The 144179-nt window shown below is 39.7% G+C and overlaps 2 protein-coding genes and 3 non-coding genes across 7 annotated transcripts; 1 reads left to right on the top strand and 4 right to left on the bottom strand.

Annotated features, from left to right (window-relative positions):
• Positions 1-1070: 1070 nt before the first annotated feature.
• Positions 1071-64773, top strand: LOC121732276 (prominin-like protein). Of its 3 annotated transcripts, XM_042122104.1 has the most exons (12): positions 1071-1677; positions 48610-49343; positions 50493-50516; positions 50686-51573; positions 51660-51848; positions 53191-53325; positions 53895-54053; positions 54254-54375; positions 57274-57324; positions 61849-61998; positions 62247-62327; positions 62591-64773. In XM_042122104.1, exons 1-12 carry the CDS (start codon positions 1425-1427, stop codon positions 62601-62603), a joined length of 2799 nt encoding a protein of 932 aa, XP_041978038.1. In that variant the 5' UTR covers positions 1071-1424; the 3' UTR covers positions 62604-64773. The 3 variants fall into 3 exon arrangements, with proteins under 3 accessions (XP_041978038.1, XP_041978040.1, XP_041978039.1); XM_042122106.1 differs by lacking the exon at positions 57274-57324; XM_042122105.1 differs by lacking the exon at positions 50493-50516.
• Positions 64774-65655: 882 nt separating this feature from the next.
• Trnae-uuc lies at positions 65656-65727 on the bottom strand. The gene has a single exon. It is a non-coding gene; the product is annotated as a tRNA-Glu (tRNA).
• A 200-nt stretch (positions 65728-65927) lies between these two features.
• Positions 65928-65999, bottom strand: Trnap-agg. Its single transcript has one exon. It is a non-coding gene; the product is annotated as a tRNA-Pro (tRNA).
• Positions 66000-66227: 228 nt separating this feature from the next.
• On the bottom strand, positions 66228-92411 carry LOC121732277 (sodium-independent sulfate anion transporter-like). The gene is made up of 13 exons (XM_042122107.1): positions 91871-92411; positions 79403-79573; positions 76746-77012; positions 74576-74703; positions 70106-70198; positions 69579-69777; positions 69118-69282; positions 68362-68549; positions 67982-68096; positions 67517-67647; positions 67036-67209; positions 66604-66778; positions 66228-66497 (listed from the first exon to the last, which is right to left on the bottom strand). Exons 1-13 carry the CDS (start codon positions 92187-92189, stop codon positions 66481-66483), a joined length of 2142 nt encoding a protein of 713 aa, XP_041978041.1. The 5' UTR covers positions 92190-92411; the 3' UTR covers positions 66228-66480.
• Positions 92412-93316: 905 nt separating this feature from the next.
• On the bottom strand, positions 93317-93389 carry Trnak-uuu. Its single transcript has one exon. It is a non-coding gene; the product is annotated as a tRNA-Lys (tRNA).
• Positions 93390-144179: the final 50790 nt, after the last annotated feature.

Here is a 144179-nt window from a genome sequence, read left to right on the forward strand (position 1 = left end):
GTCAAGTTAAATAATCATTTTCTGTAAAGTATCGTCTTTTGAGCACTAGATGGCGCTTTTAGAACGTTCTCCGGTTAAAGCTAAAGGACGCCATAGAATAAAAAGCAGAAGGATAAATAGAAAGAACTGATAAAAAAATATTGTTTTTTTTCTTTCTTATTATGGTACTTCGGCTTTAAAAACCCCACTAACACAATTTTAGGAATATAATACAAAAACACAACATCACTCTTTCACATTCCCGACAAAGCTACCAAAAATATTGTTATTTACAGTCTGTCAAAAAATTGAAGAAATTAAAAAGTGGCAACATCGTAGTGTCATCCCTTTTTTTTAGATTGATTTGAAGGGGATGACAATACGATGTTGCCACTTTTTTAATTTCTTCACTTTCTTGACGGACTATACTCCCAAATTAATAATGCGCATGGAAATCTTCCAATGACATAAGAAACACCCGAGTCTATGAAACGTAAGAGCCCCAAACAATCGCATGCATTTTGCATCTTCCTTCAAAGGAAATAAAAGTAAATATCTTATAGCCCAATGATATAATAATAAAAAAATTCAAAGAGAGAGTAGAATATCATAGATTAGACTATAAGTAGAATATCATTGATATAGCCAGTGACTGTCCGCCTGTGCTGTCCGCTTTCGCCGGTCCGTCAATAAGTACTATAACTCACCGGGAAGCCATCAAGCATAGACTTAATATATAGCATTATAGGTTTATGCCATCAAGCAACGTCAGGCACCTCTGCGTCGCGCGTCGCTGCAAAGCGCTGTTTTTCTTAAAGTTAAGTTTAAAACAGCGCTTGCAGCTTGTTCCCACTTTCGGGAAATACGACCGTTACCGAAAAAAAATACGAAAATTTCATTATCACTTTGGGATTGGGAGCACTGTAAAATTTTTTTTGTTGCTACTGGTAGTATAATTTTAACGAAGTTGGTAACACCGTCATTGACATTCCAATTTCCATTCACCATTAGCCAATAAAAAGCCGAGGTCTCACACGTCATTCTTATAGTTCATTCAATGACCGTATTTCAAAAACGCTTCACATTCATTCATACATTATAGTTCAATTCATTCGCTGTGGTCGCTGTCGTTTATCGAGCGGGTTTATTCGTTCGTTTTGTTGGGCACGTAAAATAATATTTTTATACGAATAGATGGTGAAATAGAATAAAATATTCGTTGTTATGACATAAAACCTATAAGTTCTACACTAGTTTTAGTAGTACAAAGAGGATCGTCGATGTTATCGTCGGTAAATCGGAAATTCGGCTACCTTTGTGTTCGGATCTCGGCGAGTGTTTATTTATGTTTCGTGCGCGAGCTTCGAGTGGTAGTTTCGTAAAGTGTACGGGCGCCAGGGCAGCGAGTCGTCGGGGCATGCGGGCAGCGCTGTGAGGAGCTCAGCATGTGGCGGGTGGTGGTGTGGTGCGCGCTGCTGGGCGGCGCCCACGGCCAGCTGTGGCTGTCCAACATGACGGACAACCTGCGGTCGGGCATGGCGGCGGTGATGGAGGCGGCGGCGGTCAACTACTCGGAGCCGGTGCTGGTGGCGCGGTACGTGTCGCGGCTGGACTTCGACATGCGCGCGATGGGCCACCTGTACAACTCCTCGCACCTAGTCATCGACCTCATCGCGCGGAAGGACGCCTACCCTGAAGGTGAGTCTTCGTTATCCTTGTCGAGCTGAATGTGCTTCATAGCAGTAGGTATATAAATTATTTTGAGGCAAAGAGCATATAAAATACCTTCTCTTCTAGATTTAATGAATAGAGGGTAGCTGTATTTAATATTAAAATACATATTTTGTCACTGAGACACAGAAATGATTTCATAACATTTAAATAGAAGAAATAAAATTAGAAAAACCTGTTTCAACTTGTGTCTAATATTTAGTTGTTGAATGATGCAGTATCTATGAATACAGCGGTGTTGTGATAGTCACATCAGCTGTGACTATCACAACGCCGCTGCTATAATCTGAGCTGTGAGCTGTCAAGGCAGTATATTGGACCAATGCATGACAACTGAACTCACAAATGAAAATATTTTGCTTAACCTCTTGAACGCCACCGACACCATAATAAGCCACATTAAAAAAAATAATGTGTACCACGGGCTCAATATTGGGCCACCTGACTGCACTCGAACTTACATAGTTTTTTAACTTATTTTAATGAGTTCAACTTGTGTATAATATTTAGTCGTTGAATGATGCAGTATCTATGAATACATCTGCGTTGTGATAGTCACATCTGTGACTATCACAATGCCACTGCTGTGATCTGAGCTGTGATTGTCAAACAATCTAAGTTGTCAAGGCAGTATATTATATTGGACCAATGCGTGATAACTGAACTCGCAAATATGCAAATATTATACTTAATATTATTATTATTTATTATTTAGCCTTTTTTCCGAATTATCTGTTTTGCAGTGTTATAAGGATTTTCTTGTTATATAATATAGTCTCTTAATTCGGTGTGCCTGTTGGCAAAGGCCTCCTCCAGCTCTTTCCAGTATTTTCTATCCTGTGCTACTCTTGTCCAGTAGGGTCCAGCAGTAAGTTTAATTTTGTCTTCCCATCTCATGGCGGGTCGACCTCTTGTCCTCTTACCATCTCTTGGATACCACGTAATGACTCTCTGACTACATTTACTTTGTTTGCATCATACAGTGTGACCTGCCCATCTCCATTTTAGCATATCTATTTGTCTGAGGATGTCGACTACTTTAGTTTTCATCCTGATTGTTAGGCTAAGCTGTCGGTCTTGCAGTTTGCACCCCATCATGCTGCGCTCCATGGTTCTCTGGCATTTTGCTAGTTTTTCTCTATGCGTTTTGGAAAGGGACCATGTTTTAGAGCCATAAGTTAGACAGGGCAGGACACATGTATTAAAAGTCTTGCTTTTTATATGCAAGCTTAGGTCTTTGCTTTTTAGAATCTGTTTTAGTGACCAAAATTTGTTCCAACCACATAGCACATGCTATTCGTTTTTCTATTTCTTTGGTCATTTGGTCTTCGAAGGAAATTATCTGTCCAAGGTAAGTATAGTTTTTGACATATTCTAGTTTGTAGTCATTGACTGTTATGTGTTGGTTTGCAGAGTTTGTCATCACCTTGGTCTTACTGGAGTTCAATTCTAAGCCTACGTTTTTGCTTAATATACATGCCGGCAAAATTAGAGGAACATAACAAAATTTTAATTTTTTTGAAAATTATTTGCTGTTTTTTATATATTTATTTATTTATTTAATAATTGATGATTAAAAAATATTTTTTTTTTTAATTTAGGGCATAAAAACGTGTAAAATAGAAAAAAATCAGCAAAAATAAAAAATTAAGAAAATCTTTGAAATTTCAGTAGTGAGTTTTTAAGTTAAATTCTCTATTTTTAGTAAAGAAATGCCATGTAAAAGCGTGTAATGCCTTCTATGGATCTCAAGAGGGTCTGGATACGCCATTCCATGCTTGCATTTTGATTGTCAATCATTTCCTGTGGGAAATTTTCCTACTCCTCCAGTAGCGCCAAGTCGAGCTCCTGGACACATTTTAGAGCTGGAGTTTTAACTCGTACCGTTCACCCATTGATGTACCACACATCCTCAATCGGATCCACATCCGTAGACCGTGCAGATGCTGGAAAATCATTAATTTTGTATCTAAGCAATGTGTTCTTCCAAAAACCCAACAAATGAAATGAGCTGGCATACCTCGCACCCCGCTAAAAACGCTATTCTTATCAGAAACACTTACAACGTCAATCATCGAAAAACGCTTATTGGGCATAATTCCAATAAAAACCTGTCAACTTGTCAGTTTTGTTCAATATTTTATTTCTTAAATGAGCTTAGAAACTATAAAACAGGATTTCACACAGCCCGACCCACTTGAGTTCAAGTTGTAGCCCTTCTTACCTATGTTCCGCTAATTTTGCCGGTGTGTATATAATGGCAGAAATATAACAAAGCTGTGCTGTTTGATGTATGGTACCTCGAGCAAGTTTTCATGTCTTTCAACTGCCCTTTCTTTATCTAATGAATTAAAGTGTACTGTTGTTTGTTTTTATTAATGACTGGAATTTTTTTTCATTCACAAATTAAAGCTATTAACATCTACCAAATAGCCTTGAGTAATGTAATAACATGGTAATACCCAAACACTTTATTTTAACATGAATGTCATAAGAGCTGCTGGTATCATGGGCGCCGGCAGGCACCCCCCTGCCGGCGCCCATGATACCAGCAGCTCTTGTGTGGTGCACTTGCACCCCTTGGGAATCTGGGGATTCACAGGAATTATTGAAATAAAAAACATTTTGTAGCCCAATTACCATGTCGTACAAAGATAGTTCATAGTCTTAGATGAATGATTGGTCTCGCGCTCGCGCTACGACCGCGCGCGCGAGACCAATCATTTATTTAAGTTCATAGTGTTTCGGCACTAAATGTATTTTTTGACAGTCACTGTTGTTCGTAAAAAGTAAAAAGAAAAGTGGCTGTGACATACGAATGGACAGACAGACAGACATACAGACAGACATGAATCTATAAGGGTTCCGTTTTTTGCCATTTGGCTATGGAACCCTAAAAATTATGATGCGTAATAAAACTATTATGTCATTATTTTTATGCACTCTATCTTCTATTTTTAACATATTTTATTTTGTTTAATTGAGATACTGAGTCAATGCATCCGAGTGATCAGATCAGTGTTATCTTAGAAATAAACTATGAACAGCTACAATAGATAATTCGTTTAGCTCTCGGAAACCGTACATTTTTTGTAACAAAAATACAAAAACCGACAGGGTGGTTAACTGTTACGAGCATCTTTAAGTAAATTCCCGTGACCTCATAAGGTGTGAAGCGACCTCAGCGTCGCGCGTCGTATGCAGCGGGCGTCGACCCGCCGCCGCGCGCGCCGCCATGGCCGTGTGCTGCATACTGATGCTGCTTAGTGTTACACTTCACTCTGATGGGGGCTAAACCAACTCCGCTCTAATGTGTAGCTCAAGGAGCGCAAACATTAGCCGGCCAACATTGACCGGTTACGGCGTGGATTACGGTTATCGATGTGTCGTCCCAGAGATTTGATTCTGTTATCGTTATAGTAAGTCGGTGCTACTCGCATTGCACCCGTACGAAGGGGGATCGCTAAAAAAACTTACAAATGCCAGTAAGATGACTGAAGTATAAAGTCAAGAACCTATCGAGTTTATTATACGCACTAGCCAGCGGATTGTGCCAGCGGGGTCTATGCAGTCAATCGCCATTCCTACGCGCCCTTTACGGCTGTACAGCGATCACACATAACAGCTACGGCTTATGGATCATTACCACGAAGTCGAGAACTCGAGAAGCTATAACGGGCTATAAGCTTCTTGTATGGGCCCAATCGTCTGATCGTACTTAAGTAATTACATTACATTACACATGGAACTTTTACGATCTCCCAATCGCCTCTATTGTTGAATTTAAGATTGGTGATACAGGCGGAGTATTGTTAAGAATGAAAATATTATTTAGCTTCTATAAATTCGGTAAGAAACAGAACCCCAAATACAAAGCATCTTGATTTGTAAGCTTTATTTGACTAGTAAGAACTTATAGCTCAGTCAACAAAGTAGTTGTAGAATGCGTGAGCGGGAACCTAAGCAATTTCTGCAGGAACTTATTCAGGGTGGTTAAGGACAAAACATATTAAGAGTCGTGACGTCTAGGAGGTGAGCCGGAGGGAGGGGAGGGCGACAAAGGTCTCAATTTTTTCGTCAATAACTAAAAAACTATGCGTTGTAGCAAAAAATATTCTATGACGACATTAGAGCTTATTAAATTCTCTATAAATTAGATTCTATACAGTTTTTACAAATTCTCATCCGTTTTCGAACTACACGCTCAGGAAAAGTAAAAATTAAAAAAAAAGCTTTAAATTTTAAATATGTAGCTGTATTTCTTTCTAATTCTTCGTTCCAGAGTTTTACAGTGCGCGGCAGAAAGTTACGCGAAAAAAGCACCGTGTAAGACTGGCCACTCATCAAGGTGATGACTTGATGAGGATGGTATGTTTTTCGCGTGGGACGACGGCGAAAAGTTGCAGGTTGTATGATTCGGAACAATTCCTCAGAGCACTCCCCGTGATACAACCGATAGAGGATGAAGAGTGAAGCTACATCTCGGCGTAATTTCAAAGGGTCCAAGCTGTTTGAAACACTATGACAGTCAACAATTCGAGCGGCCTCGAATTGTTGACTGCCATAGTGTTTCAAATTGGTTCACATTCGGGGATAAATTGAAGTGTTAACGTAAAATAAGTTAAATAACTAATCAGTAATCAGTATCATGAACTTTGAACGGTTTAACTGCTTTATTTAGTTCATTAACTCGCACACATTAGACGATTCCATGGCCATGGTAAAACCAAATCTATGTTACAGTAGTAGGCAATTTCAATCTTTTTCCTCAATCATTCATACTTTGTGTCGTGTTCATTTACACTACTAACTCCTGCTTTAAAGTTCTCGTTTACAGAGAGAATAACTATCGCCTATCAGACTGTGGTTTGTAGCTCGTGTGCCTACTGAGTTCCGACTGAGGGTGAAGCCAAACGAACGTAATTTTGTGAGTCGTGACTCGTGACTCGTGAGTCGCAGAATTTCGGTCGCGTAAATTATTTTTCATACAAATCATTACTCACAAAATTACGCTCGTGTGAATCAAACAGGACTTTTGTATGAAACTGAATGCAGCAGAATTTCTGCCAACCGAAATTCTGCGACTCACAACTCACAAATTACGTTCGTTTGGCTTCACCCTTAATCAATAAAATTTATAAAAAATGTTTAACAACACAGCTCTTTTTATCCGCCCTTTAAATAACTTACTTCCAACTTCCAAGTTACGACGAAGTTCACAAAGAAACGCATCGTCTGGCGAAGAAAAAGTTGCGCGCGGCTTCGTTGATCGATTTATAGATCCTAGACCGAGACACAATTTGTTAGTGTGTGTATATGTATGGTACATATTAATTATTATTAAGTATCTATCATATCTATATTTGTGTGCACGGCGGATAGAGATAAGGAGCTCTGAATCTTGGATATCCATTATCCGCCCTGGTAACTTACAAACAAAATATTATCAACTTCTTTGCGCGTTCGGTACAAAATACATATTATTATGCTAGTTGTCTTTTACGTCTGCCCGTAGGACCGCGATGGACCACTACTAAGCTATAACAAACGTGTAGACGGTATTAGAAAAAATCATTTTCCATCGGCACCAGTCACCACGTCATATAGTGCATCCTGTATTTTAGCAATCATGTCATGTCTCAATGTGAAGGCCTTCCTCTTCTTTTAATGTATTTTATTTAATAACACGAACAACTTCTCTAGAATCGTACACGACTCACGATATGGAAAGAATAACGGTATCTTATCTTCTCATTAAACTATCATTAAGTGGCGAGATAATATGGTCGCAATTTCCGCGAAATCTGGTGTAATAAACACGATATTTATTTATTTTATTTTATTTGGGTGGCTTACAGCTAACAATATTATATTAAGCTTAAAAGATAGTTAACAAAAAAGCCAATTACAAGCCTCCACAGATAACAGTTACTTTAGAGTAGGTAATTGGTGTAAGATAAAACATACAATTAATAATATAAATAACAACAAACAACAATTTTAACAAATTAGTGACAGTAAGACTATTTATAATAAATAATAATTATTTGCTTAATATGCGTATTGCTTAATTTTTCCATTGACCATAATTGTAGGTATGTCCTTATCCGTATAATGCATTCAAAGTACAAACTATGATAACACAGGAGATGAAAAAAAAAAAAAAAATTATCTAATAACATATTTATCATATTATTATGTCTGGGTGTCTGCCTAGAATCGCGGTATTTATAGAAGCTAGGCTACTTGTGAAAAGATCGATAGTGGGTTCCGACTTAGCGAGCTCATTAAACAGTCTCATTGACCTCAAAAAGAATGAATTTTGCCTGTAAGAGGTACGCGCATGAGGTATGTGCAGAATATTTCTTATGCGACAGTGGCGTGGTGGTATATTTAGGTTTAGTTTGGTTAGGAGATCGGGACAATTTAATTTTGCTTGGGCTAATTTTAACAAGAAGCGGATGTCGGCGATGTCCCTTCTGGTTGAAAGTGGAGGAAGATGAAAGCGACTACAGCGCTCCGCATAACCAAGGTTTGGGATTCCAAATTTATAACTAAGGTGCCTTGTGAACTTTTTTTGAATTTTTTCTATTCTACTTGAGTGAATTGCAAAATTAGGGTTCCAAACCTGGGCAGCGTACTCTAGGTGACTGCGGACATAGGCGCAATAGAGGATTTTTAGTGTCTTCATTTTGGTGAAGTCACTGGAGTTGCGGATGATGAATCCCATAGCCTTAATAGATTTGCCGACAATATGGTCGATATGTGGTTCAAACGTGAGCTTGCTGTCCAAGAGTATTCCAAGGTCCCTAACGACTGAAGTGCGAGCTAAATACAGGTTACAGATAGAATAGTTGTGAAATAGAGGCTGATTTTTACGGGTGAAGGATATTATATTACATTTAGGTATATTGAGTTCGAGGTTATTAAGTAGGCAGTAATTCGCAAGGCTGGAAATGTCTTCTTGGAGTAGGTGTGCATCTGATATGGTTTTGATCGGACGATAAATCTTCAGGTCGTCGGCAAACATTAGGTATTTTGTGTGCTTGAAGCATTTGCCAATATCGTGTAAAAATAAAATGAACAGAAGAGGCCCTAAAAGAGAGCCTTGGGGAACTCCGGAGGGGATAGGTAACCAGGCTGACATAAATCCATTCAGAACCACTGACTGAACCCTGTTCTTCACATACGAAGAAAACCATCTCAATAGATCCCCCCTTATGCCTAACTCAAATAGTTTTTGGAGCAGTATGCGGTGATCAATCCTGTCAAAGGCCTTGCTGAAATCTGTGTAGACAACATCAACCTGGTTACCATTATCCATATGTTCGGTTAGAAAGTCAACTAAAGTAAGAAGGTTAGATGTAGTGGATCTGCCTTTAAGAAATCCGTGCTGTTGCGGGTCAAACCAAGGTTGGAGAAAGTCATACAGCTGATTATAAACAATGCGCTCAAACACTTTAGCCAATAAACAAAGTTTGGAAATAGGTCTGTAGTTTTCAACTTTATTTTTTGCACCTTTTTTATGAATGGGAGTTATATATGCAGACTTCCAAACAGACGGCAATTGACCCTCAGATATTGATCTTTTAAAGAGTAGGGAGACAGGTAAGGCAAGCTCCTCTGCGCATCTTACAATGACTATCGCCGGCAAGCCGTCAGGACCTGAAGATTTACTGAGATCAAGTGATTTGAGGTGTCTGCCAACCGCACCCACATCTATTCCGATTGCATTAATACTACAGTTGGTGACATCAACGGATGAGTCAGCGTTAGGGGATGAAGTTGGTGCGTTAAGAAACGTTGTACTAAAAAAATGGGAAAACAACTCACTGATCTCCTGTCCGTCACTGCTACTGCAATTACCGTAGGACATACTTGAAGGGATGTTGAAATTATCACGTTTGTTTTTAATATAAGACCAGAATATCTTAGGGTTAGTTAGTAACGAAGATTCGATTCCGGCCATATATGTCCCATAACAGGTCCGCTCTATATCCTTAGCTCTGTCCCGTAGCAGTTGGTACGTAAGTAGGTCTGACATATTTCTATAAGTTTTATATTTTTTATAGTATTTAAACTTTTCTTTGATTATATTGATGAGGGCTGTGTTGTACCAAGGTGGGTATTTACCACTATTGATAAGACGCTGCGGGACATGTAGGTCAATAATGTTAAATAATATTTTATAAAAATTGCTGGTTGCGACATCTATAGTATCCTTTGCAATTAGGTCGACCCAGTTAACTTGGTTGAGATCACGGCGAATGAGATCGAAGTTGCCTTTGTGATATTGGTAAGTATTACGGGCGCGGGGCTTCAATGGTTGAGGTTGGGCTGCATCTAACGTAATCGATAGCGCTGGGTGGTAGGGATCCTCACTAACTAAGGGATCTAGACTAGACGTAACGGAAACTTTGATGTTAGATAGGACCAAGTCGAGAATTTTATTGTGTTTGTTTAAGATTATATTGTATTGCTGTAGTCCACATAGGTTTAGAGTGTCAATAAAATTAGAGTATGCAATGTTGTTAGACGATAAGTAAGGAGCAATTCCGTCTGGCGTAGACGTCCACATAATGGAACTCATGTTGAAATCTCCTAGAATGAGGAATTTGTCACTGGGTCGACTAATGACTAGGTCTGAAAGCTTGTCCAAGTGTGCATTTAATTGATTGGAGAAGCTATTCCCGTTACTTTGTTCGCAAAGGTAAAGCGTACATAAATTAAGAGAAAATGTACTCTTTCTAGTGCTGTCGCGCAGCTGGATCGAGATCCAGATATCTTCTGCACTGGACTGCCAGTTAACATATTCAAAAGCTACAAGGTCGCGGTGAACTGCCACCAGCACACCGCCGCCGCGAGCCTGGCCTGTGGCTGAGTAGTCGCGGTCGCGCCTCCAGACTAGATACCTATCGTCGAACAGTTCACTGTCAAGTATACCGTCTACAAGCCATGTTTCAGTTAGGGATATTATATCGTAGTTATTGGCAGCTAAATTTCTAAAGAAAGTATTAGATTTAGTCCGCAACCCCCGCACGTTCTGGTAGTAGATAAGTAATTCATGCATTGATTACATGGTTAGCTACATATAAATAAGTAATAGAAGTATTGCATGGTATTAAGTAATATATTCTACAAAATTTTGCAGTTTTGATTTTCCAAGGCCAAGAGAAACGTAGCTTTGTTAGTAATGTTGGGTCACATAGTTGTATACATGCACTGTAAATAATGTATAGTATTAGGTAAGTGAGGTAAGTAATAATGTACGATTGAGCAAATATTCCTGTTAGTTCCGAGTGGTGTTATCTGTGCTGTGTGATACAGAATACGGCAACACTTGGTGGTGATGCATTTCATCGGGGATTTACATTGTCGATGTGATGTCATTACATTTATTATCCCTGGTGGCTGAATAGGCTAAACCCCAACTGTCCCCAACCTAACCCGACCCAACTAGGTTAACCACAGTTTTTATCATTTTGTTTGTGGCTAACACTGGTTTGTTGTATTCAAACAATAAGGAAGGAAGTGGCAGTCGGTATTAGACGTTATTCATATTTTTGTTTTAGCGAGTGTCCATTAGGTTAATGAGCAAGTTGCATTGAATTGAGTTCGTCACGTTGTTCAAAGAACATGATGAGCGTCTGACTTTGTTTATCGTAATTCGTGCTATTGGAATCGACGAGCCAGCTTGTATCTGGTGAAAGTTCGCTGCTCCGCTGAGTCAGCCTGTGACGTCACTGTGTCCTGCAGCCTGCAGCCTGCTGATGTCATGACTCACGGGTCGGTGATGCAAAATCGCTGGTATTTGAGTGGAATTCGTGCCGACTGCCGAATGATAACGAGCCCGATTGCCCAGGGTCGGCTGCAAATCAATTCGCGTGCTCCATCAACTCCTTACTCAGGCCCTGATTCTACTATTTTATTTATTCAACTTCGTTCCTTGTTATATCCGTCCCGTCTGTTTTTAATCAAAATTATTCTTTTTTAACTACTTAACTTACGTTAAGTAGATTTATTATATACTTAGTACGTAATGTGAAATTTCATGACACTTTTTTGTCGTTTGATAGGAAATGAACTGGTTAGAGTAAGGAACGATGATGCATTAATGTTGCATGATAATAGTAGAAAATTACAAAGATGACCTAATTTGGCCCGACGATTTACGATTGCGCAGGCGCAAATTATCAGAAATGGGATTTTTTATCGATTAGGTGAAGGTTGCGATGATTCATGTTTAGTAAACGTTAAACCAAGAATTCGTATCTACTTGACTTCGGTTGGGTAGATAGGTATTTACTTGACTTCGGGTGCAGACTGCAGTATTCAGCTGAAACTTATATGACGGCGACAAGCTATCGCCGTTAGCGCTGGCGTAGGTCTGTGTTGGATATTGATTACAATTTCACTGTAAAATAGTTACATACAGTTTACTATGTTTAAAGGTAGCTACTACAGTCGGTACTAGTTGATTTCAGTAGCTTCTAGTATCACTGATTTTAGGCCGAGTTTGGGTGTGTAACGCGTAACGACTAACGTGTAGGCGGTGTAGGACTGTCCGTTACAAAGGGAGAAGCCGTTGTCGGTTGTAGACGGAACAAAAGTAGTCGACCTTGTCCGCAGCATGAGCCCGCACTCCGCAGCCGCTCGCCACGGCCGGCCGCAAACTCACATAATATTTGGACAGCTAACTGTGGTGTTCAGTGAATGTTGACTGTTGACTGTGACATTGAGATAGGGAAATGACGGCCGCCTGATACTTGATAGTGTAACCGCAAATCGCAATGTTTATTATTATTATCGTTATTTTTGTGTAACAGTCTAAAATTGAACTCTAATTCTCTTCAACTTTCAAATTACTTACGTTGGGCTAAAAAAGAATCGTCTTGATATGCTGAAGTTTAGTTTTGGAGTTTTGCCTATTAGAATGTTTGACGCTAAATTGGTTAGAAAATACCATTTTGTAGCTTTAATATAAGTAATTATATCGAGACTGCGTTCAAATTATATCAAAACTGTATCAATGTCACGTTATTACTTATTAGTAGCTCGTAAAATCGACCAACTGTTTTACTTGCAACAGGGGTTTCTGATATTTTTATCTGCCGTTCGGAAGGCACATTGACCTGTGCGGCCGGCGGCTGCATCTGCGAAGTAGCGATAGCGGCGCGGGCGGCCAGAACGATGTTACACAACGCCCGTCGCCCGCAGTAACGGTTCACCGAACACCGCGCCTGGGAGTCTCATCTCGCTGTTTATATACCTGCATGAATACATTCAAGTGTAAATACAAGCGACTGCTACTGGATTACATATAGTATTGTCATTGAACCCCGTATAATTGAACTATGTAAACGACGTATTACTCGTAAAGGCGAGGATTTTGTAGCTCATGTAACATGTTCTTCAATGCCGACTCCGCCATAGAGTTCGTCAGTCATTTTAAGTTGTAGTTAATTTGTTGAAGGCTTTAGCTCAATGCAATCATAAATCATTTAAACCAAACGCCACAATTTCAACGAGTCTATTCAATAGGGTGTGGTGCTGCTGAATGCAGATGATCCTGTCAAAAAAGAAACTCAAAAGCCGGGCATAATAGATGTTGCGCTTTTAACGTTGTTAGTGGCGGCCGAAAAGGAAGATCTTCCGACCGAGCGAGATAGCATGCTCGGTCAGGCCGAAGCTCACTGACGTCATTTCAGCCGTTGTATATATCTTGCCGTTCTCCGAAACATCGATAGCGCGATGCAGGAATGTTAGGCGAATTGTGGGTACCGCCACATGACTCCCCCCCCTGAAGACCTGTGGTATTCTTCAATGCGCTTGTGTTGTCAGGTGTGGGCCGAAGCTACGCGTGCAATGACCAGGAGAGGGACCCCGTGCTCTGCTTGCTGACCGGTCGTTGTAGCCTATGGCTGCCCCGTTCAAGCCAGACGCGGGTTCGACCGGCGCGGACCTCCAACGCGGCTTATGGTCGGGGCGACCCGGTTATGCTTGATGTCTGCTGACGTGGTGCGGAGGGGCGGGGAGTGTTGATGATGATTGACGTCCAGAAGGATGCGTGTTCTTGTCGGTGGTCACCAATTTAACGTTGTTAGTGGCGGCCGAAAAGGAAGATCTTCCGACCGAGCGAGATAACATGCTCGGTCAAGCCGAAGCCCACTGACGTCATTTCAGACGTTGTATTATCTTGCCGTTTTCCGAAACTTCGATAGCGCGATGCAGGAATGTTAATCGAATTGTGGGTACCGCCACACGCTATTAGGTGATGATTGATATCTCATCAACATCGTAGTGGGACGATGCGTCGACCTATCTTCGCTCAACTTCAAGTCCCGTTCCTCACAAGTCACAACGGCAGCCGGCGCCGCCCAACGGTAGTTCAATCTATGTTTACGGTTTACGAGTTGGTCTGTTTCTATCTCGAGAGTAGACGCCGTCGAGATAGTTAAATAGCTCAATATCGTTCATCCTCCGTAAAAATCGTAAACATCTACGATTCAATCAAAAGAAATATAAAGTTTGTTTGAGGATTTCCTCTTCCATCATAGTAACGACGCTTTTTCAAATTTTAGATTTCACACTTCCTCAATTTTAATACCGGCCTATTAAAGTCTCGACTGTCCGTCTTGGAAGTTTATGTCGCAACGTGTCGTAAATAATATGCCCATTGCCCAATCTCCAACGAAAAGTATGACAAGTATGTAGTGTTAGTATGGTGTAGTGTGCACTGTGCACTGTGTATTTTGGCAGCGGGCGCGAGGGAACTATCGGCGATCGAAATATTCTTGCATGTAAGTCAAATGAAGGCGAACTCTTTTGTGCTACAAACAAAATATCTTTCACGTTCATTTCATACTGCTTGTATAATGTATTGAGGTGTGGCGATGGTGAGATGGGAATCGAAACGACTGGTTAGGTCAAGATCCAATTTATTATTAATTATAAAAAGTACATAATTTAACAATATTGAAAAGCACGTCCTTGCGTTACAAGTTTGAATTACGCTTACTAGTATTATAAAGGAACATACACATTTACGATGATAAAGAACTTACACACTACACCACCCCCCTTAGTAAAACAAAAAAAAAAAAAAATGTATAATTTTTTTTTTTACAAACTACGGTTTCTTATACAACTTAGTTCTATCTTTATGTACTATAACATTCTTACCATTTAAACTTATTTTAACATTAGGTGACATATCTTCCACTACAATATATGGACCTGTATATAAAGTGTCTAATTTATTTCCAGTTTCATTTTTTAATAACAATGTATCGCCTGGATTATAAAAAATAGGATTAATAGATGTATCATAATTACACTTCCTGCGGTGTTTACTTAAAATTAGATTGTTCCTTGTATCATTTTGTGCTTTCTGTAATCTGTATTTTAATTCTAAAACATAGTCTTCAAAATTATATAATGGTTCAACATCATTGCATAAGTTATTCGGTAATCTACATAAGTGGCCAAACACTAACTCAAAAGGAGTATACTTAGTTTCGGAATGTACTGTAGTGTTATATGAAAAACACCAATAACGTAACCAGGAACTCCAATTAGAAGGATTATTATTGGTTTGTATACGTAAATAGGCACCTAAAACTTTGTGTGAGTTTTCTAAAGATCCAATGCTCTGATGATGATAAGCAGTTGCAATAGTTTGAGTTATATTTAAAAGTTTACACATTTCTGACATTGTTTTTGAAATAAATTCAGTACCTCTGTCACTGGCTATTTCTTTCGGAATGCCATATCTTAAAATAAAATTTTCGACAAACGTTTTAGCGACCTCCGTAGTTGTTTTTGTTTTTAAAGGATAAGCCTCGACATATTTACTTAGCTCGCACTGTAGTGTTAAAATATATATGAACCCTAAATCGTCTCTATCTAATGGGCCAACTATATCCAAAAAAACTTTTTCGAATGACGATGATGCTGTGGTTGTTATAGATAAGGGTTGCCATGAGGTGTGGCGATGGTGAGATGGGAATCGAAACGACTGGTTAGGTCAAGATCCAATTTATTATTAATTATAAAAAGTACATAATTTAACAATATTGAAAAGCACGTCCTTGCGTTACAAGTTTGAATTACGCTTACTAGTATTATAAAGGAACATACACATTTACGATGATAAAGAACTTACACACTACAGTATGCCATAACTCGTACAATACCAACATTATTACAGTAGAAACTATGTAGTTTAATATTTTTTCTCGTCGCTAGAAGCTGTGCATTTGGTCCCATTCGAATTCGTTTGCAATTTGATGCCTGACCTGCATATTCGATGTAAGCCGTACCGGGTAATAAGCGAGCTTTGGAGAGTGTTTCGCAAATAAATATGACGTAACAAGTTGGCTTAGTAGGCTGTTGCTGTGCCGACTGCCGCCGACTGTCGAGCGAGGCTGCGGCCCGAGCTGACCTATATACAGCAGTACCCGGCTGCTCTGTGCCAAATAGGCTTTTAATCAAACGCCATTCTGCGGCCTGCCCCACATAAAAGGCTGAAAATGCTTGTTTGTACACAGAAAATGAAATCCGAAAACTAAAAGTATTACAGCCGCAGCCTGACTTTTAGGTTGCGAATTGCGATTCACTGTGATAGAGCAGTCGCTTGGCCAAGATACTTTGGTTGATTTCACTGTTCAAGTTCAAAATCAAATGGTATAGCGAGCTGCGAGCAAAGATAACAAAACACTTCCTCACTTTAGTTTAAGCAGTTCTTCTTACATAAGAAGAACTGCTTAAACTAAAGTGAGGAAGTGTTTTGTGTATTGTTAAAATAATTATGTACTTAGTACATACTAAGTACATAATTATTTTAACAGTACACATTCGGTAGTTCACTACACGACGCACGTGTGTCGTACAGTCGAGTACACGTGCAGAGCACTTTTGAGCCTTGTCCCCATGGTGATAAGGAGTAAACGTGGTTCATAGTCGTCCGGGTCGGCGCCTCCTCAAGCGGGCTTCACCCCCGTGCCGAGTGCGACACATGTCACCTCACATCCTCCGTCTGCATACGTTTGCATTTTTTACGACATAAACTTACGAGCTCGTTGCCAGACTGAGGATTAGGCTCGCATGAGTCTGTCGTGTCTCGCTTAAATGTGGTACCGATTCTGTCCCAATTTATACGTGCACCTCGAGTCTTATCAGAGTGAAGCCATTAATGAGTATTGTGATGACTGATGACAGATTGTCGGTAGCGATACGATTTATGAATAATATTCAATTTTCTTTAATGTATTTAAAGAATTATAATTATTATCGGCCGACATTATATTTATAGAAACTCTGTCCTCTGATACTAATTACCACTATTATCGTAGTAAACAACTCGATCGCGATACGAGTATCGACCTCGGGCCTCGGCGAAGTAATTTTGGCAAGCCTGGCTGCGGTCTGTTTGTTTTGGTTTTTATCGCTCGCTGGTGTTTATCACTAAAGCGGAGATATCAGATAGGGGATAATCCGCTAATCTTGCGATAGTTTTTACGGCTGGGGAATACCAATGGTGTAAACTGTATGTAACAGTAAACACCGCAGTATCACTTGCCGCTATAAATCGTTGAAGCGACATATCGAGCGATACTGTTACTCCATTACCCCACTTTTGATTCTCGGATTTCTTTCGCCGACCTTTTTTGATGGAAACAGGTCTGCGGTCGATAACAAATCTCATTTCTTACGGCGATGAACATGCTCGCAAGCCTCAACCATACGGTCGCGGTCGGTCGGACGACGACCTTTCACGCCGCGTGAATTAGCCACACGATCTTACGCACGTAGAACATAAAGATTATACTCAGTGCAATTACATTTATGGAGTCTAATAATTGCGACACAGCGTCGGAACTCGGATCAATCAGCTGCAGATATACGTAGTATATTCGTAGCTCGTCAGTTTGTCGTTAATCGTTATAAACCGCTGGGGGTCTTCAAAGATAAATGGACTCCGGACTCGGAGTTGAAATGATCATGTTTAAGAGTTAACTTAATGCATATTGACTACTGAATTATTAAATAAGAAGGTACAATAATTATTGCAAATCATTATTTCTAACAATATCGCTTGCGAAACAAGAGCAGAGTACCAGGTGCTCAGAAAGCCGCGGATATTGACGGACGGCCGCGCCGTCCTTATCATTACTATAACATGTCGCTAGCCGCGATCCGGGCGATCCGGCCTTGCACGCAGCACGCTTCGCTAGCTCCGCGCTGCACTCTAGCAACGCCCACTATAAACTAGCGTCAGTCCATGATAGCCTGGTACATGTTTCAAGAAGGAAAACTCCATGTTAAAGAAAAGCTCACGTTAATATGAAAAACTGTTCCTATGGGGACGCTTAGACCGAGTAAACCTCTAATTCTGACCCCCATAATGCAAAAGATACCCCATTATTTTCCTTTTGTTCGCGGTGTTCGCGTAGCGTTCTGACTGCCGAGGCAGGGGCCGGTGCTGGGTCGGCGCCGGGCGATGTGGGTCAGGCTGCATTGCGGCGGGGTTCAACGGTTGTCGCATAGCAACGCAAAATGTTTAGCCAGCGGCACTCTCGTTAACACATACGAGCGTATTCAACCCGGGCTGCCGCATTCACTCCACGTCCCTGACCTTCCGCTTTATGCTAAAGTTTGAAAAAGTTTAGCCGGAGCCCGCCCCGGCGAATACAAATAAACAACTCTCGCTGCATAAACAACAATATTTTACTGAATAAACCTTCGCTCGCGTCGGTCGGTTATTATCGACCAGTGACCACTCTATGTCTCTACTTGTAGAAACGCAGAGAAGTGGGGAATCGTGACTGATGATTCTCATTCTCTTGTACATCAAGTATCAACATGCTCCTGCTAACGCTGATCTATATTTGGAAGTTAATTCGCTAATTGTGAATAATTACTCCAATAATACCGGGCAGGGAAAGGTGAACGAATCACACCGCCTTTGCTGCCCACGCGAATGTTATAATTAGTCGCGCCGTGAGTGCCGCGAGAGCTGCACCCACCGTAATTGTGCCCGGGGCCCGGGGGCCAGGGCCGACAGGGGAGAGTGGAGACTGGAGACTGTAGAATTATTCGCATCCTCTGACCTTTGCAGACTCCACACTAGTTGCCACTTGATTGATGTTACACGGTTTCGATCCGAGGATATTTCTGGAATATAATGGAAAACCGAAAACCAATGATTCTATTCTTTATCGAACACGGCTGAAGTTGCTACAATTTCTGTATACTTATTTGCAAGTTGCTGAATATTTTTCCCGAAACGAGGCAACTGCATTTCACTATCAGCCTTCATAGCGACTAGGTAATCGATTACTTCAACTCATAACTCACGGAATTGTTTGTCCGTTAGACGATTGTTCTGCATCAGCCGCCAGGTGTGCGAGTTGCGACATACTCACCACGAACAATCGCGCTGCCGATTGACTGTCGAACTGTTTTCAACTCCCTCGATCACTGTGCTCCCCTAGTGTTCGCGGACTATTGACTTCGTTAGCTTTGTTAATAAAACAAATGATTTCTGTTTATGAATTATGGATAATATTGGCGGTGCATTGAGTAGTATGCCGTTACCAGTTACCACAAAGGATGTACATTTGATAATTACTCGAAAAGGGTAAACACAGTAACATTGTGCTTGTGAAACTGATTGGGCCACGAGCATTACGATCTCTTGGGCAACTGGCCCAGATAACAGATTAGGTAATAAATAATAACGTATCGAGTGAAAGCTAACTCGAACAATGGTGAGAAGTGAGATATGACGCACCCTCAGCTGATAATGTCATGACTGTCATATTGTGGTAATGTGCTCCGCAATATTAGCAGCATATATTATGTCGTCACAGAGATTTTGTCTCACTCTAAAAGAAAGAAGAGTTGCCGTTAGTCATTGATATGATATCAAGTTGATTTCTTTAGTTAACATAATATATTTTGGATCATAAAGATTTCATACAAAATCTACCGTACACTCTAGATGAGATATCATATCGCTAAATCATACAGTACATTATGTGGATGATAGTGGGCACGTTAAGTCATACGAATTACTGCGCAACGATGTTGCGGACAACATGTAGTTACCATACACGTCTACAGATGTAGCACAGCGGCACTTGTAAGAGTCTGTGCGAGGCGAGGATGTCGGTCAGCCGTAAAGTCGCACCAGTCACCACTCGCACCCTGAGGGCGGCGGTAAACGGATTACCCAAATTCCGCCTTTGACTTGTCAGCGCTCTTAATAGGCATAAGAGCCGCCCACTGACACATTTGCACAGCGGTAGGCTTTTGGATTATTTACCCATTCTTACGTCTCGTTTTAGTATAGTTATTAGTATTAGAAAATTAACATTTTCAGATTAGAAATATACGCATTGATATATTTAGAATTTAGATGAATCCTGAGACTGTAAATTTTTATAGCATTCACAAACTCATTACTCAATTCAAAAACACGAGCAATTACCGAATATAAGTTACAAGATAACAAATAAACCCTTATAACTTTGTTCGGAGTTTCCGCTTCGTCGCATTTGAAGAAAAATCGGCCAAGTGCGAGTCGGACTCGCGCACGAAGGGTTTCGTATCATTTTACAGCGAAAGTAGGCAAAAATTATTGTGTTCTTGTGTAGGAGCCCCCTTAAATATTTATTTTATTTTATTATTATTATTAATTAATTAATAAAGTACCTACAAAATATATAATTAAGGATGCTGTGATAATGCCTAGCAGTTGCCATTTTTGATTACGAGCAAAAAAGGCCAAAAAAATTACGTTTATTGTATCGGAGCCCCCTTTAATATTTATTTTATATTATTTTTAGTATTTGTTTGTTATAGCGGCAATAGAAATACACACTCTGTGAAAATTTCAGAAGTCTAGCTATAGTGGTTCTTAAGATGCAGCTTGGAGACAGACAGCCGGACAGACATCGAAATCTCAGTAATAGGGTCCCGTTTTTACCCTTTGGCGGCCTTTGGGTACGCAACCCTAAACAGTGATTATCGAGCACTTTCCAATATTAAAGTCTGTTGTTTTGCCTTCCCCGTCGATCGGTAACGCTCCGTAACAGAGTATTCGTTCGCCGATAGCTGCACAGAGCTTATCGCTGGCTATTAGCTGCGGACTGCGGTACAGGTTCGTCATGGTTATTGGTCCGTGCGTAAGTACCTGCGTCAGCACTCAGCATCATTTGCATAGCACGAGTCACTTTTAGGCTCAAAACTAGTCAAAACTAGATCGTCTTTTAGAAGCCACCCTTTATCCAGCACATGCACGTCCTACAGCGAACTCTTTACTTCGGCAGCCAAATCAAAACAGCTCACAGACCGCGTAGCGACTTTCGGGTAAAGCTAGTGAATTACAAGAATGCAGGAAGACAATAGCAGGATCAGGTATCACGTGCGCGGTGCGCGGTTCGAGCGGAGTCCATTGTGGCTTTGTCAATTGTCATCGACTCCAATTGTATTTAAACTAGAAGATGAGCCCACTGTTACAACAGTTGTACGAAGACGTATCCTCCCGCTGACAGATTTATTTTATTTAGAGATAAACGTTATGAATGTGGTCGAGGAAAAAGTTCATTGTGTAATGAAATGAGACATGGTCTATCTATGGCCTACCCTTAGACTACTAAATGTAGAGTCGGTGGTGTTGAAGAGGGGGTAAAGTATATTTCTTGCTTGCTTGCTTTTTCTTCACGTAACCAAGAATAAGATCATAGATGGCCATAAACGCTTAAATGTAGGTCTATGCTCTCAATTACTCGAAAGTCGAAACAGGCATGTTTATAAACACTATTTGTATTGTTCACCATATCTAAAGGGAAGCACGTGTGATTTCAACTATTGTTTTCCTAACGATCTATGTAACATACACTAACATGTAAACAAACGTCTAATTCCAAACAAACTGCAGATGTGCCACCTTGTTGTACAGCAGCTGTAGTGTGTTGTGCAAGTTACCATCGCTGACAAGCCCGATTTAGCCCTTTTAAACTCTAAAGCCATAGTAATAAGATTGACGTGTGATGTTGGCCATCATCAAAGGAGTATCACTAGGAAGCGATCGAACGGCACATCTGCCGCAACTAGTTCAGCAGGTTAGCTAAAACACGACACTTAACGGACGCTGTCTTCTGACTCATTCTTTACGTTGCACGGGAAAGTGACACTTATAGTGTTCATCGTAAGACCCAGAGTCCGGCTCACATGAATCGGTATCTCCTCCCGGATAGCCCACCTACATAGTTAGCATGTCAAAGGGAAATTTTAACGGCGTGTCATCAACATAGCGCCGTAGGGCTGACATATCCGTCGTTATGCTCTAATAGTGGGGCCATTGGAATTTGCATTGTAATGGGAATATGTTTTTGTTCAGTGAGTAGATTTTACAATTTAAATTTTTGCTTAAAACTGTTCATGACTAACTAGGAAGTAAGGAACTGAGTGCAGCCTATGCGGTAGTATTAAACATTAATTACTGCTTTTTGCTATTCTTGAATATGTATTATTCAAACCAAGTTTGTATACCTATTCGCTGATCAATGATCATTGTTGCTATAATATTTTTCATTAAGGCGGGGATTAATCTCAATCAAAAACGATAACCTTGCACACAACCAAAGACCAAGCGTATGCGCATCGCAATAAGATTCATTTTAGCTTAGCATAAAACTGTAACAACTCCGGCAGATCTTCTCTATTTTTCATGTTTTTTTTAAATATCTTTGGAAATAAATATTAAGAAACAAAATTGTTCGGTTAAAGAAATTTTAATATAGATTTACTAACAATTTATTCAAATAAAATGTATAATTATGCTAGTTAATACTTATATTTCGATGAAATAGAGTTTTTTCGGAGGTGAGTTTGTAAATTAATTACAGCCAAAGTATTACGTTTTATTAAAATGTTTATGGTTTAAGGTATTTTGAATATTGTGCTTTATATCTCATATTTTTTAACACTTCGTTATTATATTGGAACTAGGTAAACCGGGAGTCACGGAATAATAAATTGGGGTTTATCCTCGCCTTAAGTACTTTAATTTATCCTCAATTAAATCTTACTGTCTTCCACTGAATCTGCATGTACTGGCATGTAGAGGCAGCCCTATCGGTCCCCCGCCGCCGGAGCCGATTGCCGTCCACTATGATTCATTTGACTCCGTGTCCTATCTCCTCAGCTGTATTTGTATTTTGTATGCATCTGTAGATATTAGGCATATATTATACAGTAGAGTGTAGACACTAGAGCTATGTACATGTACTTGCTGATTTAAGAGTTGGTTAATATGTTCTTCCTGCGCCAGCCAGCTAAACTTGATGATATTTAAATGTAATCACTAATCACGTTCATGTTAGCACTTAGCTACATGTATGCAAGTTTGGCTAACGTCGTGTACTTTAACAAAATATTGAATGTATGTTTTAAAATAAAAAGAGAAAATTAATTACAATTTCATTCACAGAAAGTTACAAAGTGAAGTACTTAGTTCCATGACAAAGAATTTAGACAAAATAATTATTAGCTAAGAAACTGCCGAGCGACGACGACGGAGATTTACTGTAGTTGCGAAATCAGACATTTGAGGTTTTCTTCAAGGTCTTCACAAAAATAATGACCAAAATAATTTTACTGCAGTTTTATACTGTTGCGAGATGTTTCCATCTTGCTTTATTTATTATGCAGATAACTGTACCTACTCTATGATTTTCAGAGCGAAAGCAACGCTCCGAATTTAAAAATTATATTTTCTCTTTGTTTTCTTTTTTCTCTCTTATTTTTTGCGGAACCCTGAGGACTAAGCCATCTGAATAAAGGAAATCCCTGGTGTTGTGGTCAGATTGCTCTCATCCAGGAAGTTGGGGTTTGGTTCCCCAGGATAAACATTGTAATTGTGTCAATTTACACAAGCATGATTTTATCTGAACGATATTTAAATTATTGATGTATGTAAATATATTTCCTGCGCCAATGACGCGATTGAATTTCCATCTCGAGGCTGTCTCTCCTCTCATGTAAAATGTATTCGCTTTAACATTCTGCCTACTAAATTGTTTGTAACATCTAAATTCTCAACCTTTGCATTTAATAAAAAACTAAGCACTTTCTTGAATTTGAATAACAATCAATCAATTTTGTTTACTACAGTAGCTGTTGACTGTTACGTTGAAACTTGTACTCCAATGCTTTTCCTTATTCTTACTTACAGCTTACTACTCCTCATGTCCAGTGAGCAGTGTGAGTGTACCTTTATCAAGTGGCACATCCATCATAATTCACACATGACTCTTCACATAAAATGATCGTGTTAGTGGCAACTGACAATCTCCCCCACGTTGATTTTCCGCTCGTCTGGTGATTATATTCATCCCGGTACGTGTGAGGGGAGGAGGGTGAGGGGAGGCGGCGCGGCGCGGCACGGGGAGTCAGCTCGACGACGAATCTCATCGCTGATCGCACACGCCTTAGCGGACGTCGATATTAATACCGCGAGCCGAGACCCCATCAACGATTACATTATAACGAATATAAATCGCATTTGCGGCTGGCGAATAGGAAAATACGATGCGACGAGGCTTGCCTTGCTGAAAATTAAAACTAAATTTCTGTAAGTTAGAAATAGGACATAATATTTTATAGTCGTGACGGCAGTTTGTGTTTAAGCATTGCAAGGATTTCTATCCTATATCTTAATATATATATTTCTTGTGTGCGTGTGTATGTGACTGAACTCCTCCTAAACGACTGGACCAATTTTGATGAAATTTTTTGTGTGTGTTCGTGGAGATTCGAGAATGGTTTAGATTTACAGTTTGGTCTACTGGAAAATGTTTTTTCAATTAATTTCTTATTTATAAGGAGTTGTTGATTTTGGAATGTTTTACATTAGATCCGGCGGACGGTGCTATCATCGCATTCAATATTATTCTATTTCAATTTTAGTTTGTCCTGACAGATGGTGCTACGATTAATTTGAAAAAAAATTTGTTATTCAATTCATGTGCTGATTAAAATATTAAATAAATAACACATAGGCTACAATTTTAACCGACTTTCAAAATGGGGGAGGTGTTATGTTCGTTTTCTTATATTCAACGATTACTCCGCCGTTTGTTAACCGATTTTCAAAATTTTTCTTTTGGTATATAGGGTATCATCCCAATTTGGTATTATATTCAGAAAAGTGGTGATCTGATGAAGGATCCATAAGTAATCGAGGGAACTCCTCAAAACTTATAGGGAAACATATGGTGACTTCGGTTTCGTGAGAAGTATTCTAAGCATATGCTACCAACAAGTAAGATTTTGCACCGAGATATACCTGGTATACCGTGGTTCGGAAGGTGCTGAGAGAATTCCTGATTCTTTATAGATACAAGTTTGGGAGTTTCGGCGTTGTTTTAAGAACAGAAAGCATATGCTACTATGCAAATTACATTCTTCATCATCATCATCATCATCATCACTACCATATTATACCATTTCATAGTCTTTTAGATCGAGACTCGAGTTTGTCAAGCGATAATTAAAAAAATTTATATCTACCTAATATTATAAACCTGAAGAGTATGTTTGCTTGAACGCGTCATTCTCAGAAACTACAGGTCCGATTTAAAAACTTATCTCAGTGTTAGATAGATCATTTATCGAGTAAGACTCATCATTTATCGAGAAGGTTATATTATATTATTACTCTAAGACTAATACGACAGAAGAAACTCAGGAAAATGTGGGAAAAACGGGGGAAATATTTTTTATGGGAAAATGTACCTACGGATTCTGTAAAATTTCTAATTTACGCGGGCGAAGCCGCGCGGGACATCTAGTATTATATAGATATCCTATACGCCAGCCACTTTGAAAAGTGAAAACACACTTTGTAAACACAGATTCGTTTGTCAGTGAGTTCTTGGCTTATTCTATAAAGAACGTCTTCTTTGGAAAATGTGATCCGAATTATTATTTTTCAACCTTAAAGATATGTACACGCCTTAACAAGACGCCTTAGTTTAGACGTAGAGAACATAAAATTTGGAATGAGACCTAAATGAGACTAAGAAGTTCTGGGGTGAGAGTTCAGAACATAGACATAACTCATAATAGTAACTAATCGCAAGAGGCAACGTGCCTGCATGTTAATTGTGTATTTCCTATCAAGTGTGTGCATTGTTTGGACACTGGTCAGTATACTGTTTGGGAGTGAGCAGTAGTAGAGAGTAGACGGTGAAGTGGAGCGATAACCGGCCGGCCGGTGGTCGCCGTGATAACTTATCTCAGCCGCCCGCTACCCGCTCACGGCCCGCCTGACTCCAACATCACATACGAAGGGCAATGTTATTGAGCAAATATTTGTGGAGATGTAAAATAGACTAGCACACATAATGTAGAGTAAATAGCATCAATTTATGTTGGTCTTCAATAGCACGGCTAAATTAATGTTTACCTGCTATTAAGTTAATGCAAAGCTAAGGATATAAGTATGTGCTTATTCGATGAATCGATAAATCTACAATCTCTTGGCCAAGACCTAAGACCTGTCCTTGATTTAGGACTGGGCAGGGACTGTCCGCCGCGCGCCGTGCTCAGTGCTGCGGTGAAAGTGAAACTCCGGCGCAGGGTTGGCATCAGCTGGGGCTGACTCGTAAACATACCAAAGGAGCAGGTGGTGAGTGTGCCAGCCCTGCGCCAGACACACCTGACTGGTAGAAAGTGACCACGAGCGCTAAGGATTCATTCGTTGAATCGTTGGGGGCTATTTGAGTAATATTGGCTTTTGAAACCAGTTAACCTGTGTATAGAGAAGTGACAAGGAATAAAATTAAATATGAATGAGCCTGCGTAGGTTAGGATTAAACTTTTGGAGAGGCATGAATCAGAACACCGGCACCGAGATAGCAGCTACCTGTTATGGTCGTCCGCCATGTTCGTAGTGAAAATGATAGCAGGCGACTGTCACTACCGGGATGGGAAGGGAGGGCGTTAACGGGAAATGATTTAGGATCGTGTCAGTAGAAGGTAACTTGTAGGGGCTAAGCCATATAGCTTCAATTTGAATCTCTTGTGTCGATTTGGGGGTAAAAGTTGAAGAAAACATCAAGTAGATTGTAAATCTTAATATTCACCTCTCATTCTCAATAATCATGATACAAGGCTCTACGGTCTACCTTCTTTCACACCGCATTTTCTGTCCAAAGTGACATAGTTTTTCGTAGGACATAATTCAACAACACTTGCACACTGAAAAAATCCAATATTTCAGACAAATTTACGTTTTTCGGAGGTTATAATATGTACAAGTTACAACCTTATAAACAATAGCGTGCTGCCTGCTGACCGTGTCCTAGCACGCTGCACGGTCCACATTAAACAGCAATTTGCAACATCACATTCACGAGATAGCCGAGTTACGTTTTATAACATTGACGGTTGACCCTGACATTTATGGCAGCAGAGTGTCCAAAACATTACCCACTTTTAATGCTGTAAATTATAATATTATCTCCAATCTAATCCGGCTAAGTAGATAGTAGGTATAATTTTATACCATTTAATGGCACATTGTATAAGCGGTTTCACATTTAATAATTGTTTTATGATGCCTATGGTCTTAAATAATATCATAATAATTTTTCCAGTGACCTCGACGTTAACAACCTACGTCATGTGCATTATGCAATATGCGTAGCTCGGTCACCGAAAACGTAGATTTCCGGCTTTTGACCTAAAAGATTTAAGCTTTGAAGTCCTATAGTTGTAAGCTCTAGAACTTTAGGTCATAGGATTTCATACTTGGTAGTTGGTACAGCAGAGCCGATGTGTCTAGTTGCGACTGGCGGTGGCGGCAACAGGTGCGCGCGTAGAGAATTAGAGCAGCGTAAACTTTATCGAGCTTCGTTATCGCCCACTCCGGGAATTGGAAGTTTGTGGCGTTATTGCCCGGACTCCGGAGCGGACACGCGCTTACCCCACTCTTTATTGCTGCTGGGAATACAAAATTTTACTTGTTTAGTTTTCTTGTTTAGGGACCACTATGAAGGCATAATAGAAATAAATTGCTATGTGATTTTTGAGCTTACATCTTCACATTTAAAATCATTTAGCATATTTTAGCATCTGGTAGTCCACGGCTTAGGGCCTGTTTCACCACTCTTGATAAGTGCCGAATAGGCTATCCACCACTTAACTTGACAGATCAAGTATGGAGAATCTGTCAAAGAAACTGTGAATAGCCTATTCGGCACTTTATCAGAAAGTGGCGAAAAAGGCCCTTAGTTGAATGTATAACATTGTAAATTTAGATTCCAAGTTCTCTAAGTAACGTAAAATTTCGACATCTCTTCTCTTTAATATTTATAAAACTGGTTATTGTCTGTACGACACAGATTTGACTCATAATCCAGGTCGGGGCGATTATGATCTATATTATAAGGTCAATGCCGTGTTTGTACGGTTGCAGACGCGTTTCACCACTTTCGAAGCTAATTGTTATAGTAATAAGGTCGGTGAGGGTAACACTAGGTTGTCAGCGACCGTACACGTACGTGTGAGAACTGCGATCCACGATAACATTGTTGTAATTAACAGAATACTCAACAGTCAACACAGAATGCACGTTCGCACGCTTGCATTCTTCAATTAAATTCTCATTAGGCCGCGATTAAAATTTTGATAATTTTAACACTCAGTTAATTGGTTTGTCACTTAAAATATTAATTTATATTATTCCTTAACGATAATTGTTAACCAATTTATTTTTATTTTCAGGTAATTTACTGATGACATCGCATTGAATATTTACGGGCTAAAATATGCAGTAAGTAGTTAGTACTTAGGTAGAGTCGCGTTGAGCTAGCAACTGTAGAATGTAGAGCGTTCTGACCATTCCCACCGTTGGAGTCGCCTGATGAACAATATTACAAGACATCAAAACTTGAGAGTTGAGTCTTCTCTTTGTGAAGTATTTTATGAAACTTAGCATTTTTTTCAAAAACTGCATGGAATAGAACACGATTCTCTCATTTATCTGCATCAAACATGGTGGATACTTCCAGCTGGCTAGTGTCCCAAAACAGGACCGTCTATCCTACCCGACTGCGCCGTCTGCATACTAATTGCATTTTTCATGTATTTCGAGATCAGCCTGCCTAGCATACGCCAACGAGATATCTCACTCTACATGTTTTCTCGATGTTTGATAGTTTGTCTCTTCATCTCTATTGACCCTAGCATGACAAACATTTTTTCTCCCGTAGATCTATAATCGAAATAACACATTTTTATAGAGTTTTGTCGAGATAATGTCGAGATTTTGACATTATAAGACGAGTAGTTTTTAATTATCTCGAGAGTGAGATATCTCGTTGGCGTATGCTAGGCATGATGGTCACAGCAGCCTGCCTAGCATACGCCAATGAGATATCTCACTCTACATGTTTTCTCGATGTTTGATACTTTGTCTCTTCATCTCTATTGACCCTAGCATGACAAACATTTTTCTCGCTTAGATCTATCATCGAAATAACACATTTTTATAGAGTTTTGTCGAGATAATGTCGAGGTTTTGACATTATAAGACGAGTACTTTTTAATTATCTCGAGAGTGAGATATTTCTTTGGCGTATGCTAGGCAGGTTGGACTTGTCCTTTTCGAGACATTTATAATGCATCTGTTTTGTATTGCATACGTAAAGTGAGACACCGTTACTGCATGCAGCATAAATATACAGTGACGTTAAAAAAATGCTATGAATATCAATGACAATTAGCCGTAAGCAAACTGGAATGAAGATTTACATAGTTAATTATATTTATATTGTGTATATTTTGGACTATAAAACGGGCAATAAGTTGTGTGTATTTTGTAGTCATCTTAAAATGTAAAAAAAAGTTGTAAATAAAAATGATTTTTCAATTTTTTGGTCACGCCGAAACTCGAGAAGAGCTGAACTGATTTGCCTTATTTTAGTCTAGAAATAATCGTGGAAGTCCAGGTTAGGTGTATAATAGGAGGGAAGTGATACGACGTTCACCGAGTCAGTGTGCACTGTGCATACACTATTATACAGTACAGTAGTGTAGAGTCGTATATTGTTATGACCACTGACTCCGTTGGAACCTTCGCAGGGAATAGGCATAGCTGTCTAGTGAGTAGCGTCTAGTGCTGTTGATAACCGTGCAGCTTAATACAGTTCACTGATGCCGAGCTAGGGCTGCCAATCGCCAGACACCCACGTCTCACACACGGACACCTGGCGGCTGGCACGTACAAAACTGGTTTCCTATAATCTGTACGAAACATTTGTACGAGTGCGTCTTGTGGATTAAAAGGACGTCTTATTATAATACTCATATTATAATAAGACATCCTTTTAATCCACTTTGTACACATACTTGTACTTTCAAAAGTGCACATTAATTAACCACTCTCTAAGATGAACCAAAACTTGGAAAGGTCCTTCTTGCTCTTGTCTATATTTTTTCCATAAAATGCATTTTGTTTTTTAAATAGCCAAAAGACAAAATGCAGTCACAGTGACGGTGTGGTGACAACCCTGGTAGTCCTGCACAGACAGAGCGCGCGGCGCCGATCGATCGCTGCACGCTCACAAAGGGCTGCTGTGTACTACCCCACTCCCCTCTCCTCGAGACCGCCCCCTCCCCCTCTCCCGCCGCCGGGGACGCCCAAACGTACAGGCTACAGCGAGTTTCCACTTTCAGCCGAACCCACTGTTGTAATGGTCTTGGAAGCCTGGAAATTATACATTATCATGTAAATTAATAATTGTATAAAACGTGCAATTTCATTAGGCGATCGCATATTGTAATCTGATAACAACGATGTTATAAACTTATAACTTAGATTTTAATATGATAGCGAGCACTTGCACTCGAAAATTCATAAAATTGAAGTTAATAGTTATTTCTACATTACAAAATCACTTTGTTTGATTAAATTGTTAATTTGAGATCACTGCTCTCCCGTTTGGTCTAGTGCCGCTATCGTCAATTTTCGGCCCGCGGGCCGCATGCGGCCCGTGGCCGTTATCTGTGCGCCCCGCGACAAAGTAAATTATTTGAATGTTCAACTATACTACACAATGTGCTGCAATGGTTAATATTACGCCATATTTAATGATAAACGTAACTGGCAAATTATGGCCGGTTATCGTAACAAATTCCAAAATAATAACCTAATCTAGTTGTTGTATAGGGCAGGAGTTAAAAAGATTGGGAACCCCTGGTATAGTGCCTTACCACCTACCGACTAAAAAGGCATTAGTCTGGAACTCCTCTTGAAGCGCCTTTCACATACTCTGCGGCCCGGTGCTGGCACTCACTTTGTCATGTGTGGCCCTTGGCCAGTGGAGTGTGATGACCGCTGGTCTAGTGGCTAGGATACCTGGCTTTCACCCAGGAGGCTCGGGTCCGATTCCCAGTACGGGAGTTTACTTTTTATTTTGTTGAGGCGAATGACGATGATCTCATATTGGTGAGGGCTTGTTTTCATTAAAATTAAAAAAAAATATATTATTACTCTTTGTTCTTTCGTGCATCAGTGTCTCTGGATTACGGAAGTGTTGGTGCGATATTTATGATTAGTGATTACTGTAGTCGGTTCAGACTTCAGTAGGTAAAGCTCGAAAGCGTAACAAGTAACAGTCAATCAAACTGACATTCATTTAGTTGCCACGTTATTAAATTAACTGTGTATCGGATATTATATTAAGAGCGCGACTAACCCCAAAAATCAAACATCGTCCTTCTCTCTTCACACTTCACGCCCGTCTTTCATATGCCAGGTGAAAAAGAACGACGCGGATTCATCGCCAAATAAGTTTTTTCTCAAAATAACTCGAAAAATATACAACACTAGCTGTTGCCCGCGACTTCGTCCGCGTGGACTTCAGTTTATAGCGCGCGATGTCAACAAAATTGGTGTCAAAAGCTTTTATAAAAAAAACCTGGTACCCCTTAAATCAATACAGCTGTGCAGTGTGCACACAATAAGTAAGTATTTCATTTTTTTATATTAAACTTTATATTTTATGCCAAATTTTAAAGCTTATTTAGCCCTCCAATTACACAACTTTACCCATAAACTATTTATCATTGATAGATTTAAGGTTACGTCACTGCACAGATAAAGTACTGAGTTATTTAATACCGTAGAATAGATATAACAATCGAAAAAAATCGAAACTTAAATGTAAGATGATACCACGTCTTATAGAAAGACTTTTGAGCAAGCGTCAGCGCGATGTAGAAGACGCACGGCGCCATCTATTATGAATTGTTGGAACTGTTATGATTTGTCCTTTGTTATTAAAAGACTATTTTTTAAGTTATCTGTTTATTTTAACTTTATTACAATTCACATAAGACATGACGTACAGAAAGACTCATGGACGCCAGAAACAGGAATAAGAAGTGTGTTTTGACAATTGACAGATGTCAAAAACAGACTATATAATATCTTCCCTTTTTTGGAAAGTCTAAGATTCCAGGACCCAAAGGTAAGTTTAATTTTATTATACTATATTAGTTGGTATTATTGACTTGGCTGGAAAAATACGAATCTAGGTCATGAAATCTTGTACATTATAAGAGAAAGGTTAAAAAAAAAAAACACAGTTGTCAAACTGACATGACAGGTGACCTTATGATATTGACAGTTTGGCAACTAATAATAATTTACAAATATTTACAAATATTTACAAATATTTACAAATATTTATTGGCCAAAAAACAAAAATTAACATAATATGCGATAATGGATCCCCACACTAGGCGATGCCTGTCCTGTGGGGACGAGACGAAGTTACGATAATTACATAATTTTATGTTTTTAAAATAATTACTAATATAATTACACTAAATTAAAAGTTATTTTATTGATGTTATTAGTGTGAGTGTGTGTATGCGCGAGTGCGTGTGCGTGTGTGTTGTGATAGACAATTAGACAATTAGACAATTTAATTAGATAAAAATGTTTGTACCATAATAATTACTCTCTAATCTAAATATCGCTCTGGTTTTTTAATTATTCTACCAGAACGCGTTACCTTTGTTACATTACTTGTTTTAGTGTTAGAGACGGTAGGAATATTATTGTTTGCACTAATTTTTTTTTTGACTATCATTAATATTTATTGTTTGTTTTTCAGGTATCATCTCAGTCTCGTGAGTGGAAGGTTTAAGGATATGTTGGCGACTTCTACGGAATTCTCCCTGTGGCGACGTAATGACAAAACTACGAGGCTCACTACACGTTTCAGAGACTATACCAGGAACCCAAACACTGTGTGGCTTATGTTTAAAATATACTTTATCACCCTTACTAATTTTTGGTAAAGACTTGGAATGTTCATTATAATAAAGTGTTGAATATGACCGTTGTTTATCTATGTATTCTTTTAATTTATCAAAATCAATTAGTTAGGTGACAATTGACGATCAGAAACAGGTAACTTAGTGCGTAATTGTCTAGACATGGACAGTTGTGCAGGTGAATACCCTGACTTCTTCGGAGTGTTTCTATATAATAACAAAGCGAGGTATGGATCAGTCTTATCTGAATTACATTTCTTTAACATTTGTTTAATTGTACCAATTGTACGCTCAACCATACCATTGGATCTACTTAAATACGGACTTGATGTATTGAACTTAATATTCCAATTTTTAGTAAATTTCTTAAATTCCTCACTACCGAAAGGTGGGCCATTATCAGATATAATAAATTCAGGTATTCCCTGTCTGGCAAAAATTGACTTTAAGTGATTTATAACATTTGTTGCATTTGAGCCCGAGTTTAGTAATGCTAGTTCTACATTTTTTGAAAAATAATCTACAACAATTAGGTATTTTAAATTATTAAAATCAAATATATCAATACCGACTTTGTTCCAGGGCAACAACTTGTATTCATGATGTAAAATAGGTTCTTTACTGTTATTTCTACGATATGTTAAGCATATGTGACATTGATTTACAAATTTTTCTATATCGTTATTCATATTTGGCCAATACACGGTTGATTTTGCTAATGCAATACAACTATTAATACCCTGATGACCTTCATGTGCTAATTTTAATACATATTCCCTCATTGACTCAGGGATAACGATTTTATCTGACATAAAAAGTATGTTATCTATTACATGAAGTTTGTCTTTTAATGAAAAATATATTCTTAAGGATTGACTGACAGATTTTTTATGTTCTGGCCATCCATATTGACAATACTGAGCAATTTTACTATGCGCTCGCTAAACGGTAATTCTGCATTACATGCATTACGTGCTGTAATGCACGAATTATCGTGTATTGCAGTGAATGATGCGAATTACATGCAAACTACGTGCTGTACAACGTGCTGTACATTGAATGACAACTTCTTTAATTTTTCAGCACGACATGAGTCACGTGCTGTAATTCACGCATGATCGTTTATTGTAGTGAATGACGCGAATGACATGCAAACTACGTGCTGTACATTGATTTACAAGTGGTTTAATTTTTCGTCATGCAATAATGCAGCGGATCGCGCGATCGGCATGTCATCGGCATGCCCATGGGACAACTCAGTTCCAGGGTGGTGCTCCCGAACACTTAAAAAATTATGCGCTTCTTTGAACAGGGCATACAAACTGTTAATGTGCGCAAAATTAATAAATCAAATAATATATTTTGCCATAATATAATATTTTATTGCTAATAAATAACTTTTGGACGAATATAGGCTGATATGATGATGATGATGATGAAATAACTTTTTCAATTTAATTTATACAAAAAACGTCGGTAAGTATTTACAAGAACGTATCGTGATCTCCGTGGTCCGGTGGTTTAGCGTGGTCGTGGGTTTGATTCTCGCGTTGGAAACAATATTTTATTTCCAAGATTGGTTAGGACAATGCAGGCTGATCACCTAATCGTCTGACAAGTAATGATCCATGCGTCGGATGGGCATGTAAAAAGTCGGCCCTGCGCCTGATCTTTCGCCAGTCGTGTCGTTCTTTCGGCCCACTGGGCTAGGAGAGTAAAAGGAATAGAGAGTATACCTACTCTTGTGTACTGGGCACACATTTGAGCACTATAAAATTACTCCTGTGGGATGATCTCAATGAAACCGGCCACCGTCACCGAAACCGGTGTGGGAAACCGGAAATATTTGTACAATAATTTATTCAAGGTGCAATGAATAAGATTATCATCATAAAAAAACTTGAGAGGTGTCAAGGGACACCCGGATGGAACGAAGGTCCAGTTTACATATTATACTAGTTACTTTAACAACTATAGCAAAAATGCTAAATAGTTGTAAGCCGTGCGGTAGTGCTTGTTTCTCTCCCCCTCTCTGGCATTGAACAGTGCGGTGAAGCGACGTCTATTTTTGAGTGTAGGGGAACTGCATGCAAAACGGACCATGCAGGCAAAACGGAACGGTTAAATTACTTGAAACCTACTAGGGCCATCTATTTGCTAGGTAACGCTACTAATTACTCGGGCGGCGGGCCCTTCCCGTTCTCGGTCATTGCAGGCGAAACTGTCATACGGAACAGCGGATTTTTATTGCGGTTAAATATTTTTTTCACATTTTGATGTAAAAAACACAATTTTTGACCAATCCGCACTTTTGTTGTAATTAATATTTTCTATTTAATGATATGACACAGTGGTCGGCATGATTTTAACTTTAATATAGTATGTAAAGAATGAAAGGGGTAAAACGGTTAACTTCAAAATGTGACATTTATTCATGAGAACCTAAAAACAAAAAAGACGGGTGCGGTGCATGATTTGTCTCCTCTAGGCACATTGTAGTTTAGTTGTACACAACATTTATTTGTAAAAGGTATTCCCCAAATGACATATGCATTGGGACCATTTTGCCCTTTACCGTGGTCCATTTTACCTTCACACGCAGGCAAAATCGCCTGTGTGATTAATAGGAATTGTAGAGTGATTAATAATAAAGATATTATATAAAATTTTTAATAGTAAAGCTATATTTGTTGATGTAAGACGAGTTTTGCCTTAAATATACAATTTTGCCTTCAGTTCCCCTATACAGGTTTTTATTACTTACATAAGAAATAATACCTATCTAAGCCCGGGTGTCCTTTGACACCTCTCAAGTTTTTTTTTTGTTTATTTTCCGTTATTATGGTGTGTGAAATATTTTAGTGAAATTATACATTTATTCGAGCTAAATTTTTTTTTTAATTTTGGCAGTTTAGAGTTTAGACTGAAATGTTTCTTAAAATGTTTAACCTAAACTTGGTACTACTAATATATATTCTGTGCCTAAACATAAATTAAAAAAATATATACTTATCGGATATAATAGGTATGTGTTTTTTTTTCTTCTGTTCTGAATTTCGAAATTTAATAATAGAATAGAGAAGGAGATAATTTTCCGAGCTCCACGCGGTAACTTGTTTTCGCATTTCTTTTATTTCATTTTATTAGTTTACTAGCTGTTGCCCGCGACTTCGTCCGCATGGACTTCAGTTTATAGCGCGCGGTGTCAATAAAATTGGTGTCAAAAGCTTTTTAAAACCCTGGTACCCCTTAAATCAAAATACCCAAAACAGCCGTGTAGTGTGCACAAAATGTTTTTTTTTTAATTAAACTTTTTTATACCTTTTAAAGCTTATTTAGCGTTACACAACTTAGCTGCATAATGCATTACACAACTTTAGCTTTGCCCAATAGCCAATACCCATAGGCCATAAACTATTTAGTATTTATTATTGGTAGGAAATTGTTCCTGATTTCTATGTTGGTACGTAAGTTATTTAATAACGTGTATAACAATCGAAAGAATCGAAATATTAAGTCAACATGGTACCACCTGTTATAGAAATACATATGAGCAAGCAATAGCGCGATCTAGGCGACTCTTGGCGCCATCTGTTCCAGTTTTTGGAACTAACTTAATTTGAACAAATTTACGCATAAACACCCCCTTACAACCCTTTTTTCCAGTAAGAAGTAGCCTATGTCCTTTCTCAGGCTTTAGACTATCTGTGTACAAAATTTCATTACAATCGGTTCAGTAGTTTTGGCGTGAAAGCGAGACAGACAGACAGAGATACTTTTGCATTTATAATATTAGTATAGAACGTGTACAACAATCGAAAGAATCGAAAAATCTAGCTTAACATGGTACCACCTCTTATAGAAATACGCATGAGCAAGCAATAGCGCGATCTAGGGGACTCTTGGCGCCATCTATTTTGAGTTTTTGGAACTAACTTAATTTGACCAAATTTACGCATTTTCACCCCCTTACAACCCTCTTTTCCAGTTAAAAAGTAGCCTATGTCCTTTCTCAGGCTTTAGACTATCTGTGTACAAAATTTCATTACAATCGGTTCAGTAGTTTTGGCGTGAAAGCGAGACAGACAGACAGACAGAGATACTTTCGCATTTATAATATTAGTATAGATTAATTTACGTTTTAGTTTTATTGTTCAATATAGTGTTTTAATATGTAACTTCTTTCAATACATATATGTATCTATCTAATATCACAGCTAATATATAAAAATAAGTCTTGGTTTCCTTCCTGACGCTATAACTCCAGAACGCACGAACCGATTTCCACGATTTTGCATTCGTTGGAAAGGTCTCGGGCTCCGTGAGGTTTATAAAACAAAAAAAAATCAGAAAAACCTCAAGAGAAAAGCAGGAAAACTGGGTAAACAGGCAAAACAACATTTGCCGGGACAGCTAGTACTTATTATAAAACAAAGTCGCTTTTTTTCCCTCATGTCCCTTTGTGCCCTTTAATCTTTAAAACTGCGCAACGGATTTTGATGATTTTCTCAGTGTTAGATAGCCCATTTATCGAGGAAGGCTATAGGCTATATTTTATCACGCTAAGACTAATAGGAGCGAAGAAATAGATGAAAATGATAGTGGAAAATTATTTGAAAGGGCTAACTTGAACGCGCTAATCTCAGGAACTACTGGTCCGATTTGAAAAATTCTTTCAATGTTAGATAGTCCATTTATTGAGGAAGTCTATAGGCTATATTTTATCACGCTAAGACTAATAGAAGAATGCGGAAAAAACGGAGGAAATAATTTGAAAGGGCTTATCTCGCGAACTACTGCGGCAATTTTTATGTTATTTGGCACAGATAAGAAGTAGCCCACGTGAAGGATCATAGGCTATCGATTTTATAAAATATATAGCCACTAAAAAACTGATTTTAGTGGCTATATATTTTATACCTACCCGTGCGACGCCAGGGCGGGTCGCTAATTTTAATTAACTTGTTATTAACACGAGTGTGTTTTTTATGACAAAAGCCCCGCCACCCGTGTACAGACACCAGCACTAAATTTTAATTATTATTTTTAATAGTTTATAACATAAATTATAATAATTAGTTTTTAATAGTTTATAATATAAATTATAAACTATAATTTAGAAGGGAATAGGGTAAGGGATTGGGCCTCCGGTAAACTCACTCACTCGGCGAAACACAGCGCAAGCGCTGTTTCATGCCGGTTTTCTGTGAGAACGTGGTATTTCTCCGGTCGAGCCGGCCCATTCGTGCCGAAGCATGGCTCTCCCACGTATTTTTTAGTTTAGTAAATAACATTATTATACTCTTGAATTATCCTCCTGAATTATCATGCTGCATGATGAAAAATGAACGTTCATCATGCAGCATGTAATTCACGTAAATGAATGGTCATGCTGAATTACCGTGTACGGGGTACTTAAGAGTAGGGTCATCATTAGTGTACTTTCTAATTTCTTGAAGTTTTTCTTGACTGACTGATAAATTTGACATAATGTAATTGACATGTAAATCTAGGTCATTTTCTAGATCTAATAGAGTTGTTTCTTTAAGTGCTGCTCTAGATAATGTATCGGCTATGAACAAAAAACGACCAGGTTTGTATATTACATTAAGTGCATAGGGCTGAAGACGTAACATAATTCTTTGTAACCTAGCAGGAATGTCATATAACGCTTTTTTAAACAATGTAATAAGAGGCTTGTGGTCTGTTTCTACTGTTATTGTTCTACCATATATGTACTGGTGGAATTTAGTACATCCGAACAAGATAGACATAAGTTCTTTCTCAATTTGGGAATAGTTTTGTTGACATTTTGTTAGTGATGCTGAGGCATAGGCTATTGGTTGCTTCTCATGCATCAACACGGCACCAAGAGCATCTTTTGCTGCATCAACTGACATAGTGATTTCTTTACTTGGGTCATAATAAGTAAGTACTGGGGCAGAACAAATAAGCTTTTTTATTTTATTGAATTCTGCTTCATGTTGTTCTGACCATGACCATTCTGTATGTTTAGACAAAAGAGTTCTCAAAAGACTGTTTTCCTTAGAAAAATTAGGAATGATCCATTCATTATAGATCTAAGGTAGTTGACCATACCGAAAAATCTTTGAAGGTCATTGACACAAGTAGGTTTGGGCATGTCACAAATAGCTTTCACTTTAGCTTGATCGACTTGGACACCTTGTTTACTAAAAATATGTCCCAAATATTTGACTTCTGGGGCACATATTACTGACTTTTCTAAGCTAAGCTCTGCTAAGACTCTGTCTAAGAGCTCTGTCTAAGACTTTTAATAGAGTCTCATTGTGTTCCTCTAGAGTCTTACCATAAATAAGGAAATCATCCATCATAATTTTAACATTATTTATGTCATTAAATCTTTTTACCATTTCTCTGTGAAATATTTCTGGTGCGGCATTGATACCAAAGGGAAGGCGGGTAAATCTATACCGTCCAAAGGGGGTAATAAAAGTACACAGCCTTGATGAGGCATCAGACAAACTAAGCATCCAGAACCCTTTGTTAGCCTCTAGAGTGGTAAAATATTTTGCACCGGCAAGGTCTGATTTAATTTCATCTAAAGTTGGGAATTGGTAATGTGATCTCATTATAGCTTTATTTAATTTCCGAGGATCTATACAGATACGTAGTTTACCATTCTTTTTATTTGTTAATACTATTGAACTTACCCATTCAGTTGGCTCTTCGACACGACAAATTATTTTGTTTTTCTCTAGTTCGTCTAATTCTGCCTTGAGAGTGTTTTTAACTTGAAATGGAACTCTGCGGCATGCATCTATAGACGGAATAGCATCTGGTTTCAGTGTGAGATCACAACTGAAATCCTTTAGGCATCCTAGACCTTGGAAGAGGTCGCTGTAATCAGACATAATGGTATCACATGTGTTAATTGTAACATTGTGTACTCTTTTGATTAGTTTTAGCTTATTGCAAGACTCTCTACCTAGTATGTCCTGTCCGTCTAAATCTACTATGTGAAATTTAGCATTATGGGTACCTTTATTGTGACTAATTTGTAAAGTACATTGTCCAATGGTAGGTATAGTGTTTCCACTGTAGGTAGACAATGTATGACTACTTTTTACTAATACATCAGGAGACAGATTAAGTTTATGGAACGTTTTTAACGTTATGACATTAGTATCTGCACCCGTGTCAAGGAGAAAATTAATATTTACATTATTGACTTTGATATCGGCCCTCCAAGGGTCTGTACCTATATTGTTTATATGTATAGAGCCTAAAAAAATATTTCCTTTACCTTTGTAAGTATCTAATATTATGGGTTGTATCTGCATGTTTCGGCATACAGAGGCAAAATGATTGTACTTTCCGCATTTCTTACATTTCACACCTTTAGCTGGGCATCTGAAGCGATGAACTTGCCCACACCGGTCGCAGACTTCTTGATTTGGGTTCTTTGACTGTCTTGAACTCCATGGCTTCGATTGTCTTGAAGTGCTGCGAGGTCTTGGATTGAATTTTGCTGTTCTCGGTGTCCTAGGTGTCGCTGTGCTTGACTGAACTCTGCCTACGAAGGTACTCTCTTCTAGAGTTTTGGATTGCTGCTTTGTCATCTCCATGGATCTAGCTACTAACTCAACTGCTTCGTTTAGTGTTTTAGGCTTCTTGACTAAAATCCTTTCCTTGATGTAATGATTATTCGAATTAAGGTTCCAGCTGAAGATATCTCTGACTAGGCTGTCCTCTTGGTCCTTGAAATTGCACAGTTTGCCTATATTTCTTAGATCTGTTACGTATTCATCGAGAGATTCGTCTGTCCCTTGACGTCGGTTGAACAGTCTATGTCTCTCCATGGTTATATTGGCTTGGGGAGTGAAGTGCGACTCGAATTTTTTGATGAGATCTTCGAATGTGACTGTGTCTATGTCTACGTCTAATGAATAAAATATTGCTAGTGAGGCGTCTCCGATTAAATGTAAGAGAATCGCGACTTTGCGGGAATCCGGCTCTGCTTCGAGGCCGTTTGCTCGTAGATATAGTTTTAACTGTGTTATCCAATTTTTCCACATTAGCGGCATATTTGAGCTTTTAAGGTCTAGTGGATGTAGTGTTCCTGACCCGACTTGTATTTGATGTGGACTTCGACTTACATTTTGGGGAGGTTGCACACCCGCAGCCTGGCGTGGCAGAACTTCATCGACCATTTTGTGCATAATCTTGACTTATTTTTGTAGTTATATTTCTTCTGACACCATGTTATGATTTGTCCTTTGTTATTAAAAGACTATTTTTAAGTTATCTGTTTATTTTAACTTTATTACAATTCACATAAGACATGACGTACAGAAAGACTCATGGACGCCAGAAACAGGAATAAGAAGTGTGTTTTGACAATTGACAGATGTCAAAAACAGACTATATAATAGGAACTAACTTAATTTGAACAAATTTACGCATTTTCGCCCCCTTACAACCCTTTTTTCCAGTAAAAAAGTAGCCTATGTCCTTTCTCAGGCTTTAGACTATCTGTATACAAAATTTCATTACAATCGGTTCGGAAGTTTTGGCGTTTGGCGTGAAAGCGAGACTGACAGACAGATAGAGATACTTTTGGCGTTTGGCGTGAAAGCGAGACAGACAGACAGACAGACAGACAGAGATACTTTCGCATTTATAATATTAGTATAGATTATGTGCACACTGCATAGCTGTTTTTGGGTATTTTGATTAATTAAGGGCCGCGCTACACCGGAAGCACTTACCAGGGTTTTAAAAAGTTTTTAAATTTGACACAAATTTTGTTGACACCGCGCGCTATAAACTAAAGTCCACGCAGACGATGTCGCGGGCAACAGCTAGTTATGAATAAAAACAATATTATATAGTAAAGTAGGTATGATTAGTTCTATTACAATAATAAAGTAAAAATTAAAACGCCATCTGTTTTCATATATTAGAATTAAAATGTTGATTGCATTGATATATTTTCTGGATGGAATATAGGCCAACACGGTACACTCGAACTCCTTTATTTTAGAGCGCCTTCTGTTGTCAACTTGTCACATATATTAGAAATGCAGTAGGAGTTCTATAAGATAAGATAGATTGATTATTATTATACCAAGTGATAATATTATTAAACATAATATTCTAACGTATTAAAAACTATAAACAAAAACATACTAACTAATAAGTATGATTAGTTCTAGATTAGAACATTGAAAACTTTTTGTTCCGCCTGCGGGACTCGAACCCGGGATGAGCGCTGGCCACGCGCAATGCGAATTCATTTTCATCGATATTTTCATGGAAATAAGATATTTTCCCACATCAAAATGTAGCCTATGTCCTTTCTCAGACTCTAGAATAACTGTATACAAAATTTCATTGCAATCGGTTCAGTAGTTTTGGCGTGAAAGCAAGACAGACAGACAGACAGACAGACAGACAGAGATACTTTCGCATTTATAATATTAGTATGGATAGTATGGATTAGAAATGCAGTAGGAGTTCTACATAAGATAAGATAGATTGATTATTATTATACCAAGTGATAATATTATTAAACATAATATTCTAACGTATTAAAAACTATAAACAAAAACATACTAACTAATAAGTATGATTAGTTCTATGTTACAATAAAGTAAAAAATAAAACGCCATCTATTGAACCGTATTAGAACTAAAATGTTCATTCCATCGATATATTTCTGGATTTTTTATAATATTATACATAAAATATGTTTAAGATTTTTGAAATTTTATTTTAATACACATCCAAGACCCAGGAACATTGAAAACTTTTTGTTCCATCTGCGGGACTCGAACCCAGGACCCCCGGGATGAGCGCTGGCCACGCGCAATGCGAATTCATTTTCATCGATATTTTCATGGAAATAAGATATTTTCCCACATCAAAATATAGCCTATGTCCTTTCTCAGACTCTAGAATAACTGTATACAAAATTTCATTGCAATCGGTTCAGTAGTTTTGGCGTGAAAGCAAGACAGACAGACAGACAGACAGACAGACAGAGATACTTTCGCATTTATAATATTAGTATGGATAGTATGGATTAGAAATGCAGTAGGAGTTCTACATAAGATAAGATAGATTGATTATTATTATACCAAGTGATAATATTATTAAACATAATATTCTAACGTATTAAAAACTATAAACAAAAACATACTAACTAATAAGTATGATTAGTTCTATGTTACAAATGGCGGAATAAAGTAAAAAATAAAACGCCATCTGTTGAATCGTATTAGAACTAAAATGTTCATTCCATCGATATATTTCTGGATTTTTTATAATATTATACATAAAATATGTTTAAGATTTTTGAAATTTTATTTTAATACACATCCAAGACCCAGGAACATTGAAAACTTTTTGTTCCGCCTGCGGGACTCGAACCCAGGACCCCCGGGATGAGCGCTGGCCACGCGCAATGCGAATTCATTTTCATCGATATTTTCATGGAAATAAGATATTTTCCCACATCAAAATGTAGCCTATGTCCTTTCTCAGACTCTAGAATAATTTTGGCGTGAAAGCAAGACAGACAGACAGACAGACAGACAGACAGACAGACAGAGATACTTTCGCATTTATAATATTAGTATGAATTTTAAAAATCCGCTAGGTCGATCTCTCGATGATAGAATTGTATTTTGTATACAATGTGTTAAAATATTAACTTAGTTCAATGCACGGTTATGGCAATAAATGAAAAATTCGTGAAAATTAGATGCATCTTTGAGATTTTTTTCTATCGAGAAAATTTTAAGATATCGTGTTTTTTGCTCAGATCGAATTCTCGGAAATATAATGTAGGATCTAATTTTAGAAAATGAAACAATTCGGGGCTTATTTTCAAGTATAAAAGTGAATTATAAAATCGACAATTTAAGGTTAGTCGCCCCCTTAATGTTATAATAATAATAATAATAGCTCCCACACCGGTTTCGGTGACGGTGGCCGGTTTCATTGAAACCAGGCCAGCTACGCAGGAGTAATTTTATAGTGCCCAAGTGTGTGCGCAGTACACAAGAGCACTCTCTATTCCTTTACTCTCATAACCCAGTGGGACGGTAGACCGACACGACCGGCGAAAGATCAGGCGCAGGACCGACTTTTTACATGCCCATCCGACGCATGGATCATCTTACTTGTCAGACAATCAGGTGATCAGCCTGCATTGTCCTAACCAAACTTGGAAATAATTTGTTTCCAACGCGGGAATCAAACCCACGACCTCCCGAGTCAAGAGCCGCGCTCTATACCACTAGACCACGGAGGCGTTAATGTTAATGTTAATTAATCAATGACAGTTAATTAATACCACATCCGCTATTAATAAACGAGCCTCTTGTGACTAAACTTTAATTGAAATTCATATTGATTTAGTCCAGCAATGAATTGCTTATTAAATTGCAGTTGTATTTGGTTAACAATTCCCTAGCGTCATTTGCACACAATACTCATTTTATGTTTGTAAATGGTGCTTTGTAGTAGGTAAAATATCTCTAAATAGTATAAAACAAAGTCGCTTTCCGCTGTCTGTATGTGTGTATGTATGCTTAGATCTTTAAAACTACTCAACGGATTTTGATGCGGTTTTTTTTAATAGATTGAGTGTTTCAAGAGGAAGGTTTATATGTATAACATATGCATAATATGGTAGAGAAACACTGATAATTTTAGAGGTTTCTAATGTTATGTCGTAAATAAATTCATTTTTTTGCGTTTATATTGCAAACGCTGGCTAAACCCTACGAGATAGATCAAAATAATGTACTACAGTATTGTACACCTTAATTAGGTAAACAAAAAAGTCCGCGATGGTATATGTCTATTTCTTAGGGATAACTCACAATAGCCATTTTTGTTCTTTACTTTTTACGAAAAATAATGGCTTATTTACGAAGCGATTTTAACAATTTACAACATTAACCCTTATCCAAATAAACATGTTTGGAAGCTAAGACATTAAATGTAGATTATAATTGTCTTTTACACTATACAATTTCGATCAATACTTTAGAAGTTTTCAAACGTATAAACTTACGCGGAATCAAAAAATATGTCGCGCGGCGGCGGCCGAGGGACATAGCGGTTACGGCAGAACCGGCCGGGGGCTCTCATAAGCTTCGGGCTTATGTTATTGTAGTAGATAGTGTATTTCGTCATTGTGTGGTTGTGCAGACGGTAACGCAGAGGAGCAACCACAGCGCTTTCTTTCAGATATTCATTGTTTCTGGTTCTTTGGTTTCTGAATTGTCGATAAAAATATATTTGACTTGCGTTAGAAAAACGGACTTTTGTTTTTGCTTTGCGATTGGGTTATTTGTTGCTTAGGTCGTAGTACAGTGAATGCCAAAAGAGCACGTTCAGCAAGAGATGAAGAATCGTCAACGGAACGTGAGACTCGCCTCAGCCAGAATAGTGATAGAAATCGGATACAGAGAGAAAGAGAATCGTCTGTAGAGCGTGAGGCTCGCCTCAGTCGGAAAAATGATAGAATTCGGATACAGAGAGAAAGAGAATCGTCTGTAGAGCGTGAGGCTCGCCTCAGTCGGAAAAATGATAGAATTCGGATACAGAGAGAAAGAGAATCATCTGTAGAGCGTGAGGCTCGCCTCAGCCAGAATAGGGATAGGCATCGAATACAGAGAGCAAGAAAATCATCCGCACAGACACATAGCAACACCGAACAAAACGAACAACCAAACAGCCACAGACCCGAGAGAGTAACCAATTCATGGGTAAATAAAGAAAATTCTGCCAATTTTTGCGAAACTTTTATCGTTTACGCAGCACAATAGGAAAAATCACCCGATTTTGAAACATTCTTCATTGGTGCTCCGCTTCTATTGGTCTTAGCGTGATAATATATTATAGGCTACATCCTACTAATATTATAAAGGCGAAAGTTTGTTTGGATGTATGGATGTTTGTTACTCTTTCACGCAAAAACTATTGAACGGATTTTAATGAAACTTTACAATAATATGGCTTATACATCAGAATAACACATAGGCTACAATTTTAACCGACTTTCAAAATGGGGGAGGTGTTATGTTCGTTTTCTTATATTCAACGATTACTCCGCCGTATGTTACCCGATTTTTATATTCACAAAAGTGGTGATCTGATGAAGGATCCATAAGTAATCGAGGGAACTCCTCAAAACTTATAGGGAAACGTGTGGTGACTTCGGTTACGTGAGAAGTATTCTAAGCATATGCTACCAACAAGTAAGATTTTGCACCGAGATATACCTGGTATACCGTGGTTCGGAAGGTGCTGAGAGAACTCTTGATTCTTTATAGATACAAGTTTGGGAGTTTCGGCGTTGTTTTAAGAACAGGAACCATATGCTACTATGCAAATTACATTCATCATCATCATCATCATCATCATCATCATCATCATCACTACCATATTATACCATTTCATAGTCTTTTAGATCGAGACTCGAGTTTGTCAAGCGATAATTAAAAAAAATCTTTATTTTATGTCTAAAAATAGTTTGACGACCTCTGTGGCTCAGTGGTGAGCGCGTTGGTAGCTCAAGCCGGAGGTTGCGGGTTCAAATCCCGCCGACGGAACAAAAAGTTTTCAAAGTTCCTGGGTCATGGATGTGTATTAAATATGTGTATCATATAATAAAAATCTTAAATATATGTATAGTATAAAAGTATTAAATATATTTCCGTTGTCTGGTACCTGTAACACAAGTCCATCAGGTACTTACTAATATAACAACATTGAAGAGTATGTTTGCTTGAACGCGTCAATCTCAGGAACTACAGGTCCGATTTAAAAACTTATCTCAGTGTTAGATTGATCATTTATCGAGTAAGACTATAGGCTATATATTATATAATATATTATCACGCTAAGACTAATACGACCGAAGAAACTCAGGAAAATGCGGGAAAAACGGGGAAAATATTTTTTTATGGGAAAATGTACGGTTTCTGTAAAATTCCTAATTTACGCGGGCGAAGCCGCGCGGGACATCTAGTACATCTATATATTAAGGTCGAGTGTACTTGTTTACGCAAAAAAAGAAACTTTTCAATTTCGGCCGCCTCCTCGTACGAGAGGTTTCGAAGTCGCTTTGTTCAGTCTTTTGGGACGAGGGCACTCGAGTCGACTTCGTACTCGAAGATGTTCCCAATTCCAAGACTCCTGAAAATATAAATGAGGTCCCAGGTCGAGCCTCTTGAGGGGGTTTGATCCTCCGGTGACTCCTTGACCCTTGTGATGCAAAAGAAACCTCATTCATATTTTTCTCAAAAGTTAAAAGTGTCATTAGGATGTATTTCATAAATAGGGTCTTATTGTGTTACTATATCTTAATTAAGCTTGTGACAATCAACTAATTAAGCTAATGCCCTACAATAGCTATATTGCGATTGTTACCAACAAGGCGGCTAATGAGCGTTTCCGCTAAAATCTGGAGTAGATCCGACGTGGCAGCTCACCTTGCCCCGAATTCGTGCTGGGCGCCAATCACACGAAATGGCCGCCCCAATTACAGTTGCGGCCAGCGTGCCCGCGATATGAATATACTAATTATTCCCCATGCCACCAACGATATTTCCCAAATGGTGATGAACAGCTCCTCGCGTTAACAGTTAGGGTTAGCGCGCACGAGCGACTAAATTGTCTCCAAGATCTAGTGTGTATTTCAAGTGCGTGTGCGTGGAGGTTCACTTATCGTGCGTATCGGCGTCATGCTACATGTGGTGCGTCGAAACAATGCTAACAAGTGTAAACAAAGAGCGAGCCGACTGAGCGCGACGGCCAAGGTCCGCAGCCGCGCACGCCACCGCGGTACTGCGGTAACTGCGGGGGTACACGAGTGCTGATCCACCAGTGACCAGTCGGTGGACTTCACAGGAATTTCACATGACCACGTCCGCGTCAGTTGTTGGCTTATCCCGTCGATTATTATTATCGATATATTTTATTATTCAGTTATGTAAGTCTGCAGCTATGATGAGAGTTTTTGGGAATTTGTAAGTAGGTTAGATCGGTCGCTGCCTCTCACCGAGCGCGGCGTTATCACAACTTGCACATTATTAATACTCGCCGCGATAAACGCCATCCGCTCGAGACAATCAATTTTATTGCCGCAACTGCCTGCCACACTGTCCTACATGGCCTCCGCCGCCGCCGCCGCCGCCGCACTCGCGGCTCTCCCGCCCTCGGCGGAGAGACTATTATCGCTAGACCGGCCCGGTTTTATTGGAGTGGACCTAATGAGAGCCAATTGAAGATGATAAAATTGTTGCCTAAGTTGTACACGACGAGCGGATAACTGAACATGCGAGTGACTCGTGATCGTGATTACAAAATACGAGATTAGTTTTTAGTTCTTCAACGATGACGCGGTCCTGCTAGTCGTTTGAAATTCCAAAATCCAAATTACAAGAGATACCACTCATCAAATTTCACTTAGAATAGAAACTCCCCATATTAAATACTTAAAAAAATGATTCCTAATGATTCGTCGGTCGTTCGCAGGTGTGGTGTCGGTGTCGGACGGGCACGTGGAGTTCTCCCGCGATCAGTGGCGCGCGCTGCTGGCGCACTACGCGGGCCCGGCCGCCGTGGTCGCCGCCGCGCTGCTGCTGGCCGCGCTCATGCCGCTGGCCGGCTTGCTGTGGTGCTGCTGCCAGTGGTGTCGCAGCTCGCGCCGCCGCCGCCCCTTCGACCGTAAGTACGACGGCTGCCTCAAGGCCGTGCTCGCCATCCTGCTCATCGGCCTGCTGACGCTGCTGCTGTTCGGCGTCGTGTGCGCCTTCGTGACGGACGCGCAGCTGGAGGCGAGCGCCGCGACGGCGCCGGACGCGGCCGCGGCGGGGCTGCGCGACGCGCGCACCTTCCTCAACGCGAGCGCGGCGCACGCGCGCCACCTGCTCGTGGACAACTACGGCGAGCTGCGGGCGGCGCTGGCGGCGCTGCTGGACAGCGGCGGGCGCACGGTGCTGCGCCAGCTGGACGAGTGGACGTCGGCGACGTCGGTGCGCCACCTCAGCCGCATGGTGGAGCAGCTGGCGCGCGTGCCGGGTGACCTGCGCACCGTGCACAACCATACGGTGGTGCTGCGCGCGCGCGCCGAGCGCCTCAACGCCGGCCTGCGCCGCGTCAAGTCGCAGCTGCTGCGCACGCTGGCTGACTGCCGCGAGCCGCAGTGCGTGCAGCTGCAGGACAAGTACAAGATCGGCCAGCTTGACACCGACATACAGTACAACAAGGTGCGACACTTATACTCTCTCGTTCGTCAACATTTAAATTACAATGAATTGCGTTTCAAACATTCACGTTCACTGCTACCTCTCCTTTATGTAAAAAAAAAACTTTTTTTTACTTATTTATTTAGGTAACAAACAGTCTTTAACAAATATTTATAAACGTTTTAACTACAACTAGACCTAAAGTACCATAATAACATCAATACAAAATATTAACATTAAAAAAATGCAACTAATACAATTTTTTTATATAATTTATTTTATTTTTTATTTATTTTTATTTTACTTTATTTAGGAAACAAACAGTTTTTTTTAATTAGCTTAATATAATACAATTTTTACTTAAAAACTAATAGTTCCATAAAATTTTACTAATTTAATTTTACAGAAATACATGCTTTTATAATTTATACACAATTACTTATTTTTTAACAGGTTTTGTAATTTTGACTTATAAATAGGCAGGCTAATTTTGAATATATCAAGGTCTTTAAATTCTTCATTGTAAGTCTTAACGCTACGTTTTAGAAAACAGTTACTAGTATAAACTGATTTATATAAAGGAACGGAAAATATATTTTGTGAACGAGAACCAGGTCTAGGTACTTTAAAATAGATGCATTCCAAAATGTGTGAGGCGTCAATGTATAATACTACTTTACATATTATAAAGTATCATATTACCTACACAGAAATGCAATGATATTACATAAATAAATTTATTAATAAGTATTTTATGAACAAAATATTACCTCATTTAATTCTCTTTTGTATTGTCTTAAATTAAAAAAAAAATCGACAGAATTCAGATCATTATTGTAGCAGGAACATGATCGCCTGAAGAAGGTATTTCTCGCGTAGTTTGTATGATAGGGCGGGAGGCGGGACATAAAACGTGTCCATACTACGTGAAGATGGTCGCGGAACTTTTAAATAAATTTTGCTTAAGAGATTAGAGGAATTAATGGAACTATGCAGAATTTTGAAAAGAAACACACTATCTAAATATTTACGCCTTAAGTGTAATTGTTGAATATTATGTCTTGCTGCACTCTCAAGATGGTCAGTAGAACGAATTTAGCTAGCTAATTTAGTTATAACGAATTTGCTGTACTAAAATCTAATACACGAATGTTTTTAACGCTACCCAAGGATCTGGACAAGTACTTTCCAACTGTGAGTATGTTTTAAGCATGAATCGTGATGTAGAATGTAGATAGTCGAGTGAAGGCAGAAAGCGATCTTAAAATCAGTAAATTTTTACACAATAATTTTTTATTTATTTGAAGAAAGTGTAAGGGCTGATAAAAAATTGACAAGTCAATAAATTGTATGTGGTGTGTAGATCCCGGACGTGTCGGCGCTGCTGCACAACGTTTCGGTGCTGGTGGAGGGCACGATGCGCGAGGACGTGCGCGGCGGACTCAGCGTGTTCGACGGCATCAAGCGCACCGTCGACCAGCACATCCCGCGCGTCCACACCGCCATCGCCGACACCGGTGACCGCCTGCGCGACGTCGCCGACCAGATCGCGTGGGCGGCGGGCAACCAGAGCGCGAAGCTGGCGGACTACGAGCGCGGCACCGACGAGCTGCGCGGCTGGCTGGGGCGGTACGGGGGGTACCGGCGCTGGGCGACGCGCGCCGCCGCCGCCGCGCTGCTGGCCGTGGTCGCGCTGCTGGCGCTCGGCCTGCTGTGCGGCGTTTGCGGCAAGCGGCCCGACGCGTACGGCGCCGCCGACTGCTGCAACAAGGGCACCGGCGCCACCTGCCTGCTCTGCGGCGTCGCGCTCACGTTCGCAGTGGCGGCGGGCGTGGCGCTCGCGCTGCTGGCGTACTTCGCGGTGGGCGTGGCCTCGCAGCGGCTCGTGTGCGACCCGCTGGCGGAGCCGCGCGGCAACCGCGTGTGGGCCGACGTGGAGCGGTTCGTGCAGCTCGAGCGCGCCATGTACGGCGAGAGCGTGGAGCCCGACTTCAACCTGACGTCGGTGCTGGTGGAGTGCCACGCGAACCGCACGCTGTACCGCGCGCTGCACCTGCGCCGCCGCTTCGACCTGGACGAGCTGCAGGAGCGCGCGCGCGCCGCGCTGGCCGAGCAGGTGGCGGCGCTGCGCACCGACTACCCACCGCGCGGCCGCCCACTGCGCATCCTGCCGCCCGCCGCGCGCGACAAGCTCATCCGCCTCGGTGACACCGGCCTCTCCGAGTTCGACTTCGACCGCATCCTACACGCGGTGAGTGGCCGACCCCACCAGCGCTCGAGGGGGCGGGACGACAACTCGAGCTAAATAACTGTAACATATTACCTGTGGCCTCGCAGCTGGAGACGAACATGACGTCGCTGTCGCTGGACGGTCTGGCGGGGCAGCTGCGCAGCACGGCGGGCGCGCTCGCCGGCCGGCCGGGCTTCGCGGACGTGGCGCGGGAGCTGCGCGCCGCCGCCGACGACCTGCAGCGCTTGCACGCCGATGTCGTCCAGCCCATGCTGCGGCAGGTCGCCGACCTCGACGTGAGTACTAAAAACCTAGTTCTCATATTCCTGAAACTGTTTTCTTAAACCTCTCCTACAACTGTCTACAAAGAGGCAACGCTTTAAAGGTAGAAAAAAAAATCAGGAATCTGTTTGATTTTGACGTTACTTACCAATTTACGAAAAGAATAAATGTTTTTAGGGTTCATACCCAAAGGGTGAAAACGGGACCCTATTCATAAGACTTCTATGTCTGTCTGTCCGTCTGTCTGTCTCCAGGCTGTATCTCAAGAACCGCTATAGCTAGAGTTCTAAAATTTTCACAGATTATGTATATCTGTTGCCGCTATAACAACAAATACTAAAAACAAAATTAAAATAATATTTAAAGGGGCTTCCATACAAGAAAAGTGATTTTTTTGGCCGTTTTGCTCGATATCAATAATGGCAACAGGTAGGCACTTGATATTTTCATAAAGGCCTTATATATGTCTACTTTAATATTTAAGAATAATATTAAAATAAAATAAAAAATAAGGGAGGCTCCCATGCAAAAACACAATTTTTAGTCTATGTTTGCTCTATAACAGTACCCTTCGTGCGCGAGTCCGACTCGCACTTGGTCGATTTTTTTTAATAATTATTATACAGCAATAGGCTACTTGACCTATATTCAATTTCATTGAAAAAATGCATATTTCTAGTAGAACTTGGCCTTGGAAATCGTATTTTAACCTTATCATCAAATAAAAGCTTATGATTGATAAATAAAGTCGATTTGAAAATATGCTTTTATGAAAATAGGATTTGTACTGACGAAAACGCTTTTGCGGTACTTCCGATTTGGATGTGACGTCATCACACTCGTCATTTAATATCTTTTATTTATCGCGCTCGTTATATGCAAGTTTATTTGTACATAAAATTTATTTAATAATAAGAATAAGCCTAGAAAGATTTGTAAAATATATTTTCTTGATTAATTCCAATGAAACATTAGTTTTATATATTATCTCCATTTATTGTAGACGGGAAATGAAATGGCCAAAACTTTTCTCTAAAAGTTTTCAACATTACAAATTATTTCTAATTTCTTATTTAATTCTTTTATAATTTTTGGGCACTTTTAGACTCGTACATTTAGCACATAAAAAAATTTCAATAAAGAGAGTCTAAAATACAAAACGTATGACGTCACACTATGGCGGACAGTGTTTTCGGCGCCATTTATAAGGCATATTTTTCAATCAACATTTATATGGGTTTCTACTGTGTAAAATATTAAAATATTTTTTTTTTGTGAAAATGAATGATTAAGAAGCGATTAGCATGAAGAAAAAAATTAGGTCAAGTAGCCTATTATATTGTGTTGTGATGACAGACGATCGCGACGGAGCTGCGTGACGTGCTGCGATTCAACCAGTCGTCGCTGAAGGAGGCGATCCAGTACCGGCTGCGCGACGCCAGCGAGGTCGAGCTGTTCCTCAACACGCAGGGACCAGACCTCGTGCAGAACGTGAGCTAATACCCACCGCAATACGTACACCTAAGGCGGAGATGCATCTCTAAATTTGTACTGAATTGACAGATATCAATTGCGTGAGACGTCTTGCAAATCTGTCAAATCCATACAAATTTAGAAATGCATCTACGCGTCACGTTGCGGTCCGAATTGACCCTAATACGCGTAACGTTCAATAACGATTGTGGAAAAAAGACACATGAATTAAAACTTGTGCAAAGCCTTAGCGAAGACGCCCATTAAAAGCTACAGGACTGTTAAGCGTCTGTCACTCGAGAGACCATTCCCTCGAGAGACATAATCAGTGAGTCAGTGACGGTGTAGTTTAGCTATCAATAAAACCTTACCTTATTAGAGCTATTCAATTGACTGAATTTTCAACTAAGATATGAACTATCTGGCACATCGAAAACTAACTCTATGAGGGTTAAAAAAAACGACGAAATAGCTTAGACCTCTTGCGCGAGAAAACCCTTGCGCTTCGCTTGGCCCGTCTTGCACGACCGTGCCCCAGATAAATTTTGTGAGTTAATACAATGTAGTTATATGCGTCTACGTTTCAGCTGACGCGCGAGTTCGCGGAGGCGGTGGGCGCGCGGCTGCAGGCGTACCTGGCGCGCGTCGCGCACGCCGCCGAGCACGACGTCGCGCGCTGCGGCCCGCTCTCGCACGCCTTCAACACCACGCGCGACCACGCCTGCAAGGCCACGCTGCTGCCCATTGTCAGTTTTTTAAAATTTTTTTTAGGGTGGCTATAAAAATAAAATGACATATAGAAATATTCCGAAGTAGATTCGATGAAAACTTGCTTCATTAAATGGAGTTCTATAGTTATAGGTATATACAACAGTACCACATGGTTCTCATATAGATGCTGCCCTGTTTATAATATTCAGTGATGGTATGACGTGGAACATTCCAGAATGGTTTCTGGATGTCTGTGGCGTGGTGCGTGGTGCTGTGGGTGCCGCTGATGGTGCTGGCGCCGCGACTCGCGCGCCTTTACCGTCACGCCGACCCCTACCCCGGCCCGCTCGTCGAGGCGTACGTACACCCCTCCTCATCTCTACTCCAATGTCGCACACACACACACATACTCAGTTTAAATTCATTCTCATCTAAACGTTAACAAAGTGTCTTATGTGGTCAGAACCAACCAATAACAATGATGCAATTTAAGAACATATTGTGTTTACATTTAGATCAAAATGAATTTAATTGCAGTTTGTAAAATGACAATCGATTATTTCTTGTTCTACTATCCCACAAAAATGTTGATGATGTCATATTACAAATTGAGGTATGAAATCAGACTTTACACGTGAATACTCGTCTATTCAGAAATAATATGATATAATGGCAGCCACACGTAGTGTAGTCAGTCAGTACTACTACAATATAACAAATAAACGATCTGGTAATAATAATATGACGTTTGGTTGCTATTTACATATTATTTTTGATATGAACATGTTTCACAACTGAGAACACACACTACCGCGACGTACACACTCGTATAAGAACGACGAACGCACAGCTCCATATTATTACGATGCCTGTTCGTGTGCTTTAAGGCTGCTAACAAAATCAACGACCTCGATATGCCCGCAGAGACGCTCCTTTGCGAGCATTCAAATACTTACCTTTTAAGGTAATATAACTGAAAATATTCTGTTTTACCAAATACAAAATTTAAACAAACAAACAACTATAAACACAAGATCAAAATAAGACTGCGTTATGTGTAAAACTCACTCGATTATCGCGCTATTTTCATCAAACATTGGTCATGGTATAGTGATGAATTTTGTGAAGACAGATATTAGGAGAAATAAAATTCAAGTAATAAGATACAATTTTTAGACGTAATTTTGTTGACTATCACATAATATAATATGAATGATTATTATGTGCCGAGCGAGTGTTACACAGGCGCCGCATCGCAGTAGCAATAGCCGCGCCCGCTGCATAGACACTCCCAACTAGGACGGGACTTGTTTTTTAATATCGGTCATGTACTATAAAAGTTAAGACTGTTGTTTTATTGCAACTGTCGCGACTATGGTCACTAGTGCAGTTTAGTGTTAGTGAAATCCCTGCACCGGTGACCGGCTGTGCAGCGGGCGCCCTAGTGTAAGTTCATTCATCTGCCATCGTTCGATTTCGTTTTATTTTATCGTAGTCGGAGCGATCTGACCTCCCCCAGCCGGGCGGCAAACCGACTGCATTAACATTTATTTTTGATTTCTTATAATTTCGTTTTATGATTTACTCGATTTAACGTTCCCTTGATTTCGATTTGGTTCGTTCGTAATTTGGGTTTGTTGTGCACCCCATCCCGCCCGCGCACGTCCGAGTCGAGGAGCCGACGTCGCCGCGCCGCCCGCACGCAGGAGCACACGTAGTCGAGACGGAGATTTTCAGTTTTCGAATTGAGTTTGTTTGGTTATCACTCACCGCCATCCCCCATCACTTCGGCGCGGAACGCTCGAGCCGGGCGCTCCGGCCGTAGTCTAAATGCCCGGACTCCTCGCGGGTGGTGACGTGTGGTGTCTGTGCAGCGAGTATGAGCCGGTGGCGGGTCGCGGCCGGTGGCGCTGGCCCGGCGCGGCGCCCGGTAATGTCCGCCCCGCTCGCCCCTCCGCCCGCACCGCCCCGCCCCTCCGCGCGCACCGGTACTGCGCCGCCGCGCCGCACGCCGACCGATATACACCGCAGTTTAATTCCGATAAACAGTTGACCGCGTTCATATGTCCCGAAAATGGCGAATTTAAATTTTGGACAAATAGTTTCGAGTAGGCTGCGTGTGCGTGCGCGGGTGTGAGTGCGTGCGCACGTGGGTGCATGCTTGCGTGCGTGCGGCGCGGCGGTCCGCTCGAGTTGGCTCGTGACGTGTGCTCTTCGACCCCCTAGCGGCTTGCACGATCCCCCTCACTCTAACTCACATTGGCTCACCGGAATGTTGCGTAGTTTGCGAAAACTAAAAAATGCATTAGATGTAAATTAGTTTTTATAGAGATGAAAGTACTCGACTGTTGAATTTTGAATTTTCATTTGTAGTTTTGAGGAATGCTTTTCTACTAAATAATTAGAATGTTTTTTCATTTTTGTAAGTTTCGCTGAGTCGTGTGTGAGTACCCAGTAGTGTCACTGTACGCAGCCGCCTGGACATCGTTAACGTCTCTACTCTTTACACTAGTAAGACGATTATGTTAGTAAATCGTTCTACGTTTATTCGTAGCACGGAACGCGTCTAATTAGATTTTTCTACTTTTATATTTTCATTTCAGTTTCTACTGCGTCTTCAGTTTAAACTATGACTAAAAATATATTCAGAACGAACAATTTTATTATAATGTAGAGAGGGAACGGAAATTAATATTATAGAGACGATAACGATCGTTTGGCGTTAACTACTCCCGGCCACCCGACTGACCGTGTCGTGGCCACACAACTGTAGTTCCCAGTAGTAGCGCAGTCGAGGCGATCTTCATTTGGTGTTTCCGTTGTTCATCCGACATCCCGCATCGCGCACTCCCGCCAGCTAGACTCGACATGTAGCGACATCGTAACCGACATTCCGTCATCGTGTCATCCGTCGACTAGACCCTCCCCCCCTAGATACTCGATATAGAGACTGAGTAATGCTAGAAGTGTTATCACTCGTGTACACGAAATTGAGTTACAAGTAAATATCGAGTAATCGATGTCGATGTTAGCTACTATACTGTGTGCAGCCGCCGCCGTCCGCGCCAGCCCGCCCGCCGCCTCGGGCGTGTCTCACCTCTTGACACCCTTCCCCTTGTCGTGATTTTAAACTGGAACTGGTGTTACTTCCTAAACAATAAAATGAATAATCTCACTGTGTCGACGGGGCGGACTCTGGCGCGGCGCGGGGCGGCGCGGCGGCGCTCGGCTCACTGACCGTTTGTTCTGTTGCAGCGAGTATTTGTATGACGCGTACGCGGACCGCGATAACGTACCCCTCGCCAAGTAAGTGTACTCCCCCTCCCCCCTCCGGTCCCCCCGCCCCGCATGCCCTCCCCCCGGCGCACGCGGCTCCGGCGAGTAGATGTAGTGGCGTAGACGCCGGGAGCCCCGTGCGGTCTCGCATGGCGCGACGCGCGCGCGAAGCCTCGCAGCTGGTGTTTGGCTTGGTATCTAACGGACCGGAATGTGCTCGCAAGGTGACCGACCGCCCGCATGCGACCCCCACAACAGACTTAAATTCTTTTTTTTTTGGTTCGGTTCTGTTCTTTTCGTCCCCGCCCGGAGGCCGGGGCCCCGGGGAGCCGAGTCCCCGGGGCCCCTCTCAAGTGTCGCGTCGGCCGCAGCGGCTCCAAGCGCAGCACGCTGGACATCGAGGGCAAGATCGCCGAGTGGCGCGGCCGCAACCGCGCCGCGGAGGAGGGCGAGGGCGGCGGCGGGCGGGCGGCGGGCACGTGCGTGGTACTGGGCGGCGCGGGGGGCGGGCCGGGGGGCGTGTGCACGCTGCTGGCGCCGCCCGCCGCCGCCGCGCTGCTCGACGACCTCAAGACGCGCCTCGACGCCAAGGATGAGGACAACGAGTCCGGCATACACGAGGCGGACTAGACGCCGGCGCTCCGGCTGCCGCCCGTTGCCGACGCAGTCCCAGCGGTGTCCCTTGTACTGTAAATACGTCAGACGGAGAATCTGCGGAAGCGCATCGAATGATTGGTGAAATAAAGATCGATCGCTACTTTCCGTCTGATGTATTTCACTTAAACTAGAATATCCCCGGTGGCGCCACCAAGTTCAACTCTCACTCAGTGACACTCCATTGTATCTCGTTATAAACTACCGGCAATATGTAATTGAAAACTGATGTTTAAATAATATGGCGCGATGGCGCCACCATGGCGTCCTAATTAATTTAGAACCGAGTAAAATTTACTCGATAGTCAATGGAATTTTGTATCGAATCAAATTGTAGGCATATCGTAGCTTGTAGCATTTTTGAACGTTTACAGTGTGCGTGTGACGTACGAAGTTTATTCGATTTTGATGTTTGTATTTGTATCGATGTATTGTAACTTTTAAGACGAGTAATTAAATCGCTGTCGAGTCGACCAATTTTGCAGTAGAGAGTTTCTGTTTCTAGTCTTCCAATCGTTGTCTACTGATTTTGTCTGACTGTCAGAATATGCACGTGCAAAATTTCTGCACTTCTTTCGCTGCGCCTACAGTTCTGACTCACTCTTGACATATCAGTAATATTACGTTTATTATTATGCAACCAATGAACCTCTATTATACGTTGACATAAAAAAGTTAAAGAAAAATGTTAAAGTATAACTTTATATTACTGATACATAGTTTGAGAGTTCTGTAAGCGCTGTGCTATGGGCTACTTTTGGCCCGCTAGGCTAGTGTACTCTAGGTTAAGTGTAGGTAAGGCTCCGGGTACTGTAACCCACTCGTCCGCTTGCCGCTTCCGCCTACCGATACACAAACATCCTCACCCGGCCATCTCGGGTCACCGATCTCTCGTATACAGGGTGTTACATTTTAGAAATTCGTTTCGTCCGCTCGTGTTAGGATGTTTGTGATCGAACCTTTTCGCAACGCTCGTACAATGTATACAAACAAAGTTATATCCATACTGTAGCAGCCGTTTTGAACAAATTTTGTCATAGTTTTGATACTAATGTATGTAAGATATTTGTGCCGGGTAGCTGGTCCTAGCACGGAGGTCGGATCTCATTATGATTAGTGGATAGGGTGCAGTTTTTGAACCGTATGTTAGTGTCAGTAAAATGGTAATTGTAATTTTAATAATTTTTGCTATAAGTACGTATTTTCCAAATAATTAGTACCGTTTCATAACATTTTTCTTAATAATAAGAGTCTGTTTAGGATTTTAACTTTTAAGTCAATATATCTCACAACATAATGTCTAAATAGCTAAGGAATTGTATTATCGACATAACATTATTATACTTATATCGTTGTAACTAATAAATGTGTCGTCAACTGCAACTACTCAGTGGATAACAAAAAGTAGTCGCTACTATTGAATATCATTCTGTTCGAGCATTATAAAAAATACTATGTATCATAGTGAGTTAATAAATATTTGTCCGAAAGCAAGACGTACTGAGCCGCAGTCCACAACCGGCTTTGCCAATGATCCCAAGCAAGGAATAAAGTTCCCATACGCGATATTATTAATCTCTTCAAAGATATCAAAGATTTGGAAATAAAACTATTATATTCACATGACATATTTTATTTTCTTTACATATATCAGTAAATATTTGTTTCTCAGTACAGTCTTGCATAGGATATTATAGGTGTTTATTATAATTGGCATACAAACATGTACTCGTAGTTGTAAGAGTTGCACTGCAGTGAATTGACATACATGTATATCGTGCCGTATTTATAAGTTAATAATCTCACATAGCATATCTCGTAAGTCGTGCGCTATATTCGTTAATAACTTATTATGTAATTAAAATATTGCGTACTTAATAACTTATCATAATAATATCTCCTATGCCATATGCGATATCTCGTATGTAATATGATATCCGTATAGCGGTATCTGTAACTCACTCGTATGTCATATGCCAAGTGTCAACAATATGCCAAATATGTATGTGTGTAACGATAGTGTAAGTGTGTAGTGTAGTGGCGGTGGGGAGCGGGCGGCGTCGCGCGCGGTAACTACCTTGTGACTATATTCTGTCCTGCTCCTGCATGATCTGGTGTAGAATGTTCCGTGTTAATAGTTTACTGTCAATCGTCTGGTCGCTGACCATGTAGAAGTTGAAACATTGACGTATCGTCATTTGTTTTTCCATTCTCGCACAAATATATATCACACCTGTGTGGAAACAAATAGTACTTTTATGCGCTAGTGAAAAATATCAATGTGCAAACATCTACAAGTTCGGTGACCGTCCCTTATCCCCTTTAAAGTGAACATAATTTTCTGTTCTGACAAGAATTTTTAGGTAGTTTACCTATTTATAAGCCCATATGATTAGCTAACGTTTGCGCTAACCAATCAAAAGCTATCCAGTAGATAAACTACCAACAAATCGTCTAACAAGCAACTGCGTCTTTAAAGATTACAGCTGAACGCTCAAACACTACTTTAAATGGTTAATACTCAATTTTCAATCGAACTTTGTCATTATACTAAACCAGCAAGCACATACCTATCAGGGCGGTAATTTTCTGTGTTTAGTATGAAAAAAAAAATCGCTGAAACGTTGCACCGATAACTGCGCTCTGATTGGCCGACACTGTTGCGGTCGCGCAGTCTTTAGTGCTGTATTCTTAGCATGATATTGATTGAATAATTTGTTATTTATCGGATTAATTTTGCTAATGAACTATTGAGTTTGTGAAAATAATGGGTCACGTTACATGCCAGATGTGCCAAGCATAAACAGTTAAGATTGTAGCCCAGGTTTGAGGAAACGTTCAGTAGCGATTGAGAATTCAATTGTTAGAGACAATAGTACACTACTGCATGCAACAAGATAGTAAAGATTGAGATTGTTTTGCTGACGTGATTCGATGGAGTAGACAGACATTTGACAAACACTTAGCTATCGAGACAAAAGTCCCTTCATCGACAGTATCACATCACCATTCACCGATCACCAGTCATCTAAATGTTGATTGTATTAGTATAAAATTTTATTGCTCACAGGGCAAATAATATAATTATGTTCTCTGTGACAAAAATCGTTAAGCCCTCGAGCATTTAATACCTGAAAAAGTCAAAACTTAAAACTATTTTCGCTGGATTTTCTGGATCTCTATCTTGCTCTCTCTTACGGGTTGGTTTCATTCTAACTCTACTGTCCTAGTAACTCGGCGAAGGTTGGTCGGTGATATTAAATCTGTATTTAAATCCTAATTTGGCTAAGATTGGTTGGTTATACTTCAGGTAAAAGGTACAAGCTACTTCTTCAGGCTAACTCAAAGGCACGAATATTAATTCCTATTGGCAGGCTAATTATTTTTAAACACCAATTTCTGTCGGTGATGTTTTAACACCCAATAAAATTCTGTTAAAATTTACTCAATATACTTGTCTTTTCTAAGGCTTACAGCCCGAACAACTTTATTTTCCGATGGTCTCTTTATAATATTGATATCGAGTGGTGTAGTGTAGTGGCTCGCTACGTGCATGCTCGCTTCGACAGCACATATATGTGATGCAGGTTTCAAGTGATTTCACTGAGTTTTCGCTTTCACATGTTTCTCTTATCACCTGAAATCTGCAATTTACCCCGGGGTACTGAGCGTGGAGACGGCCATTGGTGTATAATTAAAACTCATGCCATAAGCAAGTTAACAATTCGTGCACACAATATATAAACCTTTTATTTCTTTTTGCACTACACAGTGAAATATAAAAAAAGAAAAATAGTAAATATAAAGTAAAAGTATTTCTGTCATAATATGTGACGGCCGGAAGCCACGCTCAGCCCGCTCCGGCGTGCACGGTGTAGATGACCGTGTCGCGTGTTGCAGCGCGTACAAGGCGGAGAAGCGGGCGGGGCGGAGCGGGGGCGGCGGCGGGGGCGGTGCGGGGGAGGGTGTTGCGGGCCCCGCCCCCCGCGCTGCGCTGGCGCCGCCTGTCGACGCACACCACGCGCGCAGATATAACGATATGGCACCCAAGTGAGTAGTACTTGTATTTATTAGACTACATTATAATATAATATGTTTTGTCCACTAGACGAAGGAAATAAAAAGTAACAATAAAGTGACTAATTCAAATTCAAAGTTAATTATTGCTTATTTTGTGTAATTATCAGGAAATTTTTAATAACATTTTTAATCTTATTCGTGAATATTAATACTCATGGCCCCTGAGAACTAAAACTAGCCATACATAAAAGTTAATAAAACACAAAATTGTGTTCCAGGCACTGGGAAGAAGGGCCTCCCCGCTACCACGGACCCACCGAGTATGAGCGACCTCCGCCATACTACTATCCCGGACCACAGTGAGTACACAAGTCACAACTATACAACGACTACGGGAACTCAACACCCACGTTATGTTCTTGTTGTTCCCACGCTGGACTTAAATAATTTTATATTAAATAGCCTGCAAAATTTATCGTAGGAATTAAAATGCTATGCACGATAATTTGACTGGTTACGAAACCGGCCCCGTCGCCGTATAGGTTTTGGGAGCTAATAATTACATTCTATTATGATGTGTGCTTAAAAAAAAAAACTAAATTTTATTTTTCTGTTTTTTCAGTGATAGAGAGTAAACTTGCGCTCGCAGAGCTGGACGACGACCTGCTCAAGTACTGAGGCGGCCGCGCCCAACCGCACCGTATTCGACCGTACCGTACCAACCGCACCGTACCAACCGTACCGTAGCCACGAGATAACGCCATCCGACTGTCCTCTAGAGTATTTTTTCATTGTAACAATTACTATCTTAGAGGGCCTATTTTGTATATTAAATAAAAAACCGATCATATACAATCGAGGTAAAGATGAGGGTGCTTCGAGGGGCTACAGTCAAAACGGTGGGACGTGTCACGTGATACGAAACATATTTTTTTTGTTAAACGATGTTTTGGGCCTCGTCCCACCGATTTCCCGAGTAAGCGACTGATTACATCGTTGGGTGCTCCGTGTGTGTATGGTCGGTAAAGAAAAGTGTAGAGTAGTCTGTATAGACTATAGAGATTAGCGACACGCAGAAAACAGCCGTGCTCACCTCGGCCACTGCCATACTCTATGAGGATACTGTACGGCCGAGGCCCCACTATCGCGTCTCGATCAGAAGGAGCAGGCGATATAGTGGCGTCTCGGTCGTCCGCGGCTCGAGCTCGACCCGCGTCGGCCCCGCTCGTGCCGCGAGGCGGTCCGCCGCACAAAAGATTATCCGAGAGATTCTAGTGTAGTTATATAAATAATATTATACCGTTAGCTAAGTGTTTATGAGACTCGAGGTGCGGGGCGGCGACGGACGCCGAGTTTTAATTTTATTTAGTCAATATTTTGTGCTTCCTGAGTTCCGCGGCCCGCCCCGCCCAGCCCCGCCCCGCGGGGGTCCAGGAGCTCCGCTACTACGCCAGCATACCGGCCGATACGACTCGACGTCATTCACACGACAACCGGCGTCTCCTATCGGCCGCTAACACTCGTGTAGTTTAGGAGCGAGAGGTGTCGGTCACCCGAAGGTAATTCGTTTCGCTCCGCCCGAGGCGTGTCGCATACTTTAACTCGAGACGAAAGTACAACGAGCTAGACTCGAGTACATAATTCTAAGCGTCGGTATTTCGATAAAATTTTGCCTTCGGTGGAAAGAGAAATATTTTGTGAGACTTCGTTTATTACTATCTCAAAAGAGAAAAAACGATTAGTGACGTAGGCGCTAGAGCGACGTTGACGAAGCCCGCGCGCTCGGGCGGAGCGAGGCGACCGGCTGTCGGACATCACTTCAGTGAAATTTTAATGCATTTAATTCTAGTATTATAATTAAAATCTACTCAATGTAAACGTAATTTAGGGTAACGTTAGGCGGGGCCGGGCGCGGCGGCGGTCGGGCGGCCGTCTCGCCGAGCGCCGTGCCCGGCGGTAGCGAGGTAGGAGTATACGGTGTCGTGTACTATAGAGTTAAGTCGCCCCGACTCGGGGCCTGCTGATGTCGAACTGCCTTATATTATTTTATACTCGTTTTCTCTTGCGGTTTATATTCTTTTACAATTTATATCGTGTAGGGAAATTTTTCGCCCCCGTGCTGATTACGCCGCGCCGACGCCGCGCCGACGCCGCGCCGGTCGGCGCCGATCTCCGTGCATATAATATTATTGCAGTTTAGGTTTAATTTAAGATTTTTAAATTGTTGACTGTTGAAGCGTGAATATCGTAACGCGAATTATCGTAATGCCAAATATCGTGTTTAGCCTCGAAGGCGTCCTCCGGTTGAAATTTCCCGTGGGAAATGACTAATGAGGGTAAACTGTCGCTCTGTCGAATTTATCGGCCGCGCGCCGCGAGGGCGACTAGGCCTCTCGCTGGCGACACGTCCTCCTCTTTTATGGATTATTGGAACGAGTTCCGTCTGCTCACTTTTAGTAGTACGTTTATATTATATTTAGCGAAATCGAGGAGTGTCGCGCGACTGTCGCGATTCTTGTCACGAGTGATGTCAATATTATATTTAGGGGAAATGTGAGGGTGATTTCATCATAAAAGTGAAAGAGACGCCGAGTGGTTTTCGGCCTAGAATTTTACAGACGTAGGAGGGGTAAATATTTTGCTGCAAAACCACTCGTCGCCGCTTTTGAGGGTAGAGGAATGAAGTGGGAGCGACATCTAGTGTCGAGCGGACGCGCCGTGCGCCGCAGGGCGGACGGACGTCTGACGGCTGTGCTATTGCAGATCTGGCGTGTGTCAATGTAAAATAAATATTCAATTATCCCAGCGCTGTGTTTTATTTACTAATTTAAGAGCTGTCTATATTCGTTGTCCATAGAGTTACGACTCACAGTATATAATACAAAAGCTATGATATTTTAACGTTATATTTATATAATACACAATACACATAATTGTTTCATATTCAAGCAGTTAGCAGTGGAAAATATGATCATGCTTATTGCAGTAATTAAGAGCCCATATGACCCTAACTTGACCACATACTTTAACCTAGATCTCAAAATCTGTAAGGTCTAGAAAACTGATTTTTTGACACAAGTAACTTCAGTTCATAAAGATTAAATGCTCAAGACGATTACTCAAAAAATGCTCTATAGTTTCTTTTTTACAAAAAACCTTGTTTTAGACACATTTTAGCTTGGATCTTCGAAGTTTGCTGTCTTTTCTTTAATATTTTTTAATATGTAAAAAGGTATTGATAAAACTTAAATTTGCTCAAAACACTTTTTTCATAATCAATATAGTTCGTCTTTTATTCAAGTAAAACTAACTCGGCGATGATTCCGCGCCGTCCTTTTTCACCTGGCATATGAAAGACGGGCGTGAGTGAGAAGAGATAAGGACGATGTTTGATTTTTAGAGTCAGGTGAGCTCTTAACAAAGGTAATTTTAGAACGGCTAGTCATAATAATTATTGAAAATGTTGCCTTCAGTCGTGGCTATCAATCGTGTAGTGGCAACACACACACACCAAAGGATCGTGAATAATTTATTTATTTTTTATTTTTTATCGAGATAATTTTTACTGTATCAAAAATCAAAAAAACTTGTTTTGAAAAAAATCGATTATTGTTACCTTCCTACTGTTTTAAGCTCTACTGTTTTTGGAGTTTTTTTCATAAATTTGTCGTAAAGACCAAAAGATTCTTCCCGTACCGGGAATCGAACCCGAGCCTCCTGGGTGAAAGCCAGGTATCCTAGCCACTAGACCATACGGGAGTTAACAGTAAATCCCAAATAACCGATTGCAAACCGGTGCGCTGAGCGGCCTCGCAAATATTTGGGAATTTTTGTTTGTGAACTAGTAATTGACCAAAATAATAATATTATTATTACGTACAATGCAAAAAATTTTCTATACATTAAATTACAGACAGCTATGACGTGATCTCAAGAAACAAAATGCCAAAAACGGGCGTGGGCTCGTCCGGGATTTGAACCCGGGACCTCTCGCACCCTAAGCGAAAATCATACCCCTAGACCAACGAGCCAGTTGTGAACTTGGCGAAATTTTGCAATAAAAAACAAGACGTAAATTGATCACGATTAACTACAAATAATAAATAATAGTGACAGCTATTATAATACCACTATCAACTGCGTACACCGGTTTGGTCGGAGCGTATGCAGCGGACGGATTTGTTGCTTTGTATTTTTTTTAATATATTAATATGATTTGAACAACGGGAAATCTAATAATATCTATAATAAAATGTCTCATTATTAATAATAATTTTATATATTCAACAACATACCATCGTATTATTACTTATGAACTATAATTTTATACATCCTACCTACCTAGTACATGATATATCTGATTCTCTTACAAAACCACACAACACACTCGCGATCATAAAATGTTTTAAAAACTCTGTAACAATAAAATAACTGGTAACCGAATATCACATTTCATTTGTTAGTTCCTACTGCTCCCCGACAGATGGCGCGCGTCCAGCCTCAGCCCTCAGGTCAGCGCAGATCCGGCTCTGGAAATAATAAATTATTATTTTTCTTTTGATCGCGTTTCTATTGTTTAGGACCAAAACCATACCAAATTGAACGGAAACGCAGTATAGTAGTGTGTCGGTGTACCTGGACACTTGGGCGTAGCGTCCCGCAGCATGAGGTCGAGCTGGTGCGGGCCGGAGCACAGCAGCAGCTGGCGCGGCCGCACGGCGCGCAGCACGCCCGCGATCGACGGTTTCACATTGTAGAAGATCAGCGTCTGACCGCGCGCGTGGAAATCCTCGATTAGCGCTTTGATGCCCTAAAAAACTTTACTTTTTATCTACGTATAACTTTATACAGAGATAGAGCGTAAATTATATAATAATACCATAGACCGGAAGCCGATAGTCCTAACGCTGCGCAATCATCGGTGGCCCGTGAGATACAGTTCAAGCGTAAGTAATTTGTTTTTCAGATTTATAAATATTGTAAAACGCAGCATTGTGTTTCATCACATCACTATTATTCCACGTCCGACTACGATACTCTTCGCAAACATTAGCACTAGGGACTGACCTCGGCCGCGGTGAAGTCAGCGGCCTGCACGTGCTGCGCGTCGATGACGAGGGGGCGGTCGGGGGGCGGCTTGGCGAGCGCGCGCCGCACGCGCTCCGCCGCCGGGAACGCCAGCGCGCGGTCCACGCTCGCCAGCCAGTACCGCTGTCCGCCGCCCGACACCGCCGCTGTCACCTGCAATGTCACCATACTACTTAGTAGAATTAACTTAATGTTTAACACGAAAAGGAAATAAAAACATTAAAAATAGCACAGAGATAAGCTTGTAGTTGTAGCTTATTATGGAGAGGCCACTTTCAATCTTCAAGCGTTGACGGCGTTGTTACTTTACCAATGGTAGGTATTTGTAGTTACTGCAGAATCCGCTTGGTGATTTGCGTCCTTTTAAGGCCATTCTAGCACTCAGTCTGCGGTAAACTTTTTGGGTAGGTATCCCAATTGACTTTTTTTTGCTGAAGAAGTGTGGGGTATGGCGTCTTACCTTGACGGAGGGTCTGGCGGAGGCGTAGAGCAAGAACAGCAGGTTGACGGCGATGCCGAGCGCGATGCCCAGCTCCAGGCGCGTCAGCAGGCACGCGCCAAACGTCACCACGCCCGGGATTATGTCCACCTCTGTTATGAGATACAACATTACTTTATTGAATCCTTTACGTGGGAGAATGATGATTTAGAACGAGAGCTCTAAGCTCTTTCTAAAGAGTTAGCTATTTAGTAAACTGTAGTTCTAGATGCGCGAGCGATAATTACCGACCGATTACCGATTGACATTTCAGTACCTACTTGTAAAACAGTACTTACTGGATATCATTAATAAAATAACAAAGATGCAACTTGGACGAATTTATTCTTCAACTGCATTGTCGAACGAGTGGTGTAACTTGTGTACAAAAAATAAGAGTATTCGATTGTCGAAAGTAAAAAGTCGTGATGGGTTACTTGGACTCACTCTTGGTCTGCCAGATGGGCTTGAAGACGTGCAGCTCCATCATGAACACGACGGCCGCGATGATGACGGCCGCCAGCGACGCCTTCGGGATGTAGTAGAAGTACGGCGTGAAGTACTGGAACAACACACTATGTTCATGAGTAATAGCTATTTACTAAAATTACTATCGAAGACAGATTGATGATAGATTGTTCAATTTGTAAGCTAACAGTAGCGCCCTCTATAACTCACATTGGGTAAATATAATCCAAACATCCACCCGTCACTAGATGGCGCTACTACGCATTATATTCCGACCCGGGAGTTCCTGATTACGTTGACAATTAACATTAATCGTCTGTCAGCGAAGTGTGACATGGTCGGTGGTGTGTGGTGTGTACCTGGAGCGCGAGCAGCACGAGCGCGCCGCTGTAGAGGCCGCCGGCGGGGGAGGCGACGCCGGACGCGTGGTTGACGGCGCCGCGGGACAGCGCGCCCGACACCGGCATGGACTGCACGCACGAGGACACGATGTTGCACACGCCCAGCGCCACCATCTCCTGCGTCGCGTCCACCGCCGCGCCCTCCGCTGAAACGTGATTTGTTAGCCTGTCAACTAATATATATCAACTGGCGTTTTCACTCTTTAAGACTGCCTTCAGATTAAGTCACGAGTAGTGCGGCAGGCGCGCAACTGCTATGCTATGCTCGTTACGCCTCTGAGTGTGATCGTGAGATGTCCACGTGCCCCACGAGGTGTAACAAGGCCAGCCCAACGGCCCGCTCTCCTGGTAAGTGGTACTCAACTCAACGTAAACAACATTAGTCACACTTTCATATTCTGTCGCGCCCATTGTGAAGCATTCGCTCCGCTTGCGACAGCGACAGAATTCCGATCGACACAAAACAATACCTTACGGTCTCATTATATTTTGTATTGATCGGTCGCACGGAAGAAAAAAGAAATATAATAGATCGGATTTATTAACAATGAAAAGGTGGTTTTTCAAATCGAGTTAAATGTATTAGGTATATGTGCGTTGATGATTTTCCCTCCCGCGATGCATTACGAGATTGACCTTACTTTTGATTTTTTTTTTATACAACTCACAATTGACGGGAAGATCAATTGGTAATGTTGGTGTTCGAGGACTCACCGAAGACCTTGGCGAGCGCGATGTTCTCGAGGATGGAGAGCAGCGGCACGACGACGATGGCGGAGCCCAGCGTGGACGCCATCTCCGTGAAGCTGTACGTGTGGTTGCCCACCGTCGCCGAGAACGGCGGCAGCGACAGCGGCGGCAGGCCCGGCTTCACCTCGCCTGCAACACGCCCATACGGTTATTCTCGTGATGGAAGAAAAAAGAGCGTTCAACAATCTTCGTTTTTAAGGTTCCGTACCCAAAGGGTAAAAGCGGGACCCTATTACTGAGAAGATTAACTTAAGCCATATTGTGATAATATGTCCCAGCCCATGTCTATCACTCTCTTGTTAGAGAGCTAGTACTCATTTTTTTTATAAATCAGAGGAACTGAACCAAAAGTGCTGTAATTGGTTACAGGAGTGTCTACCTGCAGTCTTTCCAGCTTCCTCCTCCGCCGCACCCTGCCCACTCACCGGTCAGCACGAAGGGCTGCAGCTGCTTGGTGTCGAAGTAGTATGCGAGCGCGGCACACGCCAGCACCACGATGATGTTGCGCGTCGTGGACAGGAACCACAGCGCCTGCGCCAGCGCGCCGCGCCCCCCCTCCCCGCCCTCCCCACTCGCCGAGCCTTCTGCCCCCTCGGCGCCGCCCACGCGGATGTCCTTCACCTTCTGCAAGTGATAATTTGTGAATGACACCTTATTTTATCCCAATAATATCAAAAGAACATCTTAAACAATATTCCTCCTGCTTGCTCCTTGCTACTCTAAAAGCTGTAAATCCAGTGAGACAATCAATAGCGTGAGGTAAATATCCTTAAAGACTACCACCATCTAACACCACCCTTTGATATATTCAATCAGCCCGCATTCTTTTTTTGTTAGTAGACTAATTTAAAACAAGGTAGGTCGGATTCAATTTCGTCTTTTGGCGAGTAAAATTCACACGCCCTTTTAAAGGTCTCTTGATAATGTTCCGGCTGGTTGTAGATGTACTGACCCTGAGCAGAAGCAGCAGCACGATGCAGGAGACGCCCAGCACTGCGTCCCAAAGCCGAGTCTCGCCGATGTGCTCGTACAGCCCCGCCCACACCTGGAATTAAAGAGCCTTAGGTAAGTCCTCCTGTTACGGACGTTAAGCTGTAATTTGTTACCAACAAAACTCAACATTTAAAAATTGTAACCAAACTACTCAAATGATACCTTAACAATATATACCTCGAAAACAAAATTTGTGTTTTTTCATAAAACAGCTGCATCAAATTGCAAACCTTAACTTTATTTGAGTATACAATATACATAGCTGTTCTGCCAATGAGCGAGAGTCCTGTAACTGTCCCCAAATTCAAAGAGTACCAAACTTGAAATATCTTGGCATAATTTTAGACGACAAGCCGTCCTTTAGGGAACATTTATCTGCCTACTGACCTCCCGTATTCGAAAAATAATACCAGTTCTGAAAAATCTACGCAACGCAGCGGACCCTCACTTACTAAGAACCATATACCTAGCACTCTGTCAGTCTATTATAAACTACTGCATTATGCATACCTGTGTGGGGAGGTGCAGCGTCTACCACCCTTACCGCTGCCGAAAGAGCTCAGTGTGCTTTACTTAAAGTTGCTCTGAACAAGGGTATAAGATATCCCACCTCTGCTCTGTATCAAGAATTTCGTGTATTAAGTATTAGGAAACTCTACATACCAAGAGCAGGAGTGGCTATGCACAAGCATATCCTTAGCTCCTCCCATTACATAACACTACTGAAACAACGGTCTTTTAGAGTTCCCGCAGTCGCCGTCAAAACTTCGTTCGCTCAAAAATTTGGCTTGTTTCTCCTGCCTTACATATACAATGTGTCCCGACACCAGTGTCCGATCCTTTAATGTCATGATCTATGGCATATTTTATCGACAAATTGCCCCTTAAATTTTTTCTCTCTTTCACTGTTGTAAAATGGCAGCCATTTTAGTTTTTCTCGGGCTTTCACACTAATCTGACCAGTACTTCTCATGTAAATATAATATGAAGATAAAAAAGGTCTCATTTGATAGCTAAACTTGTGGACTACGCTTACACAGGTAATATGTTATAAATGTCGTGGAATTAAACATAGAAAAACCAAACTTTAAGAAAAAAAATGGTGTATTTTTTAATTAATGGCTTTTAGTGAACAATCTAGCACATTAAACTGGTTCTTTTTTATTTTAAATAGATAGAGGAGGTTTTTATCCTACTAATATTATAAAGGCGAAAGTTTGTTTGGATGTATGGATGTTTGTTACTCTTTCACGCAAAAACTACTGAACGGATTTTATGAAACTTTACAATAATATAGCTTATACATCAGAATAACACATAGGCTACAATTTTAACCGACTTTCAAAATGTCCCCCATTTTGAAAGTCGGTTAAAATTGTAGCCGTATTGTAGGTGTTATGTTCGTTTTCTTATGTTCAACGATTACTCCGCCGTTTGTTAACCGATTTTCAAAATTTTTCTTTTGGTAAGTATATAGGGTATCCCAATTTGGTATTATATTCACAAAAGTGGTGATCTGATGAAGGATCCATAAGCAATCGAGGGAACTCCTCAAAATTTATAGGGAAACATTTGGTGACTTCGGTTTCGTGAGAAGTATTCTAAGCATATGCTACCAACAAGTAAGATTTTGCACCGAGGTATACCTGGTATACCGTGGTTCGGAAGGTGCTGAGAGAACTCCTGATTCTTTATAGATACAAGTTTGGGGGTTTCGGCGTTGTTTTAAGAACGGAAAGCATATGCTACTGTGTAAATAACATTCATCATCATCATCATCATCATCACTACCGTATACCATGCATCGTCCCATGGTTATGACTTATGAGCCTATAATCACCCTGTTATTGGTACTTTTCATAGTATTTTAGATCGAGACTCGAGTTTGTCAAGCGATAATTAAAAAAATGTATACCTAACTAATATTATAAACTTGAAGAGTATGTTTGCTTGAGTTAATCTCAGGAACTACAGGTCCAATTTAAAAACTTATTTCAGTGTTAGATAGCTCATTTATCGAGTAAGACTATAGGCTATATATTATCACGCTAAGACTAATACGACCGAAGAAACGCAGGAAAATGTGAGAAAAACGGGGGAAATATTAGAAATTACGAACTACTGGAGTAATTTTTATGGCAATATTAAGCACAGATATAGAGTAGACCAAGTGAAGGGAGTAGGGACATAAGCTATTTTTATGGGAAAATGTACGGTTTCTGTAAAATTCCTAATTTACGCGGGCGAAGCCGCGCGGGACATCTAGTTTTAAATAAATTCTTTACTACAATGCTCTAAGTCAGATAGTTTAGAAGTTATAACGATTTTCCTATGAAGCATAGGTCAGATTAGTATGAACCCACAGAATATTTTTTTTCAAAAGTTGGAGAAAAAAAAATCGAACTCATGATTTATGGCATATTTTAGTGACAAATTGGCTTTCAAATATTTTTTTTCTCTAACTTTTGGAAAAAAATATATTTTTCTCTGGCTTCATACTAATCCGACCTATACTTCATAGGAAAATCGTTATAACTTCTAAATTATCTGACTTAGAGCATTGAAGTAAAGAATTTATTTAAGATAAAAACCTCCTCTATCTTTCTAAAACAAAAAAAAACAGTTTAACATGCTAGATTTTTCACAAAAAGCCATTAATTAAAAAATACACAATTTTTTTCTTTGGTTTTTCTATGTTTAATTCCACGAAATTTCTAACATATTGCCTGTGTAAACGTAGTCCACAAGTTTAGCTATCAAATGAGACTTTTTTATCTTCATAGGATATTTACATGAGAAGTACTGGTCACATTAGTGTGAAAGCCCGAGAAAAACTAAAATGGCTGCCGTTTTACAAAAGTGAGAGAGAGAAACATTTTTAGGGCCAATTTGTCGATAAAATATGCCATAGATCGTGACATTAAAGGATCGGACACCGGTGTCGGGACACATTGTATACAATAACCTTATTAAGTTATGCCAAATTGATAAGTTATCTTTTATGAAAGCTAAGACTGTTCTTTCTGAAACTTGATCAAAATTACCGAATAAAGTCATGCACACATAAACACACACACACACACACACACACACACACACACACACACACACACACACACACACACACACACACACACACACACACACACACACACACACACACACACACACACACACACACACACACACACACACCCACACACACACACACACACACACACACACACACACACACACACACACACACACACACACATACACACATACACACCACACACGCACTCGCACATACACACACTCACACTAATAACATCAATAAAATAACTTTTAATTTAGTGTTATATTACTAATTATTATAAAAAAATTAAAAATAAAATTATGTAATTATTGTAACTTCGTTTCCTCCCCACAGGACAGGCATCGCCTAGTGTGGGGATCCGTTATCGCATTATATTATGTTAAAATTTTTTGGTCAATAAATATTTGTATTTGATTATAAACAGCGCATAATCCTATAATTAGACGTTTCTTAAAGTCGGTGCGACGCTGCTTACAATAGTTAAAGAGTCGGACCGGAAGTTTTCAGTCGAATATTCAGCTGCCTTTTGGATTCAGCCTGAAACCGAACCATCCATCGGCATTTATTTGTTGTAAAAAAAATAAAATTACCCATAGGCCTACTAACGTAAAAACTGTTGTTGAAAGTTAATTTGCCCCGCGGTGAAGGTCGCTGAAAGTGCCGACGTCGCTCATTATTATAATTACATCTGTGCTGTGTCAATTGATTTTCCGCGGTTTTTGTTGGCCGATACCGTCGCACGCGGCACGCGCGTTTGCCACGAGACCCGGGTATGTTAGATTATGACGTCATAATGCACAATAAAACAGTCACATTCGCACTAGAATCTATATAAACTTGAAATCTGTGCTGTGTCAATTGATTTTCCGCGGTTTTTGTTGGCCGATACCGTCGCACGCGGCACGCGCGTTTGCACGAGACCCGGGTATGTTGGATTATGACGTCATAATGCACAATAAAACAGTCACATTCGCACTAGAATCTATATAAACTTGAAATGAGAAATCCTAAGGAGATCTTGGAATTGTTGGTGAGCAAACTGAAGCTTGCTAAGAATCATCATCATCAGGTAGACATTCTGAAAAAATTTGATTCAAATTTACTCAGATATAAAACATTTTTTATTTATTTTTTATTTATCGCAATTATTGCTTTTTGTACCTCTGAATGATACGGACAGATTCACAAGCACGTTTTAAGTCCGCTTTTCCCCTTAAAGTGTTTTATAACACCTTCTGTATTGATGTAGTGAATTCTGTATTGATATAGTGGCTATACGGTCCATTCACATTAAATGGCCAGGCACATTACATCCCCTGTCTCTGGGTGCAGCTGTGCAGCCGGTCTCACCTGGAGGAACTTGCCGCCGGGGAAGCTGAGGCCGAGGATGTTCTTGACCTGCGAGGTGGCGATGATGATGGCGGCCGCCGACGTGAACCCCACCGACACCGGCCCGCTGATGAAGTCGATCAGGAAACCTGCACCACACTTCATTGTTTACTGACAAACTCGACCACAAATCTACACCAATTAAATGCAAAAGTATTTATGTCTTGTTAGTCTGTCAGTCAAATAAAAAACACATCGTTTACTAACAAACTCTGAAATATTATCTTAGATAGTTACGAGTTATTGTCTGTCAAGAAAGTGAAGAAATTAAAAAGTGGCAACATCGTAGTGTCATCCCTTTCAAATCAATCTAAGAAAAAAGGGATGACACTACGATGTTGCCACTTTTTAATTTCTTCACTTTCTTGACAGACTATAAATATGTCTCTATCATTCAAAAGCAGGTAGCGGATTTCCGCGTGTCGATCAGCTACAAGTTAATTTTGAATTTACAAAACCCACAAAATAACAAGTTACAAGACTCTCCGTCTGCGGGAAATTCTGTGACGATACACACACACGAGAGTACTCGTTAGTTTGTATAATTGACGAAGAAAGTGTGAAAGTAACATTATACATTATACATAGTAAGTACATACATAATGCATGAGAAACAACTGGCTTAAGTGCATCTAACCACTAATTACTACATACTACATAGTAAATAGCTTAAAGTAGGTACGAAAAGTAAATGTAGTTTCTTTAAAATTTCAATTAATTTTTATCTTAAAAAAAAAAAACAGCTAAGTGCGAGTCGAACTCGCGCACCAAGGGTTCCGTACCGTTATAGAGCAAAAATAGCTATACACATAAATGAGTAGGCAAGCCTACTGAGGCATATTCTGTGTGTTAAAAACTAACAGTGAAATAAAATTCATTTGGTTATCAAAAGATTGAAAGTGATAAAAAATCGATTAAAGTTAATTTAATTAAAAATAGCCATGAGCACTTTTACATAGGCAAGTAATTATAGGCATATTTGTTTATAAATTATATTTGATAAAAAATACGTCTTTTCTGGTTATCAGATCGGTGAAGGTCGATCTCCCACGGTCTCCTCTACTATTGGTTGCAATTGATTGATGGTCGTATAGTGCCTTCATGAAACTACATTTACAACATAGTAGTTTTTACAGAAAAGGACGATAAAATTGATTGCGTAATATTTGTATTGAATGTCATAACTTGTGCCACGGAATTTCTATGCAATTTTCTGCGTTGCAACGCAGAAAACGCGTTGTACTTTTCTCATGCTCCGATATATATTATGTAGCTTTCATATTGTTATCTATCACCAATAACTTAGACATACTAGAAGACACTCGCAATTCCGTTGTGCCTGTTTATCGCGCGGGAACCGTTTTTTCGGGATAAAAAGTATCTACCGCATGGGCGTACCCAGTTTCTGGGCCGGGGGGGCTGGCAAACAAATGGCAAAAATTCATTTTATTTTTATAGATGAAAGTACTATATAATATACTTAGTAGGGACGTCAACATGATCTAGGGGGGGGCAGCTGCCCCCACCCTGCCCCCCCCTCGGTACGCCCATGATCTACCGTATCAAACAGTTAAATCGGTTCAGGGGTTTGGGCGTGAAAAGGTAACAGACAGAGAGACACATTCTCGGAACAATTTAAATGATATACAACAATAATTACTTATAATTTATAATGATAAAAAAAACTTCTAAGGTCATCTTTACAGTTTTTTGATGTAATTACTAATTTTAAGCTGAGTTCATTCTCCGTTGTATAATTATATTATTTGTGTAAACACATCACAGAGGAAATTGTCAATTACAGCCTGTAGCGTATTAGATGTAAAAAATGTTTCATGTCACTTAAACACACGGTCACACTGATTTCTTACGATAATAGCTTCCTTTTTCTATAAAAAATGCAAACGAGCAAACGGATCGCCAAGTGGAGACTGGAGAGGGATCGTATGCCACGATGATTCACTCCGAGGGGTCAACACGAGGTCCTGTAGACTCTACAGCTACAGTGGACTGTAGAGGACTACGTTAAAGTAGAGAAAATGTCAAATGTATGACAGGCGACAGCTGCGAAAACTGTTTGACACCTGCAGTACACATGCCAATCCGCACAGATATAATGTAGTATACTGACCGAGCTGCAGCACGCCCATGGCGAGCTCGACGCACCCGGAGAGGAAGGCGAGCAGCACGGCGAAGGGCGGGCCCATGCCGTGCAGGTTCTCGCGCGTGAGGATCGCGGCGATGGCGGTGGGGCCGACGGCGGACGCGCGCACGGAGCCCAGCGCCGCGTACGCGAACGACGCCGCGAACGACGAGTAGAGCCCGTACTGCGGCGGCAGCCCCGCCACGCCCGCGTACGCGATCGCCTGCGGGATCACCGTCAGGCCCACAGTCGTGCCTGCAATCACACGATACCAGTTACACCACCAATACAGGTGTCTTCTTCAGGTGTCATACTGAAGCTCCTTCGGCTCGTCAAATCGCGTCTTGACGATTGACGACACGATGCATAAAAGTAGCTATATAATATATCGTAAAACATATTGTGTCGACAACGTCGCAGCATCGACGATGAACCATAACGTTAGGGAGCAATGGGGGTCTAGCTATAATAACCACTTCTTTAGTCTATACTCTATTCGATTACAATTGGAGTTACTTGATTATGCCAACATTCCAACTGGATGCAAATAAAGACTAGATCGCTCTACAGTGTGCAACTGTCAGTGGTACTGTGATTGAGTGCAGTTTAACAGATGGAAGTGGACGGCGCGGCGCGGTAATGGCTGACCTCTCAGTGCAGTCCGCGTCACCGGTTACCGCCGCGCGCCGGTCACGGGCAGTTGCGACTTGCGGCACAGGGGCAGGGACAGGCAGGGACGCCTCGCTGAGACTATACCTAGGCCCTAGGGTCCGATATGCTCCGGGCAAAGATAATTTTACATACAGAAAACAATACAAGTCATGGGCTAGTTTTTTTGGGGGATAATGGGACATTTAAGTAAAATACGTTGGAAACAAAAGAGGTTGGAAGATAATATATTCTTCAAACTTGGGTGGTGGATGGCTAATGAGTAATGACTAATGGCTATAGATTGGAAGACAATAAGTCAATTTTGCTGCCCTTAATTTTTTGTCGCTCTGGGCAAACATACAAGTATAGATCCATATTCCATTCGCAGCACGTGTCAAACTGGTATGGAGGTGTCATTAAACCAACTGAGCGGAACTCGAACGATTTGAAATAATTGCGGGCACAATTACAGCACCAGCTATTACTTGCGATGTTAGGGTTATGTTGATAGTGCGTTCGGAGCTGTTCGACCTCGGGGATGTCCGAGAATGATCCTTAGGTCCCAGGCATAAGGGTGTCCTAGGAGGTAAACTATATCTGGACGGGGTCGGCCGGGCGGAACGCTGACTCAGCGAGGAGCTCCCGATTTCCGCTCGCACAATGCGATGCCACAAGCCCACAACGACGGTACTAAATGTTTATTCTGTATAATATATTATTGCCGATTGCTGAAATTAAAGTTTTTATTTATTTATAATTCTATTGCCGTTAGAAGGCAGACGCCGCAGAACCGGCTAACATAAACCGCCGACGGCTTCTTGATTTTAAAAACCACTAAAAGCATCTTCCGACATTTTCCAGGCTGTCACTAAGCGGAGCTCTGTATCAATCGGGTCCATTCTCCATATAAAGTTTGCTTTGTTCTAAGTCGATTCAAAAAGCTAGCTATTAGACCTGATAGGTACGCTAGGAATTAAGCAACTGTCTGTTTACGCATGAATGCGGAACTTAGAACGGTATTTAGTATTTACGCGCTAAAACAATTATAGTAAGAAACTTCAATATTGATAGTTGATACAAGTTGCGGCGACGCATACTACGAAAACATTGGCTGGATTTATATTATTCGATATCCAGAACGTCGGAAAAGAGAACGCCACCTAAATACAGTATAGGGCCCAGGTTTTCAGATCTTATTATATTATGTATGTTAGATATAAATTATATATTATAATATTTTCATTCCATCTATAGTTTCAGTTATTATCCCTAGAAATAGGTACTTAGTTGAACGGCGCGGGTGGCGCGGCCGCACGCCCTATGAACATGTTAAGTTCAAAAACAAGGTCAACAGTGATTAAATATTATTATATCACATTTCGATGGAAGATTGTTTAGTTTTATACCTCATTGTTTGTTCCTCGATTATAGTTAAATATTGCTGATAAACCATACGGAAATAAACCTATTACACGAAGATTGACTAATATTTTATCTACAGTTTATCGGTAAAGGTTATAAAAAGATTTATGTTACATTTTGTTGTGTTCCTATTAACATCTCGTTTGACACAATATGTAGAGAATTGAAAATCGATTCAAAATCCGCATCGTACACGTTTAGAAAATATAGGAACATTGAAAATAGAACTGCATATAGGTTAATAGGTATAGTAGAGCTTTACTTGTACATCTTCATACAAACAGAGGCCCGTACCACGAAACAGTTTTGAGACTCAAACAATCGTACGAGAATGCCGCGTCCTACTGTAACAAACGTGAAATGATGTTGTTAGAGCAGGACGCGGCATTCTCTTCCGATTGTTTGAGTCTCAAAACGGTTTCGTAGTAGGCCTACAGGCGCGGTCGTAGCCTGAAATTTTGGAGGGGGTCACTCACTAGTCACTATACTAGTCGCTGTTATACGATAACTAGAAATTTTCTTATATATTGCACAGTTCGCATCTGCGTTCCGAATTTCGAAAATGCACAAACCTGCGATAATATCCGCCAGGCCCTTCCTGAAGGAGTATTGCGGCAGCCACTGCAGCACGGGCAGGCGGCGCAGCAGCGTCTTGCGCGAGCAGCACGACCGCAGCCGCCGCGCCGCGCCGCGCCGCCACGCGCCCGCCTTGTCGGGGTGAGACGAGTACAGGTCGTTCGTCGCTGGAAATAACACAAAGTTTTTAAGCTATCGCATAGCTTTTATCGCGAGCTTTGAGCGCGGTGACCAAATCAAGAAATTTCGTAACGAAAAACACCTAACATTCGTCTAATATCATTTCAGTTCGACTTCGTCTCGGTGTGGCTCCGGGCGTAGTGCTCGCCGCCAGACTGCGACACGGTGTTTGTGTGCGGACGTATGCGAATTATAATTGCATTGGTTGATGAATATGCTATGCAATAGGTTTACCGCCACAACCCCGTATGCCGTATTTTTTTTACTTACATGACGACCTCTGTGGCTCAGTGGAGAGCGCGTCGGTAGCTCAAGCCAGGGGTCGCGGGTTCGAATCCCGCCGACGGAACAAAAAGTTTTCAATGTTCCCGGGTCTGGATGTGTATTAAATATGTGTATGATATAATAAAAATCTTAAATATATGTATAGTATAAAAGTATTAAATATATTTCCGTTGTCTGGTACCTGTAACACAAGTCCTTTAAGTACTTAGCACGGGGCTAGACTGACGTGGTGTGAAGCGTCCATAGATATTATTATTATTATTATAAATAACTTAATGTATTAGGCCCCTTACACACTGCGACTTTTAGCAGCGATGCAGTCGCGCGTTTCTAAAACGCGCGATAGCATCGTGACACCAGCAATTTTTGCATCGATGAGGATTTGGGCGAGAGGGTGCACGTGCCCTGGGCGGCAAAGATGGGGGCGGCCGGAGGCCAACTCCCAATCTTTTGCCGCTTTCTTCACCGCCGCGTGCGCCACTGGTGGCCCACCGCGCTACCCCGTCAACGTTGTTTCGCAGAATTATATCTGTTGTTAAAAGACTTGGAGGCGTCCCTTGTTACCAGGGACCTCGGCCTGACTTCTCATCACCACCCCTTCAATTCAACAAAGTTCCGTAGAACTCGTTCTGCGGTTAAAACCTATGTGACCATGAAAATTACCTATTTTTGCTTGGAGGGCGGCAAATTGGGATTTTGCTCCCCCCTTTTTAAAACGTAGATCCGGGCCTGAGCAACCAGCTACTAGATTTCGCACAAAATACGCTAGTTTACTAGAGAAGACAATAATCTAAATAAGTACATAATATATTATAATATATGACTCAAAGGTGACTGACTGACTGACTGACATGGTGATCTATCAACGCACAGCCCAAACCACTGGACGGATCGGGCTGATATTTTGGCATGCAGGTAGATATTATAACGGAGGCATCCGCTAAGAAAGGATTTTGATAAATTAAATCCATAAGGGGATATCTACTAGAGTTGATCTTTCAAATGACACCTGTTTCAAATCTGTTGGTTGGTGGAGACGTTTCTTCCCATGATCCTTTACAGCACTTAACAGAAATATTTATTATAATTATAAATTAGTAAGTAAACACAGGGTAAGTCCGGATAATTCGAGATCTGACGCTAGTGTACCGAGTATTTGGTTATATCGGTCGATATATCGAGTTAAGTATTAAGGTTGTTTAAAAGTAAGTGTTTTGTTTTTGGAATCACACTGATTTCTGATAGTATATCGATAGATAGATCGAGTTCCTAATTTAAGTATTTAATTTGAGACGAATATTAAGTATCTACCTGTGTGGGAATATATTATATATTATAATATTATCGCTGATTTCCCAACTGATAAAATGATAATACAGTAGCAGGAAATTGTAGGTATCAAGGTTATGGAATCTAGAATCTAGGTAACAAGTAAAACCTAGAACAAAAACCTTCTTTACCAGGTATCTGTATACCTAGAAATACAGAAATAATTGTATTATTTAGCAGAACCGTTGCTGAGGTAATATTATACAATTATCACATCATTGTCAACTTAAGACTTAATTAAAGTAATTACTGATGTATAATTGTGGGATTCGAGTTTTTGCGACACTCTACAACATACAAACATAGATAACATATTCGCATAATATCCGTTCCCCACGATAAAATCATCAATTTCATAAAAATATATCAAATAGGTAAGTAATAATATCTTTTTTTCGATAGCGTTTTGGGTCAACGGAGTTGGACCACTTCACACATATTATTATTCAATTTGCCTATCCAACATAGAAAAATTTTAAAATGCTTAATAAGTTAAGTGTAATTTTTATATTCTTTCGATTTTGAATTCTGAAATGAAGCTTTCATTTTACGAGGCAGCTTTCACCCCTGTATTAGAATTAAACGCGCGCGGCTCGTGAGTAACTGCAACATTATTATTTTTGATTTGAAGCTTTCAATTTTTCTGTGCACTAACTAGTAATTTTTAAAAGTAAGTTATTTTTGTGCTGACTATAAAATGTAAGTAAGCTGAATTAAATAATGTTTATTAAATAATGCACGTTTTATTTTTTCAATGAAACTACCTATACAAGTGCTAAAAACACACGATATTAATCTGCTGATAATATAACAATGTTAAAGTAATATTTTATAAAAAAGGCATTTTTAAACTTAAGCTTGGACGATCAATATCTCCACGCAGAGGTCATTGCGCTATAGATTTTTTATGTTAAGATTTATTGACTTGAAAGTTATGGTACTAGGCTATTCGGCTAGACCGAGATTTGCATACGAGCCGGCGCTGAAAAAGCAGCTCGACGTCAGAAGGAAGGCGCACTTCAGTAGCTGCCTTGAGCCGACAATTAGTGCCCACCACAAAAACTTAATTAGTTTAGATATAGGAAATTACCGACCGCAAAAACAACCACTATATATAATATCGTGTTGTATAGATATAGATCACATATAAATTGACAGAAGGTTGTGTCTGTTTATGATGGATGATGAAAGACTGTTTATGAAATAAGTCGAGGTCGAGGTGCAGCGATCGAACTGAAATTTTATAACCGTCGTTTAAAATTTAATAAAATAAAATAAATAAAATATCTTTTTATTCAAAATGGGTATCATGATACACTTTTTGAAAGTCGAACGAAGAAACTACGTTGCTTACCACCGGTTCGGGAACTACCCCGCCGATAAGAAACTCGCACGGGGCCATCTTTTACTAAAAAATGGAAAATTACAATGTTATGGCTTACAGCTATGTAACAAAAATAAAAGAAAAGTAACCTGCAAGGAGCCACCCTATTCCCAAGGTGTGCTGTCCTCGAAGAAATCATTGACTTTATAATACGCTTTAGCACACAAACTATAGACCAATATCCATATTGCCGACTTTAAGTAAAATCTTTGAAAAAATGATTCTAAATCAATTACTTGCTCATTTTAACTCAAATAATTTATTACATAATAATCAATTTGGTTTTACTAAAGGTCGGTCTACACCAGATGCAGGCATTAGTCTTCTGTGTAGTATTTTTGAAGCTTGGGAGAGGTCGCAGGATGCACTTGGTATTTTCTGCGATCTCTCTAAAGCATTTGACTGTGTGGAGTATGATACTCTAATAAGAAAGCTACACCATTATGGCGTAAGGGGCACGGCACTTAAACTTCTAAAATCTTACCTTACAAATAGAACGCAGAGGGTGGAAGTTAACTCCATAAGGTCTAATGGAACCAAAATAAAACTGGGTGTGCCACAAGGGTCCATTTTAGGCCAAAGGGCCTAAAAGAAAAGTCTTTTTCTCATCTATATAAATGATTTACCTTATCTTGTTAAAGATAAGCATGAGATAGTACTTTTTGCTGATGACACTTCACTAATTTTTTAATGTGAAGAGGCGACAATAGTGATCTCTCAAAAATAGTACATTGGTTTAATGCTAATAATTTACTTTTGAACTCAAATAAAACAAAATGTTTAAAATTTATCTTGCCAAATGTTAGGCAAGTACAAACCAAAGTACTATTAAATGATGAAAAAATGAATTTAGTAGACACCACCGTATTCCTAGGCATGACGCTGGATTGTAAGTTACAATGGGGTCCACATATTGCGAAACTGGCAGATAAGCTTAGTTCTGCAGCATATGCTGTTAAAAAAATTCGTGAAATCACTGATGTAGAGACCGCGCGATTAGTTTACTTTAGCTACTTTCATAGCATAATGTCTTACGGCATCCTCTTGTGGGGAAACGCGGCGGACATTAATGCAATATTTGTGCTGCAGAAGCGAGCTATTCGTTCTATTTATAAGATGTCGTCTTTGGAATCTCTAAGAGAAAAATTTAAAGAAATAAGAATTCTGACCGTCGCATCTCAATACATTTTGGAAAATCTCTTATATGTTAGAAAGAACATAAATATTTTCAAAAAGAAAAGTGATAATCATAATGTAAATACTAGAAATAAGAACGAGTTAGCAATACCAATGTTCAGACTAGCCAAAATAAGCAAATCCTTTAAAGGCCAATGTATACGCCTATACAATAAAATCCCAGAAAATGTTCAAAATCTACCTTTAAACAAATTTAAAAAAGCAGTTAAAGAACGTTTGTGTGCTAAAGCGTATTATAAAGTCAATGATTTCTTCGAGGACAGCACACCTTGGGAATAGGGTGGCTCCTTGCAGGTTACTTTTCTTTTATTTTTGTTACATAGCTGTAAGCCATAACATTGTAATTTTCCATTTTTTAGTAAAAGTTTAGTAAAAGATGGCCCCGTGCGAGTTTTGGTGCGAGGTTCTTCTCGGTGGTAGGCAAAGTAGTTTCTTCGTTCGACTTTCAAAAAGTGTATCATGATACCCATTTTGAATAAAAATATATTTTATTTTATTTTTATTTATTTATTTAAGATTTTAAAAGTTTAAGTGCCGTGCCCCTTATACCATAATGGCGAAGTTTTCTTATTAGAGTATCATATTCCACACAGTTAAATGCTTTAGAGAGATCGCAGAAAATACCAAGTGCATCCTGCGACCCCTCCCAAGCTTCAAAAATACTACACAGAAGACTAATGCCTGCATCTGTTGTTGACCGACCTTTAGTAAAACCAAATTGATTATTATGTAATAAATTATTTGAGTTAAAGTGAGCAAGTAATTGGTTTAAAATTATTTTTTCAAAGATTTTACTTAAAGTCGGCAATATGGATATTGGTCTATAGTTGGCTGGGTCTGATTTCTTCCCAGCTTTAAATAGAGGCATCACCTTGCTGTGCTTCATTAAGTCTGGGAACACACCATTATTTATACAATTATTAAAAACTAAGGCTAGGTAAGGGTCAATGATGTCAATTACTGATTTTATAATTTTTATGGACATACCCCTGAGATCAGTGGTACTTTTAATATTGATTGATTTGAAAGTCTTGGTGATATCTCTGGAGTCAATATCTTTAAAAATAAAATTGACATCACATTCCTTGAAATGTTCTTTAAGTATTTTTTCTGCAACTGTAGGTGATGAATTTAAGTTCTTTGTAGTTGAGACTGGAATGTCTGCAAAAAACTTCTCAAAGACTGTCGCAACCTCAAGATCAGAATTGATTTTTTTATCATTAATTAAAAGTTCAAATTTAGAGTTACGACAGGTGACTTTTCCAGTCTCATCCGCAATTATTTTCCAGGTGGTTTTCGCTTTGTTTTTAGAGTCTCTAATTTTCTCTTTAATGTGAAGTGCCATCGCTGCTTGACAGGCATTTTTAAAAGTTTTCGAGTATTTCTTGACGTACAATTTAAAAGCTTCACTCCGGTTTATAGTTTTCTCGTTATACAAATCATACAATTTTTGTCTACTTACAATAATACCTGCAGTTGCCCATTTTTTGAAATTATTTCTTTTATTATTTAAGCTGACCGTTTTAGAAGTAAATACAGCGTTATATTGCTGTTTTACTCTATTAAATATATTGTGAAATGCTTTGTCTGGATCATTTGATACATTCAAGTTCTCAAAACTTGATAATAATTTACTTCTAAACTTCTCAATACGTTTTGTATTTATAGGTATATATTCAATTTTTCCTTTAAAATTATTATCACAATTTATATTAAATGAAGCTAATTGTCCACAGTGATCAGAGCTTAATACATTAATTATTTCCTTCCTATAGGGAGTTATGTTGGTGAAAACATTATGCACATGATGCACACACAACACTTGCTCCATTATTTGTTCAAAAGAATCATATAGGCCGGATGGAGGTCTGTATACGCTTACAATAATAAGGTGGCTCAGCTCAATACAGGCTAACTCAGCAATTCGTTCAGTTGACAGTCTAACAATATTCTTACGTTCTTTAAATTTAAGTTTTTTCTTAATCAATATTAAGGAGCCACCCCTAATAGCATTCTCTCGACTGAACGAACTTGCTAGCTGGTGATCAGAATATTTAAATATCAATTCATAATTTTTTAACCAATGTTCTGATACACACAAAATGTCAATGTTACATTCATTCAAAAATAACTCAATTTCTAATTCTTTTCCTATTTTTCCTTGCAAGTTTTGATGCACCAGGTTTATATTAAATATACAGTTTTGTATAGAATTCTCACTATGGTGGTAGGCATTACTATTATTGTTTAATACTTTGCCAGAGTGGGTCTCTGTTGTCCTATATAATTTTAAGTAAGTAAGTAACTAATATTTTTAATTTCTTTGAAAAACATGTAACAATAGGACCACTAACTACTAAATATGAAAAAAGTTCGTAAAGCTTGACTGTGTGTGTGAATGAGAATGAAAGAAGAGGCCTTAATAATAATTTATGTCTCTTCGTTTTAAAGTGAAGTAAAGCGTGCCATACTTTTATAATATTTTTTTTTCTTTTTTTATGAAATAAGGGGGCAAACGAGCAAACGGGTCACCTCATGGAAAACAACTTCCGTCTCCCATGGACTCTCGCAACCTCAGAAGAGCTGCAGGTGCGTTGCCAGCCTTTTAAGAGGGAATAAGGGCCCTCCCTAGGAAGGAAATAGGGAAGGGTAGGGAAGGGAATAGGGTAGGAGATTGGGCTTCCGGTAAACTAACTAACTCGACGAAACACAGCGCAAGCGCTGTTTTACGCCGGTTTTCTGTGAGCCCGTGGTATTTATACAGTCGAGCCTTCCCATACGTGCCGAAGCATGGCTCTACCACGTAACAAAAAACGTTTTTGCAAAATCTAAAAGAAACTTGAGAGGTGTCAAGGGACACTCGGATGGAACGAAGTTTTTTCCTTCCAGTTGACGTCATCGCCAAATCAAAGCCCTCTGTCTCTACTTAGCAGGTACTAAAATAAGTGTCGGTCAAAAAGTATCGTTATAACTTATTCCGACTCTAGCCCCCTATCGCAACGCGCGATATAAGGAATTTCGTTCCAAAATATTTCGGGGAGAAGATAACTTGCTTGATAATAATTATTAAACTAGTTATCTTCCCTCCCTCCCTCTACGGATTCAAAAACTAAATCCCCTCTTCGGATTCAAAAACTAAATCTGAGACTTCTAGCTTAACAGTCAAGTTCTCATGGCCACTGATCCACTGAGGGAGTGACTAGTGAGGCGTTAGCTTCGATCGACGAAGTCATTGACCGATCATCGCCACAATGTGCACCGACGGGCGCGGGCGGCTGCAGCGGCAACATGAAGCTGCACCTCGTTCATGAAGCGAGTGCCTTCTCGCGAGCCAATACGAGTATGTCTCCTCTAAAGTGACCCTAAACATTGCATAGGTTTGATTATTATTGTTTTTCAGGGTTCCGTACCCAAAAGCATAAAAACGGAACCCTATTACTAATACTTCATTGTCTGTCCGTCGGTCCGTCTGTCTGTCTGTCTGTCTGTCTGCCTGTCTGTATGTCATCAGGCTGTATCTCAAGAACCGCTACAGCTAGACTTCTGAAAGTTTCACAGATTGTGTATATCTGTTGCCGCTATAACAACAAATACTAAAAACAAAATAACATTAATATTTTAGGGGGCTCCCATACAACAAACGTGATTTTTTGGGCCTTTTTTGCTCAATATGAATAATGGCAACAGGTAGGCACTTAAAATTTTCACAAAGACCTTAAATATATGTGTTCTTTAACAAAATGATATTCATATTTAAAAAAAAAATATTATGGGGGGCTCCCATACAAAAAAAACACAATTTTTGGTCTATTTTTGCTCTATAACGGTACGGAACCCATCGTGCGCGAGTCCGACTAAAAAAAAAATTTACTTTAAAATATTTATTTTTAAAGCAAAATAAATTTCACTACCAATGTAAAATAATAAAAATAAAAGTAAAATTACTAGTTGCAAAGCCTCAGTTAGCTTATCAAATTGAGCGGAGAACATAAAATATATTTCAATCAATCGCGTAATATCACAATTCACGTCTGTTAAAACACGCGTTCCGAATTAATCATAACATGCATTACGACTTCAACTGATTCTCATACCTTATTGAATAAATATTTAATAATAAAAGCGTGCATTTCAAAACTCTAGATACAGCACCACATACCACACACACGACATTTCACAAAAAATAACCTATTGAATCGTCATCAATCGAAATTGTTTCTCTAATTACAACTAGATCGGATAATCATAAAGTGAACTTTGAAACCTTCCCTGGACTCCTACGAATATTTCAAGACTAAAATTAGCCAAATCGATTCAGCCGTTCACGAGTTTTAAGGAGACTAACAAAATCAAAAAATATTTTTAACGTATTTAGGTCTAATAAACTATGATAGATGTTTATGCACTGTAATTTGTCACCGATAGACCGAGTGAATATTATGATATTATATTATAATGTTTAAAATATTTTTAGGGTTCCGTATCCAAGGGGTAAAAACGGGACCCTATCACTGAGACTGCGATGTCTGTCCGTCTGTCTGTATCTCAAGAACTGCTTTAGTTAGACTTCTGAAATTTTTACAGATTATGAAATTCTGTTGCCGCTATAACAACACATTACTAAAAACAAAATAAAATGAATATTTAAGGGAGTTTCTCATACAACAACGTGATTTTTTTGGCCTTTTTGCTCGTAATCAATAATGGCAATACGTTATATAATATTTTGCCTTCAAAGCTACTAATCCGAACACATCAGAAAGTCGCACCCAGTGAGGTCGACATAATAAGTATATTTATTGTTTGGATAAGCGACGAAGGTAACCTGCTAACTAAACTAGCTGTGGTAACCTTTGCTCAAATCACTTATTACTGGGGTCTGGGCTAGATCATCCAGTAGAGGTGACCTAGACGTCAATTAGTGCCTGTTATTACAAAAACTAACTAACTATTGAAGTCTTGACACAGATTCACAGATTTCCTTTTTGCCTAGTCTATGATGGATAGCATAATTTTTATAGGAGTTTATGAAATCAGCCGAGTGCGAGTGGGACTCGGGCACTAAGGGTTCCGTACCGCTGTAGAGCGAAAGTTGACAAAAAATTGGTATGGTATGACACACTTAAATATTTATGTATTTTGTTGTTATAGCGGCAACAGACACAATCTATGAATATTTCAGAAGTCTACCTTTAGCGGTAGAAACGGCCTGAAGACAGACTGACATACAGACAGACAGACGGACAGACATCGAAGTCTCAGTTATTACTGATGATCTATTGGGTTCCGTTTTTACTTTTTGAGTACGGAACCTTAAAAATGGACGAATAAATGAAAATTCATTAATTTTACAACTTTTCGGAAACGAAACGTCGACATCATCAAATCAGAAAATATTTTTGTTGTAAAACAACACAGAAAATTGTGGCGGGAGGCCTGACCAGTCGCTTCGCTAGCGAATACTAATGTCAAATCCATACATTTTGTAGCGCTAGCGTTAGCGTTAGCGTTTTGCCACTTGTCTACGGGGCTGACCAGATCCTCAGTTAGAAAGACTTGGTACTTGGTGAAGCTGGGTAAGCACAATGTACTCTTTTGGTCGCACTCAGAAACATATTTTAATGATGATTAAACTTCAATTTAATAAAGAGTTTGTCAAATTATATTGTACGTGGTAATGGGAGATAATGTGAGTTTGACAGATAGTGTTGTGTGTAGTGACTAGTAATAGTAATAGGGGAGGGGAAGGTGCTAATATTGTAGTCACTCGAGCATCATGGAGACCTAGTAAGTTTTTTACATTAGGTAAAACTGATAAAAAAATAATAAGAGCGTTTTTTATTTTAGCGGTGGTTTCAGAAACTGCGGCCATTTTAAAGTTTTGAAAAAGAAAGCGTAGCTTAGTTAGGGAAATATGAAGCTTTATATTTTTATATTTTAAAATGTCCCTACAGGCTTACCTAACCTTTGAATCGTCAGTGCTTTATATGGAAGCTTCTTCGGGGTATACTTAACATCCTCTATCTTAATCTGACAAATCCGATGACATTTCAATATTTAAAAAAAAAAACACCACGTGAGAAATCTGATTTCTATACCATGATGACTAGACACATGTCGGAAGCCTATACAAGCTTAATCTGACACGCTCGAGCTAGTCCCGAAATCCCCTCTTCCCCTCCCCAACTATAGTGTGACACTGAGTGCGGCAGTCGGTTGGACAGATTCGCAACTGGACAGCGAGGTATTTCCTGATCGACAATATTGCATTCCTCACATATGACGGTGCAACTTATCGGCAGTATTTTTAAGACCTTACACTACTTGTCGTTCGCCTTAGCCTACATCGTATTTATTATTTTTCAATGTCTCCCCGGACCCGTACATGTCCGATATTGTTTATGTATATTTTTACCACCGAAGTGCCGGCGGAGACACTATAACGTATAATATCCTCCTGCGAGGCTCCCAGATATTCGGGAGCCTTAAGAGGATATTCCTTTTATTTAAAAACGAGCTTTTGCCCGCGGCTTCGCTTGCGTTAAGAAGTAATATTAAGTATATACAAACTTTCCTCCCGTATTTTAACCCCTTGGAGGTGGAATTGATCAAAATCCTTTCTTAGCGGATGGCTACGTCATTATGCATGCCAAATTTTAGCACGATCGGTCCAGTGGTATGGGCTGTGCGTTGATAGATCACCATGTGAGTCAGTCACCTTAGAGTTTTATATAGATAGATATTCTGTGGATAGTGGACATCACAATATAAAACCGGCCAAGTGCGTGTCGGGCCACACGTAATATAGGGTTCCGTAGTACCGCTAGTTATTTTAAATTTTTGTATGGTCAATGTACCTATGTACATCTATAACGTGTTTTACAATACAAACAACATCATCTAATTTATTTTCAAACTCAAAGGAATTTGAACGAAAAGTTCCTTTATACTTCGCTGAATATTTTTTTTAGTTGATCGACTATTACTCAATAACTTATAAAGTCTTCTTAGCCGTGATAGTTTTCCTTTTAAATTCAGCATATTTCCTACTCCCGTGAATTTTTTCACATTTCCAGAAGCGTTTCCGTTTGACCGTTTAGCTGGTAGAAGGGGGGACACTGGACTCTAACGATTTTTTCCACTTTAAAACTTAATATTTCACAAACGGATCCCTAAATCGGAAAATGATATAAGAATACTCAAAATATTTTTTAAAAACCAATCCAACGACACCTCACACGATGGGGTGGACGCGAAAATAAAATCGTCCCCGCTTGATGTGTAGGGAAGGTACCATAATTATTTTTTAAAGATTTCATGTACCATCTTTCCGGCATCATAAATGTGCATTCACGCCAAATCACAGCTTTGTAGGTCTCTGAGTAAAACCGCGGACAGATATACAGACGGACGAACAGACCGAAACTATAAGGGTCCTTGTTGATTAGGGAACCCTAATCATATCATCTCAATCATAGTCTTTTACAGAAATGAAATCCGAGAAACCTAACTATGACGAACCTATTCGGGATCTCGACACCCACGAGATTAACATTTGACACGCTTACTGCACTGCATCACATCCCCTAAAAGCTACTTCTTTCTACTTACTTCACTACCTACTTCCTTTATCACGATATATAATTATTTTCAAACATGTTGAAATACAGAATTGAGATCAACTGGACTAGTTTAGCAGGCTGCATGCTGCATGGGACTTATTAATCACCGGGAAGCAGGAGCTACTGAGTTGCATAAGTACGTGACTGTAATATTTTGTATTTTCAATTGTATTTTGTTTTGACGCTAACGTGATAGTACTGAATACCGATAGTCTCCATTGAAGGATGTAGGTACTCAAAAGCTCGAATTCAGGCTTTGACAGTCGAAAAGTGCACATAACCACCGAATATGTTACGCGTTTGCTACGTACCAAGCATCGAGCCGGACAAAACATCCGGATTCCGGGGACTCAACTGGTAAGTACCATCACACGGGCACGTCGTGAGTAAGTACTTATCCAATGAGGTGTCCAGATGTTCTGCTTTGTGACCGGGTCGAGCCTACTTCACGGGGAACGTGCACTCACTGCTGTAGATGGATCTGTCGGGGCCGCAGTCGGCGCCGCAGGAGCGGCAGCCCTTCCCCGGCGCGAGGGCGGGGGCGGGCAGGTGCGGCGGGGGCGGGCGCGGGCACAGCTTGCAGCCGCCGCCGTAGCGCTCGCACAGGCACTCGGCCAGGTTGTCCCCCCGCAGCTCGTTGAGGCCGCAGCCGTAGGCCTTCTGCAGGGCGCCGGCGAGCCCCCCCGCGCCCCCCGCGCCGCCCGGCCAGCTGTCCGCGCTCACGAACGAAGTCAGCGTCACCTCGGACGAGGAGCGCGCGGTGTTGTTCATCTTGTACTTGGTCATCCTCACATCACTCGCGTCCGCCGCGCGCCGAGACCGCTGGTGCACTGCCGGCGAGTGCTGTACAGTGTACTGTACTGTTATAGTCTTATAGTATACACTGTAGCTACGCTCGGTACGCGCTGCGTTATCGTCACAGCTGTTTAACCGATCAAATTTTAATTAGATATGTGGTTTGGACCTAAAACGAACGTAAATTACTTTGACGATACCACCTTACAGTTTTTGAACTGTCTAGCACAGACTACTTAGGGATATGATGTCTAGTAAAACTTGGAAATTGAAGGTAGTAGAAAAAAAGTGTGTACTAGGCCACACTCAGTGGCATAATTTCATTACTATCTTTGTAGTTTATGACAAAATGTTAATGATTAAAATTTAAATTAAACTAATCATTAAAAAGTGTTTCTGAGTTTTTAAAAAAAATCATTAACATACCTAATTTTAAAGCACTTTTTAGTTTGAGTTTTGCTTGAATTTCTTTCAAATTTTTTTATTATATCTATACAATGTGTGACACCGGTGTCCGATCCTTTAATGTCATGATCTATGGCAAATTTTATCGACAAATTGGCTCTCAAATTTTGTCTCTCACGGTTGTAAAATGGCAGCCATTTTAGTTTTTCTCGGGCTTTCACCAGTACTTCTCATGTAAATATCCTATGAAGATAAAAAAGGTCTCATTTGATAGCTTAACTTGTGTAGGTACTCGCTTACACAGGCAATATGTTATAAATTTCGTGGAATTGAACAAAGAAAAACCAAATTTTAAGAAAAAAAAGTTGTGAAATTTTTAATTCATGGCTTTTTGTCAAAAATCTAGCGCATTAAACTGGTTATTTTTTGTTTTAAAAAGTTAGAGGAGGTTTTCATCTTAAATAAATTCTTTACTTGAATGCTCTAAGTCAGATAGTTTAGAAGTTATAACGATTTTCTTATGAAGTATAGGTCAGATTAGTATGAAGCCAGAGAAAAAGTTTTTTTTCAAAAGTTGGAGATTGGAGACTATTCGTAATGTCGTTGAAACTATAAGGTCCAATTTCGACCACTGGGCGATCTCTAGTTATTTTAATTATTCTTCGAGAAGCACAAACAATAATTCAAAAGTTAATAAAGCAAAAATAATTGGCCGCCCGAACAGGGACTTGAACCCTGGACCCTTGGATTAAAAGTCCAATGCTCTACCGACTGAGCTATCCGGGCTGATATGCACTGAAGTGAAATTAGTAAACTAGTTTGACTAGTCATTTCTGTGAAATCGTTGCCAACTTGAATAATAATTTAATAATAATTATTTATTTTAACGTATTGCATTTGCTATTACTTATTGACATTGTGATAGTAATATTATTTTTCAGCTAATCAGGACGAGCTAAGCGAAGCGACCGAGCGAGCCCTAACTTATATTTTAGTTTATTAGAGTTGGTTTTCTAAGCAAGATGTTTTATTACATTTGGGTTCCGATTACATTCTAGCTACATCAACCCTGATCATCAATACGGCAATCATTATTCTATCAATAGTCAATGGTCAATGATAGATAGTCATTCAATAGTCCGCGAATTAAAGTCGAACAATTGACGGAAACAAGCGATTCGCGTAAACGATGTTAGGGCCGATGGCGTCACGTCTCCCAACTGCCGACCGCCAAGGCTCGACAGATAAACAAAACACACCTAAATAATATTATTCCATCATCTTGCCCAATTACATACTCGGACGCTTACTGTTTTAGTAGTCAGTAGAGTAGATACTTACTTCTGAATACAATATTATGTCAATAAAATAATTTATTCCTCTGATGTTGTGAGTTGTGACATAATGAAGTCGATTTTATTACTAGGTCCGGAGACTTTTATTATTTTAAGTACCTATAATAATATGACCTAATAGGTAAGTACTTAATTTACTAAGAATATTTTCCATAAAAAATGTACCTACCCCCGTTTTTGTTATCTCCCTCGACTTTGTGAATACTTTTTGGGAACTAGAGATAGTAAAATATAATATGTCGATGAATAAGCATGTTTTTCTACATTTATAAATTATTGTCTTAGTGCTGTTACATCAATAAATATAAGAGTTAATATGTACTTATGTACTTACATATATTTTTAAAGTGTGCTTTTATTTAAGTACTTACTTACTTAGCTTAGTAAGTACCTATATTAATATATTGAAAGCGATTTGTGCCCTAAATAACATAAGACGTATCACGTAAGTATAACCAAGGACTAAAACTTTTCTCTATGATGTGACTATTAAACGTACCACAGCTGTTTAGAAGTTACCAAGGGAGCCACTGCGCGACAGTTCACGGGCGTCGTCAGCGGGAAACGCGGAAATGTGGCGACCTCGCAGTTTCCGCCACAAAAAACATCACCCAGCCACCAACGATAGTCAAGTGATACACGGCTTAAATTACATTTAAATTTTTAGATTTTTCTTCAGAATCAAGTAAACAAATTGAATAAACATAATTAATATTAAAAAAAACATATAATAATTATGTATTTATTATCAATTAAAGTGCATCATCGTATCACGGCAGTTTTAAAACTTTTTCCACGAATTGAATAAGTATTATTAAAAAAATGTTAAATTAAAAAATATTATATTAAATAAGTTCAATAAGTGACATCTATTGGCCAAATTTACAACTAAATACAAATGTCAGTGCCATCTATACAAAAGCATTGAAAGTTTTTAAGCTACTACTTGTTAAGATATTTCAGTATGTGTCTGCTAGATGGCGCTTTTCCAGCAGTGTTTTAATCAATTCATAAAATGAATTCTAATTAGTTTATTATGCAAATGGTCACTAGTTCCCGAATAAAAAATTAAAGATGCTCATTCCATTTGACAAAAGATTGAAATTAAAAGTTACTGTGACCACGTAATGTTAACGCTATTGAACACGAGATGGCTCTTATTAATATTAAAATAAAAACCATTTAGGTTGGGTTGCACCAGAGGCGTGGTTAAAGTTAAATTTATGGTTATACTTAAGGCTAATTTAACTTTAACCTTAACTTTGACCACAGAATTTGACAGAAGACGTTGCTGGTCCGACAAGGCTTTATAAGAACGTGGGCGGGGGCGTTGCTGGTAAAGGAGAACTGTCAAAAATGGCGTTTTTGTATGATGACAGAGTTAGTTCCTTTTTCGCCACTATGTTATGGTTATTTATGGGGTCTTGATGGCGTCCATTTTTAACTTTAACCAAAGATTAAATTTGACATTTTGCCTTGTAGGTAAAGTTATAGTTAAAGTTACAGTTATAGTTAAAGTAAGTTGGTGCAATCCATCCAAGAACTTAAGCCTGCCGAACAAGACGCGAAAAAAATGTACATGATATTTAAAGACCTCATTAACCGATTCGTTGCCACCTTCATTTTCACGAATTCTTACCACAGGCCAAGCAGTTTGTTCGATGACGCGCCATAAGCGTCATCGGCCCTGCTAAACGATGACGCCCCACGTGCGGCATTGGCCACTGGTTGTGTTTTATGCACATTTAGACTAAGGAATTGTAATTACAGTATAATAAATTAGTTTTAACGTGTTTTTTAACAATCCTTGTATGCCGCGCCTGGCGCGTCATCGGCCTCACTGAATCTTTTTAAATGACGCGCTGAGCGCGGCAGTGGCCACGAATCGGTTAATGCAGCATCTGTGAGAAAAGCACTAATTTGTTTTAAGCGTTTTCAATCTGGAAATTTTGATATCAAAAATGAATGTCGACGAAGTGTGACAAGGAGGGTCCCAAGTTTCGTGAGAAAAGAAAATGGACGCGCACAGTTTATCTTGTTTTCTATAATTATTATACAGTATGAATATTTACATGTTTTGCAGTTTACTGAAAACTTTGATTTCGGCGTTTCATAAGCTTTTTGGTTTACAAAAGTTCATTATAGTTTGTCGGTTTCGGTTTGATATTACTATCCGAAAAATAATCCGAAAGAATCCGATTACGTGTTTCAAGTGTTAATCATATTCAAAGTTTAAAATAATTCGTTACCTAAAACTAATTGGTGTTGCAGGAAGTTTAATAACAAATACAAGAGTAACAATCAAAATTTTAATAAAATAAACATTCAAATGAATAATTAGCCAGATTACTTTATTACCAATTACCATGTATTCGAATAAATCCTACTCCGCCCCTCGGAATTAAATTGAGATTATAGATATAATCAACGTACTTAAGTACCTACTGTAATTACCAGCCTAGTTAAATTGTTGGCAAATTATGCAACGTATGAGCTGGCTTGAGCTTGAGACAAACAATATATTGGATAGCATTATTTAACAACTATTCGCATACGTCTAATTGCACGCACAATAACACCCTACCGAAGTCTGCCAAACTGAAACGACGTTAGATAATGTACGGCAACGCCACACCGGTCGGAGTGGGTGGTGTTAGGTTTTTCCGTTACGGGATTTCTTGATTCGGTCGCCTCGCCCAAAGCCCGCGATAGAAGCCATACAGTAGCATAATTATCCTATTCGAGGCACAGAGCTATAATATGAGGTACCTACAAACGTAACGTATGTACGTGCTACGGAAGCTACGGCGATGTTATCTCCACGTTACGTGAACTTGGACGAAAGTGTTTATGGTCGAGGAAAACGTGACCCGAGTGCGGTCATCCGACCGGGGTCGCCCCAGGGTCAGGTGACCGGGGTCGCAGGACCTCGAGGTGTGGAGCATGCTAAGTGGGCATTATCATGCGCGGCGCGGGGGGCTGACGCAACGACACATCATCCGTAACGCGGGGACATCCTAGCTCGTGCTCAATTGTTGTCATCGTCCTGATCATTCCTCATTATCAAGATACGCTACTCGAGGTACCTAGCATTCGATAGCGGAGTAATTAATAATATACAGGGTGTAAGCGATAATATTTTAGGGTGTGTATTTTGGGGCCTCCTTTATAGAGTTCGCAGTGAAAGTAGCAGCGCTGAAAGATTCACTTTTTTCACCTTTGTATGCAAAAATTGAAGACGCGGGGCCGCTTGCCCAGCGTTGCCATAATTTTTTTGTGCCAAGTCGGGGTTTTCGAACTTTTTGAGTGAAAAAGCTTTTCAGTCGAAAGCGGGACAAAATAAAAAAAGGTAGAAAATCAAAAGTTTTTTGGATTTGCGTTAAAATAACGTTTACGTGAATTGTCACGTAAACGTTATTTTAACGCAAATCCAAAAAACTTTTGATATATTTTGATATATATAGGATAGCAAACGTAGCCGAGGAAAATCCACCCCTCCACCCCTCTACCTCCCACACTCTTATCTTCCGCACCTTTCTTTCTCAGCATGCTGTACGTACGTTCGGGCTTTCTCCGAAAAGCAGGACTGACCCTGTCCCGCGCGGGACATTTAATTTTGATGAAAAAATCGAAACGTCTGGGAACGCTGGCTTGCCCATACAAATCACAAAAAATGTTCTTTCAGCGCTGCCACTTTCACAGTGAACTCTATATCAGGGACACATTATATGCACACGGTAACACACCCTAAGGTATCGCTTAGTTTTGTTACACCTTGTATATTTACGCTGTTTTTGTAGACTCCTGTGCTTTTTACCGGTGCCACGGTGGTAGGCACCTTAGTATCAACGTTCAGAAATATTTTTGTAAAAAAATTACCTACTCTGAATAAAAATATTTTGATTTGATTTTGATTTAGTTTGTACTGAAGTAGGTACTCGTATGTTTTGAAGTTGTGTACTTACGATTATTCGTTGTTATGATGGAGGACTGGACCAGTCCACCATGATTGTGGCGTCCTGCGTCAATCCCCTAATATGGCCGGCTGCGGCTCCTCTATCGCACTTTTGGGTTTTCCGTGAGATTAATTAAAATATGCAATTAAATTACACAAACAACCATCGCGGAAAATATTACACTTTAGTCAGATATTTGTTTCAGTTTTCGGACCTGATTGTAGGAATATTCCTGACAGGCGTCGCACAAAATTATCTTAGGATAGCATAAGCTTCATATGGCTCGAAATTTGCACAAGAGGCGAGCCATATGAAGCTCCCCGATCCCCGTATCAGGGGGCCGATACGGGGAGGCGGATCAATCCTGTCGGATCGATGCCGGGCCGATACACTCCTGTCTGGTGGCCAACGTCCGACCGTGGTCCGACCGATAGGTGTGTTAGGTTTTTTCTGTTCTGTGTTGTGTTAGGTCTGGCCGTTCTGGCCGTCCTGGCCGTGTCGTCGCCGGACCGCAGCGGACGGACCACTCGCAGGTACGCGGATTTGTCAACCGGTTTGCGGACCTGCATCCTACAATACCTACAACATTGTGGTTTTTGCATGTATCTGTAAGTGTATCTCATTTATCACATGATATAATCATAATATTATTATGTATTAAATGTAGGTATTTGTTATAATTAATTATTATTGTTATCGCGATTATGAAGGATGACTCGAGTCGATGTCGAGGTAAGATGAATGACCCATCTAATGCTTGTAACTTTTTACCTGTAATATTCATCATGAAACATTTTGGCTCACAAAAACATCTGTTTTATACAAACTCCTAAGGCAATTCAGGTACTATATTTACTATAAACTATTAAACCACAGATTTCTGCAGTAGCATAGTCTTATCATATATACATCATATACAGTACCTACTGCATAATTATATTCTGAAAACTTATGAAACTAAGAAAATATTATTCATTCACAATTCATATAACAGTGTAGCCTATGTAATGCAATTTTACATAACTTTACTTATAGTTATAATTTTTTTTTTGAACTGCCAAGTTTAGTTCCTCCTCCGGCGGATTTTCGCAAACACACAGTTTCTTGTTCACATTACATGATATTGTAGTCTCGGTCTGTTTAATAGTTGTTACTGTTGTTTGAGCGTTGCTACCACGAATAAAGAACTCATTATAGTTTGCACAAGGAGGTTAAGTATAAAAACAACAATAATTTCATAAGCCTGTATCTTGATAGTCCATTTTGTGTTCAAGATTGGTTGTTTTTACACACTTTTAACGATGATTCGTAACTTAACGTAAAATAATAATGAGACGGACATCTTAACAACTTAATATTCACTAATGACAATCTTAGGCGAAACTCGAAAGGCTTTAGAAGAGGTTTTAAGATGAGTGGTGTTTCGAAGCCCTACTCTCGTGCCTCGATTCATAAGTCATAATCGAATCAAGTTTCGAATTACGAGAATCGGGAACGTATGTAATACACGACGTACGTACGCACGTATGTAATACACACGTACGTAAACATTTGTTACAAATCTTCAGTACCTACTTCGTTCGCGTCGAATAGGTTACGAAACTCTTCGAACGATTTTAATTTTTAGAACTAGGTAGATGTAGAGTAGACCACAGTAAGAGCGCGTTCAGACGTGCGCGTGTTCTGCGCGTGTTCTAATATAGCGTATGGAAAACACGCGCTGAACCCGCGCAGAACCTGCGCGCAGGCCGCGCGCGAGCGTGTTTTCCTATTCGTCATAGTAGAACACGCGCACGTCTGAACGCGCCCTTAAGGAAATGGGCTCCTTCGAGTTAGTGCCCCACTGATCAAGAACTTACGTCAGAAATTATCCCCATGAATGTATTAGACGATGCCCGCAGCCCCGTTGCGCCAAAATTCGTTTATTGCGCGGGAACCGTACATTTTACAAGGATAAAAAGTATTCTATGTCCTTTCCCGGAACTCAGAGTATCTCGATATCTCAAATTTCTGAAAAATCGATCCAGCGGTTTGAGTGTGACGACTGACGAGGTAACAGACAGAAGTATACAGTTTATCTTGAACGTACCCGCGTGCTGTGACGACTGACGTCAAAAGGAAGGGTAACGATTATATCTCGGCTTAATTTTTTTTAATCGGGTTTTGACCCACCTTCTGTGTCGCCAGGATCGACAGCGGTATCCAACCACGAAAACCCTTTGATATGATCTCAGGGAGCCCAAGGGACATGCTGTAACTGTCTTGGGACCCGCAACGAAATGAATAATTAGATGATTATTTTTTAACACAAAATTGAACCCGACTTCCAAGATAAAACGATATTCGTAAAATTATCTAAAAAGTATGAAATAATTCTTATTCTTCATTAGTGCCTTTTTCAAAATTCGACTAAACCTCAACTACTTCTGCACCCAGTTTTCATTCTTTTGACATCGGTACCAGCTTGGAACATGAGATCCTTGAGATAGAACTTAGCCGGTACCGACTTCAAAATAAATCAAAATCGGGTACAGAAGTAGTTAAGGTTTAGTCGAATTTTGGAAAAGGCTAATGAAGAATAAGTATTAAACGATCTAAAAAGTAGGAACTTTTTAGATCATTTTAAGAATATAATTTTGTTTTGGAAGTCGGGTTCAATTTTTTGTTAAAAAAATAATCATTTTACTCTTTTTAGTTATCTACAAGACTACAAGGCTTTATGCGTAGATAACCACTACGAAAGTTAACTATTTACATTATAATACTGGCTATTACCGTTCTTGAGTTACAGGCTACAGCCAAGTGCGAACGCCTACGGCTCGGGGCTCCTGAGCGCGACAACTAACTCAATGAGGTAGGTGTTTCGGTTGCTATAGTTTTTTGTTTATCGTCTGTCATTTTCATAGAAAACAAAGGAAAGGACAATGAGATCTGTAACTTTGATTTGGAATCAACCACCTTTCTGTTTTATGACAGCTGTTCATAATATAAGACCATTTTAAATATTTTGCTGGATCCGGTGGAGTGGACCCCCTGCAGATATTACATTTACTAACTTACTTTCAAAACCCCAAAAAAAGTATATACGAGTAGGTATGTCTATGAAAATGTGTGTTGTGTCTGTTTTTCAATTAACTATGAGTTATACTCTTTCTGAATATGGAATATGCAAGTTCTTATAAAAACAATTTCTGAGCTTCTTATGATATTGTCTGAATATATTCATAGAAGTCAAGCTTCTTATAATATTGTCTTATAGACCCCCGCGTTGACGACCATGGACCCCTATTTTTTTCCACGTAAGCGTAGACCCCCGTCAGGTTCCCGTGGACAACTGGAGATCCACCTGGACCACTTTGGGAATCAATGCTCTGGACCTTACTTAACTTTCGGCCACGCTGAATTCTTAAAGTAATATCAGAGAAGTTGATTCATAGACAGATGGCGGACCCACGTAATTAGGCCGCTTAATGTCAAACCCAGCCATGGCTAACATTGAATGGACACAGTACACAGCCTGACCAAATGGTACAAGCGAGGTGAAAAGTGTCATTAACTTGAATATTGTAGGCAATACAGAGTCCTTGAGGTTGTGGTGTGTGTGGTATGACACAACAGTGCTAGCACTAATAATAGCAATTCGGGAGGACCGGCGCGAGGGACGGCGGCGCGGGCGGGGTCACGGCCGCCCCACTGGTTTTCGGCACGTGTAACCTCCGCAATCCGCAACCCGCGATCCGCGATCCGCGACCCGCGACCCGCGACCCGCGACCTATAGCGTAACACGTACACATCGCGGAAATGCTCCTTCTGTGGAAAAGATTGATTATTATGGTGCAAGGTGCAACCGACAAACACCGAAATCCTGATGGACAATGAGAGTGAGAATATCACTTGTACACTAAAATGATTGTAGCGAGTTCGAGGCATGACATTGCAACTTGCAAGTTAGTCGGTCATAGTTTACAGTGGTCAAACTACATCAATTATAATGCAAGAATGACGGCCGGTTTTTGGTAATTTGTCTATCATATTTTTAAAAGCTATTAGTTGATGTATGGCCTTTACAAAATAAAGATAAACAAGTTGAAGAATTAGCAGATAAAATGTGTTTTCGAAATTAGTAGCTTCTTAGTGTGAGTTATACCACCGTTTCGACCTTCGATGCATTTCTGTTACGTAAACTATAATACAGGTTACAGACGTTGGCGCTCATGTTAATTATTATTTATGCCAAAAAAGATTTTGTATGTAATATGTATCATCATAGAAAATAGAAATCGATTCAAAGGCTGACTGGCAATCGGTGACTGGTGACTAAGTCAAATTAAGAATTATTTTAACTTATTACTATACATCCTATGGCACAATGAGTACGATGATACACATATATACTTACTTATAAACAGTCTTCGCAGTCACTTCCATCCGCAATGTCTTAAAACTATTCGAGGCAAACTCTTCAAAGTAAAGTATGGTCAAAGAGGAAAGTTAACGATCTGTCGATTCTTTCTCTGTCGAGTGAATCCCACGTTTTGAATGGCACCGGCCATCTTGCATCCCACAGTAACAATAAATTAAAACCCAGGTGATAAATTAAGGGCATATTATGTATTCCAAACGCGTTTTGACCGCGCGCTGCTGCGTCATACGTCTTAATACGTATGTTTCGAAATCATAACATCTTTGTTTATAAAAAGGGGCAAATGAGCAAACACATAACTTGATGGAAAATGGGAAAAATCTGTCCGTAGACAGTCTCAGCCGCATGCGCCTTGCCGGTCTGTATATCGTGATGCCTTTCATAAAGTGTTAACTTTGATAAAAGATATACAGACTAGTCAGTAATTAAGAAAGACAAACGGACTGAAACTCAAATCGCAAACGATTCGTAAATTAAGCGATGATGCTTTAATTGAATACTTCAACGAGTACAAGTTACGACTGTTTTCCCCTGCCCCTCGCGACAACACTAAAGGCTTTGCCCACTGCGACTTTTAGTAGCGATGCAGTAGCGCGTTTATGAAGCGCACGACTGCATCACTACTAACGCGCGTTAGTCCCATTTGCAGCGCCATACAGGATGACATAGCTAGCGACTGCATCGCGACTTTATCGATGCAAATATGCGACAGTATCGCGACAGCATCGCTAAAAAAAGTCGCAATGGGCGTGCGGCCTAAAGAAGTGAGCACACACAGACGGACCGTGCCGGGACTCAGCGTGCCGGGGCTCATCGCAAAAATCCGCCTCCATACAATTTGTATGGAAATCCGCTGCGCCCCGACACAGTGTGCGATACGCGCATCCGCTTCCATACAAATTGTATGGAGGCGGATTTTTGCGATGAGCCCCGGCACGGCCCGTCTCAGTGTGCTCACTCCTTAATACGACTTAACCTCGCTAAAGACGACTGTACAGTTTGGACACAGGTAGACAATTGCAGGATGTCTGAATCTGAATCAGTATTTCCATACTAGCTGCAGTACTGTTTTTAAACTATGGCCGAACTGCGTAGTTTTATCGGTGTCCTTTGTAGTATTGCAGTGGGTTTTATGCGAGTTATGTCATGATTTGCCGCGCCGGTCTATCGCTTACATCACCCTCGTTGCCCCATACATTGCTATTGGCTCCAATCTTTATCATAATATTCGCGTCTGTGTACACGTGGAACGATTTCGGCAATCTGTATGTAACTGTACCGTTCCTTGCGAATACAGGCTGGCTAGTGGTAACTGATAACTCACCCCCATTCTAATTTTCGATGACAAAGTTCGAAGGGCAAAGTGCATAGACATAATATATACGACAGTATATATTATGTCTATGGCAAAGTGCATGAGATTTGACGTAACACATGTGTCGCGATGCGTCATGTGTAGGGTTGCCAGGTCGCTAAGCCGTAAAGCCGGATAAAATAGACAGCTTGGCCGGACATTCGTATAAAAAAGCCGGACATTTTTATTCAATTTAAATTCACAGTATAGCAATACGTTCCTGTACAAATTTTCCGGTTTAATTAATAAATTTAACATCTGATTGATATAATATTACGTCTCGTTAGATGTAAAACCGTCTGAAATTAGTAGGATTTTCATGTAAAATTATAGATTTAACGCTCTACAAAAGGCGGACACCTATTAATTTTGGTCAGACACGCAACCAAAAAGCCTGACTGTGTCCGGCTTTATCCGGACGCCTGGCAACCCCAGTCATGTGAAACATTTTCTATCGATAAAATAAAATTTTAAAACGTACTCTAGTCCCTAGTGCAGCTTTACTTAGGTACTCGTGTACATTTAATCACTTCCCGAATGAAACGCATCGCGACTCCTAAATACACCAAGTCCGTTATCAGTCGGTATTATATTAGCGCGTATCTATAACGCGAGTCCGGGCTGCGACCGGTTTCTGGTATGATAATTAAAATATTTACTATCAAAACTCCTAAAAACTGCACGTGTAAGCGAAGGACGTTACGTCACGCCGGTCGCTCCTCGTGCCGCGCGAGCGAGACCGTCGCAGCCCGTCTCGCTCGCCCGCCACATATATATTGTTCTCACAACGGAGCCGAAATAATAATCCATTTGCATACACGGGGTGGCCGCCAGAACCCCGAAATATGTGGAGTATATCTACGTACGCTGATTTGTTTATAGTCCACATGACAACGTCGAGGTAAATCTCTAAGTTTTCCTTTTGAATATATTACGTCCTGCTAGTTACTAGGTGCTGCGACTACGTAGTACGTAACGGTGGAGGTTATAGACCCGACATGACAATAATTATCATCGGGTCGGCAAATGTCGCTCGGACACCTGCAGTGGTTTAAACACTCGTCCTATCGACAGAACTGAACGACATTTAACTATAAGTAGGGAAAAAAGTTTCCTCGCATTACTTACATATAAAATTCAAAAGGTTTTTTTTTAAAGTTCATTTACATTTGACTACAGTACGTAGGTGTCATTATGTTTGATAACTTTTTGCCATCATGTAGGCAGAGACTGATATTCCATTGTTATAAAAAAAATTGAAGTTTCTGATCAAAAAACTGCTACTTGAAGCCGTTTTGGCAGTCCTGTCGTGACGTTAACTAGACACTGCCTAAGGAATTCTGCAGAGACTGAAAGAGGTAAAGAGGTAACTGAGGGTAAAAATCATGAGTCGCAAGGACGTAGGACTATACTATTATTAACACCTTCCACCCAAACTCTCGTATTTTTTGCTGAGTGGCTAAAGACGTGTGAGGTCTAGCGTTATCAGGCTGAAAAACCACACCCCTTCTGTTGATTAATCTCGACCACTTTCTCTCAATTTTTGCTTTAATCTCATTAGTTGTTCGCAGTACCTACACTCTACATTGCAGAATCGATGGTCATGTCTGGCGGTAACAGCTCATAATGAATAATGCCCTTCCAATTTTATTTTTATTTTATTAAATTTGGAAAATTTACGGCTACATACAAATATCAACAGAAGAACACACACATGAAGGCCAATTAAAAGTTTTCACATATAGACAGAAAATCTAACAAGAAATATAAAGTCGGTAGATAATTATACACAAAGAGTAACAAACATAACAAAATATCAATAAATCACGCATAAAATAATTTTGCAGAGATACGTCATTTTTTAAATGTGGAAATCCTACCATACACACAGCATCACCTAGTTGCGAGTTAACCCCGGTTTTGGCTCAGTCTGTGAATCCTGACCGGCCTCTGACCACGATCTTTTTCGCACGTTCTTGTCTTACCTGATCCATTTTTCATCACCAGTTTTTATTACGTCGTATACAAATGAGTCAAACAACACGGTTCATTAGGTTTCTTCGAGTGAACCTATGAGGTACAAATATGAAGCTTTTAATAATAATAATAATAAGCCCGCAGGGCAGCTTATGGCGAGCTGTTGGGGAGTAGCGACCCCACGTACCCGAGTGCTCCCAGGGAAGCCCCTGTTCAGGAGTGAACACTGACGGAGAATCAGGCCCCACCTCTGCCTTGCCTTAACCGGCTGGTCAGAGTGGAGTCGCAAGAGCTTCGGCTCAGAGGGAGGATGTGAAGCGTAAGTGGCGAGTGGGCGACGTGATGGGACCCTCTGAGGGTGCAAATGATCGGCGTTTAAAGTCCAGCGACACCTCTCCTGCCTCAAGCCGCTCTGTCAATGTTGCCGCCTCGGTGCACCGTGCGTGCGACCATTTTGAGGGGCCCATTCAAAGAGTTGGCGAGTCACCGTCTGCCAATTTTATGATACATGTTTCCACGTTGTATCGGCAGACGCCATAGTCCTTCCATAGTCCTAGCATTCCCAGTCCACTAGCACCTCACCCCCATAGCCCGGTATCATTTCTAATATCCATTCCCTGTAATAGTCCTACACTGGCCGCTGGCTCTCCTTGGTTGTACTCCCATAGTGCGGACAGGGAGAGTCGCCGGCCAGTGTCACATAACATTTAGATTAAAACTGTGTAACGGGCCTCTACGTGTTGGCTTCGGCCCCACGCATGCCTTCCAAAGGTCCGGGATTTAATTGCCCGTGAGCAAGGAATACCTTACACAAACATAATAATAATAATTTTCTGAAAAAATAAAGCCTTTTTGTGCACTGGGTCACAAAAAAGTTCGAAAAAGCTCTTTATCTAAATGCACTAAAACCGTTTTGAGGTCAGTTCGCCGTGCTCCAGCTCCTAGCATCGTAACTACTAATATGCCGATCTTGCTCCACTTTTCAAATGGTATCAATTTTGTCCGTAACAGGGCGATTAGAGCGACGTGCATCTTTGATTATCAATATTTCCGGATTGATAACGCTTATACACCGCTCACTGTAGAGTAAGAGCCTACGACGGCCAGGCTTTCCTCATTTTAGATAAGCTGAAATATTACCTGTTTGTGGCCTTTACAGAGATAAGAACGATCAACAACTATGGAGTTTCGGTCGCGATAACTTTAGGAAGTGTCGTTCTCAAGGGCTACCTGAGTTCGAGAGCTTCGAGAAAGAGTAAAGCTCAATTTCATAGCTTATATTCTTCGCGGTAAGTGGAGGATGTAAAGGCTTTGCTTAAGTGGAGGAATCTCGTCTTCCAGTGCCGGACATTTTTGACAGTTGCTTCCCACTGCCAGACAACCTAAGGGTGGGTTGCACCAGAGGCGTAGTTATAATACGAGTAGTAATAATAATAGCTCCCACCCCGGTTTAGGTGACGGTGGCCGGTTTCATTGAAACCAGGCCAGCTACGCAGGAGTAATTTTATAGTGCCCAAAAGTGTGTGCAGTACACAAGAGTACTCTTTATTCCTTTACTCTCAGTACCCAGTGGGACGGAAGACACGACTGGCGAGAGATCAGGTGCAGGACCGACTTTTTACATGCCCATCCGACGCATCGATCATCTTACTTGTCAGAAAATCAGGTGATCAGCCTGCATTGTCCTAAGCAAACTTGGAAATAACATGTTTCCAATGCGGGAATCGAACCCACGACCTCCGAGTCAAGAGCCGCGCTCAATACCACTAGACCACGGAGGCGTCAAGTGTGTGGCGTAGTTATAGTTAAGGTTAAGGTTATCGTCAAATATGGCGTCAATTATGAAATTGTCTACGTGCCGATAAGTGCCGACTGGACGTCAAAGAGATGAAAAAATTGCTTCTGCTGTCACTGTCTGTATCACACGTCTTTTTTTACCACGCAGTGTTACTGATAGTGACATCTCGCTTGCTCAGGTCTTTGTTACTCTATCCCGTTAGGTATATTAACTTTATGGGTTAAAGTCAATGTTATAGTTAAAATAAGTTGGTGCAACCCACCCTTAAACTTTCTTAAAGTATTAATAGATTTTTATTACACATTCAGAACTGGATACCTCCTAAAATGTTATAAATTACATTTTGTTATAATATCTATTAATGCTGAGGTGATCACACGCCCAATATAATACTGTAATAAGTAACAAGTTTTTCACAATCGACGGAAAACCATTATCCCATATAATTAGAAAGTAGTTGCTGATTCACTTAATGAAGTATATAATGAAATTCATATAAGTATTATGTAGATAGGTTGTTTCAATACCCATAAATAAACTCACAAACAAAATTGCGTGTTTACCAACTAAACTAACTAAACATGGACTTAAAATATCTTGGTCAGTTTTTCAAATATCAATATATCTTCGTAGTATATACGGCAATTTTTTTGTCGAATCAAATATACGAAGATCGATGTATTTGAGGTTTTTCGACTTAATACAATATAATGTAATAATAAATAATGACTTAATACACTGCAACTAACACGTCATTTTTGCGTAATTTTGCAATTTTTTGTAATCTTGCATATTTCGTAGTTTGAAAAAATTTCAAACACATACTTTATATCATTAGCGTTAAAACTTAAGTAGGTAATTACTCATTAGTTTACTTACATCTAAGATTAAAATTAATACTACTTGTTTTATATTTTGCAGCAACAGCCAGAAGCGATTTGAACTTTGGACGTATACCTATTACCTACTTGTATGTGTGATTCCTTCGCTGTACTTATAAAAGTATTAAATGTTAATAATTTAATTTGCAATTTGCTCTAAAAAGTAAAATTATTCATATTTAATTATGAGCTGTTATTTCTTAGAGAATACTATTCATAAAGTCAATAAAAAAATAAGCTACTACGCCTACTAGCCTCACTAGCCTATTGTTGTTGTAACATAAAGGTACGAGTTGGAACCGAGCGACACGCGACAACCGCAGACGACGTGTCGTCGCGACACTACTGGTTTCTATGTATTTCTATGAAACGCCTCCGTGCTCCAGTGGTTCAGAGCTCGGCTCTTGACTCGGAGGTCGTGGGTTCGATTCCCGCGTTGGAAACATGTTATTTCCAAGTTTGGTTAGGACAATGCAGGCTGATAACCTGATTGTCTGACAAGTAAGATGATCCATGCGTCGGATGGGCATGTAAAAAGTCGGTCCTGCGCTTGATCTCTCGCCAGTCGTGTCGGTCTGCCGTCCCACTGGGTAATGAGAGTAAAGGAATAGAGAGTGCTCTTGTGTACTGCGCACACGCTTGGGTACTATAAAATTACTCCTGCGTAGCTGGCCTGGTTTCAATGAAACCGGCCACCGTCACCGAAACCGGTGTGGGAGCTATTATTATTATTTCTATGAAACTCCCTCCGCAGCTAGCGACACGAAGCTAGAGACACAAAGACAATAATATAAAATATAATAATTAATAATCATAATATTTCTCTATTATAATAATCATAATAATTATCTATGCATACTTACGGTATATCTGAGCTGCTTTTTTACACCTTAGCTGCTGAAACGATTTGGATAAAATCTGCGAATTAGGGAAGTACCAGATGAAGGATAGTTCTGAATGCAGCGCGCAACATACAAATTGCTTGGTGTTGCGACTAACATCCAGTCAACCATTATTATATAAATAATTAAGTTATTTTGATAATAATATATTAATGCCTCATGTAATCATACAACGGCAGCTTAATTTTAGAGCTAACTGCGCCTACAGAGTTACGCTGTGCAGAAAAACTATGCGTTTTTCAGAGATAATAAGGGTTCCATGTCCTTTACCAGGACACAAAGTATGTTTTACTGGCGCATTCAGAGGCGAATATTAATTACTTAACTGTAATTAAATCGAAACTTTGACTTATTAACTTATAGTTTATACATTGAATTATGGGCTTCGGCCTGATCGAGCATGCTATCTCGCTCGGTCGGAAGATCTTCCTTTTCGGCAGCCACGAACAACGTTAAATTGGTGACCACCGACAAGAACACGCATTGAATTATACGTTATTATCGGTCAAACTCTTTATTACACTAAAGTTTAATCATCGTTAAATGCAGTCTCTGAGTGCGGCAGTACCGCAGTAAGAGTTTTAAGAACGTGGGAGAGCCATGCTTAGGCACGAATGGGCCGGCTCGACCGGAGAAATACCACGTTCTCACAGAAAATCGGCGTGAAACATTCCCTTCCGTATCCTCCCCTATTCCCTTCCCTTCCCATCCCTACCCTCCCCTATTACCCTATTCCCGCTTAAAAGGCCGGAAACGCACCTGCAGCTCTTCTGATGCTGCGAGTGTCCATGGGACACTCGCAGCACATGACGGAAGTTGCTTCCCATCAGGTGACCCGTTTGCTCGTTTGCCCCCTTCTTTCATAAAAAAAAAGTAAGCCTATTTTTGACGAACTTTGTAACAAAGTTCATCAACAGTAGGAGCGCGGTGATATAACTATGTATGGTTTTTGAGTACAATAATATATTGTGTTTATTGTGTAGTCTCTATGAAGCCAAGATATAGGTGTTATAACTTATCAGTTGATTGCTCGGAATATTCTCCGCCAGTCCGGAGACTCCGGACTGGCGGCAAATTTCTCGTGTCTGTACGTTCGAGCTCCGATAACAACACATTGTTTGGAAACGGTTGCCAGATAAATATATGAAATAATCTATTATCTATACCAAAACTAATCCCATAAGAAAATTGTTCGTCCGTTTGTACCTTCTTATGCTTTAGGCGTGAAAAGAAATGGACCTTAGGATATGACGAATCATAAAACAACCTGTGAATAGCATCAGCTAAGCAGCTAATCAGTTAAGCTGTCTTTTACTAATTCAGGAAGACTAGATGTTCCCTTGCTGAATAAATAATCTCTTTCTCACCACCGTTGGCCAGCCACCTCCCATCCTGATGCAGAGCTTAAACTCAGAGTGAGAATTTGTCGCATAGAGAGGGCGTAAATAGGCTGCTTTGTCCTGAAATGTATTAGCCATATGGCCGTGGTGTCTATCTTCTTTTACTAATTCAAGAAGCTTAGCATGACCACATAAAAGAGGTTTATTTCTTAGGAAGAATAGCCAATAACACAATGAAAATAGAAACCAGTTATTTAATTTTAGTGGACTCAAATCTGTCGGGATTTTTATTATTTCGCATATCTACTGTAGAGCTGTGCTATAACTGAAAATCATGTCTGTAATCTATTGTCACCTGATTGTCCTACAGGAAAGCCGATACGGTGCGTCAGATGGACATGTTAAGTCGGTATTGCGCCTGATCTCTCGACTCTCGCCTACCATGTTGGTCATTCGTCACACTGGGTTAAAAAAGTTAAGTAAATTTTATTTCTCATTTCGGTGCTGACATTCAGAGATAAATCGGTGTTTGTTTTGAAATGTGCTAATTAATTTAAATGTTTATTCACGGCAAGGTTAAGATATTAATTTGTTTCAAGATTGATTTACAGCTCTCGGTTGATTTAAATCCTTTCATGGCTCTGATAGATCTCCTCTGGGGTTTAAATAGTAGAGTATTGTGCACAGAGCACACACAGGGTACTATTAAATTAGTCCTGCGCAGCTTGCTTTCAATAAGTTAACTTCCCTGAAATCAACGTAGGAGGCATTACTTATTAATTATTATTATAATATTGTAATATCTCTCTTGACCGTTTATAGCTGTGCGTGCGCTCTAAAGGCAATAATCGTTGACTTATAATTACTACTACACAGTCATTACTCATCACTCAGCAAAAACTCGCTCAGCGGTAGAAAGGCTAATATATTAAGTCATATCCCAGCTGAGGGCATTCCATGATTGCAATTTGCAATTGATCACTATTATACTGTTAGTTACAGTTATACATTGTTCGACCGACCAATAGCGGACTGGGGAGGCAATCATGTATCACAAGGTGTGGGTGCACCTGCGTGAGACTGCCGCGTGGGTGGGACCCGGCCTAGGGCTTCACGCCGCTGTAGATACCCTACTAAAGAAATGGGCATCGTTCTAGGGTTCTAACGTATGTTACGGTGAGTTCTATCGTACCCACAAGCCACAACTCTGCCATAAGCGAGGAGTGGATTCTCATGGGGTTTTAGCGAGTAGACGCAACACAGGAGTCCCACATACCCCGGATGATATCTTCAATTCTCCGTAAAGCATTTCCACATCTAAAAATGTCTTACATATGTGTAAAGTAAAGTCTGATTTAGATTATTGATTTGTGTCGACTTGTCTTAAGTTTAAGTTTTGGTCAAGTTTAGAAAGTTTTTTTAATTATTTTTTTTTGGCGTAAGAGCAGGCTTGCGCGCATTTTCATAAAAGAGTTTTGTCGATTTTCAGATCTCCGAGGAACTCCTTTCAGAGTTTAGTCTACTGGACTACGCTTTGAGATCTAAAAACTCACCCTAATTACATTAATGCACCACAGCCGTTTTTAGGTATACATGCCTTTACAATAAACGTCAAACTTTAATAAAATTTCCTTATTTAAACCGTAACAAATTGAGTGGAAAACGAGATACTGCAGCACTCAGAGACGTTTAATGATGATTTACCTTCAATTGAATGAAGAGTTTTACAGAAAATTTATGAGGCTGACGTCTGACGTCATCTTCATATGATTAGGGGCCAATTCAGACCACAACGCGACGCGTAGATGCATTTCTAAATTTGTACTGAATTAGATTTCGAGAGCGTGAGACGTCTTGTTAATCTGTCAAAACCATACAAATTTAGGAATGCATCTACGGGTCAGAATTGACCCTAAGTCATTATGATTCGTCTTCAAGTGCGCCAGTTAGCCAAAGTGCATTTATTTGATAGTATCTACAGCTATACTTTGCATTACACATATAAGGTATATAAAGCACAGACATGTGAAATAATATATCGCCAAGCACCATTTATTGTCACATTTGCAAAGGAATTCGCCGTCAAAATCGTCGAATGCAGCTCGAGTAAGACCTCGAAAGTCGAAAGTAATCCGAAACACCGGATAACAGCTTTTACACGACAACAAAAGCTTTACACGAAAACACTTCGCCTTAAACATTGTGAGGTCGTCCGCTGACGTAGTCGTAATGTTGAACGCCAATGTTCGATTGTAATGTAATGAAGTTGAGTAAAAACTTTTCAAGCAAAGTTGGCAATGTAATTGTGTTTTTCACTCGATCGGTCGCAGAAGGAGTCGCCTGCGAGTATACAACATATCCATAATATTATGTCACCAAGTAGACGAGAGTCAGTATGGAGGTACTGTAAGTCCCGGGAGAGAGTATACGGGGGCATGGTGATGCCCCCGCCAAGACGAGCCAAGCAAAGCGCAAGAGCACCTGCCTTTTCTCGAAGTGCTTCGTCGTTTTTTGAACCCTCATAGAATTGTTTCCGTTGTACCAGATAGTTCATATTGGAGGATTGTTCTCAGGATATGATGACAATTATAGTAGACTAATTGTACATACAAAGTCTCAATTGAATAGCTCTAATACTTTAGATTTTATTGTTATCCAAAATAAAATCTTAAGCTTGTAACTTTCGCCCCCAATCCCAAAATGGGAGGGGCGGGGGGGTTATATGTATTTATAAGTTTACACGGGACTGTAGACAGTAACTAAAAACCTATTTAAAATAAGTACTGACAAGAACCAACTAACAAAAAGAACTGAAATCCCACCAAAAGCATTTTATGTAAAATATTGCCAAGACGATAACACAAGATTTGCCCAGTGAAAAAGATATCATATCTCATGTAAAGCCAAGCTTTAGAATCTACACGGCCTAACTCTACCGACCCTAACTTCAGCAAATTCTATATTATATCAGTTAATATGGCTGTTTCGTTACTTACTTCAGATTAAGTAGAATTAGTTGATATTAGGGTTAAGTGTCGGTAGAGGGCTGTGCCTGCCTGAGCTCAGAGTATGTAGTAAAACAACTTCAGATCAGTAAAGAGTATTATACTCGTATTTTCATTTGAAATAAACATAATATTATTAGTGAAATAACAGTAAAAAATGCAAACATGTAATATTATAACCGTACAACAAAATAACAGTCAAATAAAATAAAATAATAATTTATGTACATAAAACTGTTTGTTTTGTAATAATTCTAACTGTTAGCTTATAATGTACGTTGTTTAAAGGAAAAAGCTCCGACATAAACCGAGCTCTGATTTTTAACCGACTTCTAAAAAGGAACGGCTTTAGAATTTTTTTATGTATGGTCAACGATTTCTTCGCCGTTTGTGAACCGATTTTCAAAATTTTTCTTTTGTTGTACTTATACCCTAAAGGCCTATACAACAAAAGAAAATGTTGAAAATTCAAACAACATTATTCCGGGTCGGTACCATCAACCATGTTCATAAAAGTGGTGGCCATGATGGGATCCATGAGAGGTTTTTGAGCGCAGCGATCGAATTAATAAATTCCGTAACAAAAATACTTAACACTTCACACCGACTCAGTCAGTGCGGCATTGCACGGTGTTTGTGTGCGTGCGACTAGACATATGCTAATTATAATTGCATAAGTTGATAAAAAATGCTATGCAATATCTCTACCACGGCAGTCCCCGAGTGCCACACGTATTTTCATCCTTTTTCTCGCAAACTTCCATTTGATATTGCGATAGCGAAAAAATGGCAGAAATATTATGTAGTTTTGCTTGTTTACCAACAGCACCGGGCCTATTAACAATAAATTTTGCATCTGACAATCCGTGAGCCTAATATTATGTCTAATATTTTTCCTTATTGACTAGAGACTAGAGAGGCTGATATTTCGTGTGCATTCGCCTACGTCGATACCTACCTCATTCTTAATTCAGGTTTTGCAATTCACAAATCGTTTATTAATTGGCTAAGAATATTAGTAGGCTTAGCACACATCATGATTACAAATTACAACATTTTATACAATTTACAGAAAAATGAGAGGGACAAAAGAAAAGAAGTTTACAGAAAGGTTTCCATTATTATACCTAATAAATTATATTTCCATAGTAACTTTAGTGTTATTTTATTAATATTTAGCAGGACGTGAATGGACAGTGGGTAAAGCTGAAACTGCTGAAATGAAATATTAAATAGATGCTCAATGCACATCATTCTAGAAAGCTCCACCACGTTGTGGAGCAGATGTTTACCTTCCGTTCATTTGCTATATCTTCAAAAGATAAAATGTATGGGTGATACTTGACTTGTATTTAGGAAGCATGTCTCTAGTGATTTATTTATATATTATATTTTCCTATAATATAATATGCATATCAAATTTTTTATATTCCTTGAAAAATTTTTAAACAAACAATTATTTCTGCTTTTTTTTTAATGAAATAATGGGGCAAACGAGCAAACGGGTCACCTGATGGAAAGCAACTTCCGTCGCCCATGGACACTCGCAGCATCAGAAGAGCTGCAAGTGCGTTGCCGGCCTTTTAAGAGTGAATAGGGTAACAGGGGAGGGTAGGGAAGGGAAGGGAATAGGTAGGGGTTAGGGGATTGGGCCTCCGGTAAACTCACTCACTCGGCGAAACACAGCGCGCTGTTTCACGCCGGTTTTCTGTGAGAACGTGGTATTTATCCGGTCGAGCCGGCCCGTTCGTGACGAAGCATGGCTCTCCCACGTATAAAGTTATATTAACTATGTTAATTTTTAAGTTAAGTATCAGGTTTGTCAAAAATATTTTAAAGTTCCTTATTTTTTAAATAAAAAGTGTTAAAAGGTCGCAGGTACATGGCTTTCGCAGTAAAAGTTAGGCTTTAAACGTCTTGGCTATTTTTCATCATATAAAATAAAAATTAATGAATATTTAAAATATAACATAATATAAAAAAGAAATGAAAAGGTCATCACTTATGGCTTATGCTAAAAAAAGGATAGTCCTTTGACACTAGAAAGACCGGATTTCTGAACTACCTAGAAAGACTAGAAGAGCGGTCAAATGACCCATCTTATGTTTCTAGGTTTTTTGTAAATCTAATTATTTTGTTTATGTATTTTATTGGTCATTTCAATAAAAACCAAACAGTATAGGTACAGTAATTTCCAAATTATTAACAATATGGGGTGCTAACTCCCAGGAGATGAGATTGTATTTTTACTGAAATAAAAAGTAGGTATACGTTACATAAACATAATATCTTTAGGCACAGACAAAGTTTTCAAAATCGGTCCAATAATTCCTTACACTAAAAAAATAATTACAAATAACATGTTATGCATGCCTATAGTACTTTCATAAAGGTAACGTGGTATTTCCCAAATTGGAAAGCGTTTTAAATAATTACCTTTTACTGCGTTACCTACTCTCTCTATTACATAAGCACCCGTGAAAATTTGACAGATTTTATACTAAAGCCTGGTCATTTCATAATATAAAAATAGTGTGTTTGCGCTTCCAGTTTCCACATGTCCTTCGGCTTTAAACACAAACGACTGACTCGGAAAATCTAAAATGTCAGTCTACGCTCTACGTAATGAACTTTATAGAAAAACTATTTAACTAGCATAATAATCTTCTTAGAAAACTACGGAACCCTAAATGTGTGACCCGACACGCGCTTGGCCGGTTTTACCTGACGATTTATCCTTCAAATGTCCGTAGCAACAGTACGTATAAAAACTGAAAGTTGCATCCATGAGTGCACATTTAAAAAAAATATTATAAATTAACAATATATTAACCAAGTAGGTACCGACTGTATATCGATATAAAAACTTTTGAGGAGCACTGACATTTACAAAAGCGGTCACTTTTTATCGCAACTGTTAACTGTCATGGTCACAGTTTGTTAAATTAGTTTTAAAAAATTATCTTTTTTCACCTTTAAGATATTTTCTGCACTTTCGAAATAGAAATCTTACGCATTGTTGACTTTCGTCTTATCTTACTGTGATTAACCTAAGAGGCAATGAATCAGAAATGGTCTGAAAAAAAAATAGCAACGTGACGAGTAGATGCATTTCTAAATTTGTATGGATTTGCAAGACGTCTCACGCTCACGAAATCTGTCAATTACAAAATATTTAGAAATGTTCCTCGCGTTGAATTCGTCGAATTGACCCTTCGCCTACCGACAAGATTTTAAGTAATTTTGTCATCCTGCGATCGAGCTCCAAGTTAGCTAGCAAAATATTTAGGAAATAAGTGTTTAAAATTAAAATGGCGCATAAATATTTTTTTCCTACTAATATTTAAATGTCACAAAGAAAACTCTTATCGAGCACCTGTTTCTCCAGTTACGGTCACCTCGTAAAACATTTTGCGCTGCGCCTGAGACTTAGAGACAGTCCACACGGCGCGTTGCCATGCGTTGCATCAGCGTTGTGTCGACGCATCGCTGCCGTTGCGTTGTTTTACATAATATGTCGTAGGATGATTTGATAAATCGAATTATCGCGAAAATCCTAGGGATTTCGCGAAAACACGGATAATTAGATAATGCTGTTTTTATTTTTCAATTTTTGTTTTTTGTTTGAGTTGCCTTAGTAACATTGCACATTCTTAACGCTGATTGGCTTGATTTTTGCTTACTGGCCAACTCTTATTCTGATTGGTTACTATCTTTTGCTATATGTATCTTTGAGGAATTACACCATAGAATTATAAAGGGTAAGAAATGACAATGCCTCTTTATAGGAACTTTACTTTTAATTTAACCATTTTCTTATCTCAACCATAACCTCAGAATAAGTTTCTGGATCTGTTGAACTTTCAGCACTAATTTCACGTCTTGTATCAGTCATTTTGTATTTACAGACACACTTTTAGATATCTTTTCGCACTATTTTTCAAGTCCAACTGCAATTTTAAACACATTAAAAATATCAAGCTCGCTCTATCTAGCTCGCTAGCTCGCTTACAAAAACGACCACAAAAAAAAAAACAACGCGTGACAACGAATTGACATTTAAAACGTCAAGTCTTCAACCAATCAGAGAAGATATTGTTGTGGGGCGCTTGAACCGACCAATCAGTGATTTTTTTCGATAATAACTAACGATTCGTTTCGCAACCTTACTAAGGCGACTCGCGTTTTCGAGAAAAAAAGACCTTTTGTTAGTAAGGTTGAAAAATATAATCACCATTATCTAATTATCCGTGTTTTCGCGAAGTCCCTAGAATTTTCGCGATAATCCGATTTATCAAATGATCCTACGACACATACAAAATATAACCAAGGTGTTCACACGGCACGCTGCGTCGTGTCGTCGCAACGCACACAATATGACGGACAGCAGCCCCCGAGAAAAAGCGGGAGGGGTATTGACGTTACGACTGCTTCGTAATAATGCTGCGATGGCGCATCGCCCGTGTGACCGGCTATGCGTCAAAATATTTGCGTTGCGACGACGCAACGCAACGCAATGCGCCGTGTGGACTGGCTCTTAATGTCTGTAAGAGCATCTGTCAATAATTAATAAGTAAAATATTATTACTTATTCATTATTTATGAATGAAAGGAAGAATGTCAATTTTTACATTCTAAATAGAGGGAACCAGCTGGTACCTGCATATTGCATGCTGTTGTTATGTTAAACGCCTCCGTGGTCTAGTGGTATAGAGCGCGGCTCTTGACTCGGAGGTCGTGGGTTCGATTCCCAAGTTTGGTTAGGACAATGCAGGCTGATCACCTAATTGTCTGACAAGTAGTAAGATGATCAATAAATAGTAAGATGATCGATGCGTCGGATGGGCATTTAAAAAGTCGGTCCTGCGCCTGATCTCTCGTCAGTCGTGTCGGTCTTCCGTCCCACTGGGTTATGAGAGTAAGGGAATAGAGATTGCTCTTGTGTACTACGCACACACTTGGGCACTATAAAATTACTCCTGGCCTGGTTTCAATGAAACCGGCCACCGTCGCCGTAACCGGTGTGGGAGCTATTATTATTGCATGCTGTTACCTTATAAATCACCAACTGCCCCGACTCCAGACACACGTTGTTCTGTCGCTGTAATTAATATAATTTTTTCCCAGAATTTTTCTCCTCCTAAACCTTCCCTGAATTTAGAACTAATGTTAAACAAATCAGTCCAGCCATTCTGGAGTTTTTATCCGTCAAAATTGCATGTACTACACAGAGCTATGGGAAACATCCTACCTAGTTATCTATTATCCCACGAGAACACTTTCCTTCTTCAGGACAAAAAGTAGCCAATGTGGTAATTCAGAACCTAAACTACTATCATGTCAAATTTGATCAAAATCCGTTCACTAGTTTTTGTTTTAAGAAGTAACAAATATACATATTATATCTTCTATCATCTATAATACAATACTTATACGAAAAAAGATTTTCAATTGTGTTAGTCCTGCTATATCTTCAGAACGGCAGAACGTTTCAAGGGCCAATTTTAGTCTTAAAATATTTGCAGAAGTCCAAGGAAGATTTGTAAGATTAGAAAATATAGAAAAATTGCGAGTAACATGCTAATACCAACATTTTTATTTTCCCATACTGTAGTAGGATTTATTATCATTGATATTAGTTTATTTATATTAGTTTCCCATACAAACAGGTCGTACCTGCAAAATATAATACATATAACACTTGATGTTTGTCCCCGTTTCGCATTTTTGGCATTTTAACACGTATATCTATACGTGGGAGAGCCATGCTTCGGCACGAATGGGCCGGCTCGACCGGATAAATACCACGTTCTCACAGAAAACCGGCGTGAAACAGCGCTTGCGCTGTGTTTCGCCGAGTGAGTGAGTTTACCGGAGGCCCAATCCCCTACCCTATTCCCTTTCCTACCCTCCCCTATTCCCTTCCCTTCCCTACCCTCCCCTATTACCCTATTCCCTCTTAAAAGGCCGGCAACGCACATGCAGCTCTTCTGATGCTGCGAGTGTCCATGGGCGACGGAAGTTGCTTTCCATCAGGTGACCCGTTTGCTCGTTTGCCCCCTTATTTCATAAAAAAATATATATATATATATATCTAGAGTAAGTAAGGGTTTGGAATCGACAACATAATATATCTAAAATTGCCGTATTATCGCGAGTTTCGATATATAAATTAATATAAAATAAATACACTCTATTGACGCTTGCCAAATTTAATGTAACACAATTCAAATATTTTTTATCAAGTGCTTACATTTTTAACGCGTCTGCGATTATTGAAACTCGCGTATATTTTCGATAATGAACATATAAAATAATACTACTTCCTCTTAAAAAATGCTCCTTCGTGCATCATCGTCAATGGGGTTCAGGGTGTGCTGAAGGAGACTGTAAAATAATACCACTAATAATTACGATACTTGAAGATTTTTTTTCCAAAGAGATACGAAGTTCACCGGGTCAATGCTAGTAGTATTAAATAGCCTGGTATATTGTACTTTCTTCACGTAGAAGATTTCATGGTAGAATTTTACTGTAAACAATCGTTTTGCCTTTTTATACCTTTATCGCAATAATCATCATCAGACGGAAGTTTTTGACATTACAGGTAGAAAATAAGCCTCCTCCTCCGTCTTCTTTTTGGAAGTCGGATAAAAACGGAACTATTTATTAAAATTTTCTAAATTTAAACTAAAATGTATTAAATATTTTTTAATTTAGCAGTTCCTGTATTAGGATTGGCCTATTTTACCTCAACTCTATCTGTACTCTATCTTCATAATTTTGAAGATTTATACCAGCAGTTAGCTAACTTTTAAATGAAGTTCTTCGTCAAGACTCTCAGAAATTTTTGGAGCTGATACCAATAAAAATAAATATTTTTCTCTTTTTAGTTATTTTTACATAGGTCTAGGGGAGACCTATGTGTCATCAGGACACGCTGATACCTAAAACATACAAAAGTGCAGTGATAATAAGCACAAGAATGTCATAACTACCTAACTATTGTATCAGCGAATGGGTTAATAAATAAGTTATTTTTAAGTCCATTAGGCATATCCTACACAGTCAGGAATTGAAGCCTATCTATTATATGTTTAATGTGTATAACTGAAGCTGAACTATAACGTGCTATAACTGAACCACAAAAGTTGACTTTACCTAGGCAGGTTTCAAAAAGTTACACAGTACTAGGTCTTTAAAATAAATAAGTACCTACGATTTACCATATTGTATGCTATTTATATTCTCGCCCTAAGCAAATATAGAGGCGAAATTCATTCAGGGGGTGGTGAGTGATGTTTCCAAACTTATATCTTTTAACACTACAGTACACGCGTGGACTACCAGGGTCACTTTTTCAGCGATATTTTTTCAGTAAAGCTCTCTAGAAACTTGCAATTCCAGGTAATCCTCGGTTGATAAATTTGACAAAACCTCAGCACCTCCTGTAACCTGATAGACGATTGGAATTATAGATGTTTAGCATCAAAAACGCTGGACTACCATAGTAGTCCGCGCGAGTATTGGTGTACTAAATTCAACCATGTGTATTTTGTTTAATTATTGATTTATAACGTTTTAATTGCTTATGATTGTATATTTTATGCATTTATACTAAAATACATTTATGCAAATTTTATTACAAACACTAAAATTTATTTTTTAATAAGATATATGTAGTATAATTGTGCAGATTGACGTCGTAACCATATTATGACTAACCAAAAACATAGGAAATCTCACCAAATCGCAAAAATATAATTAGAAAATTAATAAAAAAATACAAATTTTTAGATGGCTTACCATGGTAGACCACGCGAGTACTCGTGTAAAAAAAGGGGCGCGTGTACTGTAGTGTTAAGGCTCAGGAGTGCTGTTCAATTCCTATGGATGAACGGTACAATTGGTTGTCTGGAAGAATCCGCTTAGCGGTAAGATCGCCATTTTGAACATTTTCGTAATTTTGTATATTATATATTTTTGTTGTTTTTTTTTTTAATGTGTTTCTTATGTTTTTTTGTGCGTGCAAATAAATAATCTATTATTATTTCAACTTCGTATTGAATTCCACTTATAGGTAACATAATATTATGCTTTAGTTAGTTGAAATAGCGCGAAGGAAAGTGATTACAATCACTTTGGTTCCAATGAATTGCATATTCCTCAGTCGATATCCCATGGATTTATCACATCATTACTTTTCATTGCAACGTGGTACCAAATTCGGATTATACTTATACAATAACGAAAGAATTTGGAAAATCTGTCCACAAACGGCGAAGGTATCCGCGAACAAACAGAAAAAGAACATAAATAACGGTCGAATTGAGAAACCTCCTCCTTTTTGAAAGTCGGATAAAAATGGTCGCTGTTAAGCATTTGTGTATTAACCCACGATTTTTTTAGTTATGACTTATGAATGCAGTTTTCTTGTAAATTATCTAAAGAACATGACTGCACATAATACACAAATGCTTAACAGCGTCCAAACTCCAAATATCGTGCTAGCGTCTAGTCGACTATCGAAGATAGGTATCGTAAGTTATACCTACAATGTTAATAATAGAAGTAGGTGGAGTAGCCGCTAGTTATGTATCTAACGAGTCACACGCCAGTGGAATATCTTCCGTCTGGCTATTTCAGACCTCGATTAGCAAGGTTATTAGCAAACTTGATAGTTTCGTGTAAAACCGCGCCTTTCTGTTGCATAACGGCCGGCGGACCGAAACTCGACTCTATTTTGTGACGTTACAGCTGTTTTTCCAAAAATAGCTGCGAATCTTCACTCCATTTTGAGTCGTGGCAATAGGCAAGATGGCCGCCGCGCGCGCCAATCGGAGCGCGGCCAGGCCGTCGCGTTCACCCCGCCTCGCCCGGGAACTGACAAAGTCTAGATATTCAATTTAATCGCTCGCATATTAAAATACATAACACAGTAAATAATTATTTGCATAATGTATATAGTCGTCGTAATAGTTCGTTACCGAGAAGGTCGTCGCTCATATTTATTAAATACCAGAAAAGTTTTTGCGAGGCTCTCGAACCTGCTAGAAACAAGATAATCGTAGTTAGAATTATTAGAGTATTTAATATTTATATCGATGCAAATTTGCTCACGATTTTTTTCTTTTACTATTCAAATTGATATATTTAGGCAACCTTCAGAGGACTCGTCATAATGATATTATTAATTAATACAATGTAATCTTCCAAAAATGTATTTATTATTATTAGCTTATGCCCGCGGCTTCGCTCGCGTTAAAAAGTATTATTACTTACATACAAACTTTCATCCCCTACTTTAACCCCTTGGGGGTAGAATTAATCAAAATCCTTTCTTAGCGGATGCCTACGCCATAACATCTACTTGCATGCCAAATTAAAGCCCGATTCGTCCAGTGGTTTAGGCTGTGCGTTGATAAATCACTATGTCAGTCAGTCAGTCAGTTAGTCACCTTTGAGTTATATAAATTTAGATATGCGCAAATCAATTTAATAATTAACTAAAGACTTCCATTTTGACTAATAGCATATTTTATACCTAACCCTAAATTATATTTAATTAAGAAATTATTATTTACTTTTTTACATTATCCTGACATTGTAATACTAATTTTGATTAATAATGCTTAATTTAATCCTATCGTATATTTTGTAAAATTACATATTTTAGTTACTTAAATAAATATTTTGAATGTTCAATTGCACCCCATTTGTATGGCAGAATGTACCAGAACAATATATTTTAAATGTCAAGACCTATGTAATTCTTGCAATATAAATATTTTATTCTAATCTACTACATAAAATTAATATAATATCTACATTCTACATTCTACACACATCCTGGTTGCATTTTAGACGATGTTTAAAAGATTCAAGACAAAGACCAGCTGAAAATCGAACTGCTACGCTCAGCTCGTAATATTAACATTATGTTAGACCTTGAAGAGATATCAGATTTTTAGTTGTCTTCTTTTATTTATACAAAAAAAAACTTGCATCCTAAGCATGAAGCAGACACCGGACTATCAATCAAGTTATTAATAATTAAAATGTAAAATGTGAAAAATTGTTTGATATAAGTATTATTATTATGAAAAAAAAATACGCGGCCGAAGTTCGGCATGATTACGCCTGTAATGTATTTTAAATTACCGATGACACACCATGCCGAAATTACGTTCCGTTATATTGTATGCGTAGCGCATTGCAAACGTAATCATGCCGAACTTCGGCCAAGTATTTTAGGCCTAGTGTGTTTCTAAAAGCTTTTAAGCTTAAATTCACAAATTATGGGACTCAAAATATAAAATAATATTTTAAATTAAGTATCACAATAAAAAATAATGATACAAACTGAAAAGAATAACTATAAATTAATAAAAATATGTACTTGGCTTTAGTGTAATTTACGACTTACAAGTTGTTTCAACAGTTTTTCGGTTTCGACATATGAAAAAATGTATATAATACTAGCTTTTGCCCGCGGCTTCGCTCGCGTTAAGAAGTATTATTATTAATAGATGCTATGTATCAGAGATGGCGCTGTATGTGAAAAATGATTTTCCCTGTTTTCCTGCTTTTCTCTTAAAGTTTTTTCTGATTTTTTTCTATAAACCTCACGGAGCTCGAGACCTTTCCAACGAATGCAAAACCGTGGAAATCGGCTAGTGCGTTCTAGAGTTATAGCGTAAGGAAGGAAAACCCGACTTATTTTTAATATATTAGATTATGTCACTTATTTTTTGATTCGTTGTGTCAAATCCCATACATCAAACGATGATAATTAATATTGGTTTTTACTTTGTGCTTTGTCAAATTATCGAAATAATTGAACAAAATCTAGGTAGTCAGAATAAGTCGATATTCATTAATTGTACAGGTATGAGTATCAAATTACCGCCTTAAACACAAACATAGTAATTATTATATATTTTGTGTTTATTTGTGCTGTTTCAAACACTTTTAGTAAAATGTTGACGTGACATTCCTAAATTACGCGGGCGAAGCCGCGCGGAGCATATAGTATGTAGTATAATTTAATACTGTTGCTCTTAATTAATTGTAGATTAATTATAATAAAATTGACAAAAACACCACGCTTGAATGTTATGTAAATAACATTAAAATATTAAAATAGTACTAAGAAATGCTAATTTCCGCCAAGAGCGGGTCAGGCAGCGACCAGCCACCACATAATATTAGGATATTATGTGGTGGCTGGGGTCAGGATCACACGGCCCAGTGCTTTTAGTCAAGTTGCATTCGATAATTTTGAACGCCAAGGGATTTGATATTATGTATTGACTTGCTTTGCATTGTATTTTTAACCGACTGCCAAAAAGGAGGAGGCTGTGACTGTACGTTCGGCTGTGGAGTGTGGATATAATATACAATGTGTTTTTCAAAAGTTGGAGAAAAAATTTTTAACTCATGATTTATGGCATATTTTAGTGACAAATTTGCTTTCAAATATTTTTTTCTTCAACCTTTGAAAAAAAAAATAATTTTCTCTGGCTTCATACTAATCTGACCTAAACTTCATAGGAAAATCGTTATAACTTCTAAACTATCTGACTTAGAGCTTTCAAGTAAAGAATTTATTTAAGATGAAAACCTTCTCTATCTTTTTAAAATAAAAAAGAACCAGTTTAATGCACTAGATTTTTCACAAATAGCCACTGATTAAAACATACAAAATTTTTTTTCTTAATATTTGGTTTTTCTATGTTTAATTCCACGAAATTTATAACATATTATTGCCTGTGTAAGAGTAGTCCATAAGCTTAGCTATCAAATGAGACCTTTTTTATCTTCATAGGATATTTACATGAGAAGTACTGGTCAGATTAGTGTGAAAGCCCGAGAAAGACTAAAATGGCTGCCATTTTACAACCGTGAGAGAAAGAAAAAATTTGAGAGACAATTTGTCGATAAAATATTATGCCATAGATCATGACATTAAAGGATCGGACACCGTTGTGGGACACATTGTATATTTTTTATGTATATTCATTATTCAATGATTACTCCGCTGTTTGTAAACCGATTTTCAAAACTCTTCTTTTGTTTATATTGTTCCGAGTTGGTACCATATTCACAAAACAGGTGTCCTGATTCATATTGTGTCCTCATTCATTCATGAGTAATCGAAGGAACTCCTCAAAATTCTAATAGAAACATCACATGGTTTTATGTGATGTATTATGTTATGCTACGAAAAATATGCTGATTATGTACATTAATAACATCAACGTCACTAAACCATGCATCATCACATTATGACCCTATTATTGGTACTTTTTATAGTCTTATAGATCGAGACTGATGTTTTTGATCATTAATCTGTATTTTGTCCAACGATTTTAATATTCTTTTGTTAATTTAAAGTATAATAATATTATTCGAATTTGATGTTATGGTTACCAAGGTGGAAATTTGAGCACGGGATTCATGAGGTAGGTAGTAGGTACGTAGGGAACTCCTCAAAATTTATTGGGACTAATGTCACTTCATAATGATCTTGTTTAAAGTGGTTTAAGTTTAATATCTTTTTTTTATGAAATAAGGGGGCAAACGAGCAAACGGGTCACCTGATGGAAAGCAACTTCCGTCGCCCATGGACACTCGCAGCATCATAAGAGCTCCAGGTGCGTTGCCGGCCTTTTGAGAGGGAATAGGGTCATAGGGGAGGGTAGGGATGGGAAGGGAAGGGAATAAGGGAGGGTAGGGAAGGGATTAGGGTAGGGGATTGGGCCTCCGGTAAACTCACTCACTCGGCGAAACACAGCGCAAGCACTGTTTCACGCCGGTTTTCTGTGAGAACGTGGTATTTCTCCAGTCGAGCCGGCCCATTCGTGCCGAAGCATGGCTCTCCCACGTATACGTGGGGCCGAAGCCAACACGTAGTGGCGTCGATGCATAGTTTTAATCTAAATGTAATGTGACATTAACCGGCGACTCTCCCTATCCGCACTCCTCCTCCACTCTGACCAACCATTTAAGGCAAGTCAGCTGTAGTGCTTAATTCTCCGTCAGTACTCACTCCGGCCGGCTGGTGAAGGCAAGCCTGAGATGGAGAACAGGGGGTTCCCTGGGAGCACTCGGGTACGTGGGGTCGCTACTCCCCAACAGCTCGCCACAAGCTGCCCCGCGGGCGTATTATTATTATAATATGTATTATTTACATGTAATGGAGTCTAGAGAAATACTTAGTAATGAGTTGAGAGTTATTGTTCTACACTGAATCTATTTTGACGGTTGTACCCAAAAATATATTTTATTTTTGTTGTTAATCTCGCCTGCAATTTCATGCATGCAAATATTGACAATACATTTTGCTATGATAAAAATGTTCTTTCCTTTAACTCTCATAATATGTGTGTGCTAGACAAATTAGCCCCCACCCGGTCGGAGTTCTGTTCACTAAAGGTGGTGAACAGAACACCGACTCCGACCCAGTAGCGGCGTTAGGGGTGAGGGGGTGATGCTGAGCGACCGCCCAGGGTACCGGATTAAAAGGGGCGCTGAAGGCAAACAAAAGGGGCGCCAACTTTTTTCAGCACTATCAGCACCCTGGGTGCCGAAGCAATTTCTCCCAGGGCGCTGGTAGTGCTTTAAATTGGCTGCTCTGACTGCTCCGACCTCCTTATTCCATCCCTACCTTTACACCATGCATCATATCATTATGACTCTCTTAATAGTGATTTCATACCCAAGCAGCAAAACAGTCGAATAAGGATTTTTTTACTCAGCCTTTAATCGTATAAGAGCCGGGTAACCGTTCATAAAACACCTATTTATCGTATAATAGCGGTTATCTCGACTATTTGGCAATATTTGCTAATGTGTGCTTTAAGGACGTCGAATAAACGTTTACAGCACTATGTTTTAGCCCTTTTACTCCACCTTTTAGCAGATGCTGAATTAATATGGCTAAAATACTCATTATTCGATCGTTTGATCTCTAACAGTCGTATAATAGCTGTAGAATAGATGATTCGCTGAATTGGGTGCTTTTATACAGCCGTTACTCAGCTATCTTTTATGTTTCTATAAAAGCTCTATAAACGCAATCGAATTGCTTATGGCAACATTGCTGCTGTTACTGCACGCTTACAGACTAACTCTTATAGTAGAATTAAAAACGTTCGTATAGGAGCTGTAGTGTAATTAAGAGCTGTTATACGATATTTACGAAGCGAACCCTAAATCCTGTTATCATGGCGACACCTTGTGCTATAAATGTGGTGACCAGCACTCTTACTCGACTTTTAATGGAATAAGTTAGCTGTAACTGCAACTAGATTATCAATGTGGACAATGGCAGTAAAAAAATATATTTTAAGTAAATTTAATTATATTAATTAGTCTTCAAATTTAAGAAAATAGGCAGCGCATGAATGTTTATGTAAAAATGCCTTTGGGTTTATCAATAAAGCTTGTTGCGCATGATGTTTTGGAGTAGCTACACGAACAGTAAAAATAATCACATATTGATTTCTCAAAAACTTGATAATATAAATAAGGATTGAGATGTAGTTTAATAACTATAATTTTTTTACATTAAATTTATGTAGCACACAAGCTCGCACTCTTTACAGCACTAATTTGTCGAGTAAAAGCATTCTATTCGCTGTTATAGAACTAAAAAGGAGAATAAAAGCAATTCGTCTGCTATTATAGCACACTTTATCTGTATAATAGCAAATCAATTGCGTTTATTGAACTAAATATCCTATATACGCATTTTGGTTACTCTTAAAACTCTTTTAGTGTTTTCTACCACTTTTACTCAAATCTTACAGCATCTTTTTGTTGCTTACTCAGCGCTTATTCCACTTTAATAGGACTTTAGTCTGAATAATTTGCGCCTTTTTCGCGTCGAGTAAACGTTTACAGCACTTTTACTCGACTGTTTTAAGAACTTTTATAGAACTTAAAGCGAAAACAAGAACGTGCTCTCGACCATTATAGCACGTCCATTTGCTGCTTGGGTAGTCTTTTCGATCGAGACACATGCCTTTGATCATTACTCTGTTGTTTGTTGAGTGATTTTGTGAAAATCCATGAGATATCCCAATGGGATCCATGAGGTATGTAGGGAACATCTCGAAATTTATTAGGTATAATAATATAATATATTATTCGTATATATTAAATTAAAATACACAGGGTGTAACAAAAACAAGTGATAATACTTTACGGTGTGTACGTGTTCCTTGTAGAGAGTTCGCTGTGAAAGTAGCAGCGCTGAAAGACCAAAATTATTTTTTTTACTTTTGTATGGGGAAACTCGTGACGCTCGGGCCCTTGCCCATACAAAAGTGAAAAAAAATGTTCGTCTTTCAGAGCTGCTACTTTCACAGTGAACTCTCTACAAGAAACATGTACACACCCTAAAGTATTATCACTAGTTTTTGTTACACACTGTATACGCATAGCGATAACGACCTTGTTTCAAGTAGTTTAAATAATATGTATACAGTTAACTTGATATGTTTTCATGCAAAACTGTATCATAGATCCAAAGATACTGGGCAGAACTCCCGAGTCTTTGAAGATAGGCTTTTCAAAATTTCAGCATTGCTCAAGAGTCGAGGAATTCGAAACATTTACCACAAACCAAACTTTCATACGAAGGTACATTCTAAATCCTAAAGAACTGAACAGAACTCCTGAGTTTTTGAAGAAAATTGCTTAAATTGTAACTTTTTTTTTTTTTTTTTTTTTTTTTTTTTCGAAAGGGTCTAAGCTACTGGTCTGGTTAAGACCATGGTAGTTTAATCGTGGCTATAACTAGTCTGTTGCTAGTTGGTTTGGAAATAAACAATGAGGGGGGCCTGGCCCCCTCCCCTAAAGTCACACGTGTGACATTCTAGACGGGCAATATTGGGGAGAGCTACGAAAATAAGCTATTTTTATCTGACGTGGGGACACGGGTCCCCCCTGCTCTTAAGGGGTCCGACCCCTTACTCACTCTCAGACGAGTGAGGCTGCTCGCGCGCGGTAGCACAAACTAGCTGCGTACGAGTTATCGCGGTAGATGAGCTCAAGTTATTAATGTTATTGCTTAAAAGAGGGCCGTCCCTCTCCCCTTCCGAGTCCGGTTGGGGTGACATACGCGTGTATGTTCTAATGTCAAAGTAATTGGTAGAGCTCTCTACGACAATGTCGCGGTCGCGGTCATGATTTAGGTGTGTTCCTATGCTATCCGCATGCGAACTCGAACCCTGGATCGAGCTCCACACCGGATTTCGGTCGGTCTGTCTGTTTGTCGTTTGGGTCGTGTTAAGTCCTCGGGGAAGGCGCCGGCGTCGTCCCCGGTGCAGTACTAACCACGCGGGTGAGTGTGATTTGTGTTTACGTAACTGTACACAGTACGTTACGTATTCTGTGATGGGGTCTACAGGGTCGGCTAAGATATGCTTAGGCCGCCTGAAGGGGTATCGGAATGATGCGTCATGTTCGTAGTCCACAGCCTTACGAATGAGCGGATTGGGATGTACTTTGCCTTTCTCAAAGAATCTCTCTGAGAGTTCTTTGATATAGGCTTTGATAGTGATAAGCTCGCAGTCTCTATGCAAGTCGATGTTTCGCATGTAACGGGGGGCACCTGTTGCCATGCGCAAAAAACGGTTTTGTACTCGTTGCAATTGGTTCATCTGATTGTCACTTATGTGTGCGAAAGAGACGCACGCATAAGTGAGTATCGTTCTTATACATGTTTTGTATAAGGTGAGCTTATGTCTTAAGGACATTTTGCTACTTGCGTTGAGTAAAGGATATAATTTGTATAATACAAATTTCGCTTTACGTACAGTATTCGATATATGGTTCGTGAATGACATCGACTTGTTTAGTACTACTCCTAAGTATTTGACAGCCGTGACTTCGGGAATTAATTTTCCGTGCAGACTAATAGGTTGCATTTTCTTACGTTTTAGTCCGTTAAATAATATAGCGTGACTTTTGTCGGGGTTTAGTTCAATTCTCCATTTAGCGAACCATTTACCGAGTTCGGTAACTGCTTCTTGGAGTTTTTTGGACGCGAAAGCTATTTGGCGATGAGCAAAGAAAAGGGCCGTGTCGTCCGCGAAAAGCGCTTTTTGTACTCGAGGGTGGGTGGGCAAATCGGACGTGTAGAGATTGTAGAGGGTCGGGGAGAGAACCGAGCCCTGCGGTACTCCAGCCTCTAGATCTCTAAGTGAAGACAGAATGCCTTCGACTCTAAAACGAAATTTACGGTTTTTGAGGTAGTTACTTATTATTATAACAAGACTATCGGGAATGCCGAGTTTAAAAAGTTTATAGATTAGCCCATTGTGCCAAATTTTGTCGAATGCTTTTGCGACATCAAAGAAAACAGCGCAAGTCGGTTTCCTATTGTTCTTTTGTTCTAATATGTACTCCGTTAGGCGGTGTACCTGAGCGGGACAGCTGTGGAATTCGCGGAATGCGAATTGTTCATCAGGTAAGAGTTTTTTATCAACTATGACGTCTTTTAGGCGTCGTAGTATAACTCTTTCGTAAATTTTACCGAGGCAACTAATTAAACTAATTGGTCTGTAACTACTTGGTTCCGTCCGGAGTTTACCCGGTTTGTGGATACCTATTATTATAGCTACTTTCCATATATCTGGGAATGAACATCCTAGTAAAAGGGCGTTAAAGATGCTCACGAGTAATTCAATTATAGTGGAAGGTAGTAATTTAAGGGTTTTATTTGAGATACCGTCCAGGCCTGGGGCCTTTCTGGAATTCAAATCTTTAATAATATCTTTGATTTCCTCCGCATCCACCGGCCTGAGGGGCTCTGAAGGTGGGGCCATGAGTCGGCTTTCTACCTCGGTATTGACTAGATTAACATGATCGGGGTCAGTTGGGAGAGTACTAGGTCGGCACTGATTTTCTATGGTGTCGGCCAAGCATTCGGCTTTGTCGATATCCTCCAGTGCAGGAGGACGATTTGATCTGTTTAATGGAGGCATATCGCTCTCCGTATCTTTTTTGAGGGACTTCGCGAGCGGCCAGTAGGCCGTGTGAGACGGTTCGAGTTCGCTAAGAAGTCGATCCCACCTCTCGGCTTTGTGTTGTTTGATTTTATATTTAACTTCCCTCTCGTAGTGACGGAGGGCCCTCCTCCAGTCTTCCGATGGGTAGCGATCGTATGTGCGTTTAGCCGCGTTACGGAGTCTGATGGACTCTTTTATATCATCTGGGAGAGGCCAGCGATTCTCATGAATCGTTGGCATTTCCCTAGAAGATTTTTCGATGTTCTCTACCAGATGGTCAGTCAAGTGGAGAGAGGCCTCAAGCGCCACTTTAGAGTTTTCTATGAAATCGGGAATGAGATCGAGGTGACTCGATTGAAGGTTTTTTAGGTTATCTCCTAGTACTTTATAATCAATTATCTTTTTAGTACTAGCAGCGAGTTGGTTAGAATTGCCTAGCGCAATTTTAACTGGTCTGTGGTCCGAGTTAAGCTCGTGGATTGTTTCCAAAGAGATGTTGAGGTTAATGTTTTTAACTAATGCGATATCAATAACACTAGGGCTATGAGTAAGGTTGTTACTACGGCTAGCAGTGTCGTAGCGAGTGGGGTCGTTAGGGGCTAAAATTGCAAAATTTAAGGAGTCGCTTAAGGCGGTTAATCTAATGCCATTCGTATTTGAGATGACATTGCCCCACTCTGTGTGTTTGCAGTTTAGGTCGCCGGCAATGATGACGGCGTTGCCTAAGTTAAATAGCGATCCTAATTCGCTAGAAGTTATGGGCATTTTGCTGGCTAAATAGGCAGATACTATTATGATGGGTTGATGGTCTGTCATGCTAATGTGACAAATAGAAGTTTCTAAATTAATTAGGGATGGGGGTTCTAGGGGAACACAGTGCAATGATTTTTTGTAATAAATCATTGTGCCACCGAGTTGGGATCGGGTTCTGTCATTTCTAACTATTTTATAGTTAGCTATTTTGGGGCTTTTTCTACTAGGCTTAAGGAACGTCTCCTGAACTAGTAAAATATCGACATTGTAGTTTAAGACGAATTCGCGGATTTCGTCAATATTATTATGTATGCCGTTTGTATTAAACGTAACTACCTGTAGGGAGCGCGGTTTTATCCTTCCGGTGGACTCCATTAGTTAAACGATAGTGATAATTGGAGAGAATTGATCCTGCGGATCAAGTCGTTGTAAGTCGACAGACAGGCGGATAATTGTGAAATAGTCCTAGCCGTCCGTAGTCCGTAAGAGAAATCGGCTACCTCTGACGGGTTTATGAGGCTTAGGAAATCGGTCACGTAGCCTAGGTCGTCTCCGTAATTGGAGGTTATATTCGCGGGGGGAGTGGACTTTTTCGCGGGGGGCGCGGGTTTTGCCACGGGTGATGCGGGCTTTGTCGCTGGGGGCGCGGGTTTTCTCGCGGAGGGCGCGGGTTTTTGCGCGGCGGTGGGCTGGGCCCTGTTGGGGGGCACGGGAACGTTATTAGGGGTACTAGTGCTGTTCACCCAAGGTGATTTAGTGGGAAGCGGAGCAGGGATAAATCTCTGCTTTGTTTTTTCCTTATTGTTTGTCTTTGTTTGAGGCGCAATTCGTCTCTTTACTTTGGGTGCTTTTACACACCCTCTGTAATTAGCCGGATGGCCTTGTGTTTTGCATAGCACACAGCTGGGAGGTTCGGACTCCTCAGCTGGTGCTTTGCGTGGGCAGTCAGAGGTGCCGTGGTCTCCGAGGCACTTGACACAGCGCGGTCGGGCTTGGCAGTTTCGCGCGGAGTGCCCGTAAAGTTGGCACCTGTGGCATTGGCCAGGGGTTCCTCTTTTACGGGGGGGTTCCACGCGTATGCCGGTTATGTTACATACGGCGCGTATGTTAAAAATTTCCTTACCCTCGGGGGTAAGGGGGAGAATCACTAGTACCATGTTGTACACGTGTTTTTTGACGGGGTGGTACATCCTGTGTACCTCAGTCGCGGGGTAACCTTGGGCTATTAGGTCTTCAAGTACATCCTTTTCGGTGATGAACTTGTCGACACCTACTATGACGACGCGGAGGACACGTTCGTCCTCTAAGGCATAGGTGTGGTAACCTATGTTTTTTCCGCGGAGGAACGCAGTAAGGAGGCGATGGTCCTGAGGTGCTTGGACCTGGACCTTTATCCCGGTCGGAGTTGTAGTAGCCGACGTGTAGCGGAGCTTTTTCTCGTTTATCGCGGCGGAAATGATGTTCCATTTTTCTTTCTCCTGTACTATGACAGGAGGAGGCATTTTGGGCGCGGGTTCCGTCTCAGAAGACAGAGGGGCCTGAGACGGAACTATTTGCGAGGCCTGCGAGGCCTGTGATGCCTGAGGGGCGATCGGGGGGCGAGTGGGGGACGCGGCACTACTAGTCTGCACGGACGTCGCGGGTAGCTCGGGCCTAGGGGCCGGTTTAGTCTTTCTAGACTTTGGTTTTCCGGCCTGTTTAGTCGGGGAGGATAAGACTGGAGAGGAAGAGCCTTCGGCGCGCTTCCTCTTCTTCGTCTTTTTACTGACGACCGTTGTGAAGTCACCTTCACCAGGGTCAGTCTCTTGCTCCGAGCAAGACATCTCAGAAGGAGACGAGTAGGTAAGTCGGGGGACCATTGACTCTACGGAAGTCACGGCAGTGTCACAGTTGGGAGACGCGGAGAAATCAGCATCGTGACTTCTCACGAAGTTGTCCCACCTTTTCGCGGCGTCGGGGTACTCCACTTTAAGGAATGATAAAAATTTATCAATCATGTCGGCCATGATGTCGGTCGGTCAGTCTGCTCTTAAAGGAGAATTTTCGAGAGGGTACAACCCCGCCCGGCGACCGGGAGGGGAGGTGTGTAAAGAGGTACGAACCTCGTATAGTGTACCTAGTTTTCGTGTCACCGTACTTACGATGTGTTCCAGGCGGTCGGGAAACACACACAAAAAACACTCACAACACTAGCACTCGGGTGCTGGCGAGCAAGGCGCGACGCGACCTACGGCGGTAAGCGCGGGCGAGGGCTTACACTCGGGCGAGGCAAACAAGCGCCGGCGCAGAGTTCGCTCGATCGCGGACACACTAAAATCGAGAAAAATTCGTGGCGCGGACGTGATCGCGAAATCGCAACAAGCACAAAGTGTGCCGAGCGAGAGCGCGCTGTCTATAGAAAGAGACAGCACCACAGTCGCCTAGCAGCGTGCACTTGAGCGGGAAACGCGTGCTCATCGGACGGGATCCGAGAGCAGACTGAAATTGTAACTGCTGTTTTCATTTTCATACAAAGTTGTTCCGGGTCTCTCATTTAAAAGCTCCACGAAATATGCAATGTTTTTAAACCCGTCTAAATACCAAGTAGTTAATAGTTATAGTTGCATATAATCTAAACTGAGAAAAAATATTATTACTGCTTGCTAAAATCCTTTGATTCATGTTTAAGTTGATACCGCCTTCAAAAGTGAGTAGATAATAATATTTATTATTTTACATTTAGTAGTTGACTTCTAAAAACGATTTGTCGAATCATTTTTAGAAGTCAGGTCGGCTGAACGATTATTATCATCCGACTAGTGACTAGATGCACTTCGTTCGGATCAAAAATGTTAAATAATCAATTGTAAAGAAAAATACCTGATAGTACACTATATAGTATAATATAATGCTATAACAATTCAAATGTCACTTAATAGAGGAACTAAAAAAAACCTTTGGCCGAAGTTAATGTTTTGTTTGTAGTGCGAGTTTTTTGTCACTAACACGATGTAAAACAGCTAACTAAAATTTGTCGCACTGGCGTTTTTATTATTAACTTCACGGCTGGTTGCTACGTTTCAAATCATTTTGATCTTAACGCAAACAAAAAATTAAAGGTTACAAAATATGCCATCGTATATTATGTGCGCCGAATATGTGGCATTCGATCGGTATCATTGTAGCGGCTCATACAGCTCGTTTACATGGAGATCAAAATGCATCGGAGCAGAGAAATAGATACAACGAGGCACTCCGCACTGAGTCAAAGAGTACCAAACTTTTTTTATTCGAATCTCATAATAATCGGTCAGACGAAAGTCATCAAAATATGAGACTCGTGTAAGACCCCGCGCAGCGCGGGTGGCGGGTGTTGTCGAGTAACATCTCGCCCGTACTGGAGCCCTATCCTTACACAGTTGACCGTAGCCACTATCCCGCTGTCTAGACGCAAAAAACCGTCGACCACGATCACAATCGGCGAACACGCGCGAATTGGTGATGAGCAAAATTAGTAGCCACTATCCCGCTGCCTAGACGCAAAAAACCGTCGACCACGGTCACAATCGGCGAACACGCGCGAATTGGTGATGAGCAAAATTTGTCTGGGTCTCTTGCTTTTTTTTGTAAGACCAGGACCGAGACAGCAAGACTATGTAAAATTGGTCTCGGTCAAGAGCAATTTTGTTCATAACTACATTCGTACGCGCGAAGACAAGACAATTTTCTTCCTTCTTACGCAGTCGGGTAAATGAATGTGTGTATGGAAATCCAGTTCGAATGTAGTCAAGTGACGCATAGAAAAAAAAAAACAATTTTTGGCCTCCAAACTGAGTCTATAGCCTAAGTATCCAATAGTTCCAAAATAGATAACTAGGCACAATATAGCAAACACACATAAATACAACTGACCGTTCCTTATCACCGTTCGGTTTAAACACTAACCGAACCTCACCTTAGCAACATAGCAACACATAGACCATCTTCCTGCTGCTCATATTCCACAAAATCACTTCCACAAACTCTAAAACGCAGTCGCCCAAGCACGAACAACGGACGAAGTATTCGTAGCGCTCAATATCCCCTACAATTTCTAAAGGTTACCGTTGCGAATACTTTGTTGACTACGCACAAAAAAGTGTAAGGGATGCGAGAGATACATACGAGCAATCGGAGTAGCCGACCGGTAGTCCACTACTGATACGAACGATGTAATCATGTTATATACTATTACTCAATATTTTTTGCCTCAAAAGCCGATAGGGTAAATAAACAAGGAAAATTATCAGTATACGTCGTTTTCCTACTTATACCTTGGAGCCGGTGCCGAAAAGATCGATAGAGACTACTTCCATTAATAGCTCCGGCTGAGCTATAGCTATAGCCATTTGTCTATCGCTCATCGACAAAAATATGTGAGTAGTCCATACTAATATTATAAATGCGAAAGTTCTATGACTAGAGTTCACCACTCACTAGGTATTTATGAAACAGGTGATACTATACATTATACAAGTTTTAATATTACGTCCTGTGTTTCTGCTTTTTTAATTAAAGATTTAATCTACTACAGAAATTAGTTTTGAAGAAAACAGTTCTGAATGTTAAATTTTACCAAGACGACCACATAAGGTTTGCCTTGAGAGAAATATATCAAATCCCATGTAGAGCCAAGCTTCTGAATCTATACGGCCTAACTCTACCGACCCTAAGTTCAACTAATTCTACATAATATCACTAAATATGTATGGCTTCGCCGTTTCGCTACCGTCGTGGAGGTGATGTGAATATATTTTAGTTTGTGATCTGAAGTAACTAACGGAGTTAGCGGGGGCACTACCGTGCCCCCAGATCTATTTTATATACAATTTCTTCATTTATGTATGGGATTCGACAACATTTCGCTCGCTCGCGATGCATTACAGCAAATCCCATACATCGCCGCGCGTCAAATACGGAAGTTGGGAACACACGCCATGTCGGTCAGCTCCCGATAGCTTATCACCAGCCATGCCTCATTAGCAGCTTATCAATAATACAATTCGGTTTCTCCCGGCGTTTCCGCTTTGTTACTTTTATTAACTTAAAGCGCTAATTAGTTTATCGAGGGCTCCAACAATTGTGTCACTGCGTGTTACATGACTTACCGATCGCTGTACACAGGTCTGCGTACGGAAAATATTATTCTACATGTTACAATAAATAATTATTACAATCATATAAATATAAATAGCTAAAAGCCGAGCTTTGTGAGGGCTCGCGTCGTCACATCCTGACTGACTAATGATGACATATAAATAAAATTACTATGTTAAAGCACAAATCAATAGGCATGATAGTTTTTCCGTAAAGTATACCACAAAATGTAGAGTTTGTGGAATATACTAGGGCTCGCTTCGCGCGCCCTTATAATATCTATGGACGCTTCACATCACGTTAGCTTGGCCCCGTAGACCTGAAAGACTTGTGTTATGACAACGGAAATACATTAATTAATACTGTACATATATTTAAGACTGTTTATAAACACATCCATGACCCAGGAACGTTCAATACTCCGTTCCGTCAGCCGGATTCGAACCCGCGACCCCCGGCTTGAGTGCTTCAACCACTGAGCCACAGAGATCGTCGAATCATGTGCAGGTATTGTTGTTTTTTACCGGAAGAGATTTTGTAGGTTAATGTGCCGTACCCGCAACTGTATCCTAAGTGGGAAATACTCGTATAAGTATAGTGTTATAAATACTTCCTCGATAAATGGATCAATACTAATAAATATCCAATGCAAAAAGAATTTTTCAATTCGGTCCAGTTCTTGCTGGGATTAGCTCGCTAAACCAAAGAGTGACACACGTAAACTCTTCAGCTTAATATTAGTATAGATTCGAAAGTATTATGTAAGTTATAACATAACGTAAAGAAGTAAAATACTCAACGACAAAAGATAAAATATGGATACCAAATTAAGAACAAAAAGCATCCATTTTTACTTTCAAAGAGCTTCTGAAAACTATGAACTTCTTTCATCACTGGAGAAACCGCAACATTAAAATTTCTAAGCAAAATCGCTAAATTATAACATCGCTGAATGCTTTAGTTAAGACCCTCTCAAATGGACATAATTAAATACACATTACTAAATCGTTTTCGGAGTTACAATTATTTTAAGTGGTCGAGCGTCGAGCCTCTCATCTCGTCCGCGAATCAGAAACGATCTCTAAATGACGCGGTCGTTCGGACGAAAGTTCGCAAAAACATCGAAATTGCAACCGAAGCGAGGCTATTGTTGAGTAATTCGTGTTGTTACGTCTGCACGACTGAAATACAGTGTAAATTATATACAGTACAGTGAAATGAAATTGTGTTTTGCAAACGCCTGAACAAGGCAAGTTGTATTATTGTCAATGTAGCATCGAGGATTTATTCCTAGGCAGTTGACAGACCAACGTCATTTGGTCGAATCATGCGAATTCAATGTTGATCCTGATCTGTCGGCCGGGTTTAACGTAACACGACCAAACTACGTAGGAATCAACTTCTTTCCTATAAAGTTTTTAGAAGTTTGAAGTTTAAAGTTTGTTCTTGAAATTATTGATCTCGTTTGAAATAGTTACTTTATATTTTTACGCACGTACGCCGAGGTAATACTACGTGTGGTTATCTGAAATTGCCCTAATACGAGCTGGCGCCTGATTCGGGTGGACTAGTGTATACATAACATACTGTTTATTATTTATATTGTGTGTCAAAGTCGTTTTTACATAAGATTTATAAAATAAGAAAACAAACTTTGCAAAACGTTACATTTAAAATAGTGCACTTTCGAACAGTTTATGCACGATTAATAATATACAAGATGTTAACTGTAAACACCGTTATCCTTGAAACCATCAAATGAACCCGTCAAAATGAACAACTTTTTCTATGAAAACAATGCTGGAAAACAACTCAAAAAAATTCGTCTTTATACCCATACAAATTGCCGATCCGCACGAGACGTAGGCCCGAGGCAGACGCGCAAGAAATCCACTATGTCAACGAGTACATCTACTTGGGCTAATTACTTTCTTTTGACAAGGAAAGAAAGAAAAAACTGAAGTGAGAATTACCGATCCGAAGCGCAGACTCGCTATGTGTATTTCGGTACGTAAACTTGGTCATTGACCTATTTACAAAGGTTCTAACTCTTGGGCTGCCAAAGAGTAAGTATGTTGGCGCTCGTTGAGGGATGTTAATAAAGACGACGATGACGACACAGATGATGAATTTCGTTTCGAGAATTTACACAGAGTCGACAATTATGTCTAGAGTATCGAAGAGTACTTACAATGTAGAGAATCGAGTCATCTCACCACCAATCTGTACTCTATGTTGAACAACACAAGGATCACTATCCTTAGCACTCGGTGACATACGAGTAAAACTGTGCGCCGAGTGAGGAACAGCTAGACTGATTTACGAGCTAGCCGTGATTGCAGCCGGCACGTGCCCATCTCACGTTGATGCAGTAATTAGGCTGCACGAGACCGTCGTTGTACCTACACCGATTATATTACTAATTTGCTGTGTACAACAAAATACAACATCTATCATTATTCACATAAACGCACAAAACTTTAAGACCGCTCGGTGAAACTGGAGCCGCCCACTCCTCACCCCACCTCGGAGACCTAAAGGCTAAAACCGAATTTAGCGCCTTCCCGACCATTTTTCACTATCGCAAAACAAAAATGGACGGGAAGGCGCTAAATTCGGTTTTTTCACGTGGTCGGTTGGTGTTTCACACGAATAAAAATTCAAGCTTCTCGAACTTTGTAATGAAAATTATAATGTAAAGAGACTGATGCATTTTCCATAATTTAAATATGATATTTTTAAAATAAATAAAATACCTATTAGATAATTTAATTAATTGGATAATATTATAATGTTTTTTATCACTCTTTAGTCTTTCATCAGAAACTGTGTAAAACGGAGGATCTAGCGTTTCATTTCTTCAGAATGTGCCGGTTCGATTTTTGAATGAGCAAAATTGATTTTAAATGAATACCTTACTTAATGCAGTTAGAGTTTAAAATCTCAAATTTTCTAACCGTGATTCGATGTTATTTTATTAATCGAATTAATTCATTTATTTTAGCACTTATTTGCATCTACTATTAAAACAAAATATAATGATTGCTCGCTAAACTACAAAAATAATAATAACAAAAATAATTTAAAATACTCATACATTGTAACATGATAATAGTAATTAAGACACAAATGATACAATATCATCATTATCATAGTGTTAAAAGATGTGTGAAAATCTATGAAAAAGATAAATCGTAGACACGACAGTAACAGTGGGCGGGGCGACATTCGAGTCTACAGCACACTGTAATTATACAGTATACAGTCACTAGTATATTATAATAATCACAGTACATAATGCAACACGTGACACACGCACGTGCCGCGGGGTGTCGTGGTTGCACATAGTAATTACAGCTAATAATGATATTATGATTTATTCATTTATTAAAAAGATACACCAACAACATAATATTATTGTGACAACATTCCAAATTTAAAACTAATACATTTTTGTTTTATACTAACACAATAGTTAATTACAAGCGTATGCATCTGTTAATGTTCGGGCCACACTAACGAGAAACGCCGTTAATTATCGCGTTAATTCTAAAACATCTTATAGCATTATCGCCTTTAATTAGTGGCATGTAAAGGCGATAATGCTATAACATGCGCTTACTACTTAAATTTTTTTTTAATTAAACTTATTTTTTCGCTATTCTATGTACCCGAAGCTGGCGTAAGGGAATTGGCAAACAAAAAGGCAGCGGACAACAACCTTTATTACGTTTATAAGCAGCACCGACCCTTCTAGATGTTTTAAATTTATATTAAAATATTAAACTAGCTGTACCGGCAAAAGTTTCTTTGCCATATAAATTATTTCACCCGTATTATTTTATTGAAGTGACTAAATAAGTATGTCACCATGGCAACGTCCATCGCTATCCCGTCGCACAAACAATGGTCACCGTCAGTTTCGAGTTGTAATAATTTAATTTATTCAACAAATGCACTTATCAATATAATGAGTAGCCAGTAGCCGATTCTCAGACCCACTGAATATGCATATAAAATTTGGTTAAAATCAGTTAAAGCCGTTTTGTATATTAGAGAGATAGGACTGTTGACTGACATCACAGTGCACTCTATAGATAATTATTGTACACTGATCATTTTAGGAGGAAAATATGGGAAAAACTTGTCATTTGCTAGCAATCGCACTTTCCTAAATAGCTATTTCTTTTCTTTTCGAGTAATTTTAAAATTTAAATAGTAAAGCAACCCTATCTAAACTTATGTCTTAGACCCAATCGATAGTTTTATCGCTACAAGAAATTTAAGGTAGCAAGAAATGAGAATGAACATTTTGTACAACGACCGAATATTCTGATGTGATTAACAAAAAAATTAAAACCGACTTCCAAGGTAAAAACAATAGTAATATGAACTAAAAAGTATTAAATAACTCTTACTCTTTAATAGTGCCTTTTTCAGAATTCATTTTTCATTCATTCCTTCATTATTTTGAAGTCGGTACCAGCTAATTTAATCGTGAGTTCAGTAATGTCAGAATAACTGGTACCGACTTCAAAGTAATGAAGACTGTGGTGTGTAGGTACAGAAATAATTGAGATTTAGACGAACTCTGAAAAAGGCACTATTAAAGAGTAAGAGTTATTTAATACTTTTTAGTTCATATTACTATTGTTTTTACCTTGGAAGTCGGTTTTAATTTTTTTGTTAAAAATAATAATTTCACTCTTTTTAGTTATCTACGAAATAAGGCTTTTTGCGTAAATAACCACTATGAATGTTAACTAGATTCACATTATGTTACTGTAAGCAAAATTGTGGTAAATGCTTGCAGTTATCTAAGCGATGCTGCAATTTCCATACTTTTATCTTTAAAGGTTCAGGAGTTCTGTTCAGTACCTTTGGACCAAGAGACACCTTCGTATGAAATTTCTCTTATTCGTAACATATGTTTAACTTACTAGAAACAACATTTTAAGAACTATGAGTGTTTTGATAAATTTCAAGGATTTCCATCGATTGCTCATAGATCCCATCATCAGCTCACCACTTTCGTAATTGTTATACAAAATTAAGATTATATCCTATACAACAACATGAGAATTTTGAAAATCGGTCCACAAACAGCGAAATCATCACCAAAAACATCCGCTTCGATGCAAAATATCATGAAAAGTACTAATAATTGTGTCATAAAGTCATAATGCATAGCATAATTATGGTTGTGATGATGATGCTCAATCAAATTGATGTATTGGCTTATGCTTTTAGTTGTTTGAACAACGCCGAAATCCCCGAACCTGTACCTATAAGCATTCAAAAGTTCTGTTCGGTACCTTCGGATCCAGAGTATAATTTGTGAACGGCCCCTTACCCTGCTGAAATTATACGAATGCGTTGCCAGCTTTACAGAACATTCACATTTCTAGTTTCGATTCGCGTCGAGATACCCACGATATCTTAGAATTTGTCCCAAGAATTTGGTGATTTTGCCGCGACAAAGTTTCTGCCACGTCTAGAGCATCAAGATCGGGTTTACCAAAACTCGAAAACCCGGGAAAAACCTTTGGGGATCACGAAAGTACCCGGGTTTTCGGGTTTTTCGTTTTTGTGATTATTGTTAAAGGCAAGACCTGATTTAAGGTATTGATAACAAACTAACATACAGATTCTTTATCTTTATAACATGAACATAAGTATAGATTGAATTATTTCTATTATTCTTAATTTAACAAAATATAATATTTTAAAGTAGGTACAAGTTTCGTTTTTATAGCATTAAAGACTAATTATTGTCACAAAAATATTTATTAATATTTTGAAAATCCTACCAAAACTATTCAATGTAAAAAAGCAAAGTCTCTTCAGGCAATCTATCTATTGCAAAAAGTTTTCAAATCTCAAAGAAGTATAATAGTTTTCAATCAACATTCAGTGACCGACAGCAGTTTTATTTATTTTGTGATCAAAGGCTTACAAAATAAAGAAAAGTGTGGACAGCTTCAAAGGGTACTAAGTCTGTTGAAAGTACCTTAGACTTTTGATGATGGGCAAGTCAGCCACTAGTTAATGACAAAACGTTGTAACTTGGATCGACCGTTGCTGATAAAATACACCTATCAACAAAGTCTAGGAATATTTGTATTTTTTGGAATATTATCTTAAAACCTGTCAGGAATTTTTGAAGACATTAAATAGAAGAATTATAGCTTATTTTTTGGCCTTTCATAAAACATACTAAAACACTTTTTCGTATTTTATTGTTTCTAAATCAATCACAGATTTTTTTATGGCCAAAAGAAAATCAATATGTCAACAAATCTTTATTTCGTTTTATAAGGGAATAGGGGAGGGTAGAGAAGGGAACAGGGTAGGAATTGGGCCTCCGGTAAACTCACTCACTCGGCGAAACATAGCGCAAGCGCTGTTTCACGCCGGTTTTCTGTGAGAACGTGGTATTTCTCCGGTCGAGCCGGCCCATTCGTGCCGAAGCATGGCTCTCCCACGTAAAATTCCATCAAGTTGGTCCATAAGGACCATCATAAGATGTGAAACTATTTTGTATTCCAGTATTTCAGTTTGGCAAATGGGCTGATTGCTTTTAATGAGCTTGAGAGACTGATGATGGTTACTCATAATAGGACGAATTTCATTTTAGGGCTTTCCATAGCCAGCCGTGGATGGCAAACTCACTGCGGAATTATCAAAACACATGATT

The sequence above is a fragment of the Aricia agestis genome, chromosome 12 (genome assembly GCF_905147365.1).
Source record: "Aricia agestis chromosome 12, ilAriAges1.1, whole genome shotgun sequence".
Classification (NCBI taxonomy): Eukaryota; Metazoa; Arthropoda; class Insecta; order Lepidoptera; family Lycaenidae; genus Aricia; species Aricia agestis.

Bases quoted from the DNA above. Each gene is read 5' to 3' on its own strand.
- LOC121732276 (XM_042122104.1), top strand. From the start codon at position 1,425: ATGTGGCGGGTGGTGGTGTGGTGCGCGCTGCTGGGCGGCGCCCACGGC. The intron at 51,574-51,659 runs GTGAGTGGCCGA...GTGGCCTCGCAG, and splicing joins TCGACCGCATCCTACACGCG to CTGGAGACGAACATGACGTC. The intron at 53,326-53,894 runs GTGAGCTAATAC...TCTACGTTTCAG, and splicing joins GACCAGACCTCGTGCAGAAC to CTGACGCGCGAGTTCGCGGA.
- LOC121732277 (XM_042122107.1), bottom strand. From the start codon at position 92,189: ATGACCAAGTACAAGATGAACAACACCGCGCGCTCCTCGTCCGAGGTG. The intron at 69,778-70,105 runs GTCAGTACATCT...TATCACTTGCAG, and splicing joins TGCTGCTGCTTCTGCTCAGG to AAGGTGAAGGACATCCGCGT. The intron at 68,550-69,117 runs GTGAGTCCTCGA...ATCACGTTTCAG, and splicing joins CGCGCTCGCCAAGGTCTTCG to CGGAGGGCGCGGCGGTGGAC.